The sequence below is a fragment of the Phascolarctos cinereus genome, unplaced genomic scaffold (assembly GCF_003287225.1).
Source record: "Phascolarctos cinereus isolate Bilbo 61053 unplaced genomic scaffold, phaCin_HiC Scaffold_4;HRSCAF=312, whole genome shotgun sequence".
In the NCBI taxonomy this organism is placed as follows: domain Eukaryota; kingdom Metazoa; phylum Chordata; class Mammalia; order Diprotodontia; family Phascolarctidae; genus Phascolarctos; species Phascolarctos cinereus.
The window spans coordinates 314,586,118-314,696,208 of NW_027555847.1; the positions used below are offsets into that span (position 1 = coordinate 314,586,118).

A 110,091-nucleotide genomic window follows, 5' to 3' on the forward strand; every position below is an offset into this window, starting at 1 on the left:
TGATAAATGGTCAAAGGATATGAACAGTTTTTAGATGAAGAAATTAAAGCTATCTATAGTAATATGAAAAAATGCTCTAAATCGCTATTGATTAGAGAAGTACAATCAAAGTAACTCTGAGGTACCACATCACACCTATCAGATTGGCTAACATAACAGGAAAATGATAAACAATGGAGAAGATTTGGAAAAATTGGAACACTAATGCATCGTTGACAGCATTGTGAACTGATCCAACCATCCTGGAGAGCAATTTGGAACTATGCCCAAAGGACTATACATACCTTTTGACCTACTTCTAGGTCTGTATCCCAAAGAGATCATAAAAATGGAAAAAGGACCCACATGTACAAAAATATTTACAGCAGTTCTTTTTGTGGTGGCAAAGAATTGGAAATTGAGGGAATGCCCATCAACTGGGGAATGGCTGAACAAATTGTGGTATATAAATGTAATGGAATACTATTGTGCTATAAGAAATGATGAGCAGGTAGACTTCAGAAAAACCTGGAAAGACTTTTATGGACTGATACTGAGTGAAGTGAGCAGAACCAGGAAAACATTATACACAGTAACGTCAACTTCTCAGCAATGAAAGGATCTAAGACAACTCCAACAGACTCATAATGGAAAATGCTATCCACATCTAGAAAAAGAACTATGGAGTCTAAATGTAGATCGAAGCATACTATTTGCTCTTTTTTTTTGGTTTTGTTTCTTTCTCATGGTTCCTCCCATTGGTTCTAACTTTTCTTTATAACATGACTAATGTGAAAATGTTTAACATGAATGTATATGTAGAGCTTTTATCAGATTGCATGTCATCTTGGGGAGAGGGCGAGGAAATTTAAAATGCAAAATCTTATGGAAATGAATGTTGAAAACTAAAAATAAAGAAAGAAAATTAAAAAGAAAAAGAAAAGAAATGAGATAGAGAATGGCTTCTTTTACCTAGTTAAAATACACACACACACACACACACACACACACACACACACTCTAAAGTCAGTCTAGGAGGGGAATACCCTCAGGGTTTCTGACCAAAACAGAAAAAAAAATGCTATTTACATTTACTCTGACCCATCAGGTTTGAAACAGTGACCCTGTGGGGCTTGGGCTGGAACCTACTGTTGGCCAATCAATGAAAGCCAGAGTGATTTGGGTTTGAGGCATGGTCCTTAAGAAAGAAATCTAGGGGGAGCAGCAGCTAGGTGGTGAAGTGTTTCAAATCCAGCCTCAGACACATAACACATACTAGCTGTGTGACCCTGGACAAGTCACTTAATCCCATTGCCTACCCAAAACAAAATCTAGCTTGGAAACCCCAAGATACATTTTGAAGTTTCAGTGATCAAAATTTACATTCATTTGGGCAAAGTCAAACTGAGACCTGGGAAAGACCTTAGCTTAAAAAGTCCAAGATCTCCCACTGCATCCAGGGCCATCTCCAGTCATCCTGATCTATGTCTTGCCACTGGATGAACCCAGTTGGCTCTGAAGGAGAAAGTGAGGCTGGTGACTTTGCCCCCCTCACTTACATCCAATTCATTTACACATCATGGCATCACCTCCCTGACATCATGGTCCTCTTCAAGAATGTAGGACAAACAGCAGCAGCAGTGAGCCATTACATCTCTGGGTAGTTAGAGAGAAGGGAGCTCACCTGGCCAGACTCAGGTAAACCCCAGTCACCATCTGACTTGAACAGGTATTGATAATTCCTGTAAATGGCAGAGGTCAGACAGCACCCTCTAGGAGAGCAAGAAACAAGGAGCAAGGACCTTCACCCAGCCTGGTTTTCTGTTCAGTATATTTGCTTTTTTATTTTTTCATTCATTTTGTTTCACAGCAAACACCATACATTTCTTTCTCAAAATTTATTTTCTTTCCGAAATGAACAAATAAAATATTTCCACACACATAGAATGGTGGGGTTGGTGGGGTAGGAGTGGGGAAGGATTGTCCATGAAATTATAGATCTCTATCATGTACAGCTGGCTTTTCTTTTTAAAGCGTAATCTCAACCTTAGCTTTCAAAGCTGTCCTTTTTGTCTATTCTTCTGTACGTAAGGTGGATTTGGGGATTTTGGGGGGGGGGGTTTAGATACTAGTTCCCAGGATCATGGCTTGTAAACAATTTTACTGTGCTTGTACCTCGTTATATAACCATAACTTAACTAAACATTTGATCTTAAGTTGTGAACAGCCCACTGCACCTGCTCTGTGCTGTCACCATAATATTGCTAAAGTTAATTGCTAAATTTATGAGTCTATTGCTGACAAAATACCGTTTTTATCTGTTTCTCTACAAATCAAGTAGGCACTGGTCAGTGAGCGCAGAATGTAGAACGTGAAAGCTGAAAGCTGCGCTTTGCTTCAACCTGCCACTGTCAAGGCTTAGGGGCATTCTGTAGGACCTGGTGCTCCTACTCTCATTCTCATTGGCCCCTGCCAGAAGAGTAATTGAGAAGAACAAAGTAAATTAACTCCTTACTATATATCTCTGCTGCTGTCTTCCTGTCTGTCCGGATCCAGAGTGAACCTGCTAGAGGTCAGAGCCCAGAAGCTCCTGTGTTACAGCTTCTTTCTGGCCTTCATTTTATTCTCTTCTCTATATTTTAATCAAAAGTTGCTTCAATGGCCTTCCTTTCTTTCCTTTTTCTAAAATAGCATTTCCATATACATTGTGGAACAAGAGGATGGTACATGAACTCCTCATCTATATGTAGGCCTTCATATAAAGTCTTTTGCAAATTTCCTGCCTTCTAAATAAACAAAACCAAAAATGAAGCATCTTTGTTCTCAAAGAGCTTGTGTTCTATAGAAGGAAACATGTACACATCTATGTATATACAAAATATATGCATCTACCTTGAGAAGGTATAAGGACTAGAGTAATGTGCCCAGTCCATATCCTGTACTTTCACACACAGGCACACAATATGGCCAGAGTTCAGTCCTAGGGAGCCTGCTCTCTAATAAGATGGGCTCATTAAGACTACCATCCCAGTACCCTGGCAGATGACTTTCTGTAGAGTAAATTAGATTATGGCTCACATCTAGGTTCTAAGAAAGGTACTTAATATAAATTAGGGATGAGTTAGTTTACTCCATATATACAAACGAAGCATGTTAAACATAAAAGACTTACAGTGCATATGTACAAAACCAAACTTAAAAAACAGCATTCTGTAACAACTTATAACTACTATTCCTACTTGCTGGGAAGGCAATAATGTAAACCTCATCAGAACAGCAGTCTGTAGTTGTGCTAATAAAGGCACTTTACATTTCACCTCAGCTCTACACTATATATACAACTTCCAGTATTTCTGCTGGTAAAACTGTCAGACTCAGGAAAACTCTCTTTTGCATGGCTGTCCTCTCTGATAAAGAACCTTCCCTTTCCACCAGTCAATGGATCTAACCTGATTGCACCGAAGGCCTCTGGACCTCTCAGTTTCACAATGTTGCCTCCAAACCTGGACATATCCACCTGGGATAGGTATTTGTCTAAGATCAGAAACAAACACTAAGAAAGCAACCAGACACAGACTCAGGCTAGCCTAGCCTGATGTGCTTTTTAGTGGCCATGTACTGACAATAGGCAAGTCTCAATGCAATCTATAGGTAGAGATGAAGAGATGAAGGGGTGGGCTGTTCCCTTTCATGCATCCTGAGTCATCAGCTCTTCTGAATACAAGCCAAAAAGGGGTTTCCTTGATATTTCAAAGCCAAGTCCTCAGCAATGAGTCATAATGTCTAGAAGCAAGCCCCCCCCCAAAGCTTCCACAGTCATCTAGAACCCAGGTACGATGAATCTAGGGATGCTCCATCTCCTTCCCCAGTGCAAAATAATACAAGATAATTTCAAAGGGGAAACAGCCACCATGGGAGAGGGGAATAAGAGACAGCTTCATTTAGGCAGTGGCTCTTAAACTGAACTCAGAAGAAAACTAGAGACTCTGTAATGCAGAGATGAGGACAGAATGCATTCCAAGCCTGAGGGATAGCTTGTGTGAAGGCAAGAGAACAGAAGCAATGTGCATGTGGGGGAAACAACCAGGATGTTACCAACAAAGTACAGCAGCAATATATAGAAAGAGAAATTCCATTTAAAATAACTGTGGACAATATAAAATACTTGGGAGTCTAACTGCCAAGACAAACTCAGGAATTATATAAACACAATTATAAAACACTTTTCACACTAATAAAGTCAAATCTGAACAACTGGAGAAATATTAATTGCTCATGGGTAGCCCAAGCCAGTATAATAAATTCTACCTAAATTAATTTACTTATTCAGTGCCATATCAAACTACCAAAAAATTATTTTATAGAGCTAGAAAAAATAATGACATAATTCATCTGGAAAAACAATAAGTCAAGAATATCAAGGGAATTAATGGAGGGAAAAAAGTGTGACAGATAGTGACCTAACCATACCAGATCTCAATATGTATTATAAAGTGGTAGTCATCAAAACAATGTAATAATCACTAGAGACAGAGATACTCAATAGAGATAGGATGGAATAGGATGGGTACACAATACACAGTAGATAATGACCATTGTAATATAGTGTTTGATAAATGCGAAAATCTCAGCTTTTAGGACAAGAATTCACTATCTGACAAAAACTGCTGGAAAAACTTGGAAAGCAGTTTGGAAGAAACTAGGTATAGACCAAAATCTCATACCATATACCAAGGTCAAAATGGGTGCATGATTTAGACACAAAGGTGATACCATAAGCAAATTAGGGGAGCATAGAATAGTTTACTTGTCACATCTAAGGATAAAGGAAGAATTTATGACCAAATAAGAGATAGAGAGCATTATGGGATGTAAAATGGATAATTTTGATTACATCATATTCAACAATTTTTGCACAAACAAAACTAATACAACTAAGATTAGAAGGAAAGCAGAAAACTGGGGCGTGGGGGATTTTATAGCAAGTTTCTCTGATAAAGACCTCATTTCTCAACTACATAGAGAACTGAGTCAAATTTATAAGAACACAAGTCATTCTTCGACTAATAAATGGTCCAAGGATATGAACAGGAAGTTTTCAGATGAAGAAATCAGCGATATATATATAGTCATGAAAACATGTCCTAAATCACTATTGATTAGATAAAAGCAAATTAAAACAACTCCTAAGGTACCACCTCACACCTATTAGATTGACCAATATGACAAAAAAAAAAAAGGAAAATGATAAATGTTGAAGAAGATGTGGGAAAGTTGGAACACTAATGCATTGTTAGTGGAGTTACAAACTGATCCACCATTCTGGAGAGCAATTTGGAATTATGCCCAAAGGGCTATAAAGCTGTGCATGCCCTTTCATCCAGCAATACCACTACTAGGTCCGTATCCCAAAGACAGCAGCTCTTTCTGAGTATTGGCAAAGAATTGGAAATTGAGGGGATACCCATCAACTAGTGAATGGCTGAATAAGTTGTGGTATGTGATTATAATGTAATACTACTGTGCTATAAGGAATGATGAGCAGGCAGGTTTCAGAAAAACCTGGAAAGACTTAAATGAACTGATTCAATGTGATGTGAGCAGAACCAGGAGAACATTGTGCACTGGAACAGCAATATTGTACAACGATCAACTGTGAATGACTTAGCTATTCTCAGATATACAAAGATCCAAGACAATTCTGAAAGACTTATGATGAAAAATGCTATCCACCTCCAGAGAAATAACTAATGGAGTCTGCATGCAGATGGAAGCATAGTATTTTTTATTTTCTTCATTTTTTTTATAACATGACTAATGCAGGAATATGTTTTGCATGACTGCACATTTATAATCTACATCCAATTGCTTGCCATCTCAAGGAGGGGGAATAAAAGGTAAGTAAGGAGTGAATTCGGAACTCAAATTTTTAAAAAATGAATGTAAAATTGTTTTTACATATAATTGGAAAAAATTTTAAATAAAAAAAAATCAGGTACCCATCAATTGGAGAATGGCTCAACAAATTGTAATATATCAATATAATGGAAATTTATTGGACCACAAGATGATAAAAAGACAGATTTGGAGAAATACAGAAAAACATGTATGAACTGATGGAGAAAGAAATGAGTGGAACAAGGTGAAAAATATACATGGTGGCCACAATAAGGGAAAACAATTCTAAAAGATTTCAAAACTCTGACCAAAGCAGCTAACATCATTTCGAAAGACTGATGATGAAACAGACATCCCAGAAATGGCAGAAAAGTGATCAATTAAAAGTTCAGAATGAGATACACATTCTCAGACATGGCCTATGTGTTGATTTGGCATATATGTAACAAAAATATTTAAACATATTTTTTACAAAGGAGGGCTTCTGTTGGAAGAAATCATGAGGATAATAAGTTAGTGGATTGTGATAGTCATGGAAGAAAGAGTGTCAATAAAACATTTTAATGTAGAGAAGGAAAAAGTGCCAAAAGTGACAAAAATAGAACATTTTGTGACATTGTTAAACTTAAAGATATTTTTATACTGTAACAAAGTTGACAGCTTCTTATATAATCCCCCTGACTGTTCTTTTTTATATGGAAATGCTTATCTTTGTTAATGATTGAGTTCCTTTAAAAAGAGTGGGAAAGAATATGATGTAATTAATAATGATGCCTCAATACATCAATGATGTAGAATTACACCAGTAGCCCCTCCATAGATGCAGATCACAACACTCCTAGGAATGAGTAGATAGTCTTCAAGAAGCATTTCCTGTGGCCACAACAACTCCAATAACATAAATGAAAACAACACTAAAAGACAACCAAATTCTGGTAAGTTATAATGAGCAATGTCAGTCCCAAATAATAGGTGATGGAAAACACTTCCCTCCTCATAGAGGCAGGGCACCATGGGTGGTGAATGTTGCATAAACTATCAGACAGTGATGTAAGGAAGGGTCCAATGGGGGATGAGAGGTATATACAGAAATGTTGCAGTGTAGAGCAAAAGGTACCCACAAAATCTAAAAGACAGAGTTTCTATGGCCGAATAATTAATTCATCATTCTGTAGCTACTCACTCAGTGATGGGACTCCCTGAATTTGGCTAGGGTGGTTTTGGAACAACAGGCATCTAGCTCATCACCAGACCTATACCTTTCCATCTTGATCAGACCTGCAAGAACTTGTACTCCATTGGCATCAACTTCTAGAGTCCAGAGCCATTTTCAAACAATAATGAGGCATCAGAATAGGGCAGTAGCTGGACAATAACAATAATGTAACATAATTGTATCCTTTGTAACCTTGTATTATAAAATGGAAGTAAATGAGTATTATAAGTATAAAATACCTGAGAAAAGGGAATTACAAACTTAAGTATCTTCATTAATAATTGAGGGGCAGTGTTACAGAGTGAATAGAGACACCTGGTCTCAAAGCCAAGATCTGGGTTCCGCCTCTGACACCCCCTAGCTGTGTGACCCCGAAGCAAGTCACTCAATCTCTCAGTGTTCTAGATGCCTCTAAGGCGCTAAGTTACAAAGAAGGTATTTTCTCACCTAAGAATTATCTACATCAATGAAATTACAGGTTCAGTCTCAATTTCTATTAATAATTAGTAACAAACAACTGTAAAGAGAAACACAGTTGGACCATCAAAGTCACATATCTGCTATATTTACATCAGAAACATACCATGAAAGTTCCTGTGATCAGCAGAAGCTTGCCTTAGCGGGGTGCTATATAAATTTTAAGTAAAACTGAAGGATCTTTTCATTAAGATTGGAAGTTATTTATTGAGCAGATTTATTTCTGACTCCATTATGAAGAGAGTCCAAAAACAGTGATTGTTCTTTTCATGATGTTTTAAGGTGGGGGGTGAGCTTTATTTTTAAAACTATTTTTTCAAAGTTTATACACTTAGATAAGTGCCAACAAAAGCACAAACAAAGCAGCAAAGTTATTTTCAGTCTATTATTTTCTTCTAATTCCTCATTTCTGGAGGCATTGACTGACCTGATGATACGAGATCTTGATTGGCTCCCCATATGACTGAAAGCACTGTCCTTCCTGTGGGAAAAGGGGCTAGATTTCAAATTGAATGGTCAGAGTCTCCACTAATTACTCTATTTACTCTGGATGGGTTGTACTGATATACCCAAATTCTCTGGTTGAGTCTTCTTTTCAACCAGCAACATTAATTTATGAGACCGCTGACTTCGGAGTGGGAGGATTGTAGATTCCAGAGCTGAGGAGGGCCATCACCATCTTGATGATTACCCAGTGCCTTCAGCACCTTTGCAGAACAGCTTTCCTCTGGGCAAAGTAAACTGGCCCCTTATGTTGTGAGGTGCTGACTGCTGGCAAAGAAGCTTAGAGATACATAGATACCAACTCAGTATGCTCTCAGAACAAAATGCAATGTGCATGTAATATGGATTGCTCTGAGGACTGCACAGACAGTCTAGATACATATGGATAGAATCACTTTCTCCTCTCAGGTTCACTCCTTTACTACTTTCTAAAGTGCAGAGGCCTTTAAACATTACTATTGCAATGTTCTATTAGTATTGGGGGAGCTGAAATACACCCAGAGGAAGGGGGATCCAATTACAAAAGCAGCCTGTGGCTTCTGATCTCCTTACATTTACCCATAATTACACCTCGATTTTATTTAGATGTAAGGTGATCCTCAAAGTCTATTAGTAAATGTAACAGTGATGTCAAAATCACTGTGGGTAAATCTCTCATATCAATTATTTGCCAGTTCCTGCCTGTTCAACCTCCTCTTCCCATATGTAAGCGAGAGAAAGAGAGAAGGAGAGGGAGAGGAAGAGGGAGGGAGGGAGGGAGGGAGGGGGAGAGAGGGGGGGGTCATAGTGGAGTGAGGAATGCATCCCCTGGCCAATTTTCTGCTTTTTGCTTTTCCAAATGACTTAAATAAAGCTCCCCCTTTTGTAGAATTTGACCTATTTTTGACCTATTGTGTGACCTCCCATTTATACTGTTACGAAACATAAGAGATTTGGCTGTTAAATCACACCCAGAGCAAGATCTTGGCTTTTCATTTCAAGTTTCCCAAGATTTCTAAAACTTTGCAGATTTCAGTTTTCCCCAGGTGCAAATGAAACTATTCCTCCTTTTTCATCCCTCTTCCTGCTTCCCCCTCCCATCATCCTTCTTAATTTTAAAGATTTGTTCTGTAGCAATCTGGTGCAAATTTTAATTGTCAAATTAAAATATCGTGAAGCACTGGTATGGAAGCAATAAAACCCTCCTTGGATCAGCGCTAGCCTAAGAAATCACACGATTCCTCTTTCTCACATGGCATCTTTCACTCCCTTGTTTTTGAAGTTTGGGTCGAAGGAATTTTGCGTGCTACGGGTTGACATTTAGTTAATAGCATCTTTTCCTGAGGTTCCCATTTTCTAACCTAACAAGATTAAGAACAGTGACCTGATGATATTTCTTTGTACATCTGGCTCTTTTCCATTAAGGAGGATTACAGCAGAAGCAGTAGACATCTTACCCTCCAGGTCACCTCTCTTCTGCAATACAAAGCAGGATTCCAAATCTGTGACCCTCATCCTACTCTAAAACAAAACAACACACACACACACACACACATACACACACACACACACACACACACACACACACACCCCTACCCCCTCCACCATCACCCCAAAGGAGACTGCGAAGAGTCAGGTGTGTCTCAGCTTCTGTGATGGGGGCTGCCTCATCTCTTGCTCCTTGGTTTCTTCTTCATGCTAAGCCCTGAAAAAGAACACCACAGCCAATCTTATAAAGGGGGACGAAGTCGGCTCCCTCCTTGAGTTATGATTGCTATTGTCATTTAATTTATCAGCAATACTGAGGAATAGAACTAATCATTAATGTCTTGAGGAGCGTTAAACGGGGGGGGGAGGAAAAGGAAGGAGAAATGAACTTATTTAAATCTGAGAACGCAGTAGGCGCTCAGTAAATACTGTAACCAATGGAATTTAAATGTTCTTGGAATTGTTCCCCATACTGTCACTAGCTAAATTATGCACTTCGCATTCCCTTCACCAAGTTCTTTTCACAAAAGTGACAATTATTTATGTAAGCTACGGCTCGAAGGTAGGGAAGCCCTCTCTCTCGACCTGACGAACACTGAACTGAGAAAGATAGGTGCTTTTTTGCTTCTCAGTCTAGCCTCCCCGACCCAAAGGCTCTCAGACCTTAGGAGGTGCAGATAAGAGGAGAGGATACGAGCAAAGATCTAAATAAGCAAGGGCACACGGAGAAAAATTAAATAAAAGGAAAAGGAAGTGAATGGATAGATTGCAAGGCAGAGGGGGGTCTTCCAGGAGTGGAAGAAGGCAGTAGCCTCTTTTGCCCACCCTGCTCCCTGTCTTGTCCCCGGCATTGTCCCGAGAAGGGACTATTGGCTGAGCGATTCTGCTTGGAGTAAGAACTGGGACCGGATGGAAGAGTGGGTGGATGAGGGAGGGGGAGAGGCGGAGGACTTTTGTCTGGGCGAAGGCAAGCTGCCGCCCTGAAAGGGCGGAAAGCAGAGGCAGGGAGGACCTGTGTGCCGGCCAGATCCCGGGGTTCTCCCGCGTGCGCTCTCGGAGCCCCCTCTAATTAGAAAGGGGATGCAGGGGGGGCGTGAGTTCCCAAACGTTTTAATCGAAACTCCTTTCAATGGCAGCGGGACAAATGTAGCCACTGTTACTGTGTTCTGAATGGCGGGCGGGTCGCCAGGGCCCCCGCACGCCCCCCCAGCGCGGCCATTCAGGCCTCTTTTCACAGGCCCGGAGCGCTCCAGCCCCCCCTCCCGGGCCTGCCCGGAGACACTCCTCGGAGCTACTAATTAGTCTAATTAGAAAGGTGGCTTGAGGGATGGAAAGAAGACCAAGTTAAGTTAGGGAGATGCTCAATGCTGCCAATCTCGGTTGGGAAGCAGATTATTCTCTCAGCAAAGAAAAGACCCTGATGGAGGAGGGTCCAGACCCAGCCCGTCCCGCCCCCACCCCGGCTTGGTGGAACCCAGCCCGAGCCCTGGGCTAGGGGCGGGCGCTGACCTCGCTCGTCCCTTAGCCCCACATCCAGCCTTCCCTCCCTTCTCATCCCCAGCTGCCTAATCTTCCCCAGAGAAAGTCTGTTGACGCCGAGGCCTCCAGGGCGTGCGCAAAGATTTAGGACTAGGAGAGGTGAGAAAGAAAAGCCAATAAGGGCCCTCCCAAGGAGGGCCTCAACGCAAGCTAGTAGAGCCTCCGTGGGGCACCGACGTTGGAGGGACGTTGGACACCCAAATGGACACACACGCACGCGGGCGAGAACACACACACAACTCCCCCCCACCAACTCACGGGTCCCTAAGATACTGAGGTCTAGTGACTTGCTCAAGGTCACGCAACTAGTACTAAGCAGAACTGGGATTCCAACTCAGACCTAGGCTTCTTTCCATTACACTCCAACAAGCAGCACGGTCACAGCCAAACACGAAACTCTGGTCCTCCTTTTCAAGTCATACCGTATGACAACGATGTCAACCCAAGTTGTTAACCCAAACCTCTTTCTCCGTCTTCAAAAAAAGATCCACTCACGCACCCACGAGCTCACACCGTGGGCGTCATCTTTTCTCTCATTTCACCTAGGTCACGCCAAACAATACACCTTCGGCCCTTGCAAAACGCCTGGTTTCAAGAAGGAACATGAAAGGAATCAGACCAAGAGGAGCCAGGGTAGAGGTGAGAAGGCACCGCTTCCTTCTAAAAAAAAAAAAAAGGAAAGCCTTAGGCTCAACACAATTGGGAAATGGCGTCTATCCCTCTCTATGGGCCAGTTTAGGGAGCTCTGGAAGAGGGATTGAAGAGGGTGGGGAGGGTGGGTGCATCTGTATTAGTGGGTAGGCAGGCAATAGTGAATACATGAAAGAGTTGAAATGATGAAACTCGGGCTGTGCGGCCTGAAGAGACGGTTTTATCATCTGTGAAGATCTTGGGGCCCAGAAAAAATGGAATCCAGTTGAATAAGCCACGAGCTCCCACGAGGCCCTCTCTGTAGACCACTAACTCCTCTATGGAAGCATGGATGCTTGCGTGGTAGCAATGGGACCATTAAAAAAAAAATCTGGAAAAGCCAAGAAGGAAAAAATCCTTGGTTTGGGAAAGAGAGGCACGGAAACTTAATTGCATGCTGCTGTTAGGTTGTGTTTTGTACGGGTCTCTTTCTTTCCTCCCCCCCCCCCCGCCAAGTTGTCTATTCCATTTCTTCGGGAGTAGAAATTTATAAGAGACTCTGAACCGTGGTTCTCTGACTAGCTGTCCTGCTTTTGTCTTGAGAGGAATTGATCCCTGCATCTGCCCTCCAGCCCGTGCCACCCTGAGCTACACTGGGGAAACAGTTTCCGGGAGCCTCTTGCCCAAGGCCGGGTGCATTCCAGCGCTTACTACAGCCCAAGGGCGGGCAAGCAGAAGATAGCGAGGGGAAGGGAAGCAGCGCGGGTGGTTTCAGGAACACTGAACCTTTAATTGGACTATAAATCAGGCAGGGGAGTGCGGTGGAGCATGTGCAGGTGTAAAAACAGAGGGAAAATCCTGTACTGATCAGCCAAAGCGCCCGGGCAGGTCAAAACCTCCTGCAAACTAACATCTTGATAAGTCCGCTGACAACAAAATAAACAGTGGAGAGAGCCGAGGAGAGGAGGGGAACTCGAGACACCCGAGGCAGCGCTTCCAACACATACCAACAGAGCGGCTGCTTGCTCGAAGAGCGCAGGCCACACGGATTTCGCAAAACTTAGAGGCAACTTTACTCCCTCCGCCAACTGCGCTCCCATCTGAACCCCATTTTGAAGGATCTGGAATTGTTTGTTTTAGCTCTTTAAAGAAGTTTTTAGAAAGCCAATGCTGCCTCACAGCCACTGCCTGCAGGCAGCATCTCGAGGGACTGGACAAGAAGCTTTTTATCTCGTGCATATTATATTGCCCATCTTGCCATATGCCTGGGCGTGTGATAAGTGTGTTATTATCCCACCTCGAAGCAACGTGTCAGCATGGGGCTCTCTGCCACACGAGAAACAAATCACTAGCTCCCATTTCATTTCAAGGGGCTGACGTTTTGAAAACACCGCCCGGCCTCAGGCCGAATGAGATTACAAACCAAATAGAAAGGGTCTAGAAAATTAAATACAGTACACTCACTGCTCGGGAGCGAAATCCTGTCAAATCCCGATCACGCCGTTGGCACAAGCGGCAAACAGATTCACAGACAAAGGAAAACAATAGAAGTCTCGTTAGATCATTTTTCTGGATATTGTTTATGGTCTGAAAGGGACCAAATCGTTTCAAAATGTTGCCAGTAAAAATGATCCCGTGTGGAATGCAACTAATCCTTTTAGGTTCCTGTCAACTGTTTCCACAAAAGGAATCCGATTTTTCAAATCAAAGATCCAAAAGTCCTTTGGGGAGAGATTTATTACTTGCCAGAGCTTTAGTTACACGGATAAAAGCAACACCATTATCCCATCCACCCCCACCAAAACTAGACCCTGTCCCTTTAAGCGCTGCCTGGCGTGCCAAACAGACCCGCTAGAGTTTGTTGACAATTCCCTAGGGACAGCCGACGCTTTGGGGAGAGGGAGGAGGGAGAGGAGAGGGAAGGGAGGCAGAAAATACAAACTCCCATAAACCAAAAAGCAAAACGTGGAAATCATAGCTTTTTTTGCTCTTTTCCCTACCTACCAGTGACTACTTTGGAAAAAGAAGCTAAAATAAACAACAAAAGCAAAACAAAACAGAATAAAAAATGGTCCACCCTCGGTCAGTGACTAGCGAGGGTGAGCATAGAGGCTGATTAACTCCTACACCAGGGGCAGCGGGAAGCAGGTGCAAATATCCTTTGGAACCTGGGCACCCAGCAGCCAACAACTTAGAGAAAGTGTGGGTCCATTCGGGTCGGAAGGGCTTGCCTGCAATTTTGGCGGGAGGAACTCCCTCGTCTCTCCCCTCCCCCCCTCCAAAAAAGGTAAACATAACGGGGTGGTGGTTACAATGAACATTCTCTGAAACTTGTAGTAGTAAAAAGCATTATTTTGGGGAAAGTGAGCAGGTGTTGGGTTTTTGTTGTTGTTGTTTTAACTATCAGTCTACCGCAGGTAACATTTTACAGATTTCATAGAGCCAGAGAATTCATAAATCATCCACTCTATATATATACATACATATACAGGCATGCAAAGTGTACTACCTAATGCCTAGGTCTTATTTTCAATTGGTAAGGTTAAAGAGATCACACTGTCTCGAAAGCTTTCCCTTGCAAAGGGGTCAATACCATATACTACATATATATATATATATATATATATATATATATATATATATATATACACACACACACACACACACACACACACACATAAACAATCCCATAAGGCAGGCATTGCAAGTATGCTGTGTCTATTTTACAGAGGAGGAAACTGAGTCCGAGAACTAAATCTACGTGTCTCCAAGGTCACACAAGGAAGACGTAGCAGAGAAACTGTAAGATTCCGTTGTTACCTATTATGCTTCTTAAAAGTGCAATCTTACCTGACCTTTGAGTTGGTGAGGAAACTATAGTTACCTGTCTGAGGGGTCTGGATCCTTGAGCAAGGTGTCGCCCCCTTAGCCACTTTCTGATGCTCAGGAAGTAACGCAAGTCAGTTCGTACTCCACAGAAAGACGTTTTCTGGACACGGAGCTTTGCTACAATTCTACCAGGAAACTCGTAGTGACGAAAAGCTCCTCTTAGAATGGAGAAGTAAATGAAAGATCTTTCCTCCTGCATTGTTTCTCACCAAGATGATGGGCTTCTTTTGTTTCCTGAGTGTGTTCTCTTTCCCCTTGGCAGGGACCGTTTCTTTCATTTCTTTGGGAAGTCAGGAGAAGGAATAAAGTGCTCTGGAACAGCAGGTGTTCAGTAAATATTGACTGACCAAAAAAAGTGGGGGGTACTAGATGTTAATGAGGACATTACCTAGATAAATTAATAAAGAGGTAAGGTCTGGGAGAGAGAAGGGGAGCCTGGAAACAGTCTTTTTTTTTTGAACGTACAAGAAAAACGATCTATCAAAAGTTAATCTCTAGCTCCTTACCAAATTAACAAGTGCGATAGAAATGTTCTTATCTTCTCTCCAAAGCTTTTTTACACAGGGTTGCCAGTATTTCTTTGACAGCTATAGTTGGGGTTTGGGAAGTAGTGAGGTTTTGGGGGGAATTTTTTGTTGTTTTGTGACCAAATATTCTCCTAAAGAGACTAAAGGATCATTAGACTACACTCAGAAGCTTAGACAAAGTATATTTTCTGTAAGAAAAGGAGGGATAGGAGAGACAGAAGAAAAGGAGTGGAAGCAATTTAATAATACTTTATATTTTATAGGTTCTACATTTTATGAAGCATGTTCATAGATACTTTTATTTTCACAGAGCTTAAATATATATATGAGACCTGTGGAAATTGAACTACAAAGTTAATTTGAACCCAATCTCTTGCCTTTTTTTCTTAAAAAAAATAGAGCTGTGAGCATATTTGTAGTTCATTTGCTGGCATTTTTTCCCCTCCACAATCTTTCATGTTAAGGGCATGTCTATCAATGTCATTTTCATTTAAGTGAAATTCCTCAAGTAATAAGTTAAATGAGAATGTTCCTTTTTAAGTGTCAGGTTATTTAACAGTAAACTTTCACAGTGGACTTTAGAGAAAATTAATTCCTCTCCATTTACTGCCTGAAAATCCCATGTTTTAGTCCTTTTCAAATCAGTAGTGTGATCCTGTTGGTGATGTTGAAAGCAGAAGTTTCTTGGCAATTATGAAGAGATGATCTATCTGTGTGGCAAATCAGGTTCTGCTCTATCTAGGTTCCCCCTTTCTCTCTCCTATGTAGAGAGTTTCATCATTTTGTTACCCTTAACTTTTCAGTTATTTGATGGACCCAAGTACCAGTAGTTACAATTAGACCTGGTCCCTGGGTAGAGAAAGTCCTATGCATTGGGAAGCAGTATTTGTATTACTCTGTGAATTATGTAGCACATGCTGGAAGTTTATTTAGTATATGCAGACAAACAATGCCTTTATTGTATATGTAGACAACATATTATTATGATATATTTTATTTTATCTGTGTTCTACTTAAGTCAGATAAGACTCTCCTTATGAGTAGTATCTTACATAGTTGGAAATGCCTCCTGCTGAAGAAGATACCTATTTCTCAGAGTAAACTGGACCTTTCATCTTGGCTGTTGAATTCTTCCCGCTTTAACTAAAGTTCCCAATATTTACTGTCTGAATTTCTCCACTAAAGAGGCCTAAGATGGCCACATTAGTGACTTTTTATTTGGGTCCAGAACAAAACAACCCGAACCACAGCACACACACAAAAATGAAAACAGAGACCACAATGAAGGGGAGTACACAGTTATGTTTTGATCTTTAAAAAAAATTCCTTCTCCCCAGGAATCTCCCCAGTCATCAGTCCTTGGTTAGAGAAGAGGAAAGAAGAAGAGAGGAGAGGAGAGGAGAAGGGAGAAATGAGATGAAGGAAGGAGAGAGAGAAGGAAGGGAGAAAGGGAGAAAAGAAGAAAAAGATGCTATTGTGTTTTCTTACAGCACATAATACAACTGACTTGGTACCTAAGAGCCATCCCACTAGTTCCAATGTAAACTGTTCTGTAGGCTTCCACAAGAAAGCAACAATTTAGTAACAGAATAGTAATTCCTATCCCCAAGACTACCCTATTGAATGAAAGCATAGAAACAGAACCAACTTAGCTTCTGGTTCTGTCTGGGTGTGGAGAACCCAGAAAAGGAGTAGTCCAGAGAAGTCAGAGGTGGGGAAAAAAGACAGGCAGGGAGTGCCAGGTTTCGTCTTCAGTGGTAACTATTACAGTTTGGGACTCTGGAGGAGTTGTCTGCCTAAGTCCCTGTCATCTGCAATGGCTTTCCTTCTGCAAGACAGGACTACATACATCACATATACAGTATTCAGGGGCAGTGGAAAACTAAAGCCCCAGGGTGGGGGGACCTCTCAAGAAGAGCTTCCCCCCCCACCTTTCTTTCCAAAGGAAATCAGATGACAAAATCTTAAACACCTTTATTCTTCCAGAGATCAGTTCCCTTCCAGGTAAAAGGCCTCTGTTCAGTCCAGAGTCTTTAGAAGTAAAGAGGATTTCTGGGTCAATGTGGGAGCTAAGTCCCTGAAGACTGGCAAGCAATAAGATGATGAACTGAAAGGGTGGGAAAGGGAAGCAAGTAGCTAGCTACCAGTGGGAAAGATGTGGCGGTGCATGGGATTGCCATAACAGAAGACAGTAGAGATCTTAACACAGAGACATCTTACCAAGAACTCTGCAAAGCCCCTTAGCCTGATAAGTGCTGAGAGTCCCCATCTGGGGATTTTGTTTATTAGAGAACCAGGAAGTAGTTCCAAGGTGGGTGACAATTTATTAAAGATGATGCAGTAGCAAAAGAAATTGGAAAAGGACCATCGGAAAATGCAGAGCTGTATGGAACTGACAGAAGTGAAAACTTCTGAAAGAATTTGCTTCTGGAACTATTCCTACCCAACAGCTCTAATATGAGTTTGAGGCTAGGCATGGGTGAGAAAAGAGGACTCAGGCATTTCAAAGTGTGAAAAAAATAGCGTTCTAAATAAATATCTATTCTATGCTAGTGCTTTCCATACAATTGGAATTTTGGGTGCCACTTTAATAGAAGAAGAAGTAGAAGATGAAGATGATGGTGATGATGATGGCAATGACAAAAACAATGAACACAGTAGTGGCTGCTGGGTAATGAGTTCTTCCCACTGTTCATTATGGCCACCCTCATAGTGCCTTTTATTCAAACATTCTAGAACACTGTGGATACTTTACAAGCATGATTATGATACCCTATCAATTAAAAAGCGATCATTAGTAGCAATCAATAGTTTTCCAGGGAAGGTACAGAGGAATAGTTCTTTTGGGTTTGCTTCTTATTGCTGAATTATGACAACTATCTCACCTCCTTGATACAGAAACAGTAAAGTTCAGAGTAGAATGAGTCAGAAATTAAAAGGGGTGGCCTGAAACTGTTCTTAAAAAATGGAAAGATGTGACGTGAGGAGAACTAATGTGAAAAACGAATTCAGTTAGGAAAGCATAAGCCCCAAAGTGCCCTACCAGCTGGTCATGATCAGAATCTCCAACTCTTTCTGTCAACTGTAATATTATCTGAAGGTATTTATTTCGGGAGGTGAAGGAACCATATTTTACACCAAACACATTTACACATTTGCATTCGTGGCCTTATAAACACACCGTGTTACACTGGCCATGACATCAAACACATTTACCAACAAAAAGCATATGCACAATTACGAAGGATGAGAGAAGGCAAATGGCAACTTAAAGAGTATGTCTGTTTGTGTTTGTGACCTTGCTCTGCTGGCTGAAGAACCGATGAGTGGGGGACATAGAGAAGGATTCCACTTTCCTCTTGTACTCTGCCCTTGGCCTGGTCCAGTCCTGGCCCAATTGCAAGGGTCAAGGTGACCCTTAATATCCTAACTGGGCTTCAGCCAGCCCTTCAGTCATTCCATTGGGAAGATCTCTGGCCAATTTAGGATTAGGAGGTCTTGCTAAAGTGAGTTGTGGGATATTTGGTCTAAATTGCCTCAGGTTTTCTCCGACAGTGACAGAAACAGGTACAAACAAAATATTCAGAAAAGGTGAAGAGTTATTGCATTAGTTAGATAGAGGGCTTCAGACACACAAATCATGGTGGGAGGGGGGGGAATCATTGCATTTCAACAGCAAAGCCAGACTCTCCAGCAAGAGCAGCAGCAGAAACAGCAACAGTGGTGGCTGCAGCTCCAAAGTAGGTCCTCAGCTAAGCTAGGAAATCAAAGCCATAAGGGCCCAAAAGGAGAAAACAGAAAAAGATATAGACTCAAATCTCCAGCTGACAGACAACCTTTAACAAATGACACTGAGTGACTATTACATCAAAACAATCACCTCCCCAACTTTCTCAGAAGACAGACATAGGAGAAGAAATGGGAAAAGTCCAAGGAAAGTAAAAGCTTTTTTCTCAGGAGGAAAAGACCATTGTTAACCCCAGTTACACTGGAAGTACTTTGATAATAAATATATCAGAAGTTACAGTCCCATCAGCAAAACCTTTCAGTGTCAAAGCTCTGCTGGGGTTGGGGGCGGGGAGTGCTGAGAAGGAATGTACAACCATACAGACTGCTCAGCCGATAAAAAATGGGAAAGGACCTCACATATTTCCTTCCTTGACTCTTTTTGTAACTTTTTTTCTGACATTCTTTCTCTCTGTATCTATTTTTAAGAGGAAAGGAGATGGGTGTTAAGTACACCGATAGTGTACTGAGTAGCAATGACTTCTTATTTTAATGAAACAATTATCCAATATAGAAAAAGAAATCGAGGAAGAAACTTTCCTAGGTCCTGACACCATGTGTGGCATAAGGAGCAATTCAATCCATAAGGGTTTCATTATGCTAGCAATAGATAACATTTGGCTAAACCCAGCTCTAGATTAGATCTCGGCATTACACCAGCACCATAAATTGAGAAGTTCCTTTTTGTGTGGTCCTTTTTGGGGAATCGCTTGGACCATTAGCCCCTACATATTCCTCTCCCTTATTGACAGCAATTCCCTCCCAATTCAGCTCATTTTTTGGAGCTTTACTGGGATATGATGGAGATGGAAAAACAAGAAGGAAAAAAAAGAGAGCCGGGTTAATGAGTTGTGGTAAATCCATACTTTGTAGTGGGGAGGAGGAGAGAGTGACCAATGTTTGTTCAATCGGTTTATTTTTAGAGGTCCTGCAGATTTGTGAAGTCTTGTTCAACTAGGCTTCATCCCTACAAACACACAAACATCCTTCTGTTTGCCTTCAAAGAAAAGGGGACGTAGCGCTGGATTTGCATGCGAATGAAGAGCCCTGGCGCAGAGATGTTGTTAGCCCCATCAAAGGCTGCGGGGCTCGGCGGCCGGCCGGCCTTTGTTTCAGCACCTGCTAAGCCAGCCCAGCCTGACCGCTGGCCGCACACTACGGGCACACGGCTCAGGGATTTGGGCCCGCACTGTCCTGCAGGGTTTAGAAAACCGATGGCAGAATCAAAAACCTGGAGGGTAGAATTGCTGAACCGGCATAATGCAAAACCGTAACAGCTAGTTGAACTGGTGAGAATCATTATTTGCATTTTCATTTCCGAATAGAGTAGAAGAGATTAAAGGCAACCTATCTCTAAATCATGTAGGCGCCCTTCAGCCTGGTGTGCTACATTACTGTAAACACCTTTTCTCTCTGTTGCCACAGGAAAAAATATGAGGCCAAGCCGTTCTTGTGAGTCTGGAGAGATACATTTTAACAGGGGTGGGGTTGTCTTTCTCAACGCCTCTTTGCCATTTCTTTAAAAGGACAAAAAGCAGGAAAAATGCAATACTTTTGGTGGTCTAAGAAGGTCAGGACTTAGCTTGTAGTTCCATACTTTTAGAACATCTACACAGAATCTATATATGAAGACAATATTTTGATCTTTACCCTTTCGGTAATTACTTTCAGATCTAAATTTTGGATCTTTCACCGTCAGTAATTTGTATATCTTTAAAAGTATGCCTCCACTAACTTGTCACTCTGAGCTAGCATCTGTGATATAGTCCATAAACCATTTTAAACTTCTCCTTCTGAGTCTGAATTACTTGGCTTTTTATGGGGGAGGGGAGAAGTGAAAAAATGATGGTCTTCAGAATATTTTAAACTTGCATCTACTTATTCTCAGATTAATATTATTTATTTTAAAATTTTCTTCAGCTTTTTCTCAACTATCCCTGGGAACAAAGGTTGAATTGCCTTCTTAAGAGCGTTTATACGTAAGTAGTCGTTTTATTTTGTCTCTGTTTGGGAAGAAGAGGGACAGGAATCTCAATAATGAATATAATAATTGCAAGATTTTACCCTTCCAGTGTAATTGACTTCAAAATAGCAACTTTTTAACAGTCTACATACAGATCATAGTGGGGACCAAATCTGCAAATCTTTATAATATGCGCTTATATATGTAGTGTAAAAAGATCGGATTTGTTGACTTGGCCTCAGCTGTACTATATATTATTGAATATGTAAACACATTTAGATGTGTGTCTTAACCTATTGCCTACCCTAAATTTAGAATTACAATCTCTGAAAAAAAAATCGCTTAAAGTACAGACTTACATTTTCAGTAAATTAGAAATTAGCTGCTTTAAGACTACATTTTTAGAATATTTAAAACTATCTTAATTTTGAGAATCACATATGTCTTAAATAAATATTAGTTCAATGAAACATTTCATGAATTTTATTTGGAAGCTTTTTTTCAGTAAAGTGTATTCTAACTTCAAGTTATATTTAGCTTTTAAGTACATGGGGGTTTAAACACCTGTTTTAAAATTTCATACTCTTTCCATCTTAAAAAGAATTGCATTTTAAAATATATCATTTTGTGCATATGTAAAGCTTTAATACATTTTAAAATAATCTTTAAATGAAAAATTATTTTCAACAACACTGCTTTGTACATAAAGCAAAGAGAACATCTACATTGTAGATACTTAAAACTTTTTCTCTTTATAAAATGTTTTAAATTGATTATTGTCTTGCTTTCCACTACTGTTGCAGTATTATTGGAGATTACATTTTTATTATAGACACAGAACTTCATAGGACTGTGCTGAAAAGTGAATTGAAGTTATTCACCTTAGAGAGTAAAGTCCAAAATTAGGCATAATGGTCCCATACCTTCTCTTAAAGTAACTATTTTAAACGTTTTGAAGACTAAATATGATCAAGTCAATTAAAATACACTCCCAAATAACATTATTTTCTACTTCAATTGTAGGAACATTTCAAATTATTTCTTATCACCTTTTCTTTCTTCTTTTCCCATAGCTTGACTGAGAAAGAAAAGTCATAATAGGACCTTTTGTTGACTCTCTTGGAAATTCATATTTTTTTATCCTATTGCACATTAAAGGTTCATACTAAGATAGAACTTTTTTAACAGACAGGGGAAAAAAACTAAGAAAGGGGACGAGTCCAAGCAACTTTTTTTGGTAGATTTTCTTTGAAAATTAAAAATTTTTATTTCCGAAAATGTGTAAAAATCTTACATTAGAATGGTACAATAATAGTTGCCAGTAAATTTTACAATATTCCTTTTAAAGAATACGCATTCAGTACAAAATAAAAATTCAATAAGTCTATTATGATACAAAACACAGGTTAAGATAAGAAATGATAATCTTGACTTTTTTCTTCCGTGTAAACATGTTAATCATTTTTTTCCTTTTTATAAAAAAAGTACACCAGACAAGTGTCCTAAGATGAAAAAGTATTGCTTTGCTGCTGTCCCTCAGGACCTCTATTATTATTTTTCCTTATTATTAATCTTCTGTACATTATTGATTTTGAACCCTTGGACCTGAGAATCTCGAAACCGCAAAAGGGCTCAGAGATTTATTTTATTAATATTAATAATAATAATTAAGAAATCCGAACAACAACCAAAAAATAGCAAACACCTTCCAAACACGGATACCGCCACCAACCGCTCAATCCATCCATCCACACGGTTTCTGCTGCTGCAGCATAGGACTGGCTTTGCATAAATAGTGGGCACCGGGAGGGGAGCCCGGTCTGCCGCCCCAAACACACGGTCTCGGTGGGGTGGGAGTGGGGGTGGGGGTTCCAAGGAGGTCAAGGTGAGTGTAGGGGGAGGGGTGGGAACAAAACGCAAACCCCAAACCCCGACCAAGTCAGGAAAGTAAGAAGGACCCCGGATATCCTACCTTCTTTTTTTCCCCCTGAAAATCGGTTTGTTTGGTCTTTTAAAGGAAAAGAAAGCGACCAACCCTTAACAGTTCGAAATCCTAGCGGTCAAGGTCTCCACGCTGGACAGGGCCGTCCCCGGGTGCAGCGTCCCCAGGGCCGCCGAGGACGACGAGGCTGCGGCGGCGGCGGCTGCCACCAGGGAGCGGGTGAGAGCGGCTGCGGGCACCACGGCCGCCTGCGCGGCACAGCTGCCCCCGGGCGCGGCGGGCGAAGGCGACAGAGGCGACGACGACGACGACGACGACGACGACGACGAGGACGCCGCGGCGGCAGCGGCCTGGGCGGCCTGGGCGGCAGCGGCGGCGGCGGCGGGGCCCAGGCTGCCCCCGATGATGCTCTCGATGGAGAAGGGAGAGCGCGCCAGGCCCGGGCCGGCCCCCGGCTTGGCCGCTGCCTGCAGCGAGCCCGGCAGGCCCGGGCCCAACGGGGGCGGCGGGTAGCTGAAGGCGGTCCTGGCCAGCTCGGCCACGGCCCCGTGGGCTGGCGGCGGCGGCGAGTGTGGGTGCGGATGTGGGTGGTGGTGGGCGGCCGCCGCGGGGTGCGGGTGGAAGGCGGCGAACAGGGCCGAGGGAGGCGGGTAGGGCTGCAGCTGGAGGCCGTAGCCGCAGCTGTAGGGGCCGTAGCCGAAGGCGTGCGGGGGCGGCGGGGGCGGCGCGGGCGGGGGCGGGAACAGGGCGGCGGCGGCGGCGGCGGCGGCGGCGGCTGCTGCTGCGGCCGCCGCCGCCGGGTCACCTCCGGCCCCCGCGGCCCCCGCGCCCCGCAGCAGCAGCGTCTCGGCGGCGGCGGGCGGGAGCAGCGGCTGCCGCTTGAAGCGCTTCCTCCGGCGCAGGAAGCTGCCGTTGTCGAACATGTCGGCGGACTCCGGGTCCAGGGTCCAGTAATTGCCCTTGCCTGGGTTCCCGGGCTCCCGGGGGATCTTGACGAAGCAGTCGTTGAGCGAGAGGTTGTGGCGGATGCTGTTCTGCCAGGCCGGGAACTTCTCCCGATAGTAGGGGAAGCGGCCGCTGATGAACTCGCAGATCTCGCTCAGCGTCAGGCGCTTCTTGGGGCTCTGCAGGATGGCCATGGTGATGAGCGCGATGTACGAGTAGGGCGGCTTCACCAGCGGGTTCTTGGCGCCGCCTCCGCCGCCGCCGCCGCTGCCGCCTCCAGCTCCCCCGCTGCCACCGCCGCCTCCGCCCGCAGCTCCGGAGCTGCCCCCGCCCCCGCCACCGCCGCTGTTCTCGCCGCCCGACCCGGCGGCCTGGCCCTCACCCGGGGCTGCTGTGGAGCCCCCAGTGCCCGGGGAGAGCAGCACGTCCTCGTCCTCGTCGTCGTCCTCTTCCTCCTCGTCTTCCTCGTCAGCGTAAGAGCGACGCCGCCTCCGGAGCCCCGGCCCGCCGCCTCTGCCGCCGCCACCGCAGTCGTCTTCCTCCTCCTCCTCCTCTTCCTCTTCGTCCTCGCCCTCCCCCACCACGTCGATGTCGGTCTCATCCGCCAGTCCGGAGGCATCGGACATCTCCGCGCTCAGGGTCATGGCTTCTCCTCGGGGGGCAGCAGCGGCGGCGGCTGCGAGGCGGTGCATAGGGGCGCGGGGCTCGAGGACCCGCCGCGCCCCGCTGCCCGGCGGCTAGCCTGGCCAGAGGAAGCCAGGCTGCGGGCGGTTCTCGTCTTTGCTGCTGCTGCCGCCGCCGCCGCCGCTGCTGCTGCTGCTGGGTCACTTGGGGCCCCTGAAGCGCTTTGGGTCCCAAAAGAAAAGCACTCTCCCTCTACTCCTCTGGTCTCTTCTCTGGTCTCCTTTCCTCTCCTCGGGAGCGTGCACAAACACACAGTCACTCACAAATACACACACGCCCTTAGGCAAGCACGGGGCGCTCTGAAAAGTTGGCTTTCTCTCCCCCCCTCCTTTCTTCCCCACTCTGGCTCTCCCACACCCACTCTTTCTAAGGAGGAGGTGGCAAAGCTGGGGGCAAATGAGGCAGGGAGTTCGGCGCTCGCGTGTGTATGTGTTGGGTGAGAGTCTGGGGAAAGATCGTGGAGAGGATGGGGCTGAGTCCAAGAGAGGGCGGACCTTTCTCTCCCCTTATAGCAGAAGGGGGCCTGTCACATGGCTCCTCACGTCAGAGCCACCACAGGGAACGCGAAAGAATCCTAGTAGGAACACAGTCCTAATCCAGAGATAGAGTTGATTCGTAGAAAAAGCGAAGTGTTGGGGAAACAAGCAAGAGTTGGGGAGTGGGAGGAGAAGGGACTCATTAGTCATTCCTTTAGAGGGACAGACCCAAATTTGTACATAATCAAGTGATCATAATTAGGATGTGGAAGGTACAGGAAATATTAATCGTCCTTCCTCTGCTAACTTTGGCACCCAATTCCGAATCCAGCAGCAAACCCTAGAATCTACAGTTTGGCTTAACTGAGCTCCTGTCAGAGGTTTCCAGGAGACTCACACCCTCGGAAGACCCACTGCCTCTCAAAAAACGGGCCGGCTGGAAAAGCAACGCAGAGAGTCCTAGCTCCTGCTTTCTAGTCCGCTAGCGATCCTCTCTGCCCAGTCGGATGGGGAAATGTGTTTGCTCATTATTTTATCAGAAATGTGAATCATGATAATAAATATTACTATAAGTTATTATCTGGCAATTACCCTTTTCAATCTCCCCAATCAATTCTCCATAAATGTTTGCATTTCTCAAACAGTTGGTTTTTAAAAAAAATGCCATTTGCCCATAGATTCACTAAAAGGTGTTTCCTTTCAGTTGTCCCAAAGACACTTTATGCCAAAATGCTTCCTAGAAAACTGAACTTTTCCAAGGTTCTAAATATTCTTGAAGACAAAATTGAAAATGCTTGGATAGAAACTTAAGACTTTCTTGATAAACCACAAACACTTCAAAATAGGAGTTTCTAGAAAACAGAGATTCTTCATAAATATACAGGAATTGGAAATCGTGATATTAGAACAAAGACATTTGTATAGTATCTATTTATTGGGCCAAATATGTGATTTCACTTCGGTGGTAAGAGCCTCCTGTCTTCACAGGACTGTGGGCATCTCCATAATTTCTAATCTTAGAGAGTCGAGAACTGAGAGGTTAAGTGACACATCCGTGATCACACTGAATAGGCCTTGGAAGCAAGATTTGAACGCAGATCTAACTCAATTCACTCTTTGAAGCAGTCTTTCCGTTTATCTATCTGTATATAAAGTTTACATATACATATGCACACATCTATATGGATTAAGGAATGGAATCTACGATGGAGAAAATAAAACCTTCGATGACAAATTCTGAAAGTTTATTTTTGGTTTGGGTAAATATACTAAACTCTGTGATAACAGCAGGTGGAGGGAAAGGAAATGTTTTCATCGAATTCAATTTCCCGTTTAATTGCTTTTTCTGTTTCAGTTAGTGAAAATAGTACCTCCTTGTTCTCAGTACCTTTCATTCAGATGTTACCGAATTGATGGATCATTTCTCTTGCTGGAAAAAGCTAAGAATTATTGGACTTTACACTCTTACAATTCCCACTTTCTAAATTTTAAAGATCTGTAATATTATACATGCCATAAGTTTTAAAAGACTCAAAAACTTTAGCTTTCTGTCCTGAAGTTGTCATTTATGAGTTCTGTTTAAAAAAAAAAGAATAAGCTGGTTTTCTTTTCAGAACAGTCATCAAATGTGATCGTGAATTACATTCTGTACAATATACTTTTATTTTCCAAATCAAAATTAAAGATTCAGCATGCTCACAGCTATTTAAATAGTTTCGTGGCTCATCAAATGTACTCTTACTCTTCTCTAAGAATCCTTTTCAAATGAGATTTTTCCCCTCTCAGTAACTAGTTATCGAATGGCTTGTGGTCCCTAACCGGTCATTTTTTGGGGGAAAGAGGGGACGGGAATCTTAGATGTCGTATCCATTTTCTTAATAAAACGATTTTTACTAAATGACTTTTAAATATAGGAACCTGCAAAATAACTAAGATAGTGAACATTAACCTGTACCAACATTTATCAGTTATAATAAGCAAGGACCAAGATGATCTCTTGATATAAATCATGGTATTTCAAGGACTTCCCAGTTTATCACAGAACTTTTCGCTTTTAGATAATCTCGTGATCTCTGAAGCAACCGTGTAATTTTCGTTGGGCTGTCAGTTGAGTTTGCAGACCCTTCAAGATAGAACTGAGAACGGCGACGGAAACGATACCGAACCATCAGTTACGGAAGTTATCAACTAAACAGTATTCGTCTTTCCACAAAAAGAGCCTAATGTGATGAACTTTCCTAAGGGTCAAAATAATCTTCCTTGGAAACATTTCGAAAGGTGGCAACTCATCTTCTGCCGGCGTAGGGAAAAGTGCAGTGATAAGGGGCAAGCAAGGCAGCGGATCAGCTCTAGCCAGGCAATCCAGATAGGTATTGACTGCAATTGAGAGAGGAGGGGCCAGAGGCCTTAAAGGATATTTTGTAGCGCTTTGGAATTCGCTTAGGTTATCCAACTTTCTTTTCTGTCTCCCTAAAGTTATATAGGTGACATCCAGGAGTACCCCAGACCCAGATGATATTTCCCCCCACGGAGGAAAAGCCTCAATCAGTCATTCAATAAGCATTTATTAAGCGCCAACTAAGTGTCAGGCACTGTGCTAAATGTGGAGGAGGGAAGGTTTTTGTGGTCCGCTAGCTCCCGGCGAGTCTGTTCATCCTTTCCTGCCTCTTCTCTGTCTTTCTGATATCCTCAATTTGCTCGAGAGAGATCCGGGAAATTAATTCAACAGGTAAAGATGGAGAAAGCAAAGCTTGGAGCCGGAATGGCGCAGAGAAAGGGAGCTCTCCTCGGATGCAGTAGCCTCCGACCCGGGCTTCTCCACATTCGGCTTGCTCTGCTTCTGGAGAAATGGAAAGTCACAGTGGAAGAAAACGACTCGCAAAGATACCGGGTTGCGCAGCTGTTTTGCCGAACCGCACGCCTTTGAACTTCCTCCGCAGAAGCTGTGAGTAGATGAGGCCTGCCACCTACCGACAGATGGGCTGCAGTGGCCACAAGATTTGAGATGAAGCGGGTCCCCAAAGCTTTGAGCCCCGTACCAAGGTTGTTCTACTGCCTGTCTCGAGCTGATTCTGCCAATCTGGACATCACCTCGATTGTTTTAACGAGACTGTATTTCTTTCGTCACACATCAGTTCCTCTTTGAGTAGGGGTTCATCGATCCCTCGGGTAGCCTGGGGAAGCCTCAGGACCATTGTTTCTAAGTGCATAAAATAAAATACACGTGATTACAAAAGGAAGCCAATAACACTGAAATACAGTTGGCAAAATAAATTTTAAAAAAATTTAAATAACGAATTCATGGAGCGCAGGTTAATACACTCTGTCCTGGAGGAAAGATGTTCCAGGTTTAACGGGACTTCCCCTAGCATGGATCCGTGTATGTATGTTAACAAAAATTGTGGTTTTTTTCTCTTCCCAGAACGCAACACCTGTATTCAGTAAGAGAGATAATCCACGAGATTAGGAGTCGATGGAACTTGGTCTCTAATTTTCTCATTAATTTATTCTATCCCCAAAGATCCTTTACTTAAGTTATTCCTTTGCACTCTGACTTATAGGAGCAGCAGGAAGACTTTTGTTAAAAGGCTCGAAGGAGGGCAGCTAGGTGGCGCGGTGGATGGAACACCGGCCCTGGAGTCAGGAAGACCTGAGCTCAAATGCAACCTCAGACACTTGACACTTACTAGCTGTGTGTCCCTGGGCAAGTCACAACCCAAATTGCCTTCCCCCTACCCCCCCAAAAAAACCACCACCTAATAAAAGGCTCGAAGAATCAGAGTCTGGCTTTCCTACTTCATCCAATCCCAGAAAGGCCCAATCTCCTTGGGAATGCAGGAGGAGTAATCGACCAGACATCAGTTGTAGTTCTGGTGCCTATCACAGTCAAAGGGTGATTCGGCCTCCTTGTTTGTGTCCTTCTGAGAGCTCATATCTTTTAAAAGCACCTCGGTCAGAGTGAGACTTCTCACTTTCTTTAGTAAGGAATAGCAGAGAAAACTTAAGAGCTGTTCTAGCCAAAGATGGGAACCCCTTTCGATGTCTCTCTTTTCTGCATCTTTCTACTTACCTTCCATACCTCTCCCCACTAGGGACCCAGTGCTTTCAAACAGAGTTGGTCCTTCCCTGTCAGTGCTTCATAAAATGAACACACTCTGTCCTCCCTCTCTCTATTAAAAACCTACTTCTCCTCTGTCCCATTCCTCAGTCCTATAAAATGAGTTGGACCATTAACTAGTCTGGAAACTAATTCATATAAAGGCTGATAACAATTATTGCCTTTACCAGGAGTATTTTTGCATTTTAACAGAAAATTTCTGGAATCTTCACATTTTGTCCCAAAGGAATGAACTTCTGATGGTGGATTTTCAGGCACTGAAGCAAGGGGAATGGTAGTTGGGAAGAGATCTTTTAGCTGCCTCCTTAAATCTCACCAGGCCAACCCTGCTAGCACAATTGTTATGCAAATAAGTAACTTGCTGTCTGTGTACGGTTTCAGAAATCTTCCAGGATTTAAGAATGTTCTCAAAGGTCTAACCTTGCATTTCAAAATAGGGAAATTATTTGCATAGATACAGGAATTTTCATGACTACTGATAATTTAGATGGCCCTTTGCCAGGGAGAGAGAACACTATATATAAGCATTGACTGTATGTAAGTTTACATTTTGGGCTTAAATAGATGCTTAACCTTTTATTCATATTAGAATAAACATGCCTGTGCTATAGAAGTCCTCAAGTTCTGCTTGAGTGGAGTATTTATGAACATATACATATTCCTACCTTTCATTTGCTGTAGCTGAAGTTGTTCTGGAAAGGATCCAATCATTTTTAGTACCAGATAGATATTGAAAAGTCTGTGTTGTGTGTGTGTGTGTGTGTGTGAGAGAGAGAGAGAGAGAGAGAGAGAGAGAGAGAGAGAGAAAGAGACAGAGAAAGAAGAAGAAGAAGAAGAAGAAGAAGAAGAAGAAGAAGAAGAAGAAGAAGAAGAAGAAGAAGAAGAAGAAGAAGAAGAAGAAGAAGAAGAAGAAGAAGAAACAGAGAGAGAGAATATTCTTCTGGGAACTCATAGATGAAATCCCAGCTTCTTCATGTGTTCCACAAGTGTTCAGTCATGTCCAACTCTTCATGACTCCATTTGAGGTTTCCTCGGCAAGATACTGGAGTGGTTTGCCGTTTCCTTCTCCAGATCATTTTACAGATGAGGAAACTGAGGCCAACAGGGTTAAGTAATTTGCCCAGGGTCACACAGCCAGTGTCTGAGGCCAGATTTGAACTGAGGAAGGTGAGTCTTCCTAATTCCATCTGCTCTACCATCTTGCTGCCCCCAGTCTTACTCATTTTTCATTCACAATTCATCCAAGACCTGGCTGAGAAGGGAGATAGACTCATACTATTTACTCACCTTGACTCATCTTCTTCCCACTCTCCCTCTCTCCAATTCCTTACTGAGAAAGTAATTCTTTCAGGTGACTTTAATAGGTTTGCAGCATTCAAACTGTAATATGTGAACAAGGCACTTCATTTCTTTTGTTTCTTATAATTAGTAAAAATGAAACAAACTAGTTGCTCTACATAAGATCTATAAATGGACCATAAATGGACTGTAAAATCAAGAGGAAGAACAAGAGATCATTAGAAAACAAAACATAACAAAAATCCTCTTCTTTTATGTTTAACCATAAGACCAAACCTAAAACATATAAACAATTGCTATGCAAGATAGTACAGGGTAGGGGAAAGAGACCTGGATTTGTAGATAGGGGTCATGGGCTTAAATCCTGGCTCTGATACTAACTACCTCTGTGACCTTGGGTAAATCACTTAACCTGTTTAGGTCTCAATTTCCTCACCTCTGAAATAAAGGGATTGGATTGGAAGACCCCTGAGGCCCCTTCCAGCTGAAATGTATATTTCAGATTTACACATAGAAATATTCTGCAGTGTTCTTGCTTGCCTATTGCAGTTCATCAGACCCCTTTGATTTGTAGATAAAGAAACAAAGTTGAGAATTTCAGGACATTATGGATAATCTGCTATGGTTTTTTTTCCTTCAGAATCTGGAAATTACCTTTTTGTTCAAGCTAAGAACAAAGGTAGACCATTTGTCAAAAAACTCTGAATATTTTCCTAGAATCTGAGTCAAAAGAGACCTCAAAGGTTATCTATTCCCAAACATAACGAACAGGAGGAATAATCATTTGAAATTTTCCCTTATACAAGACAAACATCTGCCTCACTACAGCTTATACCCATTGCTTCTTCTACTCATTTGCCCTCTGGGGCAAAGCAAGAGCTCTAATCCTATGTCTACATGACACTGTTATGACAGTAGAGCTACCATGTCCCTGCCTGGTGTGTTCTGACCAGAACAGTAAAGGGATGATCACCTCTTTCACTCTTTCATTTGGGGCACTTTCTTAATGCAGATCAAAATTAAGATATTAACTTTTTGACTGCCTTGGGAGATGTTGATTCACAGTAAGCTTGTACTCCACTAAAACTCTCAAATCTTATTCACATGTAGTAACTATCTAGTTATGTCTTTCCATTCCACACTTGAACAGGTTTTTTTTTTTAACCCCAGTTGAGGACTTTACATTTATCCCTAATAAATTTAATTTTTTAAGATTTCGCCCATTGTTCTCACCTATGAAGTTCTTTTTTGGATCCCAAGCGTCATCCAATATATTGATTATTCCTCTCAGCTTTGTGTCACTTAAAAAAGTAATGGTCATGGCATTTGTTTTTTTTTCCATCCAAGTCACTGATTAAAATGTTGAACAGAATAGGGTCGGTTACCCATTCCTGGGACACTGCTTCCCTCCAGATTTATGGGATCCTTCTTATTGATAGAAAACTGGAGTTAGAAAGGTTAAATGACTTTATTCTGATAGTGACAGAATCAGACAGGAACCCAGGTTTTTTGACTCCAGTCAAGCACTCTTCCCCCTATATCATTGACTTGGGGTGGGGGAGGGGATAAATTTTAATTTAATTCCTAGATATCTGGTCTTCTTATACTTTACTCATCCCTACACACTCTCCAATCCAATGACACTGGCCTTCTTGTTGCTCCTCACACTCAATACTCTATCTCCCAACTCAGAGCATTTTCACTGGCTGCCCTCTCATGGCTGGAACTCACTCCCTCCTCATCTTTATCTCTTGCCTTCCCCAACTTCCTTCAAGTCCCAGCTAAAACCTTTCCATATCACCCTTAATATACCCCAAAAAAATGCCTTCCCTCTGTTTATTAGCATATATTTATCCCATATATATCCTGTTTGTACAGTTGTTTTCATGCTGTCTTCCCCATTAAACTGAGCTCCTGGAGAGCAGCAACTGTTTTGTGCCTTTCTTCATATTCCCAGAAGTTAGCACAATGCCTAGCACACAGTAGGCACTTAATAAATGCTTGTTGACTTGAGTTTGACTCCACATACCTGTACTATCAATAGCCCACATCTCTTCCTCTTGTCTACACTATAGCAGGATGCAAAGAAGAGGGTGGACTTAGAGTCAAAGGACCTGGGTTAAAATCCTACCTCCACTATTTACTCATTCTGTGGCCTTGGTCAAGTCACTACATCTTTATGGGCCTCAGTTTCTTCATCTGTAAAATAAGTGCGGGGGTAACTAGATGATCTCTAAAGCCTCTTCCAGTTCTAGATTTATGATCCTATAAAAATATCAGATTACTACACATTGTTGTTGTTGCTCAATCACATCTGACTCTTTGAGACCCTATATGGGGTTTTCTTGGCAAAGATACTGGAGTGGTTTGCCATTTCCTTCTCCAGTGGATTAAGGCAAAGAGAGGTTAAGTGATTTGCCCAAGGTCACACATATAGTAAGTGTCTGAGGCTGGATTTGAACTCAGGTCTTCTTGACTCCAGACCCAGAACTCTATCCACTGAACCACTTAGCTGCCTTTACTACACTGGGCTCTATGCAATTAAATGGGAAAATCTAAAAGAAAGAGATGATTATTTTAATGTCTTTTATTTTTTCCCAATTACAGTTTTTTTGGACTGACTGTGCCAAGATTTTTTTTTAATCTGATGTTATATCAAAAGACACATTTATAGCATTCAAAAGGGACTGCTTTATAAAATTCTAAATTTATTTGTACAATAAAATAAACCCTAGGCTTACAATACAGCCCTTAAGACAAAGTTTTAATGTTAATCACAGTTCAATTAGAATTATTTCTAGATTTTGGGTACATAGCTTTGCTTAAGAGGAAATGCAATGAAATTATACATTCTAATGAACGTCAGTTTCAAAGCAGAATGTCATCTGAGTCCTAAATAACATAGAAGGAATTTCTACTCCATGGAAGAGCTCCAGTTTTTGCACAATAAAAATTATGACAATTCTGTTTAAGAGCCCAATCACTGAGTCCCTGTAGTGGAAGTTTATGTTGTGACATGACCACAAACATCAGACTAATGTTTATGACAGCACAGCAAGGATACTAAGGAATGTCTTATTTCAGAAACAATGGTGAGTTTTCTGAGACAACCCTATGCAGTCTAGAGAGGCTGGTCAGTGCTGTTCCAGAGGAATTCCACATCTTCCATCTTGGGCAGTATTCTACGACTCACAGCTCTTAGGCTTCATTCCTAATATGTGGAACCGGGCTGTAGAGAGGGCACTGCAATCATTGAAGAGAATTCCACAGTCATATTCTGATTTTCTGTTGGCATTGGAATTTCTGTTGGCATTGGCATTATCCAACTGTCGCCAATAGCGAGTCATTTCTAAAGCAGAGTGCATATATATAATGGACATCTGGAGCTTTCTTTTAACATTTCTTCATAACATGTTCTGTGTAGAAGATGCCCACATGGCAAAACATGAGCAACTACACAGGAGGTATGAATGTCCTCCAAACATATGAAACAATTCTGCCTGGAGACATTCTCTATGCACTTGTGATGCACTTGGAGATTCAAGGATAGGCTTAGCTTACATTTTAAACAGTGAAAAAATTCTTCCTTCCGGCCAGTCCTATGAATTCCACACACTTCTCACAATGGTATTACTTCTTGTCTTTGTCGAATAGGTGGCATATATTGCAATAACATTCTCCAAACACAGTGCTACATTCTTCACAAGTTTGTTGAACATTCTGAACTTCTCCACTCTGCACCATGTGCTTGTTTCACTTTAAAGCTATCCAGGGGATGACTGTTATCATGGCATAAGCGGCAGATGTAAAGTTTACCGCAGCAAAGAGCCTTGAGGAAGCATCTGCGGTCGTAGTGCTCGCAGCCCCGGCGCGCTCGTCCCCGACCATGGCCGCCATCTTCGCCCTCCACCGCCACCTCTGCGGTCGCCATCTCCTCCTCCTCCTTCTCCTCCTCCTCCTCCTCCTCCCCCTCTTTCTCCTCCTCCTCCTCCCGCCCAGCCCCGGATCCTTGTCCGCGCTGGAGCTGGAGCCGGACATGGAGCTGGAGGTGCAGATTAGCCGGGGTCTCACTCGGCCACCTCCGCCTCTGTGGCCCGGCCGCGCACCTGCATCGGGCTGAGGCCCCGATTACATGTTAAAACAATTTTTAAAACATTTGTTTTTGTTTGTTTTAAGCTTTGAGTTCCAAATTGTATTCCTCCCTCCCTTTCTTGCCTACTCCCTTCCTGAGATGGGTAAGCAATCAGATATAGGTTATATAAGTGCAATCATGTAAAACATTTCCATATTAGTAATTTTGTGCAAGAAGATTCGAATAAAAGAAAAAGAATGAAAGAAAGTGAAAAATAGCATGTTTCAGTCTGTATTCAAACAATATCAGTTCTTTCTCTAGAGGCAGATAGTATGCTTCATCGTTAATGGGATTGACTTAGATCATTGTATTGCTAAAAACAGCAAAGTTATTCACAGTTCTTCATGGAACAATATTGCTATTACTGTGTACAACGTTCTCCCTGGTTCTGTTCACTTCACTCTGCATCAGTTTGTGTAAGTCTTTCCAGGTTTTTCTGAAATCAGCCTGCTTGTCATTTCTTATAGCACAACAATATTTCATTACAATTATGTACCACAGTGTGTTTAGCTATCCCCCAACTTATGGGCATCCCTTCAATTTCCAATTCTTAGCCACCACAAAAAACCTGCTATCAATATTTTTGTACAAATAGGTCCTTTCCTCTTTTTTTCCTGATGTCTTTGGGATATAGACCTAGCAGTAGTATTGCTGGATCAAAGGGTATGTATGCAGTTTTATAGCACTTTGGGCATAGTTCTAAATTGCTCTCCAAAATGGTTGGCTCAGTTCACAACTCCACCAACAGTGCATTAATGTCCCAGTTTCCCACATCCCTACCAATATCTATCATTTTCTTTTCTTTTTTGTCATATTAGCCAATCTGAGAGGTGTGAGGTGGTACCTCAGAGTTGTTTTAATTTGCATTTCTCTAATCAATAGTGATTTAGAAGGTGGCAGCTTGGTGGCATAGTGAATAGAGCTCTGGCCTTGGAGTCAGGAGGACCTGAGTTCAAATCCAGCCTCAAACACTTAACACTTACTAGTTGTGTGACACTTAACCCCAATCGCCTCACCAAAAAAGCAAAATAAAAATAGTGATTTAGAGCATTTTTTCATTTGACGATAGCTTTGATTTCTTTGTCTGAAAACTACCTATTCATATCCTTTGACCATTTATCAATTGAGGAATTACTTATATGCTTATAAATTAGACTCAGTTCTCTATATATTTAAGAAATGAGGCCTTTAGGATCATTGTTTTTAAAGAAATATAAAATGCCAAATATCTAAGACCAACTATATTTACATATAATTTCTTGTTATTTGGTCATGCCTGACTCTCCATGGCCCCATTTGGGGGCTTTCCTTGCCAAAGACATTAGAGTAGTTTGCCATTTCCATTTTGCCATTGCCAGATGAGGCAAATAAGGTTAAGTGACTTGCCTAGGGTCACACAGCTAGGAAGTGTCTGAGGCCAGATTTGAATTTAGAAAGATGAGACTTCCTAATTCTAGGCCTAGCACTCTGTCCATTGCATCACCTAGCTGCCCCATATAATTTCTACCAAACTGATAATGAACACTTAATTCTTATACTATATAGACTTTTTTAAACATAGAGAAAGTGGTAGGCTACCCAATTCCTTTCAAGAGGAAAATGTAGTTTTGATTCATAAGGTAGACAAAGGTCGGGATGATAAAGAAAATTGTAGGTGAGTATCTTTAATAAAAGTTTACGCAAAAATATTGACTGAAATATGCACAAACATAAATAGGACATAAAAAAATCCATTATTGCCAAGGAGGATTTATAAATGGAATATTAGATTTCCTTAGTATCAAGAAAGCAATTAAGATAATAAATTATACAAAGAAAAGAAAAACAAAAACTACCCACTTATATCACTAGGTTCAGAGAAAACTTCTGAAGAAAATACAACATCCCTTTTTAAAAACATAAAAAGATACAGGACTATAAATATTTCCTTAATATGATCTTTCAAAAAGTATGTCTTTGAAGCATGAGGTTCATATACAATTCTTTGTATATAATACAATACAATCATGTACAATTCTTGCTAAAAACCAAGGCATTTCACCTTCATTATTTCTATCTGACATAATCTTATGTTGGAGGTACTTGGGGAAATATCTGTACTTTGTTCTGACTAAATTTTCAAAATAAATATTATTTTGCAAAAGCTATCTGGTGTTAAGTGGTTGAATAGAACCGGATCCCTGGCCATCTAGCAAATGGAGGGAAATCAGCTGGGGGATGGGGCTCAAGCTGATGGCAGGAGAAGAAACACCCACCAATCCTTCAGGTTTTGCTGTGTCACTAAATCTTGTATAGGTATTGATATTGAGTTTAACATGAGAAATATGAAGTTTGTACCACTAAAATGTTGGTGCCTAGTTGAAAAATGCTCACATTTTTTTTTTCTTTTGCATTTAAACAGGCCCAGATTGCTTGTTTTATTGTGAGGTCAGCATGCCCTGCAATATCAAAGGGTAAGGTTTGTCGATGTGTCTAGAAATCTCAACAATTTGACTTCATTTGCTATTCTTCTAATTGAGCCTACTCAGTCTTTTGGGTGAGTTTGCAATTCTATTTGGATTACCTTTCAAAGACAGGGATCAATTGGGAGAAATTTGGGGGTGCTCTTTGGGATAGCCCAGAAGAAATCTGGCTGAACTGCTGAGAGGATTGCCTATATGGTAGAGACCCCTAGAGAAATTTTTAAGTGCCCTGTATAGAAAAGAATACAGAAAATTTTGTCCAGACTCTGTTGGATGGCTTCATGTGCTCCATGTCACTAAGGTGCTAGTGAAATTGTTTGAACAAGAGGTGTTTTTTTTTTACAAAAGAATATATTTTTTTCCAAATAACATGAGTCTTATACATAGGTGGGGAACCTATGGCCTCGAGGCCACATGTGGCCTTCTAGATTCTTGGGCACAGCCTTTTGACTGAATCCAAGTTTTACAGCACAAATCCTTTCATTAAGGGGATTTGTTGTGTGAATTTTGGATTCAAAGGCCTGCACTTGAGGACCTAGAGGGCGCCTCAAGGCTGCAGGTTCCTCATCCCTGGTCATATATGCTGATTATAACAACACAATAAATACAAAGATCAACAAAAATAAAAATATATAAAAATTCATCTATAAGATAATGTAATGTAATATTTCTGCATTTGACACTCTCTTCAGTTGAAGACCTGCACACATCCAAAATTCTGAAAAATCATGATTTCAATTCATTTAAATAGTTTATCTTTTCTACATAGATTTCAAACACACATAAAATCTTTAAATGTTTTTTAAAAGTATATTCTCATATTTTGGAGGGCTTGAGATTGCAGAGTCTACTAGTTTATGGGATGTGATAAACATTAAAATTTGTGAAGATTAAGCCAAAACACACTTAATACTCCTAGTCATTTGTAAAGACCTTCAACATAGGCCTGCGTCAAGTGTGGGCCCTATTACCATTTTACAATTTTTTAAAATTAATTTTTATTCTTAACTTTCCAAACATTAAATAAAATAAATATTTCCATATGCAAATTAGAATAGAGAGAATTGTGCATGCAACTGTTTCTATTATGTACAGCTTGGTTGAAATATGAGTTTTTATACAGTGAGGAAATTCTAACCCATTCCCACAAACCTAGCTCACTGTAGGAGCTAGCTAGACCTAGACAAAAAAAAAAGTTAGAATCAGCAAAGACACTATCAATAGGCCCATAAATTTGGCACACTGAATGAAGTTCTGGTCTCATTGGGGAGTGTGAAATCTTCCTTTGTTTATTTCTGGCTTAATTGTGTGTATGTGTGACTCATTACTTATATACACAGTCTAGTTTGATTTAATTCATGTTTGTTATTTTTTGCAACATCCCAGATGCAGTGGAGGTTGGACAACAACAATAATGATTACCATCATATGTCTTTATTAGTAGCAACAAACAGTAATCAGTAATTGTTGCTTCCAACAGATACTGTCACATATCATCATCCTGGCCTGAAATGAATACCCACCTGCAAAATGAACTTGTTACATGATCAAGAATTGCAGTGCTCAAAATGCTACATGCTAGTTTACATTCCTGTTGCTACAAAGCACATCAAAGTACCTAGTGAAGAGTTTCATTAAGGGCTCCCACTGGTTAAAGTTTCCCAAGGCAGGTAGCAAGGCTAGAACTCTGTCCAATGCTCATGCTCCACCTCCCTAAAAGAATATGTATAGTGTAGGGAAGGGGCAGAAGGGAAGGAAGGATTTTCCACAGAGGTCGCTGGCACACATCTGATTTCCTTCTATGGTAGTATGACCTTCTAACTTCGTTGCATACTGTCCTTGCTAGCCTTTCCCTAAATTACCCCTTTCTCTTCCTTCCTATCCCACCATCCACCTCTCCCACATACACTCTATTCAGAAGATCTGCTGTTTATTGATAAGTGACATGGCAAAAACAGCAGCCATGTGAAAAGACAACCAAACTAGGAGTAGATCAAAAGTGATATCGACAGAGTTAGCATGTAAGTACAAATAGGTTTAATCCACCTGATTAAGGAACCAGATTGGATTTGTTTTTTCATTCAATAAATCAGAGGGAAAGTTCCCTCTTCTTCCCTTCTTCTCATCTTACATCACTCAGACATCTTGTCTCATGTAGGAATGGCCCTTCTCCTGACCAAAGCAAACCCCTCTACATGTACCTGTTATTTTTTTAAAGAAAATTAAATTTTATTTTCAGTTCTGAATTCTCTCCTTCCCATTCCCCCCCCATGAGAATCAAGAAAAACAAAACCATTGCAACAATGTATAGTACAGTAAAACAAATTAGACATACCTTTGATCCCATGGCATTCCATCTTTTCCAGCTGGTCCCCTCCCCATTATCGCCCCGACTCTCCCTCTAATCCAGGAGTGGGAAACCTGGGGCCTCTAAGGTCTTTGGGTGCGGCCTTTTGCCTGAGTCCAAATTTTACAGAACAATTTCTTTTATTAAGAGGATTTGTTATTCGCAAAAGATTAGTAATCTTTGACCTTTCTATCCACTGTCTCCCTCCTCGTTCTTTATAAACATGTCCACTTGTCCCCCATCCTTAAAAAACTTTCATTTGATCCTACCTTTCCCACTATTGTCTTTCTTCTTCTTCTTCTTGGTTAAACTCCTCCAGAATCCCTCTACATTAGGTGTCTCCACTTCTTCCTGACAGGATTTGGACAGTTTTGGAGAGAATGCAATTTGTAGTGTAAATTCGAGGATTTGGATCTTTTTGTCAACAAGGTGGGGTGATGTCGTGCTTATGTAGGAAGAGTTTAATGTTATAAAAGGGCATAGAGAGATCTATTGATTAAAACCCACAGAAATGTAAAGAAATACAATTTAGAGGGTGCCCAAAAGAAAGTGGAAATTTGGGAAGTTGTGGCTTTCTAAGAAAAAGGTGAGTCTCTGAGTCAGAAAGCATTCCTTTTAAGCCATCAATGACAACAAGACAGCAACAGCTGAAGGACCACAAAAAAGAAAAAAAAATCTAAGAAAATTGAAGACACAGCAAAGGGGCGGGGCTGAAAAAGCCTCAGTAGTTCAACCAGTCTGCTGATAGAAGGCTTCAGCAGGCTGATTTCTGATTGGTAGGAAAGAAAATTGACTTAATTGGCCCAGAGCTCCAGCCACAGCTATTGCCCTTCGGCGCCACCTACAGGTAAAGAAAGGTGAAGCTTTTTCGTACGCCACCAGAGGCTTGAATAGGAAAAGCTGACAGGGCTTTCTAACTGCTCTGGTAGGTACACTGGTGAGCAGGTGCTATGCGCTGTGAGCTCCGTTCTGATTGGACAATGCAGCATCCCGAGGAGTGAGTCACTGCCTGACTGGTTTGTATGGCCCAGAGATAGTAAGTTTGATCAGCTTTGCATCTTTCTAGCTTAAAGAGAACCACTATTCATAAATTCCCTGTAAAGAGTGATGGCTAACTGATATGTTTGAGTACAGAGGAGAATAGTATTTCCTTAACCAAAGAATTGTGGGGATCAACAGTCCAACAGTGAGCAGAGAAGGAGATTCATGTGGTTCAGAGCTTCCTGAATGAACCAATAACGTTAAAGCCTGCAGCCAAGAGGTGTGAGTAACCCTAAACACATGAGTTTAGGGTAAATCCCTTATTTATTTCTCTGCCATGTTGCTGTAAGTGTGCCCACCATAGCTATTGAGTGTGTTGGTGAAAGTATGTGATCTAGGTTTACATGCATATGTAGTTTATTATGTATTCATTTGTTTTAATATATTAGTAACTTTGGTGATGGTTAAGATCTCAAAGTGTCATGGTGAATTACATGAATGTAAATACTACATACTGTGTGGATGCATTTGTGAATGGCTGGTATGAAGATAGAAGACACATTGAATAGGGATCCAAGAACTAGAGACATGAGTAGGAAAAGTGTACTTCCCCTCCATACGATTACCTCTATGACCCTGAAAAAGTCTGAATTTAATTGTGTGTAGTGGTCTTTCTCTGGGAATTTAGACCCGAGAGTATGACAGCAGGTTGTAGTGAGCAAGCCAAGCCCAGAGAAGTGGGGTCATTTGATGAAGTACACACACACACATTTTCCACTTTATATTGTAGGGGTTATGAATGGCATTTGCCTCCTTAAGTCCGGGGAGGGGGGAGACATGAGAAAGCCTATTGAACCAGTCCCTGATATACTCAGAGGTAGGTAGGTGGTACAGTGAATAGAGCACCAGGTCTGCAATCAGGTAGACCTAAGTTCACTCTGACCTCAGATACTTAACTGTAAACAAGTTACTTAACCTCCATCTTCTTCAGTTTTCTCATCTGTTAAATGGGGCTAATATTAGCACCTACCTCACAAGATTGTTGTGAGGACTATTCATAAATAATTAAGTACAGTGCTTGCCATGCAGTAGACACTTAGTAAATGCTTATTTCCTTTCTTTCTTCCATTCTCTGCATTACGTTGTAGGGACTCATCCTTTGAGATATTGTGGGAGATTTTCACACTGGGAGATTTTCTTAAGGATGCCCTCTGCATTAGCCAGGACCCAGTGGAGTAATTTCTTTATCTAGCAATTTATTGGATGCTTAGTATAGTAGGAATTCATTAGAGAGAAAAGTTTTGAATTAATAACACATTTATTGCTTTGTTCCTCTCTTGCACGTAACATAAACATTCTGGCTCCTGCCAGAACTGCCAGCCCAACACAGCCTGGAGGAAGAACAGATGGATGGTGGCAACGTGATGGGCTATATGCTCTCAACAAAGAGACTTTTTTGAAGGTGAAAAGGGAGGAAAAATGATGACAGCCATGCTGACCTGCCAACCACCAGGGTAGATGGGCTATTCTGGTGTAGATGTCTTTAAGCATTAACCCTTTTCAGGAAAGCTGGAGCTTCAAGGATAAATAAATGGTTCACTCTCAGACACAGGTGGTTGAACTAAACATAGTAATATTAAACAGGTTTTCTGGACTCCAAGTCTAATAAGAATTTAGACCGTATTTCCATATAATCAATTGTATGGCTGCTGAGAGGTAGGATATGGGTATTTGGCTTTACCCTATGTTTCACAGTACTGCCAAGATCATGGTTACAACCTTCCTTGGGTTTCAGTTTCCTCATCTATAAATTGAAGGGCACCATATAATATAATCTTTAATATTCCTCCCAGCTTTAAATCTGTGATCCTATGAACTTGGGATATTCATGACTAGATATTAATTCCCATATTCCTATGGGAAGGGGCATGTTGCTTATTTGGAATTTTCCTGCCTTGGGGATTGGACCTGAGATTAAATGAAATGCACAGTCTATGTTACATGCAAGTAATACTTTTGATAGTAACATCGTTTTAGGTTTTTTGTTTTTGTTTCCATTTTTTTTTTGCTTACTTTTATTAAAGATTTTCTAAAGTAATGATCTTGGCAAGGCAATTCACTAAGACAAAGCTAAAAGGGATAGAAAAAGAGTGGGCTGATAGACAGGGCTTAGAAACCGGTGATCTGATAGGTAGATGAATGAAATAAATACAAATGTTGCTTACTGTGTGCCAAGCTTTGGTGATACAAATGAAAAAAGAAAGATAATTCCTGCTTTCAAGAAGTTCACACTCTAATTGGGGAAAGTGACACATAAAAGTTCACTTGCTAGTGCAACGGAAAGGACCAGAAATCCAAAGTGTTCAGCTACAGGTTAGCAAGATCCTGAGGTCCTGACATGAGTAGATCTAATGAAAGTTAAAAGGGACTCCAGCATGTAGAAGCAAGTCAATGGTAAGGCCTTGAGGACCTTAGAAGGCATTGACAAAGAAGACAATAAGGTCAAGTGGTACACCATCTTATTAGAAGGAATAGAGTTGAACCGTCAGGCAGACCTTAGACATAGACATCAGAACTTGGGGAAGGAAAAGAAAGAGAACGAGCATTTATATAGTACCTGCTATGGTCCAGGCAGTGTGCTTTTACAAATATTATTTCATTTGTTCCTTACAAAAACCCTGAGAGGTAGGTGCTCTTATTATCTGCGTTTTACAGATTAGAAAAATGAAACAAACAGAGACTAAATGACTTGCCCAGGCTCACACAGCTGGTACATGCCTGAGGCAGGATTTGAACTCAGGTCTTCCTAACCCAGACCCAGCATTCTATCTACCATCTCTGGTACCCTGTATCCTAGAATGTGCAGCAATGCAAGTATAAAGAGCAAGAGATGCCCACAGTGCTTCCTCATGGTAGCTGATCACTATATAAATTTATTGGTTTACTTTGTGTGATATTCAATTGTGAATATAGCTTTTCCCCTTATTAATTTGTTTGTTGTTTTCCAGGCCTGTGATTTCATTGGTGCAGTGAACTCTCAGTGAGGAGACTCAATCAATGTAAATCAGCAACTTTCTTCAGTTTATAATCTTAGAAGGTCACTTGGTAGAGCACTGAGACATTAAATGACTTGTCCAGATCCCATAGCCAGTATGTGTCAGTGAAGAGACTTGAACCTGGATCTCCCTGATTTACAGGCTGCCTCTCTTCTCCCACCATACTATACCATACCAAGTCTATCTTTATAATCCCCTCAGTGCCTAGTAGGTGATTTAAATACAGTAGGCCCTGTTGTTAAATGGATGTTGAAAGATGCCGGGGAATGCCTATATCTTTATATATGGCAGTTCTTTTCCAGAGGTCCCATCCCTTTCTCTGTTTATTTTAGGATGAAGGGGTTTTAGAACCAGGGTGTCCCTTGAGATCATCAAGTCCATTTCTCAAATTTTGCAGATGAGGAAACAGGTCGATCGAGATGAAAGGGGTCATATCAGCAAATTAAAATAGATGATCTGAGATTTAAACCTGTGTTCTCTGACTCAAGACTACCGTCCCAGGTAACATTTATGTGTAATTTTCTCCTGACTGGGATGACAGGGTTAGGGTGGGGTGGGGGGACTGATTTCTTCCTCACAATTATTTAGAGCTTGATTTGACCCTTCTGTGTGTCAAGTCTTAGGTTTGATACTGTAAGTCCCATGGTCAAGGCAAGGACCAGTTCAATTAAAATTAAATAATATTATTAAATATCATATATTTAAAAGAAATAGTGAGTTGTACATAACAGTTTTGTGGTTTCATATGCAATCATCTTTTTATTAAACTGTTATGGAAATGTTTATTTTATTCCATAAATTAAAAATAAAATGAATAAAATTTTTGAAAAGAAAAGTGTTTATTAAGTATCTACTGAAAGATGAATACTCTGTTAGTTAGGTACTAAGGATGGAAAGAAAAAAACAAATAGACCCTGCCCTCAGGACAACTGACATTTTAAGGAGAGGGGATGGCAATATGTACACAAATAAATGAACACTATATACATGGCAAATAAAATTAATGGAGGAAGGGGTTGACATTAATAAGTGGGGGTACCTGGGAAGGCCTGTTGTAGGAGGTAGCACTTGAGCTGAGGCTTGAAGGGAACTACTTTCCAAGAGGTAAAGCTGAGGAGAGAGGAATTATTCCAGACATGAGACAAAAGCACAGAAATGAGAGATTAAATATCCTGTATGAGGAATAGCAAATAAGCCAGTTTTGATGGAATGTAGAATACATGAAAAATAATATGAACTCAATCTGGAAATATAGGTTGGTGGCATATTGTAAAATGTTTTAGAAGTCAAACAGAAGTTTGCATCTTATCTTAGAGGCAGTAGTGAACCACAAAACTTCATGAGGACAGTGACATGGGCAGACCTGTACTTTAGGAATATCAGTTTGGAAATTTTAAAGAGGGAGATACGGAGAGGAGAGAAATTGGAAACAGGAAGATCCATTAGAAAGCTACTAGTATAGGTGAGAGGTTATGCTGACATGAATTTGGGAAGGATGTGAGAGCTAATATGGAAGGAAAATCCATAACACTTGACAAATGGCTAAATGTGAGCTGTGGAGTGAAGGGTAGAAGACAGCATTGAGTCTGTGTACCTGGGTAACTGAAAGGATGTTGATGTCCTTAAGAGAAAGAGGGGAGTTAAGAGGAAGAATAGGTTTAGGTAATCAGGGTTGTTTAATTTTTGCTCCAGAGGGAATGGGCCCCTTATTAACATCCAGAGTTCATTAAGTGCCTTTGTTATGTAATGACTGGGAGTAACTGGGAGAACAGTGATTCCAATTATAGAAACTGGAGTCAGGAGAAGTTGCTGACTGCATCATCTAGTCTTTCCTTCAAAGAGAGTGGGGCCCCTTGTGTGAATCCCTTTTGTCTCTCCACATCGGGGAGGCAGGTTAGCCAACTACAAATACTATTTCACTAGAAGGATTTGCTGAATCAGCCAGTCAGCAATGAAGCTACCCCTGTAGGCTCATACTTCCTTGACTCCAAGAATTTCCTTGGCCTAAATTTACTGTGGCTAGCGAGTTAGTTTTTTCTAATACCTGATGACAAGAGAGAATAAGGAGGAAAAAAACCCTCCTTTCCCAACCTAGGAAACTAGAAGAATGATAGTACCATTAGTAGAATTAGGTAAGTTAGGAGGTAGAACTGATTTGTGGGAGAAGCTGATGAGTTCAGCACCATGTGACAAATAAACCTACTTTTTTGAATAGTCTGGTCTTTTTTCCTTTATTCCACCATACTGCCACCAATGTAGAGTAATAGCCTTAGAGGACCACTAGGCTTCTTTCAAGGATGACAAAGGTGAAGGGTCATCCTGGCCTCCCATCCTTAGGTGTTTCATCCCCACCCCCCTCCAAACATACATACAATCCATCACACAGGACACACAAGAGTGCAGGAAAGAGAAGAACAAAGCAGGAAGAACAGCAGCGGCAACAACTCCTAAATGTGAAAGCCTTTGTGCTGGGTCACTCTGAGTCAGATGCACAAGCCAATGGTAGATGGGCTTAGCCTTAGACTCTCGGGTCTATGAAGATAAGCCTTGATGACTTAACAATGAGAGTACAGCAAACCAAAAGCACTCACTAGATAGTCAATGATGGCATTGTGAGTGGCATACTGGATCGAGTGCTGGAGTTGGAGTCAGGAAGACCTGAGTACAAATCCTACCTTAGACACTTACTATCTTAAGCACTGTAACTGTTGTATAAAGACACTGTCATACAAAGAATTCCCTGAGCCTCATTTTCCTCACATATAAAATAGAAACATGATAGTACCTACCTTGAGAAGGATGAAATGAGAGAATATAGGTAAAGTGATCCAAAAATCTGAAAACACTATAAAAATGTTAACTATTATCATTATTATTACCAATGTTATCAACATTTGTCTCTGGAGACTTCTTTTGCCCTTTCTTCCTCTTCACCTCACCGTCTATATCTTGAGCATGGCATAACTTAGGTCCAGTGGGTCAGGTTCAGAACTAGAACAAATCAGACATTTGTAGACTATATAATAGTCAACAAAAGGAGTTTACAATAGTGTGTAAAGGTTATTCAGCAAAGATATGCCACTGATCCATTTGTCCCCAGTTCCCTATATCTCCATAGGGCCATCAGGAGGATGGATTGACTTGCATCGCATCAAGGACTAGTCCATCAAGCCACAGGAGGGCAAGGTGTCTTATGCCTTTGGTAACAGGAAGCATTAGGGGTTCAAATCTTAGTCTTTGGAATCAATTAAATCTTGAGGATGATTTTCTTGCCTTTTTAAGGAGAAATTAGGTTTGCATTTATTAGATAGATTTTGCTCTAACCACAATCCATCGCTATACCAAATGGATGCCATATCTTTCTCAATTGCCATACAGAGCATAAGAAATTAGCTACTCTGGCCTAATATTCAGCACGGCTGAATGTGAGCCATGCTGAAGTGAAATCATCAGCAGCTGATCAGAAACTGAAGCTCCTCTGCAGGATAGTAAAGAAAATGGGAAGCAGGTTAACTCTTTTTTTTTCCATTTGTATGGCTAGTAAGACATTTGGGCCACAGTGGCATTTTAAGGGGGCTATTTGGAATGGATGCAGTAAGAAGTATATCTTGACCATAAAGGATATATTCTGGTCCTTCTAGTGCAGATTCCTTTTATGTACTTTGGTGGGAGTTATTTTTGATCTAGCCCTGTGATTTTATTACCTACTGTACCCTCAGAATCTCTCAAGGAGAAAGGTGCTAAAGGGGGAAAAGCCTTGATGAAGACTCCTTCTTTAGTCTTCTCAATAAGGTATCAGTGACCATCTTGATTAATTCCTCTTCAGCCACAAGCTTTTATATGGTATCTGTTAATCTTTGGTAACCACTATAACTTACTGAGGGAAATCGCATGGAAATTTATATCCAGAATGTCTTTGGCCTAAGAGATTAACTAAAGGAGTCCTACCCCCTAGCTATCAGCCTTAGCTCAAAAAGCTCAGAGAGAAAGAAATTATGGTATACTGTTCAAGTTCACTGTCAGGGATTTCCTCAAGGGGATAGAATTCTACTAAGAATTCTTGGTTACAATAGTCAACAATCTGTCACTCCCCAAAATAGCTCCAGAGAACAGTCAGGGCCAAAAAATTTTACACAAATTTTTAGATCCTGGGGGCAGTGCACCCCTAATGTCCATGATGTGGAAGGGATAATTGTACTAGATACGTATATACAACTTGTGTATTTGGAATGTTTTTAAGTATGTTTACCAATATCCCAGGAAACCACATGTAATTTGTAGGGACTGTGAATATTTTATTTCCAAATGTCTATAAGAGGGAGCATGTCTATGAGTATGGCTCATGAATCATCACCAGACAACAGGTGACAAGCCTTCCTGGGACTTGAAGAAAACAGAAGCTGGAGAGGGAGCTGGAAGGAAAGGGAGAAAAAGGAGAGCTATGACAGCAAAAGGAAAAGTTAACCTCTGATTCTTAACCTTTCATGCTGTTTGGGACAGATGCAAGCCAGATCTTGAACTCAATGGCTAGCAAGAACAGATGACAACTGGGCAGTATTAAACTAGCAGAGAAGAGCAAGCCTGAGGTTCTTGGTTCCTGGCAACCTTGCTTTTACCTTCTAGCTAGGTGGTCAATCTGCCCGACAGTGCTGATGTGAACACTTAGCTAACACCCTGCTGCTGTTACTAGCTTGCTGTATGATGCTCCCACTGTGATGTGGAGTCAGTTGCCAACACCAGTGCTCCTTCTCTTAGGAAACATGTAGAAAGGAAGAAGCCATTTAGAGAATGAAAGCCAAGAGTGTTCCTAACTGATTTAACTCTTTGTTGTTTACCTTGCCTTATATTTCATATAAATGCCTTCTTTAAACTATTATGCCCTCTGATTGGTTGGTCTGGTAAAAGAAACATGTGTGGGGGCTCATAAGCTATGTTTTTAAGTGGATGCTGACTTAAAAATATGCCCAAATCCAGAGTGGCTTCACAGAAGGAGCCCACATTTGAGGGCAATCCAAGCTATACCTAATTAAGATTCAGTTTATCAGTGTTCATTTGCTATGAATCCATTACATGCTTGAGTCTGGCCATACTGACTATGACACCACAATCCTTTAAGGGCAAGAACTGCCAGTCATAATATTAAATTAGCTACTTAATAGGATAGCTTCTCTGGGAAAACTTCATGGTAGTTGGACATATTCCAAGTGCTACATTCAATCTAGGGAATGTTCAGTTTGGATATCCAAGTAGATATTTTCAGTGGACAATTAATTATAAGTCTAGAGATGGAGCCCAGGCAAGCTCTGGCTCTACAACAACCTGAGATGGTGACACCATCAGGGATAGTATTATAAACTTGGGAGGCAACAGTGTGAAGATAGGTAAACTGTGAAACTAGATGAAGTCTCTGAGAGAGAGAGAGAAAGAGAGGAAGTAGAGAGGGAGGGAAGGAGGTAGAGAGACACAGAAAGAGACAGAGAAGAGTATATAGGAAGAGAGCATGTATAGGGAGAGAAGAGCATAAGTTTCAATTCTAAGTCTTAGGGCATGTATACAGTATCCAGAAAGGAAAAGGAAAAACACAGAAAAGAAGTGGCTTGGAGATGTAGGAGGAACAATAAAATAGTGGAATCAAAGAGAAGAAAAAGCTACCTGGAAAGTACCTGTATCTTCATTCCAAAGTTATTGAAAGGATGGAAAAAGATTTATTAGGATTGAGATTCTGTTAAACACAGCAATAGTAGAGTCTTTGTTTAGATTATATATGCAAAATCAACTAGTGGGTAGAGCTTTATTTTGATCCCAGTTGATAGAAGACAGATGCATAGCATCTGTTTCTGTAATAGAGTCTGGCCACTGTTGCAGAACATCTGGCAGTCACTCCGGGCCCCTAACCTCTTCAGAGCAGTACTGTCCAGGACCATCAGATAGGATTCTTTTTTCTATCCTATCCTACCCTGTGCTTCACCAGCATAGATAGGGTAGGCTTACTATCTTATGACTCAGGCAGCATCTCTAAGCTGGAAACAGATTACCTTAACTCAAGGGAAGGACAGAGAGTTTATATTTCGGTATGCAGTGTGCATGCCCTAGTCAATGGCTGTCAGGAGGATAGTGGTTATTCAGTGAAATACTTTAAACTATGAGCATGGACTACTACTTGAATTTCCTTATACACAGTTTGGCTGTTTTTACATCAGCTGAAGCTAACATGGTACTTTGGAGGTAAAGAACTCTTAAGTCCTGTCTTTCTGGAATTTCATAACATTTCATCATATCCAAAAAGCAAAAGAAATAGGTATAAACAAACAGCTCTGATTTTTGTTTTGCCGAAGGCATATCCCTAGAGCTGGAAAGGATAGTGTAGTTCAGTGGAAAGAAAGCTGGACTTAGAGTCCAGAGAGAACTGAGTTCAAATCCAACCCCTGAGACTTGCAAGCTGTGTGGTAATGGTCAGATCACTTAACCACTCTGAGCTTTAGTTAGTCCTCATCTGTAAAGTGGGTGGTAATAGCAATTTCCTCACAGGATCAAATGACGTGATGTACATGAAACATGTTGCAAAACTAAGCAGGCCATAGAGTGTCACAAAAGTCTTTGTGCAGTTTTAATATATTGAAGTTTAAAACTGAACTAAGATTTTTGGAAGACCCTGTGTAACCATGAAATATTGTTATTTATCTAGTCTAATATTCCCTCAATTTATAGACAAATGAACTCAAGTCAACAGAGTTGAGTTCACTTTTCTAAGATCATCTAGCCAATGATTAATAGATGATATTACTGTTCTAAAGAAGGTATTGTACATAAAGGGTCTGAGGACCAGGTTCTGGGAGCATGAACATGCCCTGCCAGGTTCCAGTCCAGGTGGAGGCTTAGTGAGTCTGCTTCTGGGAATACATAATGGATGGGTTCTTCCTACCCCAAACCCCACTTCAGAGTATGCACAGGTGTCCTTCATTTCCTTTTGGCTCACTGAGAGATGAAAAGTCTTTTAATTGTCTGCTGAGGTAACTGGGTGTGCATATTAAAGGTTCTAGCTGATAAATCTCTCACTGTCTTCACCTTAGCTATAGCAACTGAGTCCAGTGAAGAATCCAATGAGGAGACTGTTGAAGCAGCAAACAGTGCTCCTTGACCCAGTGCAGCAAGGAGTCATCCCTCAGCAGGGAGTGACTTGTCCATTGGCTACAGTCTACACCATCCCCAGAAATGAACTTGGTGGGGAATCTCAGTTGTTTTTCAGTCATGTCATGACCCCATTTGGGGTTTTATTGGAAAAGATACTGGAGTGGTTGGTCATTTACTTCTCCAGATCATTTTACAGAGGAGGAAACTAAGGCAAACAGGGTTGAGTGATTTGCCCAGGGTCACACAGCTAGTAAGCGTCTGAGGCCAAATTTGAACTCAGGTCTTCCTGACTCCAGGCCCAGCATTCTATCTATTGTGCCATCTACCTGCCATCTAAGCTTGGAGCATCCTGCCTTTTTAAGGGATAGTGACTAGGGAAGCTAGTGTCTTTTTGTTCTGAACCAAATGTGCCCCTAGCCAGCAATATTTAGGGGAGGCAAATAGATACAATTCTATTTCCATACCCCTTTCTTAGAGACCAGAGAACAAACTGTCTCATGGGAGGGGTGTGCCTCATGGCTCCTTCTCCTCTTCCCTTCAAGACAGTATTCAAAGTCTCTAGTGGAGAGGGCTGGCCCAGACCTTTGATTATAGCTATTGATGCTTCTCATTGTGCCATCTGTCTGCACATGCAGACATCTCATGTGGACATACACATTTTACATGGACAACACACACCTTACATTTAAGTTTGCATTTCTGTAAGTTGCTAGGCAATATGGAACTTCCCCAGCAATGGATGGAATCAAAGAAGGTCTAATCCTTTTACTTTCCAGATGAACAAACTGATAACTTAACTTACTCATGGTCACACAGACTAGTAAGTGGCAGTCAGGATTTGAACCCACAACCTCTGATTCCAAACCCACCCCTCTTTCCTCTTGTAGGTGCTTATATGTAAATAGTTGTTGGAATTGTTTGTTGTTAAAAATGAAACTCGAACAATGACTGGAGAAAGGAAGAAAGTACTTATTAAGCATCTACTACGTGCCAGGCACTGTGCTAAATGCTTTACAAATATTATCTAATTTGAACCTCACAACAGCCCTATGAGGTTAATATCCTCATTTTATAGTTGAGGAAACTGAGGCAAAGAAAGGGTAAGTGACTTGTCCAAGGTCACATAGCTAGCATGTGAGACAAGATTTGAACTCAGTTCTTGCTGACTCTAGACCCATCTCTCTATCCTTTGCGCCACTTAATTTTACTATGATAGAGCAATTTGTTGATTTGAATGAAGAGGATGATGATGATGACGAACCTGCTGAGGATAAGGAGTGGGATATGAGGCTGAAGGGGGCAGCATAGGAAGAGAGTAAACACAGAGAGAGAGAGAAAGAAAGAGAGAGAGAGAAGATAGTACTTCAACTCAGCAGAGCTTTTCAGGAAAAGGAAGGAACTTTAGAAACCTCTGAGTCAATCCACTCATTTAATAGAGGAGGAAACTGAGGCCCAGAGAAGTTACATTATAACTTGCCCAAGGTTACACAAAGAGTTCAGAGTAAAGGAACTATAATTCAAAATTTTTCTCATTTGCACTTCAGCTTTTACTATGTGTCTGTGAAAGCTGCTTATAGTAATAATGTTTTGAAGTCAGTACTTTATGATACTTCTCTAGTTAGTACCATGAATATACCCAGCTATTTCTCATGTGCTCTAATCAGCAATGTAAGTTGAAGTCTGAAAATTAGCCTCCCAAAGAAGACACTTAAAAGCACAGATTGTGGTTGCAATTTTACAAGGATTTAATGCAAATTTCACCCTTTTCATCTGTTTAGCAGATCTAGACACAAAACAGCTTGTGTCCTGGAAGAAAACAAGGAGTGAGTACATTTTAATTTCACTTTATTTAAAATTGTAGGAGCCTGAAAAATATTTGTTATTATTCCTTACCACCTGATTTGCATTTTGAAGCTCCATATACTTTGTTCTGCAGGCACTGCCCAATGATTAGAGAGGCTAATAAAGAAAAACAGCTGTTACAACTCTGAATTTGGCTTGTTTGGGTTATGATTTGAGGATGTTATTTGCACAGAAGAATCTGAATGAAACTCTAGGGACAGGAGAAAACTGGAGAAAGGAAAAATGAACTATAACTGACATACTTAGATACTTCTAAAGACTGTATCATATTTTTAAAATGACAATTTCATTCAGAAAAATGAAACTGAAAATAAAAAATAAGATTTTACTTACTAATTAGAGCCTCACCAGTTCCTTGTTAGTCTGTTTCTAGGCATAGCATCCAGTTCCAAACTCTTCCTTTGTCATTCTGGAATTACTATGGTTTTATCCTTTGGGAAGGAGCTTGTGTTTAGACTAAGAAGAGGGAGTGTTGCCCAGTGGCAAGAAGACTTATTCTGATCTCAGAGGACCTCTGTTCAAATCCCACCTCTGATAATTTACTCTATGATCTTGGGCAGATCATTTAACCTTATTAGGCCAAATTTCCTTGGCTGTAAAATGGTGTTTTGGGAACATCAATGTTGATAACCTCAATATGAGGGAAAGAATTGGGGGTAGAGAGGGAGACTTGTGAGCCAAGCATTGAATGTACTGAGAATGAGGGGTCCACTGGACTCAATACTCAAAAGCAGTACAACAAATAACTTATTTTCACACCACATAACATTAAGAATTTTAACCCCAGTTTACCTTTGAAGAATATTTAACAGTTCAAAATTAATCAGTACTTGGAGAGGGCTTTATTATTTCCTTTAAAAAGGAAGAAACTTATATTTGGTGAAACCCTTATTTTCTACTTACCCAGAGTGGGTTGTTTCTGCCTAATTCCAGGCAATTTCCAATTTTGTTAGGCTATCATTCACTTTAGCTATACATTTCAAATCAGTTCAGTCATTTATTCATTATAGCTTCTGTGTTCTCTTATCCTTAGAAGACAATCAGAAAAATAAAAAATACATATATAAAATGAACCCCAGGCATGCCCTCAAAAAGCTTACACGTTACTCAGATTGCAAGAAACTTGGTCGACAGCATTTTAAATTATTTTTTATTTTTTACAGCCAAGGTTTAAATTAGTTCTGCTATTAGGTCCTGTTTCAGTGTTAAGTAGATTCAGTTTTTTATCTCCAAGCCCAGTCACCTCATCTCTTAGGCACAAAAATCTCATTACAATTAGCCAGACGATTCATGGGGTTGTTTTCTTCGTTGCTTTTACCTCATTTCCACCAGATTTACTCCTTAGTGCCTAAGCTACTTGATTGATCTTCAGGGAGCCACTCCACTTGGTAAATCAAGGAAAAACCTGGAGGTGACTGTCTGGACCATTTACTTACCAAAAATCCCCCAAACCTGAACCTGAAAGTCCACGTGTTTTGTGACCCATTAATTGAATGGTACCATATTTTTATGGGGGGGGTGTTGCCTAATCATTTAGTTCTCTAATTTTGATGGTGCTGGGGTTCTTATTCTGTGAATTTAAGCATTTTTTGATAACTATATTTCAAAAGAATAGGTTGCCTTTGCAATCCCTATGTATTTTATTTTATGTACTTAAAAATATTATTCTGTAATGGGCTCCCTAAGGTTCCCGAGACTGCCAAAAGGGTCTGGGACATCAAAAAAAAAAGTTAAGAACACCAGATTTAGGGTATGAGCATATTCAAAGTGTTAGCAGCAGCCCCGCCCTGAAAACATAGGTCACACCCTTCTGGACAGAAGTCTCAGGAGCCTGCATGCCGGCAGTGGGAGAAGATGGAAGGCTCTCTGCGACTGCGCATGCGTAAAGACAAAGGCTCGCGGATCGCACGCACTCCAGCAACCCTGGAGAAGTGTCGATCTGGGAAAACGTCTCAAACAAGAACCCAGCCTACTGGAGAACGGGAGGGGGCGGGGAGGGGGGGGAGGAGAGGAACTGCGCGCGCCGCAGAGCTTGGGGCGGAGACGTTTCCTTCCTCTCGGAGGTTGGCAGGGAAGTGGCCAGTCGTCACTTCCGGCTTCCTCTCTGGTTGCCATCTTGCTTACCCGCGTGTGTTCCCCTGTCTTTGGGTCTTCTACCTGCAACCCCTCGAGTAACAGCCCCGCTCATCTGCGTAGCTCAGTTTCCGTTCCGGCAAGGTACAAAACGGTGTGGGGCCAGGGTCTGGACGGACAGCGGCCCCCGGGGAGATCTCCCGGAAGCGAGGGCTGAGGCCGAGCGGGGAGGGAGGAAGTAAAGAAGGGAGCTGGGAAGTCGGGCAGGCCGAGCGACGGAGCGGGGCGAGGTCCCTCTGCGCAGCCGGACCATGTTCTCCCATCCCGCGGCTCAGGGCACGGCAGGAGGAGACCTGGAGCCGCAGGTGACGCGCGGGCTCCCTCCTGCGGCCTGCCGGGCTCGGGCCTCAGGGAACCCCCGGGGGGCATGGCTGCGGCTCCGAGGCAGCGCAGGGCTCGAGGGAAGGCGAGGTCGGCGGCCGGCCGGGACGAGGGCTCAGGTCCGAGAGAGCCCCGGGCCTTCGGGAGGGGCAGCAAGGCCTGGCCGGCTGGGGGGGAGGGGCGGCTGGAGCGAGGTGCCTTGAAGGACGAACTGAGCGGGTGGGAGGCCGCAGCTCACGTCTTTTTCTGCTTTTACAGATGAAAGAAACGATTATGAACCAAGAGAAACTTGCCAAGCTGCAGGCACAAGTGCGCATTGGTGGGAAAGTAAGTTTTTTCAACTTTTCTCCATAAAGTCAAGGCTTTAATAGTGCTTTTTCACTCCTTAATGAACTTTTTGCTTGTGATTTTTTTTTTAACGTTCTTATGGGACATTGCCGAGTACAAATCTAAATCTGGTAGCTGGGGAGCATCACGTTTTTAAGCCTTCCTTTAGTCACTCCCCGGTTGGTCAGGAACACAGTGCCTGGGACATAATCAATAGGCCCTTAATAAATGCTTGTTTATTGATGGAACCATAGTCAAGGTGTTCACAAAGCACTTTATTTGAGAACTCTAAAATACCTAAAGTGGTGTTAAGAGCTTTTCCCTCCACCCGTAAACTTTGAGTTTCCTTCCTCACATAGTACACATTTGGGTACTTAATAAATGTTTGTCGAAGATCAGGAGAGGGAGGGATATGCCAGTTGAGATGTGGCAGGTGTGTATGTTTGAGAAGCAGCAAAGGTAATTGATTAGGAAAATAGAAGGCTGGCATTCTGGAAGAGAAAAAAAACACAAACTACTGTTTAGGAAGGTTAAACTTTGATATTTTAATTGAAATACCTAGATAATCTTAAATTTTCTAAAGATCACTTGTAATGAAAATTTTAATTTTGGCTAATTTAATTCTGTGATCTGATTGTAGGTATTTCTTGCTGTAAACCTAGTAACCATTCCTGTCAACCCTAGACTACTCTTGTCATCCATTAAGTTGCCAGTTGGGGCTCGTTTTACACTTTTCTCTTGACACTTTGAGAAATCAAAGAAACACACCGACTACATTAATTTGATATAGTAGCAGGGAGCCTCTGCCTCTTTTATTTATTTATTAATTCATTTATTTTTAAAGGCATTTGGGATTAAGTGACTTGCTCAGGGTCACACAGCTAGTAAGCGTCTCAGGTGTTTGGTCTGAGGCTGGATTTGAACTCAGGTCCTCTTGACTTCAGGGCCAGTGATCTATCCGCTGTGCCACCTAGCTGGCCCCCTCTGCCTCCTTTTAAACTGTTACATTATTTTGGACATCTAGGACTTAGTGGATCAAGAACTTGAAGGCAGGAAGGAACTAGATTCAGGTCTTACTTCTGACCTGTACAGACTTTGTGACCTTGGCAAATGACTTTAAGATTCTAAATTACTGAACAGTTGTTAATCTGTATAATTAATAGCAATACCCTACACTAGTAAGGTCCAGACAGAAATCCACATCTCTCTGTGTATTGTATATGTGTAAAACCAGAAATAAGGGTTCACAAGTGAACTTTTTAAAGGTTGACGGGTTTTGTTCTCATGCTCTAGTCATAGTTCCCAAAGTAAGAATTGTAGTAATAGCGACATTTGTACATTTTTAAGAAGAGATTTTTAAGTATAACTGATTTTTTGCTGTTGAATTTGATCAAGAGTAATTGCTTTTTTCTTAGATATTTTATTCTGCATCTTTTCATACAGGCATATTGTGGAACTTATAACTATGCCTGAAAGAATGTCTTCCTACTGTTTTGACCTTTATCCTTGGAAAATTTAAGGGAAGAGAAGTGAGGGTTGTTTTAAACATTAAATTTCAGGACCAAAAACTAGAGGGGAAGTTTTAAAATGGCTGGCTGCTTGTTTCCTGCTGACAGTGGATGATTATGCTTTTTTACTTTTGAAATTAAATTGAAGACTTTCTTATATCACAAGTTCACTGGACAGAAATCTATCCACTGTTAATGACATATTAGTGCTTAGTGACATTGTTGCCAATAGAATAGCATATGTTCTTACATGGTATGACTTTCCAGGTTTTTGTGCTATAGACTCTTTAAAATTGTCGGAGATACAGATAGTCCATTGGTGTTAAGACATAGTTCAGAATTGTACTGAGTCTTAAGCAATGAGTAGCTTGCTGGACCTTGAGTTCAGTGGTTTGATCTTGATCCTTGCATGCTGAAACTTGTATTCTCTAAGGTTGACACCTACATATTAAACATTGGTTGTATTTTGCACTTTTAGCAATTATTATAAGCTAGGTGTGGCTTCTCAGTCTCTGGGAAAATTTTGGTCAGATTTTTTTTAATGGGACAGAGTTTGGGTGTGCTTATACTATAATTTTTTTTAATGTTTTCAGGAGTAAATCCCTTTTGTACCTTTTGATGGATAAAACTTTAACTTTGTGGGGAGATATAATGAGGAAGGTGAAGGGTTTTCAAAATTGTGGTTTACTGGGGGTAATTGACATAAGATGTAGTCTCGATGATGTGGTTTTTTTAAATGAACGTACTCAATAAATATGGAAAGGTGAATTTCCAGACTTTTAGAATGGTATTGACCTTTTATTGTAGGGGAAGGTGAAGTGTTAACAGTAGCCAATTTTTTTGTGTTTGAAAGAACTTAAAGACTTGTGCCAGTTCTTTTCCAAAAACATCATAAAACCTAACATTTTTAGTCAGTTTAGTGATATTAGAGTTCAATTTTTTTTAATTGACTAGTGAAGCTTTATGTCAGGAGTTGTATAATGCATGTGAAAACATCACTTTTGCTCTAAAGACTACATTCTTTATGTTCCGTTTTGGAAAGGACGTCTATTTAAATGGTATTGTTGGAAATTGTTCACTTAACATTTGTATCCACTGCCAAGTTGAATCTGGGTTGAAATTTTGAGCACTAGACTACCTGGCTATTTTAAGGGCTATCTCTGAAGTTTTAGTGCCCTAGCATAAAATAGGCATTAGATAATAGTTATGCGTATGCCACCCAAGTCTTTATGACAAAAGTTTTCCACTTTGTGGTGGGATTCCCTGCCCAGCCCCTGAACATTTTTAATTATCTAAAAAATCTTTCCAGAGTCAGGAAATAACCTTGCCCAGGGTGAGCCTGTCTTTCCTTCTGTTATCTGTTGCCGCTGACCACAGATGTTCCCGCATCTGAATTTTTTTTTAATTTGTGGAAGATTTAGTCATATACTGGACCCTAGTAAAAAGGTGAAGCAAGGAATTGGGGTAACCATACCTCTTCACCATAATATCCTGGTTTAATTAGAGTAATATTTGGTGTTTAAAAATGGTTGAATGTCTTTGGAAGGATAAAATGGAGATTTTTAATACTTGTCTGTTTTCACTTATTCATTGTATTTGTTAACAAGTTTCTTTTGCATTGCCATTAGTTGTGAATATCCTTTCAGCTTAAAAGAGTACTTTCAAAAGATCATTTTCCTATAATTAAACTTTTAGAATCAGGTGACCTGTGCACAGAGGTGTTAGATATTAGATATTTGGAACATTGCTATCTCTTATTAAATCATCAAAACCTATTCATTCAAAATGAACAGATGAAAACAAAAATTCAGACACGTAGACTATAGTTATCATTTGTTCTCTGCTGGTGGTCAGAACAGTGCTGGTTAATAGAATAAATATTCTCTCCTTTTTGAAAGTTTTTCCAAATGTGTCTTTTGCTCCTGTGTTTGTCCTTATTGGCGATAAATTAATCAGGTTGATTATTTCATGTAAGTCTCCTTGATTGTTAAAACCAAATTAATACAGTCAATTTCTACCTCTCCTTTATCAGTATTACCCTCTAACCCCACCTTAGCACACTGATATTTTGTCATGATTATTTTTGTTGGTAAGGGTCCAAAGAAAAATCAGAAGGGAAAAGGACTTCATTTGAAGATGGCTTTCATGATACCTTATCTTTTTTCATCCTTGTAGGGAACTGCTCGGAGAAAGAAGAAGGTGGTTCATAGAACAGCTACAGCAGATGATAAGAAACTTCAGTTTTCCTTAAAGAAGCTAGGAGTAAACAATATCTCTGGTATTGAAGAGGTAATTTTACTAAATTTTGGCCTATTTTTTTTCCTTTAAAAAGATAAATTAAAGAGAACACAGATATAGTTCATTGTGAATTCTTTCTGTTTTACTTCAGGAATGTGGGTTTGGCCAGCTGTATAGAGTAATGGTTTTTACCCCTAAAATGGGGCACAAGGGAGAATAATTGCTCTACTTGGAATATAGTCTCTTTAGGAGATATTTAATGCAGAATTGAGATATTAATGTATTAGTATGCTGATATTGACATAGCTTTTTCTGTCCTTCTAATTCTAGTCAGTAATTTTTGACCCATTATGAATAAGTGCTATATTAAGATTTAAATATTTTTCTTTCCAAATGTGGGAAAATATGGAAATTGCTGAAGAATAATTAAAGAAAAGCAATCCTAGATACATATCCATCTTCATGGTTCAAGAACTGCCTTTTTGCTTACAAGTTTTATACTCTCTCAAAAACTTTGTAGTATAGAAAACTATAATCCATGACTTACTGTTGTAGTAATTATTAGCTATGAAGTAAAATAGTGAGCACTCCTTTCCTTTTTATGTATTTTCATGTCTTGAAATTGGGGGGAGATGAAAATCAAGACGAGTGTTAAGAGTGCCTAAATTTAATTACTTTTCATCTTTTCTGTTTGCAAAATAGCTAGAAGTAAGCTGAAACTCCATCCCAGTGACTGGTAGGCTTCTAGTTGGGTTTAGTCTAATTGCAACAACTTATCCTTGGTGTTCAAGCTTGGTGTAAGTTTATAGTTACAAAGTGTCTTACATCATCTTGCTTCCCATCTGTAAGTCCCCTTATGTTCTGACCTCACCCTTTCCCTTTTTTCCTCCCAGATGTCACTTGAACTGTCTTTATTGGGGTAGCATAAGACCTCCATCTCCCCACCTAACAGATTTTTATGTATAGAACTCTAGAGGGGGAAAAAAACTGTTGGCAGCAGTTTTATTCCTACAGATTATGATAGGCATGTCCACCTGAAGTAATTGGTTACTTGAATATGTGATAGGCAAAACTCTTGGTAGGGAGAGGAGTTTGTTTCATAGGAAATGGTCTAATAAGCCAGGTGATTTTTAGAACCAAATTGATTTGTTCATATCAGTGTGATTTGGTTATAATGTATTGGTTGTGTTATAAAACATCGATGATTAGGGTATAGAAAAAAACTTGTCAAATGCAAGGTGGTGGCTGCTGAGTTTGTTTTCTGATTAAAGCTTAACAAGGACATTCCATATGTTAGCTCACCTATTTTAAGAGATAGTCATACTTAAGCTTAGGAGTTTTGTTTTGTTGTAGAAATCTTTTAAATTAGGCATTTCTAACTTTTTTTCCCTAATTTTTTTTTAAACAGGTGAATATGTTTACCAACCAGGGAACAGTGATCCACTTTAACAATCCTAAAGTTAAGCATCATTGGCAGCAAACACTTTCACTATTACAGGCCATGCTGAGACAAAGCAGCTAACAGAAATGCTCCCCAGCATCTTAAATCAGCTAGGAGCTGACAGTCTGACTAGCTTAAGAAGACTGGCAGAGGCTTTGCCCAAACAACGTAAGTTACAATTATGTTGGAAATGTGAGTGTGGTAATTTAGTTATAGACCTTTTTTTTTTTTAATCTCCCAAAGCAATATAAATGTGCCTTAACTTCAAGGCAAGGACCTCTTCTTTAAAAATTGGTTATGAATATCCTTCTCCCTTTCCTTCTTTACTATGCCGTGTTTCTGCTTTGATAGAATGCTTTTGTTTTTCATATTCTTGTTCATTTGGATTTGAATTAGTGGAAAAAATTATTTTACATGTTTAAATTCTAGAAATCACTAACAATGGTTAATTTAAGTGAAATCCCAAGTGATAATCACTGTTGTAATTTCTTGATAATTGGTGGTAATGGAGATTAAAAAATAACAGTTCAGATTTCATCAATTATCTTTTACACTGTTGAGTATCCTAATGTAGGATACTGCTAATTTCTGTTACAGGAATTGGGTGAATACCTTGAACTACTTTGTTATTTGTTGTTAGTACTGTATTTTTGTTGGAGGTAGACTTTGAGAAAATGTAGCAACATTTATGCTGTATGTATTATAGCTGTCGATGGAAAAGCACCACTTGCCACTGGGGAGGAAGATGATGATGAAGTTCCAGGTAAGACTCTGCACTTGTTGAAGATTCTATGGTTTATTTACATCAAAGTAAAAGGCAGTAGACCATTTCTTTAACATTACCTAGATAAAACTAAAAGCACTGTTTGTACTTTTATCTTTTTCATTCTAGAGCCCCACGTAAGGCGTATCTTAGTGGACTATTCTATGGTTTGTTAACAAGAAGATTAAAACCATAATTCAGTGAATTGAGAGAGTGACAATTTCTTTTTAGCGGTACCAATAATACATTTGTTTTATTAAATTTCATACAAAATTCAAATAAAATATTATTTTTATCACATTAATACTGCAAGAGAAAGTCAAAATGCCCCTAGTAGCCCCTGAATCAGATTTCAAGAACTTTGGGTTTGTAGCTGATAATTCATTACTAATACACCCTTTTCACAGGTAACTTCAGTGTCCAAGAAGTTTAAAAAAAAATTTTTTTAAATAAACTTGTGTGTGTCTAGTGGTTTTTGTTCTTCATAGTAACCAATGTATTATTGCCCAATTTACAACACTTGTAGAATAGTACAGTTTCTCGAGTTGTAGTATTTCCACTGTTGCCAACAGGTTACTGGTATTTCCATGTTTTATGCCTGTGCTCAACTAGACTAAATTGAAGTGAATACCGAATTGGTTATAGTTCTACTTTGTGTCTTCTGTGAATTATTTTATCAGATACTCTTTTGAAGTTATTTTACCCTTCATAAAACTTAGGAATTCACTTGGAAAAAATTTATTTTCATAACATTATACTGTGTTTTTTTCCCCCCCCAGATCTTGTTGAGAATTTTGATGAGGCTTCCAAGAACGAGGCAAACTGAATTGAGTATCAACTTCTGAAAGTTAAAACTTGAAAGTTATATGGAGCTGCTATTTTATATTGTGTGACTGCTTTTTTCCTTTTTTCTTATCTTTTGTTTTTGTTTGTGGATCTGGAGAATTGGATCTAATATTTTGAAGGCCTTTGGACATTGCAGCTCTTTTCATTTATTGCTTATACACAGTTCATTCTTTGCAGCCTAACTATGCTGAACAAGCCTGGAATTAAAGTTTGAAAAAAAAAGGTTAATAAAATCTTTACCTAGTATGCAGTTGACTTGATTTTACTGGTACTGTAATTTGTATCTGAAAGCAACATAGGTTTGGGTTTTTTTCCCCAAGTAATGCAATATAATAACTTGCTATGTTCTTTAAGTTTAAATAATCAGATTCCAGTGTATTTTAGCAAAGTTATGAACTTTTTTAAATACCTCCAGATTTAAATTAAATTTAGTTGGTTGGAATGGTTTTATGTGAAGGAAGGAAGATAGAAAGAAAAAATGTTGGTTTGGAATTTGTGGTAAAGCTTTTTTTTCCCCAATGAGTGAAGCAATTAAAACACAATAGTTTAGGTCACATTTACCTCTTATGGTGAATTTATGTATGGAAATAAGAGCACATTCAATATGCATTTTGGGAAAAGTCATGACAGTTTGTTCTGGAAATAATAATAATTACTATTCATCCATTTGATTTTGAGCAGGTTTCATAAATTAAGATATTTGAGGTTTTTAACTCTTCTGGTGTTTTGTGTTTTATCAGCCTGGTAGCTTTTAAAATTTATGGGTAGACATATAACCTTTCAGCAAAGTGACACTAGTAATTGGTAAATTATTCATTGTTCCAAAACCACCCATTTAATCTTTTTACACAAAGTACTAAGTAGTTCTGAGCAGTTTAGATCCTTGTTGGTAAATCTTGTGTATTAATCTATGAACTTTTGTATTTACTGTTTTCTTTCATGGGGAGGGAAGGAGTGATTTGTTTTTGTTTTTATTTTTGCTTGTGTTCTAGCAATTTTAAAGTTTGGAAAATGGAGAGATTATTTTAGAATCCAGAGGACCTACCCTTTGTGTTTAGATGCTTTAAAGTACAACTTGTCTTTTACCCTATATATAAATTTTACTGCTAAGCTATAAATTACCTGATATTGTGTGACCTGCAGAAATGTGGACTTTTAAAAATTATTCCTCTACTAGAAGTTTGAAAATTATGACGGTTTGGGGGTAGGAGATTTGTTCTAATCTAAATCTGAAAGAACTGACTGCCTTAAAAATAGCTTCCCAGTAGCTTTCTGTTATAAATTGTCTGTCTGCTTCAGTCAACAAATATCTGAGCACCTACTGTAAACTGCTACCTATTCTCAACCCTCAAGCAGTAATTATCCCAACAAGTTTAGCTCCCAAATTAGTAGGTATCAAAATGTCAGATTCTGTTAAGCCCAGAATGGGTCTTGTGTCTTTTGCTTTGTGTTGTTTAGTCACATATGTGGAATGCCAGTTGAGTTGTTTAATTGCAGTCTGAATTTTTTTTTTTATTTAAATGAAGCTTCTGGCTAACCACTTGCATCTCTCCACCCCCATCTATAAGTAAATATCTAAGAGTAGAATGATATGTAGTGAATCAAAGGACTATTGAACATAATTCTTGGCCAATTCTGTCTTTGTGACAAACTGTTACAGGACAATTAGCAACAGATGACTGCCCAAATATAGGCAGTACCCTCATGCTGTCCAAGGATTCTCTACTGCTGCATTGTAGGAGCTTTTCTAAATAACCATCCTATTACTTTTAAGGCACTGTGGATAACTAATAATTTGTGGTAGCCGATGTGTTACATCTCACAGATTTAATTGCCACAACCCATTCAAAAATAACACATCTTTAGAAGGCCCTTCACATGGCAGGTTAGTTGGGCACATACAATTTAGAGTTAGCCAAGAGGAGACCTAGGTTCAAACCCTGGTGGTTATTTCATATTCAGAACATTACATCTTATTTGGATTTTAATTCCTAAATTTTAAAATTAGGGAGTTGGATTATGAATCTCTTAAGGCTCCTTCTATCTTGGGAGAGTCCTATGAATCTGTGACATTTAGTATGCCTCTCAAGTTAGTAAATGTCTTTGGGCCCAACTGTAGTGATCCGGTAGTTTAAAACAGACTCGTGTATTAGTGTTTTCATTTGTTCAGAATATCTTTTAAGCATGTAAATTTTTTGTTTGAAAGTCTAGATTCAGAAACATAGAAGTTTCAGTTTTCTAGAAATCATAGATGGGTGGGATTAGTCTTCTATGCACATGTGTTTTCATCGCTCCAGTTGGCACAGTCTTGTATATCATCTTTGCAGCGTACTTAGGGAATGCAGTCACAATCAGCAAAGAAAACTGTATTGCACCTCCAGCCTGAACAGGTTGGGCACTGCAAACCTGTAGGTAATTGGTTTATTTTTAAAACGTCCAATGTTCAAGCAGGACTCTACTACCAGAATCCAGGCTTAAAGACAGCTGGAAAAGAAATACCTCAGACATTTAGTGTGTATTAGTAAAAACTAAGATAACTGAAACTGGCAAGTGTTAAAACACTTTTAGGTAAAGTAATTTGTGTTGTAAGCAAAAAGCTAAGTTGAGGAATATAATTCAACCTAAAAATATTGTCCTGCTTTATTATACAAACAAGGGAAAACACTAGTTCAAATAGACACTGGAAAGAGGAGCAAACAAATGGTCCTATGTTTTTAAAAGCTTTTAACCATGTTAGTAGCTATATTTCACATATGTCAACTCCCAAGGAAGTTATTCTATAGCTGCACACTTACCAGAATAGAAAATTTATTTTTAGGGAACTTGAAATGTTTTGCCAACACCTATTATATTCTGATGGTGGCAAGACCAATATGGAACTGCATTATTTTGACCTTTTATGGCTAAGTGTTTTTTTTTAACCTTTCCAGAGGAGATTAAAGTTTCCACTCAACTGTCAGGAGGCATTTAATCTTTGTAGGGAAGTTTTGGGGAATAGAGGAAGGAGTGAGGAAGGTAAAAGCAAAGTTATGTGAAGATAGGGGCAGAAACCTTCAGAATTCTTCCTAACCTTAAATGATCCTATGAAATGAAACACTACCTTAAATTTGAGTTTAAAAGAGGGGAGGGGCTTACTCAGGTTTTTGGCTTACATCCAGCCCTTGTTGTAATCTCTTTTATTAACTAAAACTAGCTGAACCTGCTTCTTGGCTAGATCAGTTTGCTTGTTAGTCTGTTTACTGGCATTGAGTTTTATACAAGAAATGGGTGGAGCTCTGTTAGCCCATTGATGCAGATTCCTCATCTTCATTAATTTTTACCTGATTCATCTGAACAATCTCCACAGTCATTCCTCATGTCGCAGACTTTGTGTAAGTCCATGACTTCTGGTTAGGACACTTGAACAGCAAGTTTTGAGGTAGACTTCTGGGCATTTGACCTGTTTCAGACAAAGGTATTAATTCTAGGGGATGAAAATTATATAGTTAGTAGTCTTAGTGATTAATAGCAAATATATTTCAGTGTAGGGTTTTGTATCATCTCACCACAATATGCTGTGGATTCATCTCCATGACTGCAGTCTAGCTTTCTATTACAAAGCAGGGATGGTGGTAAGCAGGTGGTGAGATCATCACACAAAAAGCCAAGCTGCTTTGAAGCTGTTTGACATTGTCGGCATGATAGCCCTAGAGAGGTTGTAAAAAAGCATTATTGGTGACATCTGTGACTATCCATCTATCCTATCCATCTAAATCTGGGAACCCAGACTAATGCTGCCTTTGTACAGTGTCTGACACATCTCGTAACCTGAGTGAACACTTGTACACACACATCTGCTTAGCCAGACCTCATAAGATCATAGATCTGGAGTTTGAAGGGCATATCCTTTCCAAACCTTTCACTTGACAGAGCTTGGATCCAAGGAGGTTAAATAATTTGCTGAATGTCAGATAATGAGAGGCAAAGGCAAACTTGATCTAGGTCCTCTGACTCCACAGCCACTTTCTGAGTTCCCATCATACGTTAAATTTCTCTCTGCTCTCAAGGCCTCCTGGGACATAGGTGCGTTTTTTTTGTTTGTTTTTAGCTTACATATTTCCAGTAGTACTTGGAGCTCAGTAAATGGCTGGCTTTTGCTTGTTCTACCTAAGAGTCTGAGCTGGGAGCCTAGAGACATGGGTGTTATAGTTTGGGTTCTGCTGTCAACTAGCTGCACAACATAGGCCATGGCATCCATGTAACTCTAATATGTCTTTCTTTACCCATAAAAGGAGTAAAAATACCAAACTTGGAGGGATATGAGGATGAAGTATTTTGTAGTATTCACAGGCTCTGCCTACCTGCTTGAGGGACAGTTATGGTGATAATCATATTGGTAATATTCAGAAGACCTAGTTCGAGATTTGCAGAGATTGTTAAAGATTTGTTCTCTATCTTTGAGTGGCTTGATTCCAGACTCATCTTACATTTAAGAGACAAAGAGCATCACAGCTTAGATCTCTTATTCCCATTATAGAGACAGGGCATATTTATCTAGGAATGTGAAATTCTCCCATATTATTAGTGTTGTATTGGTATGTATTTACCACAATGGCTGGGCACTTGTTCATTGATCAATTGATTATTAGAAATAGAAGTACTTAATCTAAAATAATAAGCTCTGAATCAGTCTTCTATAATATTAAAATCTGTTCTACTGTTTGAGGCAGGCTACATAGCATTAGTTCTATTTGTATAAAGCAACCCACATTCACTAAGGACTGAACTTCAGTGATCCTATTGTACACTCATCCACTCCTACATAGGACAATAACAGACCTTTTGAATTCTCCTTGAAATGACTATAAGGAAAAACATTGCCCAAGCCAAGGGAGTGCTTGAGAAGCAGGCCTAAAAATATTCTGCAAAGTCTTTGCAGGAAATGGTTCTAAAAATATCAGTGATTTTATCTGCAATCATGGGTTTGCTGACTGAATAAGATACTGATTTTACTTATTTTCTAATCAGATATTACAGCTTGGTAAGTTACAGTCCATAAATGCTGGACTGGAAATAAATGATTAAATTGCACCTTTTTTCTGTAACCTTTTGGTTTATTATGTTAATAAATTGGGTTCGGACAGTCTGCCAGTATTTAGTTATGAGCATACAGGAATAAGTTCGCTTGGGGATTGAGTAACATTAAATGTAAACGTGGAGACAGCTGATGGCACAATGGACAAAATGCTAGGCTTGGAGTTGGGAAGACCTGAGTTCAAATCTGCTTTTAGACATAAATTATGTGACCCTAGGCAAATCACTTAACTTCTGGTTTCCTCAGTAGTAAAATGGGGATGATAATAGTATCCCAGTGTTGTGAGAATCAAATGAGATAATGTTTATAAAAATACTTAGCACAGTGCCTACCACATATGCACTATATAAATGTTTATTTTGTTCCCCAAATGGGGATAATGATGGGCTCCTGGGATCATATTAAAGGACCTACCATAAGAGTGGTTGTGGAGGAAATCTAGGTTAACTCCTCAGACACATACCACATGGGTTTAGACATAGAAGGGATGAAGTGATTTGCCCCAGGACACATGTAACAAACAGGCTCTCCATATCCTTTACACTGACATCATAGATTACTTACTAAGATTTTGAGAACCTCCTTCCTTAGCCTCAGTGTATATATGTTTATCTTAATTGTTACATACTTCCCAGAGGAACTAAGTTTGAGACAAGATCCCTTCTTTTGTCCTTCTGTTACCCTGCATGCTCAACACAGACTCGGCTGATAACGTCATTCAGCCCTTTAATCATGCCCTAGGAGACACATACTTGTAGGTTTTGCAGGTATTCCAAAGGTAATTGAAAGACTCAGGACAGCTGCAATGCTGCCAAGCACAAGGAAGGCCACACAGGAAATGAGGAGCCATCTCTTCTTAGTGTGGTTTTCTGTTGCACACACACACAGACACACATATACAAACAGGACAACATTTTCATTAAACTGCTCCAAAGGCAGACACTTGGCCACGAGGTTATTAACAATACTGAGGAATTTGTGAGTGTTCTCATTTAAAGACGACTAGGTCCCAACTAGAAAGAAGTCAAGTCCTCTCCCCTTTCCCTTACTCCCCAGTTACTTTATGTGCCCTATGTTGACCTTATGGGCTTGTTTGTAAGGGTAGTTTAATCAGGAGTTAATATTTTCTTCTGATGTAGCTTCTCTCTGTAACTATAACAGTTTATCTACATCTCTGGGGAAGAAGATGGACTACCTTGATTACCATTCCTTCCACCTGGTGGGTTAGAGACTATTCTTGCAGCAACTGCCACCCATTCTCACCCAAAAAAAGAAAAAACAGCAGTAACTTGACAAACGTGGACAATATAGCTAAGTTCACATTTTTGTTTAATGACAGTTGCTTGGGCATAAACTCAATGTTGTGCATCAGCCAGGCAGTGTAGGTGATGTCCTGTGGCATTTATAGTGTGTTACAGAGCCTTAGGGAGGGGGGAAGGATAGAAACCTCTTTCAATAGTTAATAAAATAATTTCACATATGGTAAATTAGGTTTACAAAGATAATGTATATACTATACAACTAGTAATATTTTTGAGATTGAATACAATAAAATGATACTAAATACAAAAACTACATTAAGCTTCTTAGGGTCAAGACCTTGCCCTCATTTATCTTTGTATCTCCTAGTCCTAGCACCATGAATAACAATAGCACATGGTTGTTGAGTTGATCCAGTTGTGTCTGACTCTTCATGGCCCCATTTTGGGGTTTTCTTGGCAAAGATACTGGACTGGTTTGCCATTTCCTTCTCCAGTTCATTTTACAGATGAGGAAACTGAGGCAAATAGGATTAAATGACTTGCCCAGGGTTACACAGCTAGTGTCTGAGGCTAGATTTGAATTCAGGTCTTCCTGACTACAGGGCTTGTGCTCCATCTATGTGCCACCTAGCTGCCCCTCCTCACATTTTCATTCTGAACTATGAGGCCAAGCAGAAAAAGTCTTTTTTTTCATAGTTTTTGAAACTCTTAGTCAACTAGTCATATTCCCATGTCTTCAAAAAATTCCCAGTTCTTGGGGGCAGCTAGGTGGCGCAGTCAATAGAGCTCTGGCCTTGGAGTCAGGAGACCTGAATTCAAATCCAGCCTCAGACACTTAACACTTACTAGCTGTGTGACCCTGGGCAGTCACTTAACCCCGATCACCTCACCAAAAAAAAAAGCAATAAAAAACCATTCCCAGTTCTTCAACCAATTCTCATATGTTAGTACCTATATCCCTCCACCAAAATTGTTATATTTATGTTGCATATTTCTGTTTATACATGTCATCTCCCTTGAGAAAATATAAGCTTCCTGAGGGTAGGCACTGTTGTAAGTCAATCAACAAGCATTTATTGAGCACCTGCTATATAGTGTTGGTCCCGAAGTCAGGAAAACTCATCTTCCTGAGTTCAAATCTAGCCTCAGACATTTACTAACTATGACCCTGAGCAAGTCACTTAATCCTGTTTGCCTCAGTTTCTTCATTTGTAAAATGATCTGGAGAAGGAAATGGTAAACCACTCCAGTATCTTTGCCAAGATGGGGTCATAAAGAGTCAGACACAGCTGAAATGACTGAACACCAACAAAGGTGGTGTGGTGGATAGATGGCTGGGCCTGGAATCAGGAAGATTGTGCTATGGCCTGGGCATGCAAAGAAAGGCATAAGATAGTCCCCTGCTCTCACAATCTAATGGGACAGACAATATACAAATAACCATGTACAAAAAAGCTATATTCAGGATTTTAAAATTGGAGATAATCGTCAGAGGGAAGGCTCTAAGGATTATTAAGGGGGATTAGAGGAAAGCTTCCTCTAGGTAGGATTTTAGCTGGTTCCTGAAAGAAGCCAGGAACTGGGAATAAGCAGAGAGAGCACGCAGGCATAGGGGATATACGATGCATTCCCAACAACAACAGCAACAGCTTATAACACAGAGAAGACACTTAAATGCTTACTGATTCATAGAGCATGGTATTTTGGGCTAACTGGGTCTATGATTTCTTGTTGAGTTTATATGTATTGTATATATTCAGTTCCATTCATATTCAGTTTGGCCAGTGGAAGAATTCCACCCAGGCATTTAATCTCTTTGCTAAAGCCTGATTGCTTGGGGCCTACCAGGGGAAGTTCAGTCATCTGACAATTGACTACTCTCTCTCTCTCTCTCTCTCTCTCTCTCTCTCTCTCTCTCTCTTCTCTCTGTCTCTCCTCTCTCTGTGTGTCTTCTCTCTTTTCTTCCTTTCTTTTTCCCTGTGACATCATCAGTTAAAGGAATTCCTCATATGGAAGCTTCACATGATACAAATATCATAGATGTTTATACCATATATTCTCAGAGACTTGCCTGGATAAATGACCCACTCAAAGTCACACAGCCAGAGATGCAACTTGAATCCAGAGCTTCCTGACTCCAAGGCTGACCCCTATGCAAGGGGACGGGACCCTGTGGCCTCAAGGACACATGTGGCCCTCTAGGTCCTCAAGTGCAGCCCTTTGAATCCAAACTTCACAGAACAAATCCCCTTAATAAAAGGATTTGTTCTGTAAAACTTGGACTCAGTCAAAAGGCCACACCTGAGGACCTAGAAGGCCACATGTGGCCTTAAGGCAGCCGGTTCCCCATCCCTGTCTATGTCCTCATATCACTTTTATCCACATCTTATTTTCCTCCTCTATCCTCAAACTCAGCAAAAAAAAAAAGTGAATTTACCATGGAGCATCAAACCTAAAGAAATATCTTTCCCTGAAATGTGCTTTGTGTAAATTAAATCCTCTTCTAAACCTGAATGGAAAGTTAAACCTCTCTACTGAAGTGAGGTAACCTTGAATGCCTGTATTTCGTGATTCTTTTTCTTTTGGTGCCCTTTGTTGGGCACATGTAGTTGGGGATCCCCTTGGCTAATCCTCAGCTTTAAGCCCTGGGGGCTGCTGGCCCCTGTTTGTACTGTTCTGCTGGTGCTTGTGAAAGATCAGTAGCACTTAGTACCTAGTTACCATCGTTATCCACGGGCTGGAAAGGAAAATCAAATATTGAGTGGCTGGAAACCAGGTAAATGCATCCCTTCTTGGACTTCGCTTCAATGTAGCAGAGACTCAGATAATGTGAGCTCCCAGACACATATCCCACTGTAACAGCGGTGCTCCCTCAAGGGTACTGGAAGGACTTAATCTCATCTTGTTAAACTATATTGAGATCTTCAATTGAAAAGTCATATGGTATTATTAACATTGAATTTTAATTACAGCTATCATTTCTACCTAAGTAGCTAGTAACAGTGAACACTGTACAAATGAGCAGATATGAGAAAACCTTTGCAAATTTGTTTTGAGGAAATCGTCTCTGCAAGGGCCTAAAAAACAGAGACTAAGACTGTTTAAAGCTGGGGTTCTTAACCCGGGGTCTATTAACTTGTTATTTTTTAAAATTTGATAACTGCATTTATACCCCTTTGTGTTTCATTATATGCATTTTAAAAGATTATTCTGTGGAGGGGTCCTTCCGGTTGACTGAACACCAAAAGGGCCCAAGACACAAAAAAGGCTAAGAACTTGTACTCTAAAGACACGATCTCATTATGCTTAACTCAAGTCCCACTCAGTGGATTCTATGTTTGTGTTCCTAGGCCAGAGGCTATTGAAGCCTCAGCATGCTTGGTAGGCCCATTTCTATGATATAGAAAATCAAAATTGCCTTGGATGTTCTGCTTTGAGAGACCCCCTTGCTAGTGGACACTCACTCAAAAATTATTTAATAAGTGCCTACTACATAGCAAGAACCATGGTAGGTTGCTGGAGAAACAAAGAAAAACAATTCTCTGCACTTAAAGAAGCTTCTACTCTGTCCTATAAGTAGATAAAACATGTATACCTATAAGTATACACACGTGTATGCACACATATATACATTATATCTATACAAATATATATTATACATATGCACATAAACATATACATGCAAGCCTACACATATGGCCATACATACATACACACATATAAATGTATATGTACATGTACAATCTAGATATAGACCTATTACATGTACATATATGTACACAAACATATAGCACACACAGATACACAGAGATATACATACCTATGGGCAGCTAGGTGGCACGGTGAATAGTACACCAGGACTGAAGTCAAGAAGACCCATCTTCCTGAGTTCAAATCTGGCCTCAGACACTTAGTAGCTGTGTGACCCTGGGCAAGTCACTTAACCCTGTTTGCGTCAGTTTTCTCATTTGTAAAATGAGCTGAAGAAGGAAATGGCAAACCACTCCAGTATCTTTGCCAAGAAAACCCCAAAAGGGGTCACAAAAAATCAGACATAAAAACTACTGAGCAACAAAAATATACATACCTATATATACACACACAGAAAATTCAAAGTAATTTGCGGGGAGGCTCTGCATACTGGTAAAATCAGGAAAAGCTTCTTTAGGAGGTGGCACATGGGCTAAACTTTGAAGGAGGCTAGGGACTGTGAGAGGTACAGAGGAGGGAATTCAGAAAGTTAAAGGAACTCATTATTCTAAGTTTATATTTACTTTTATATACTATCTCACATCAATGTTATGCTCAATATACTATCTCTTCTTTACCCGTTGGACTCTTGTACAATTATTTTCCTCATAAGATTTGCATACCTCTAAACAATTTTCCATTTGGATAATACCAAGCCACTGACCAAATCCCAATCTCCCAAAGCTCCCACTATCATGTGTATTCCTACATATGTTGTAACCTTTCTGGGCTGGCATACTATTTGATATTTTTCTTCAATTTTGCTAGCTCTGGCTGACAGTAACATCAGAGATGGTTGGCACTATGGTTCCTATTGGAAAGGATTACTATGTCTGGTCAAAGTGTTTCCTCCAAATCTGAATCCGTCAGATTCACCTCAGATGAACCTTAGGAGTTTCTAGCACTCTCATGGCCTTTACTACTCTAGGATGGCATCAGGCCATCAGGCAATGGCCTCATTCAAATGAGGATTGCACTGGCAGAGAACATTGTGAAAGCATTTTGTCTGATGCCCAATGCTGACAACACTTGTCTCTAAAGCTAAATCTCCCGGCCCTGTTCAATGGGTCTTCATTCAATACAGTCTTATTTGGCTCTGTGAATAAAAGTCAGTTTGTGACTTGGGTAAAAGATCTCTCTCATAAAATTATTCAAGGCTGAGGCCATAGAAGTGCACCTTACTCTGATCAGTTTTCTCTACTTATTGCTTATGAAATTGTTTAAGCCCTCCTTCACCCTTTCTGGGGCAAAAGGATAGTGGACAACTGATGAGAGGCTATCTATGGTTGAAACCAAGTGTTGGATGTGATTGCACCCTCATGGCCAAACTTCTCCATAGGACCAACCATTCAGATACAAGTGGCAAGATCTTCTGGCCAAGGGATATCCTCATCACTTAAGAGATGATGAGAAAGCCAACCCAAGTCCATTGAGGTCAGTAATCTCACCCAGTGGACCACCTGTCCAATACCCATTGCCCCAACAAGTGGCAGTAAATTCACTTCTCCTATTCTATAGGGAAGATCTAATAGGGGTTCAATGTTGGCTTTTTGTTGTAGCCATTTGTTACAATCCTTTTTTGATTGTTCTATGCAGGAGGCTGAGGGTACTTGGCAACCACTCCATTCTTCTGCTTCCCCCATCCCCCTGACGCAATTGGGGTTAGGGTCACACAGCTAGTAAGTGTCAAGTGTCTGAGGCCAGATCTGAACTCAGGTCCTTCTGACTCCAGGGCTGGTGCACTATCCATTATGCCACCTACCTGCCCCTCCCCCCTTCTTAAAATGAAAAGAGATGCAAGGTAAGATAAAAGTATTCACTCCAACTAACTTCTTTCCATCTATTAGGCCAAACCAGAGGTCATATTGAGTATCACATCATTGAATCTGCAATGTGTAACCCCATAGATATTCTGAAGTAGAAACATGTATTGTCCTCTGACACCACAAGAATCAGTTGGTTTTGAACCTGGAATTGAGTGGTGAGTACTTCTTTTTTTGGCCATCAGTCAATAGGGAAACATATTTTGTCCCATTAAAATGTAGCCCTATCTATGTGTCAACCTCATTCGTGTTTTCCAGCATTTTAATTGAGAGGCTGAGGTGTCAGTTATTATGCCAAGACACTGGTTATCCTGCCATATAATTCATTATGCTGTCTACATCATGCTGAGAATTATTAGTTCCAAAGTTAAGTTGAAAACTATGGGGCTGAAGGGGCAACTTTGTCTTTGTTGTACCGAGAAATCAGCGAGTGAGACCCAGACGTAATTTAAAATGTGGATTTGTTAGTGCGTGGCTGCAAGGGGTATGCACACCCAAATCAAGCAGCCCCGATTAGAGGTCGAGCTAGGGTGTATATGGAAAAGAGCATGGGAAAGAAATGCCAGGAACACTGATGAGGTAATCCAAAGGTGCAGGTGTCTTTGGGGGCTATGGATGGGAAAGTACAGGGAGTATACCAGACAGGGAGGGGGATGGATCTTTGGAGTCTGGCAGGAGGAAGAGTCCTTGGGCTGGCCAAGGACACCCCTCTCCCTCTGTCTTGATGAGAGAATGCTCTGCAACAAGGGAAAGCTTTCTCACAACACAGGAACTTACTAAGGAATTGGGAGGCTTCTAGAGACATGATCTGAGGGCCTGAGCAGCCCAGCTCTCTGTAGCTGTACCAGGGAGAGAGATAAGGGTTGTGCTGAGGCCCATGCATGTATAACTGCTAGGCACAGTGTCCTTGGGCTGGGGAGTGGTTGTCAGAGACAGTATTTCTGAGACTAGGGAGAAATTGGGGCACAAGTACAAGCACAAGCACTCGAGCACCCCATCATTACAGGTCAGAGATCACACAAACTAGACCAGGTATCCTGGTCTCTGGTATAAAAATAATTATCTAAAGCAATTATATATTGTACTTATCCATTTGCGTTGGAGGTATGAGCTATGTTGAGCTATGCAAGAGTACATTCCACTATTGTTTAGATTTAGAAGAAAAGAGGTCTGGGGCAAGATTAAGCAGTAATTTCTGCTTTCCATGACTTAAAGGGCTCTACTACCTAAATGGTAAAATAATGTTCTGCCTTACACCTTCAGTGCTCAAAGAAAAACCATTCTTTTAATGCATAGAGGTTTTATTGTCCTGGTAGAGCAACTGTATTACATTAATGGCCTCATCATGCAAGCTGGCCCACCTCAGGGTCAACCAAATAGAACTGTGGGGAATTGAGCCAAATGTATTTGTCAGATCCAACAAAGCTACCCCACGAATTCTCCTTTTATGTTTGGCATCATCCAAGACAGTCTGTAGCAGGGAATTATGTTACATCAGCCAGCAGTTGGCATGTAGTCCTTCTGCTATCTACTGATGTATCCTTTCCTAGTACCCCAACCCCTTAGTCTTTTTGATTGAACCAAGACATAGATCTTGACTATGGTGTTATCTAAGGATATAGGTCTCCAATAGTAGGGAAGAGTCTTAATCACCTTTCTTATAGATTAAAATGGTATTGAAAAGGAGCCACTCCTTCAGGACATAGTTATATTTATGTGACATACTGAAAACAGTTAAAATGTCCCCCCAGATCAATATTTTTCTATATCTAGTGCCCAATGCCATCTGGTGCAGGAGCTATATTATTACAATGCCTCAGATGAGCCCTTACCTCATTAAGAGTGAATTGGGTCCAAAAGTGGATTTTCTATATCAGCTGGAATATTACAGCTTGGCACCAGCAGGTATATAACTGGAAAAAGTGGTTCTGGGTCCAAATAGTACTTCTTGGGGCAGCAAGGTGGTGCAGTGGACTGGAGTCAGGAGGACCTGAGTTCAAATCCAGCCTCAGAAATATAACACTTACTAGCTGTGTGACTCTGGGCAAGTCACTTAACCCCAATTGCCTTGCTAAAAACAACAACAACAACAACAACAAAAACCCCAAATAGTCCTTCTTTAAAATGTTTATACAAAATTGATGTTGGGATATGATACAATGGTGAGGCCTCATTAGTTATTTCTCAAAAACCATTAGGATGATTAGTCCTATGCAGTCACTGGACCTTTTTTTTTCCCCTGCAGGATTTGTTTTAGAATTAAAATTCTTCTGAGCACCTTTACATTTAAAATACTCCTGTACTTTCTTAATAAAATCTGATATTATTATCTGAAACTCCATTTCTACTGTTCTTAACATCCCTTCTCTTTAGAAACTGGATGATTATAGATTGCTGGCTCTCTGTCATTTAACATTTAATTAATGGCTCCTCTACTTAGTGGTGTTTCTGCTGCCTCAAAAACTGAGCAAAGAATCGACATTCAAAATTGTGGCGCTGGAGAAGACTTCTGAGGGTCCCTTGTACAGCAAGGAGATCAAATCAGTCAATACTTAAAGAAATTAATTAAGACTATTCATTGAATGGATAAATACTGAAGCTGAACCTTAAATACTTTGGCCATATAATGAGAAGACAGGACTCATTGGAAAAGACTGTGAAGTTGGGAAAGATTGACGGCAAAAGGAGGAGGGGGCAGCAGAGGATAAGAAGGATAGGTAATGTCATGGAAGCAACAAACATGACCTTTACAGACTTTGGGAGATAACGGAGCATAGAAAGGCCTGGCATGCTATGGTCCACAGGGTCATGAAGAATTGACATGGCTGAATGAATGAACAACAACTGCTGTCTCAAGTTAAAAATATCCGAGGAGTATCCTAATGAATGGATTTATCATTAATTTTATTAGATCCTATTACTTCCCAAGGGACTCATGCTATGCTGAGTTCCTTTCTATTCTTGTTTGCTCAATTTTCTCTTGTCTTGTGCATCACTGAGGCCTATTTATATCACTTATTGCCTGTACAATACTTTACAGTGTCTTTCCAGTGTGCAGTATTGAACCAAGAGCTTCTAACTGCTCATCCCCCATCCCCCTAGGTGTCCCCTGGAAGAGGCATGGAAGAAGATGGTACAAGCTCTTTTAGTGTGAGAGGGGGAGGAGAGGGCATGGAACCTCTTTATAAGGCAAAGTCCCTCACTAGGTGCTAGTGTTGTGGAGGGTTACCTTTTCCATTGCTGATTCTAGGTTAGAGCGTGGCCCATGTCTTTGCTGATACTTCTTGTACTCTTGAATAGTGTAGAATATCAATACAGATTGGTAAGAGGGATTGGATTAGTATTAAGTATGAATATGAATTTGAATATGAATTCAAAAGTTAGTCTCTGCCTGGTATTTTCCAATGTCATTTGGTAGGTCTCTAGGCTTCTGATAAAACTTGGAGAGGTAGTCACATAACTGACATTTAAAATCCAAGGCTAACAGAAAGTCTACTACGTAGTTTTTCAGACTAATCTATTTCTTGTCTGATGCCATTAGTCAGGAGCCAATTTCAGGTTAAAATCTAATTCCAAGATATTAAAATTATCAGTCCCTAATACAAATCCTATCCTTTCTATGAACTCAGCACTAAACCTTCCCTATTTGCTAGCTCTTAGTTTTCCTTAAAATTATCCCTAATACTTACCCCTCCCCACCCCAATATACAATCCCTATCAATGTTCCTGTTCTAACTTTGAATCTAGCGGTACGTCTTTTTCTCCAAAGAAAACCTCTCAAAAACCAAAAAAACATTACTTAACTACATAGAGACAGCTAGGTGTATCAGTGAATAGTGGGCTTGGAATCAGGAAGGCTCATCTTCCTGAATTCAAATCTGGCCTCAGACACTAACTAGCTGTGTGACTCTGGGCAAGTCACTTTACCCTGTTTACCTCAGTTCTTCATTTATACGATAAGCTGTAAAAGGAAATGGAAAACTACTCCAGTATGTTTGCCAAGAAAACCTCAAAATGGGATCATAAAGAGTCAGATATGATTGAAATGACTGAATAACAAACAAAGGTGACGTAGAATAGATTGCTAGGCCTGGAATCAGTAAGACTCAAGTTCGAATATGGACTTGGACACTTATCATCTCTCAGCCTCAGTTTCCTCAACTGTAAAATGGCAATAATAACATCATCTTCCCTTCAGGGTTGTGAAAATCAAATGAGATAGTATTCGTAAAGTGTTCAGCACAGTGACTGACATTTGCTGGGTGCTTAATAAATGCTTGTTTCCTTCCTTCCTTCCTTCCTTCCTTCCTTCCTTCCTTCCTTCCTTCCTTCCTTCCTTCCTTCATCTAACCTTATCTCTATACTGAATTTCAATCTGTTATAATTCAAATAAATAAAAAAAAAGAAAGTTGAAATACTAAAAGATCTGAGCTTATAATTTTGCCTACACTTAACACACAAATCCGTCTATCTCCATCAAGATAAAAGGATACCTCTTAGGAATCCAGAGAGCTTACAAAGTAGGAGAAGTGGAAAGGGAGGGGCAATGAGAAGGGTAGAAAGGCAAACATCTCCTGGACTTCTGCTTAGGTAACAACAGCTGACTAGACTCTTTATCTTTGGCAAGCCCACACTGATTTATTCCAGGCCACATGAAACTCTCGAGTGCTAAGGATGCCCTGTGAGTTGCATTTCTACATAAGCAGTCCATGTGGCTATATATAAAGTACCACTTCCTGGTGGTCACTAGACTCTGCTTGCTTCCCATTGGCCTGCCATGGTGAGCTCTCCCTTCTCATTTTCAGCCTGACATTCTCAACAATAGTCACTTATTTCTGTGAGTCAGACAAAGGTAAGGATTCAGAAGGAAGATAGCTCTTACATTGCACCTGGGAAGGGCGGATTAGAAGGGAAGAGGGTCCTTGCTGAGGATTGGGTCTGGCAGGGAAGAAGGGAAGGGAAGACTTCTCCTCTAGCCTTCTCCCATTTGCACAGATGTGTTTATTGGGTTAACCAGCAGCCATCATGGACTTCATGAAAGCATAGAGTTGAGGAGATAACATATAAGATTAGGAAAGACTCCATTGGGGCTAAGGAGCAAACAGTTAATAATGAGGCCTTCATGACTGAGGGATCAGTATGGGTATCAGGCCAAGGGAGAGTCGTTCATTGGGCAACCCGAATCCCCAAGTACAGTTCAAAAGAAATTGAGTCATAGAAGTTGTTTTATAAGAGGAAACATCTGAGTCAATCCTTGAAAGAACAAAAGGGTTTTCAAAGATGATGATGATGATGAAGATGAAGAAAGATGAAGAAAGAAGTGAAAAGGCGAGATGAAGAGAGCAGAGTGGATAGTCTCTAAAGAGCAAGCATAATTTAGTTTAGAGTTGTCTGTATGCAGCCTGCCCTGAGCCAGGGTCTAGCGGAAATGCCTACATATCTTGACATGGAGATATGGTCTGGTATATGCTGCTGCCATGTTGTAGGGTTGGTCTAACCATCAGAAGGGGCTCCATTCTAATAGTCCACCTTCCCCATCTCTTCTTCTCTAGCCCACAGCAGATGCTGATACATCATCAGACCAAATGCAAATGCTGGGATTATTTTTGTCCTGAAGGGGGCAGCAGAGAATAATGAAATGATTAGTCCTTAGTTGGGAAGATTAGGTTCCAAGAATCTTGGAACTGAGAAGGGTCATAGAATGGCATAATGTTAGAATTGAAAGGATCAGCGGATTATAGATGTAGAGCTGGAAGGCCAGAATCTAGTTCATGCTCCTTTTACAGATAGGAAACTGAGACCCAGAGTGAAGTGATTTGCCTAAGGTTTCACTGTTTGTTATTTCTAGAACCAGAATTTAAGATTCCTAACTTTTAATCCATCACTCCTTCCATCACACCACAAATCAGAATACATATGGAAAGATTTACTCTCAAAAATATTCATCAAAGTATTTCTTGCCCATGGATCTGCCATTGGCCCCTATTTAGGGTAGGATGATGATCAGGGTGGAAGACAATGAATTGTGGGTCTTTCCTGGACCCCCTTCTCTTGTCTCTCAACTCTTTCCGCCACCCTGGAAATCTCAAAACTTCTTTGGATTCAATTATCATCCATATACAGAGGACTACTAAATCTATATTTTGTTGTTCAGTTGTGTCCGACTCTTTGTGACCCTGTGGATCCTACTGTCTATGGGGTTTTCTTGGCAAGGATAAGGACTAGTTTGCCATTTCCTCCTCCAGTGGATTAAGGCAAACAGAGGTTAAGTGATTTGCCCAAGGTCATACAGCTAATATCTGTATTTCTCCCCTGAATCCAAGTTATGTATTATCAATTGCCTGTTGAATATAACTTTCTGAATGCCCTATAGGCTTCTCAAACTCACCATGACCAAATGAAATTTATTCTTTTCCCTGCCACCTCTCTACCCCACCCCTGAATTTATTCCTTTTCCAAACCTTCTTATGTCTGTTGAGGGTACTACTAGTCTCCCAGTCACTCTCGTTCATAATCTTAAGAGGTATCCTTGACTGTTCACTCTATGTCTAGGTTCTTAACCTGGGGTCTGTGAACTTTGAAAAAAATATAGATAGATAATTATTTATATATAAATATGTATATTGATAAATTTATATATGTAATATAAATTTATATATTATATATATAGATAACTATTTCAATAGAATTGGGTTCCTTTGTAATCCTATGTGTTTTATTTCATGCATTTAAAACATTATTTATGAGAAAGAATCCATAGATTTTTTTCAGACTGCCAAAGGGGTACAGGACACGCGAAAGTTATAAGAACCCTGGTTTTATCCCATATCCAGTAATTCTCCAAGTTTTATTGACTCTACTTGTTTCCACAGCATTCATGTTTGGTTCCTTCTCTCTTCTCATACAACTACCACACCCATTACCTTTCACCTGGATTTTTATAATAGTTTCCTAATTTGTCTCCCTACTTTCCTCTCCTCACCAACTCTTTTTCTATAATGTACTAGAGCATGGATCTGAGGTCCCCTGCTCAAAAATCTTCCAAGACTCCCATTACCTATAAAAACAAACAAAAAATTCTAAAACCCACCTTTGCCAGACATTTAAGGCCTTCCATGGTCTGGCTTCAATCTAATTTCCCAATTTTTTATTTATCTTACAAACTCCACATTTCAACCAAATTGGAATAGTAGCCATTCCCTCAGCTCTATAGTCTACCTGTTCCTCTGTGCATATGCACCAAGTTATGTTCTATCACTAGAATCCACTCCCTTCTCATCTCTGCCAAGGTTCATTGTCATAAAAAACAAAACATATTGTGTGATGAATGAATGAATGAATGATAAAGTACTTGTTATGAGCTTGCTACATTCTGCATGCTATATTCTCTGTTCTTCTCCCCTCCCACTCCTTCCACAATTAAATGGAAGCTTCTTGAGGACAGGGACATTTTTGTCCTTGTAAATACAGTGCCTAGAGTGGTATCTTGCGTATAATAAGCACTTAATAGTTATACGGATATGGATCCAGGAAACATATGGACACCATCTCTACTTTTGGAATGACATCCCCTTGAAGCTTGAATAGAAGCTCAGAAATTTTGAGTGTGTCTACTTTAAAAAGGTGGAAATTTCTGTGTGAATGGGGAAGTTCCCACAAAAAATGGGAGAGTGGGCATCTAGAGAAAAGGCGGGGGCAAGAACACACAGGGAGACATCCATCAGTACAAGGGAAACATCTATGGCTTGGGAAAATGAGGCTGAATCCTAGGAGAGAAGCAGAAAGAAAGGGCAAAAAGGACTAGAGAATCTCAGTCATGGCGTAGTAATTAATGTGCCTTAAGGCTCTGGAGGTTCAGTCATCAGGACCAGGTATAGTCTATTCTCCTTGTCTCTGGATCAGTCTCTGGCTGCTCTTCCTGTGTTGTTGGCTGTCCCTTTTTCCATTCAAGCTACCTACTTTCCCTCTAGGCAGCCCATTTACCTTAGTAAATAGAAAACCATACCCTTTTCTAAAAGCTAATTAAGCCTGGCTGACTGATATTAACCAATAATCATGGAAAGAAGCATACTGGTCAGGACTCCTGAGCTGTATCATATCAGAAGGACACCACCCAATCCTTCAGTGTCAACTGTAGAACACTGAGGGAAGATATAGCCACCCTTGCACTAGGGACCCAACTTGTTAGTATGTGGGGGAGTTAGGTTGAGGACCCCCAAAGTCTATATATACTACACTAAGTGACTGTGCACCACTTCACCAAAACTGTGCCCCACCCTGCAAGATTTCTGTCTGCCTTTTTAGCCAGGCATACACAAGTTTGCCTTGGATTCGAGTAGATATCATTCTGTCATTTATGAGATTATATCCCAGTACTGCTTTTCTTACCTTTTTGTTGACTGAGGGCTACTCCATTTCTTCTAAGGGATCCTTGCCCACAGTAGTATATGCATTGATCACCTGAATTAAACTCACCCATTCCCAATCATTTAGGTTCCATGACACCCAAGATGTCAATGTCTAATCTTTCTATCACCTATTTGGCCACATCAAGCTTACCTTGGTTCATAGAGCTTACATTGAGGTTCCTATGCAATATTGAGCTTTACAGCATCAGACTTTCCTTTCATCACCAGACACATCTGCAGCTGAGCTTCCTGTCAGCTGTGGCCCCGCCCCTTCATTAGTATCAGAGCTACTTGTAGTTGTCCTTCCCTCTTCTCCAGTAACATGTTGGACACCTGCCAGCCTCAGGGGCTTATCTTCTGGTGTAATTTCTTTTATAACTTCAATACTGTCCATGGGGTTTTCTTGACAAAAATAATGGAGTGTTTTGTCATTTCCTTCTCCAGCGGATCAGAACTCTCCACTATAACCTGTCATCTTGGCTAACACTGCATGGCATAGCTCATAGTTTTATTGAGCTATGCAAGTTCTTCTGCCAGGACATTTACATCATTTACATTGTTAATTGACCACTTTCCAAAAAGTATTGAAGCAGAGCCAAGATGGTGGAGTAAAAGCAGTGATTTGCTTGAGCTCTCCCCCAAACCCCTCTAAATACCTGTAAAAAATGGCTCTAAATAAATTCTAGAGCAGCAGAACCCTCAAAAAGACAGAGTGAAACAAATTTCTAGCCCAAGATAGCCTGGATGATTGATTGGAAAGGTCTATTGCACCAGGCTGGGAGAGGAGCACAGTTCAGCATGGGCCATGCAGGCAAAGACCAGGCCTCAGAGAACCTGGAGCAGGCCTCAGAGGACTGAATCATGGGCAGCTGTGGCAGTTTCCAGACTTCTCAACCCATAAACACCAAAGACAACTTAGAAGGTCAGTAGGAAATGTCTATTGGACACGGAGAGAGAGGAGCTTGGTCTGGCCCCAGTTCCTGTGCAGCCCCAGGGCTGCAGCTGCTTCCAGAGTTCTCAGCCCACAGATCAGAGGGAGACTGCAGGGATCTCTTTGCTGGTGCTGAGGCAGGATTCTCTTGCTTTGCCCATGCTTGGATCTGGGTCACAATTCTGCATGGTGGTCCTGGGGTGAGGAGGAGCCCTGGTGTGGTGGAGCTTGTGGTGGTGGTGGTACAGACAGAATTCTCCTCACAGTTCCAAGGCAGAAAAGAGTGCTTGTGGTCACTCATAGACCAGAGTACAGGCTAGAAAAAGAGTAAACACCTCGCCTTTGATCATACCACCTTGGAAGAACTGAAAATTTACAAGTCTCTAGAAGTATCTCTGAAAACAGTTGCACGAAACCCCTGAAGTTTGGGACAGTACATTCTCCACACTGGAAGCAGACCCCTACCTTAACAAAGAGTTTAAAACTCAAGTAATTAGCTGGGATCATGAGCAAACTTCACAAAAAAAAGTCAGACCATAGAATCTTTCTTTGGTGACAAAGAAGATCAAAACATACAACTAGAAGACAACAAAGTCAAAGATCCTACATCCAAAGCCTCCAAGAAAAATATGAATCAGTCCCAGGCCATGGAAGAGCTCAAAAAGGATTTTGAAAAGCAAGTAAGAGAAGTAGAGGGAAAATAGAGAAGAGAAATGAGAGTGATGCAAGAAAATCATGAAAAACAAGTCAACAGCTTGCTAAAGGAGACCCAAGAAAATACTGAAGAAAGTAACACCTTAAAAAGTAGCCTAACCCAAATGGCAAAAGAGGTCCAAAAAGCCAATGAGGAGAAAAGTGCCTTAAAAAGCAGAATTGGCCAACTGGAAAAGGAAGTCCAAAAACTCACTGAAGAAAATACTTCCTTAAAAATTATAATGGAGGGGGCAGTTAGGTGGTGCAGTGGATACAGCACCGGCCCTGGATTCAGGAGGACCTGAGTTCAAATCTAGTCTCAGACACATAACACTTACCAGCTATGTGACCCTGGGCAAGTCATTTCACCCCCATTGCCCAACCAAAAAAAACCCCCAAAATTAGAATAGAGCAAATGGAAACTAATGATTTTATGAGAAATCAAGAAATTATAAAACAAAAGCAAAAGAATAAAAAAAAATCAAAAGAGTATTTGAGCTGGTAATATAGAACCTTAATTTATATATTAGCACTTTTTAGCTTATTTGAAAATTTTTTTGACAATTTAAAGGCAATTCACAGACATTATGTATAGTATATATAGACTTTGGGGCTCTTCAACCTAACTCCCCCACATACTAACAAGTTGGGTCCCTAGTGCAAGGGTGGCTATATCTTTCCTCAATGTTCTACAGTTGACACTGAAGAATTGGGTGGTGTCCTTCTAATATGATACGGCTCAGGAGTTCCGACCAATATGCTTCTCTCCATGATTATTGGTTAATATCAGTTAGCCAGACTTAATTAGCTTTTAGAAAAGGGTATGGTTTTCTATTTACTATTGTCCTTCATATTCAGAGAAGACCAATGACATTACCCTGGTGAGGTCTTGACTTGTGTGTGAATTGGATGTAAGTGAGGCAGACTTACACAAAGTCATCAGCCTCACTCTCTCTTCCAGAGTCATCAAAGTCCAGTAGCAAGACAAAAGTCAAGACAAGTGGAGATGGCCCAGGATGCAGTGAATGACTTTGGCCATTGGAACAAGTCATTCTTAGGGTAAGTGCTCACATGCTTAGGCAGACATCTCCCTCACTCACTGATGGGTTTCAGACCCATTGGTTACCCTCAACCTGGTTTAGTTTGTCTTCCAACACACAATTTTACCAGTGTACAGCCACTCACTGTGCATGCTATAGCTCCTTGGAGCCAAGAGTGAGAGTGAGGTGGGAAGGGGACACTAAAGAAGGATGAGCAGTCCTAAAAAGGGCTCAGCAAGACCTCACAGCAGAGGTGCTAGTCTTCCCTAAACACCCCATACACCCTGGCATACAATATCCCTGAAAAGGTCAGCAACACATTCTTCCACAAAAACAAAGTTAAGGGGAAAGTGGGCTCTAGCTGAGAGTATGTGTGGCAAACATATCTCCTAGAAATCCTTTGCTACAGTTTTCAAAAATTCCCCTTAGGCACGGCACATTTTATGCCTTGCTCTCTTTGGGGGGCAGCTAAGTGGTGCAGTGAAGATAATAACCAGGCCTGGAGTCAAGAAAACCTGAGTTCAAATCCAGCTTCAGACACTTGCTGTGTGACCCTGGGCAAGTCACTTAACCCCATTTGCCTCAGTTTCCACATTTGTAAAGTATGGATAATAATAGAACCTGCCTCCCAGAGTTATTTTGAGGATCAAATGAGATAATAATTGTAAAGAGCTTAGCACAGTGCCTGGTGCACAGTAAGTGCTACACAAATGTTTAGTAGTAGTAGTAGTAGTAGTAGTAGTAGTAGTAGTGGTAGTAGAGCCCCAAATCTGCTTTCCTCATCTTGTTCAGTCTGTGCTTGACCAAAGGTGCTGCTAGGATACTGATAGGTGGAAAGGTCCAAATATTCCAGACCACCTGAAGTTCACAAGGTCTTCCTCTGGACAGAGCTAAGAGGAGATCAAGTCTATGTTCAAGGCATCCTCCTTCTCCTAAAGTGGTTTCTTTTCAGGCATTTCCCTCCCCTCTCTGCTGCCAGATTCTTGGATCACTTGGGTTCTGAACTAGTTTGATTTTTATAGATGACTCACAGGGCATGACTAAGCTTCCTCAGCCAATCTAAACATACTTCCTGTGGCAGTCGCTCCGGATCATCCAAAGGCATTCAATGCCTTTTCATACTTAACCTAAGGTCTTTAATAGATAGATAGATAGATTGATTGATTGAGATGTGTTCTTACACGATTGGGGTATCAGGGTATATCTCTTATTACTTACCTTAAGTGGAAGGAAGGAAACAAACATTTGTGAAGGGCTTACAACAAACTAGGAACTAGGTGCTCAGAGTACAAACACAAGCAAAAATAAAGACAATCCCTGCCCTCGAGGAGCTTGCCATCTAATGGGGAAAGATAAGCTAAAAGAGAGCTAAAATGAGAAGGGAGAGAATGAACATACCTGGTGTGAAAAAGCATGTTTAGAAGTCTGGAGTCAGGAGCAGAGCCTGGAGCAGGCCCTCCACAAGATGGAGGCCCCCAGGAGGGACTCTCCAATGGGACAAGGAAGTAGGCCTGATGTAGGGATGTTCCAAGATGGAAAGGCTGAGGGAGTGGTTGGATGTTCTAGGATAAAGCCCCAGATACTGAGGAAGGTTCCAGGATGAGACATCAGCAGAGGATAATTGATCTACAGACACAATGTTCCCTCTACTTGTGTGTGTGTGTGTGTGTGTGTGTGTGTGAGAGAGAGAGAGAGAGAGAGAGAGAGAGAGAGAGAGAGAGAGAGAGAGAGAGAGAGAGAGAGAACGAGAACAGATGGCTGGGGCAGAGACAAAGGCAGCATGAGCACAGGGCTCTTTAGCCAACTTGCCTTGCTATCTAGTTGACCCTGTGCAAATCACTTAAATTCTGTGACCACCAGTTTTCTCATTCCCCCAGGTTTTTCTTGCTTCCTCTATTCAGACATTTTTTATTTGTTCATATACTTATTTACTTATTCATTATGTATTGAAAACCCTCAGAAGAATATAAGCTTCCTGAGGGCAGGTTCTATATCCTTTCTGTGTGCATCCCAACGTGTTTAATAATTGTTTAATAAACTACTTAATAAACTGTTGTGAGCAATATGCTTGAGTATTTATTATTGCCCCTAGACTCAATATGTATGGGTTATATTGGTGGGTATAACACAGACTGAAAAAGTTTAGGAAACATCAGTTCAGGCCAATAGATATAGCTACTGGAGGTGTTTCTCACAAATTGTATTTCACTGGATTTGGGTGTGAGAAACAGTTAAATAAATAATTTGGGGTGGGGGTGGGGCCAAGGTACCTAAGCCACTGACAATGAATAACAGGCTCAAATTTAATTAAGATATGAAATCTTTCAGCTGATTTTATTTGGTTATAGGCTCAATAGCTGCAGCAACAGAGAGGACACTGGATTTGGAGTTCAGAAGACCTAGGTTCAAATTCTATCTCTGCTAATTGTGACTGGGTTGATCCTTAGCAAAGCTACATAAGGAGGGAGCTGCATTCAGTGATCTCTAAGGTCCCTTGCAGCGGTAAATGTAAGAGTATACATGGGACCTAATCTAAATACCAATTGGACAGGTCCATAAATTACATCATTAGGCAGCCTTAGGTCTTCAGTTCTAGGGGGATTAACCTGATATCCTCATCCTTAGGGATTAATTTGGCAATGGCTTCTGGGGACTTGGCGTAAAGTGATGGAACTAGTCTTGCCTTGTATCTTGGGCTTGGGAATGATATTCTTGTTACCTTTTACAAGGATTTAGCAATTGAAGAATGAATATGCAAAAGAATCTCGGAGAGGGCTCTGCCCTGTCCTTACCCCTACCCCAGAAGAGGGGTTTTGGGCTTCAGAGACAGAACCTTTCTGTTGGGGGAAGAGCCAAGGCTATGATTTAGTTTGAACAGTAGGTAAATATTTGTCTTTCTGAGCCAGCAACTCAATTGAGGCCAGCTTACTGAAACTAAGGAGACACAAATACAGGTAACTGCAGTGGAAAGGTTATCTGCCTCTTGTTTTCAGATGTGGTTGCCAGATTGCTATCTGGACTTGTTTATGTGCTTAACAGAGGCTCACCCACACATCAGATATATGAGATGTTTAGATTATAACTGATATCACCATGGACAAGAATGGACCTTGGATCCTCCCAGGTTTCACTTTGCTTTCTAGGAGGCTTGAAAAACTTGGGCCTGGATATTTGGTGATTTTGTTTCCCCTGAGGCACCGAAAAGGAGTAAGTCCTTATTAATCTGATCCTCACTCAAACTGAACTCCAATTACAGGGGTACTTCACTTTAAACAAACCCAATTAAACAGAAATCTGGATTTACATAGAGGATGAAAGAGGTGGCAATTTTTCATCTCATTAAAGTATTCATCACAGAGATTTCTTTCAAGAGTATGTTCCTGTGGTGTGCTGTAATGTTATTTGCTTTATAAAAATTCAATGTGCCCTCAACTTTTCAGGAACACTTCTACTGCTTAAAGTGAGATCTCTCTACTGTGTATTCGTGGTATCCACAATGCAATCTGATTCAGCCCTTTGTTGTTGTCGAGTCATTTCAGTCATGTCCAATTCTCTGTGACCCCATTTAGGGTTTTTTTGGCACTTGGAGTGGTTTGCCATTTCCTTCTGCAGCTCATTTAATAGATGAGGAAACTGAAGCAGACAGGGTGAAATAATTTGCCCAGAGTCACACAGCTAGTACGTGTCTGAGGCCAGATTTGAATTCAGGAAGATGAGTCTTCCTGACTCCAGGCCTGGTACTTTACCCACTTTACCACCTGGCTGCCCTATACATATAAATACACATACATACATACATACATACATACATACATACATACATACATACACATACACACACATACACATATACACATATTTGTTATGCCTCATGCTCACCATTAGACATCCTTCCTCTAGCGATGAGAAATCAATAGTTAGTTTGGTTATTACAATTTGGACAGACAACTTTAGGCTGGATCTGAGCATAGTTTTCATAGTTACCCACTGCTCTAATTCTGGTGCATGTTGTAGGCCTTGAAGTAGTCCCTAAAATAACCCGAATGGTGACTCTGAAACTGCACTTGCATGTGGGGACTCTCCCTCTCAGTGTAGCAGAAAGAAAGACCCTAACACTACAGGCACGAGAGCTTAAGAAGCTTCTCCCATGTGTTTACTCCACTCCGGTCCCGGATTTTGTTTACTAGTTTCAACCTGTTGGCCAGTTTCAACCAAGGTGCACTACCTTCTTCCCACTCTCTGGTTTCTTTAAACAGTCTAGGAAAAGCACCAATACCATCATGCTTCTCACAGCTCCAAGAATGGAGAAAGATCCCAGTGGATCCTATTCCAGTTACCAATAAGAGTTAGCATTTATATAGCACTTTAAGGTTTGCTTAATTCTTTACAAACATTATCTTATAATCCCTACAACTTTATAAGGAAAGAACTATTATTATTCCCATTTCACAGATGAGAAATTGAGGCTGAGATTAAGTGACTAGTCCAGGAAGGATTTGAATTCAGGCCTTCCTGACTCCAAGTGTAGCACTCTCTCCTCTGAACCACCTAGTTGCCAATATCTTCCCAAACTGAGCAGGGGCCCACCTGTGCTGCCTTCTTCCCACAGGCCCTCTACAGTATACCATAGGTCTGCCCAGTCTGCCAAATACCAAATGGCATTCATTGAGAAAAGAAGACAGAGAAAGAGGATGAATTTGTTGCTCCAGGACCAGGAATGTGTTAGTACCGGTATAAGAATATTTAGATATCTGGAAAGCCTGAAAAACAAGCTGTTATGTTTTCATCAATAGATCTAGGAAAAGATTCCCAGGAACCATTTTCTGAAAAATTCTATTTGAGCTTCGTCTCAGTGTTCGGCTCAAGCATGGAAGAAACCCTGATGTTTGGTGTTTTTGGGTGTCCTGTCCAAATGCTTTCATGCCTGCTTCACAGTCTCCTGACTTCTGACATTGTACCCATTTTCCACCCAAGCCTCCACTGATTAACTGACTGCTGTTTGGCAGGACCCTTTTATTTATTTTTCAAAAATAGAAATGTCACCTTTTTCATGATTCAGATTCCCAGGCTTTTCCTTTCCAATGGAGAAAGGAGTTACTCCTTCTGCCTACAAGAGAAAAAATAGTCATAAACACCCTGGTGTATGGGAACATCTTTAGGTTAAGAAACAGCTAGACATAAAGACATCTTCACAGAGGTACAATTATTCTAGATTTAGAGCAGGAAGGGACCATAGAGTCCATATAGTCTAACCATCTCATTCTACAAATAAGGAAATTCAAGCCCAGAAAGATTCATTGATTTGCCCCAAATCACACAGGCAGAAGGTGTCAGAGCTGGGATTCCAACCTAGGCCCTCTGATTCCAAATCCAGCATTGTTTCTAGCTGATCTGGGTGCACATGACTCATAAACCAGGAAGGGCTAAGCCCTCACAGACCAGAGTGGAGCTGGAAAGGATCATCTAGTGACTAGATCTAATCTAAGCCCTGGATTTGAGAGATGAGGAAACAGATACATCTTAGGGAGTAAGTGGTTTGCCCAAATTTCCCTAGATAGTAAAGGGCAGAGCTGGCTCTCAGCTCTCAATGCAGAACATGGGGCAGCAGGAATAATATTGCCAAATCGGGAGGATTCTCTGGAGAGATGAAAAAACAATGACAATTTCAAACTATTTGCTTCCTCCTTCTCCTGCTCCAGCTCCCTAGGGAGCAGAAGTGGAACTAATGCTCAGCTATCAGGGCTCTCTGGCTTAGAGGCAGAAAATGTAAAGGGCTGGATAACAATGCTTGTATCCTTCTAGGGAAAGAAGATGGTGGAGGGGCAATGCTGCAATGGGGAAGAGCAGGTGAAAAGTTGAGAATTCTAGCCAGAGCAGATGCCTGGCTCAGAATCCATATTTAGCTCTATCTCAGAGGCTTCCTTGTGTAAGAAGGGACACAACACATACACACACACACACACACACACACACACACACACACAGAGGACAAAGGCCATGGCTGGCAAAAACCATGGCTCTTTACTGGCCTTGGATGGGAAGAAAGCTCTAGCCCTGGCTCTGACCTAGGCCAAGCTAGCTGGTGCCCTCAGTGCTGACACTAGTCACCCTTTATGGGCTGTGTTGAAATACATTCCTTACTTAGAGAGAGGACAAATGAGTACCCACCATTCACTATGAACCAATGGAGCTGGCGGTGGGGTAAGGATAGGATAGGGAGATGGGGCCTCAGCTCTGCCTGACCTCTTAGGGAGACTTGGGACATTCTCATCTCAGGGAACTTTTCTTTCCCTAGAAAAATTGCCCTTATTCATTTCTAAAATATTCCTACCTACAGGGAACTGGGGCATTGCATATGCTTAGGGCTAGGCAACATTTGGAAGGACATGTGGTTTGTGGTATTGCTTTAGGTGTAAAAAGATTTCCATTTACGGCTCTAATAAAGAGATGAGTGAAGACTGGGATTTTTTTATGATACAGACAATGTCCAAGAAAAGGTGACTTACTCCAATTACTTATGATTAGAATGAAACCATCAACTCTGTGGTTTACCTGGAAGAATTTTCAAAAACAATTGGATTTTGAGTCCAAGGTCCTGGATTCAAATCACGATTCTGTCACTACCTGTGTGACCTTGGGCAAATCACTCAACTTTTCTTTGGCCTCAGTTTCCTTAAATGTAAAAAGAGAGAATTGAACTAGATAACTTCAAAGGTCCCTTCTAGATCTAAGTTCACGACTGATCCTAGTGAGACTCCAGTGGCCCAGGAATGGGCAATTGAATAATAAGGCATTTAAGGTGAGTTATTAATTTGTATTCACACACACACACACACACACACACATACACACACACACACACACACACACACACACTCACCCAGTGGTAATGCTAGGATTCATACTGAAGTCCTCTGACTCCAAACCTAGCACTCTAACCACTGTACTACACTGCCTCCCTTGCTGCCAGAGGTGGAAATCGAACCCCTGTTTTAAAACTCTAGATTCATTGCAATAGTCAAGAGGCGGACACAATAATCTGTAACATGGAACAAGTGATTAGCTCTTTTTTGTTGTTTTTTTTCAAGGTAATTGATATTAAGACTTGCCCAGGGTCACACAGCTAGTAAGTGTCAAGTGTCTGGGCTAGATTCAAACTCAGGTCCTCCTGACTCCAGAGCCAGCACTCTCTCCATTTTGCTACCTAGCTGCCTCAAATGATTAATTCTTGCAAGACTTTTTGTTTTGTTTTGTAAAATCCAGGCTGAGTGAAAAGTCAAAATTCTATTATATTTGCTTGGGATTCCTGGAGGCCAAAGTAGTTCATCTCAATAGATTAGAATCTATTGAACACTGTACAACACCTAGCACAGTGTCCTGCACATAGTAGGAGCTTAATGCATATCATAAAACAATTAAGTCATTTGCTGTAGCAAAATTTTGGAAGTGGTCTGATAATATCGTACATTTACATAGCACCTGGCCGTCTTTGAAATACTTTCACACATTTCATTTGATCCTCATGAGGACCCGATGATTTAGGCCAACTAGACATTACTATTCCCATTTTGCAGATGAGAAAACAGGCTCAATTACTTTAAGTGATTTGTCCAAGATCGAAGGATCACAGTCTTAAAACTAAAAGGGATTTTGGAGGCCAATCCTCTCATTTTATAGAGAAGGAAACTGAGGTCTAGAGAGAGATGCAACTTGACTTGGCCAGGTCACATAAACACACACACACACACACACAAACACACACACACTCACCCAGTGGTAACTAGGATTCACACTGAAGTCCTCTGACTCCAAACCTAGCACTCTAACCACTGTACTACACTGCCTCCCTTGCTGCCAGAGGTGGAACTCAAACCCCTGTTTTAAAACTCCAGGTTCATTGCAATATACTGCTTTTTACTGGTAGGGTCTTCTTAGGTGCTTTTTCTGTGAGAATTAAAGGTTAGGGATAGTTGTTTCTATTTAAGGAAAAATAATTGGGAGGGTACATGAGGACTGGTGATCCTTTAGTGAACCTGGTGGCCAGTAAATTGAAGTGGACCTTGTTATGTGAATGTTATGTGGACAGAGGGAAGAAATTCCAGATATGGGATAGAGTTCAGTTATAGATTTTGATATTTTAATGTTTTTGAGCTATATTTAATTTTTACCACTTAGCTTAAATTCAGAACTCAATGCCATTGCAAAAAAAAGTCTTGTTGATACAGAAGTGGTAGGCAGGTGGATAAATATCATGCGCATTTGCAAGCTAAAGGATACAGGAACTTTTTAGGAAGGCTATTTCATTCAGGTGTCAGAGCAACGTTGATGAGATCACTTGGCAGGAGGCTTGAGTATAGTGACATCTGTTGGACTATTCAAATATTGCATGTCCTCGTTGGAAAATTAATCTAGTGATATATCACCTATTCGCAGCATATGAAATGACTGTAAGCTGCTCCTGCCACTGCAGTAACCCAGGTATCACATGGGGTCACCAAGTTCACATGCAGCTCATAGGTGTTCCATGAAACACCTACTATAGGTTTTTGGTCCTGCAAAGAATATAAAGATCAACACGTCTGGTCCCTGTCCTCAGAGAGCTTATAGTCTAGTAGAAGGCAATAGTTGGTAAGATCTCAGTGATCACAAGGGCAGCTAGGTGGCACAGCAGATAGAGTGCTAGGCCTGGATTCAGGAAGACCTGAGTTCAAATCTAGCCTCAGACACTTCCTAGCTGTGTGACCCTGGGCAAATCACTTAACCCTGTTTGCCTCAGTTTCCTCATCTGTGAAAATAAGCTGGAGAAGGCAATGACAAACCATTATAGTATCTTTGCCAAGAAAACCCCAAGTGGGGTCAGGAATAGTCAGACACATCTGAAAAATGACTATAAACAAAGTGATCCTTGAAATAAGGTGGTCCTAGAGATAGCAGCAGAAAGTAACTGGCTGCATCTCCAAGCCCATATGCTTTTGTCGACAGTCTCCCTGACAGAGTTAGCTAATGTTTAGTGCTCTCTGGTGCAAGGTAGGTAGGAGAGGATTTCACAGACTGATCATGTTACCTGGGCTTGGGGATGAATTCTGTGAGCTGGCATGCTTCCCGTTGATCAGGAAGTGCTGCCAGCACACTTGTCCTAAAGGAAATCCTGGAATAAAATAATGACATGAAAAGCCCTTAATTTTTTTTTTGTACAAATGATTACACTTGATAATCAAGGCTGTTGGTTTTCAGAGTGTTTGTCTGAGGCAAACCAAGAAAGTTAACAATGGAAGGGCATCAGAAAGGGGCACGGCTCTCCATAAACACTAATTAAGGAAGGGTTTTTGGTTCCAATTAACAGCACCCTGAATGACTAAGAGCAGGACTGGTGGGCAGGAATGCTTTACTTTGTTATATAGGCTTAGAATATCATTATTTTCACAAAGAAAACAAGTATGAACAGGCTGGGGAGAAAGGATGAAAATGAGATCCCTTCATAACTTGTTATATCAAGAACTGGTAACGAGATGGTAGGGCATTGGAACACGATTCCAGATTGTCCTGGTTTCACTAGGCAGGCGAGAGTCATTATATCATGAATTTAGAGCCAGAAGAGACCCTACAAGCCATCTGGTCCGATTCCTTCATTTTATAGATGAGGAAACTGAGGACTAGAAAGGTTTAGTCCCTTTCCCAAGGTCATATAGTCAGTGGCAGAGCACATCCAGATGCTGCTTTGAGCCATTGAGCCATTATTGGCTAGCAAGTAAGCCCTATTGGTTCAGGTGGAACTACAGGCTCCACTTTGGTCTAGGTTGCCTGTCCTGGTTATCCCACTTCTAGATTTCAGATTGGGCTGGAGGCTGAAATTGAGACCCTGCTCTGTTTCTGGGGTCTGAGCAACACCTCTGCAGCTTACTTCTGAAACTGGTCCTTGCTCTGTACATAACCCAAGACTGGCAATCTCTCTTCATCCTAATACACCACCATAGGTAGAGGTCACCTCCTCAGTGCATCCTGATTCTGTGAGTGGGGGATAAGCCATGTCACTGCCAGCTGGCACCTATACCTGCATCCTGTACAAGGTCCCACTCTCCTGTAGGACTCTTCTTGCCCTGGGGCACAATCTTATTCCCATTTCGGTTTTTGTACAAGACTGCTCTTTGGTTGTTCCTGGCTAGACCCTGTACCCAGTATCTGCAGTCCTCTGGAGCTGGAAAAATGACTCGTTGTGATTTTTTTCCTTAGGTTTCACAATTACAACTTTCTAAATCTATTTGGAGGTATTATGGAGGAGAGCTCAGCTGCTCCTCTGCCATCTTGGCTCCAACCCTCCATTTGTTCAATTGACTGTTCTATGGAATGGTCTCCAGTCTCTTCATTATGGTAGCCTCCAGTTTATTTGTTGTTGCTGTTGTCCAGGCATGTCCAACTCTTTGTGACCCCATGGAATCTACTTTCTTTGGGATTTTATTGGCAAGGATACTGGCGTGATTGGCAATTTCTTTCTCCAGTGGATTAAGGTGACTTGCCTGGGATCACACAGCTAGTAAAGGTCTGAGGCCAGATTTGAACTCAGGTCTTCCTGAATCCACAGCTCTATCCACTGAGCCATCTAGCTGCCCCTAGTTTATTTATGTGCTCACTTTTGAGAGCAGCTTTTAAGGGAAGGTTATCTATGTTTTCCCTTAAATATTGCCCTCAGAAATGAGCACAGTAATCCACATGTGGCCTGGCCAGGGCAGAATATGTCTAAACTTTTACTTCTCTCATTTTGTATTCTGTGCTTCTTTTTAATGCAGCCTAAGATAGATAGAATTAGTTCTGGGGGCTTTCATGGGTAATGTTGAGTCATATTGAGATTACAACCCATTAAAAGCGCCATCTCTCCCTCATTTCCCCCCGCACCCCAAAACTGTTGTCTAGCAATGTCTCCTTGTAGCTGGTGAAACATCTTGCTAAAGAGTTCACTTACATAAAGGCAGATTGAACAAAGAGTCTTTCTCAATTTCAGACATGTAATGACTTCTGCCTGTACCCAACCGATAATTCCTTTATTTGCTATTCTGTGCTGTACAACACCCAAGAGCTAAACTATTACTCATCTCTTGCGGAAGTTCCAGGCACTGAGCTGGTTACCAAAGAACTCACTTTCATATAAAAAGCACAACTCTGGACTAGCCCAGTGTGACTTCTACAGACCAAACCTATGATGCAGGGAGTTCCCCATACAACTGGCTTGTTCCTCAGGGCTGTTTTGGGGTTTGTTATTAGAAGTGTCAGCTTCACCTTTTAATAAAGTTTGTTGTTGTTGTTGTTGTTGTTTGCTTACTACTGTATTGAGGCTCTCCTTGCCATGGTGCTTCCCATGATCCCTGAACTTAGCACCTCTTGGCTAACTCTCCCTAATTGTGTATGTCTAAAGATTTTTTTTAACAAAAGTACAGGATTTTACATTCACATCTACAGCTAAATCCCAATTAGTGTTAATAATAAATGTCATGAAGTGGTCACATTAATGGAATTTGCACTACTCAAAGTTATAATTATATGTAAAATATTAATTGGTTCTAAGGTACAGTGAAAGTTTTTTAAATCAGTATTTAATCTGTTTAACAATTGTCAATCTAACATAACAGCAAAGGATATGAAAAATGTATTTCTGATTCAAGTTTGTTACAAAATAGTAGTTACAGACAGCAAATTTTTTTAAAATTAAAAATTATTGAATATTATGCCTATATTGATGATGTAACAAAAATGTCAATATTGTCACTTAAAATATTTTATCAGGGTAAATTGAAGTAGAATAGCTAGGTGGCTGAGTAGATAGCATGCTGGACCTGGAGTCAGGAAGACTCATCTTCTTGAGTTCAAATCTGGCCTCACACGCTTATTAGCTGTGTGATCCTGGGCAAATCACTTCACCCTGTTTGCCTCAGTTCCCTCATCTGTCAAATGAGCTGGAGAAGGAAATGGCAAACCGCTCCAGTATCTTTGCCAAGAAAACCCTGAATGGGGTCATGAAGAGTTGGACAGGACTGAAAAACAACTTGTTAGTGAAGAAACTTTTACTACAAGCATTGGTTGGTTTGGTTGCTTTAAAAATTGCATTCTACTGTTTAGTGTTAAAATTACTGGAAAGGCCTTAGAACACAGCAGCTAAATATCCTGATGCTTTGAAGAAAATATTTGAAGAAGGTGGATATCGACAGGCTTTTTCTTTTTTTTATTTAATTTTTTTGGTTACATTTTAAGTTCCAAACTATTTCCCTCCTTCCCTCCCATCTAGAGAAGGCCACTATTTGACACACAAACACATATATACATATGTATGCATATATGTGTATATGCATATACATACAGATATGGACATGTAAAACCGTATTATACACACTTCTTTTTTTCAGTTCTTTCTCCAGAGGTAGATAGCATCTTCCTTCATAGGTCTTTTGTACTCAGAATAATACTCAGAATAACTTAGTCATTCACGGTTATTCTTCAAACACTATTGCTGTTACTGTATACTGTACAGTATACTGTATGCTGTTACTGTTACTGTACCATTCTCTCGGTTCAGTTCATTTAGAATATAGAAGTATACATTTCTCTTCCAACAAGTTGGGCTTAGGTTGAGAGCATGGTTAAGGAAAACTGACAATTAGGAAAAAGAAGAAACCTGGGCAGATTTCAGGAGAAGTACTAAAATTAAGGTTTGAGTAAGTCTCTAGAATCCAACTTTAGGAATACTGGAGTAGGAGATTTCAAGTGCTCATGTAGTTTGAAAGCTTGGTCTGAGATTAGCCATCTGTGTTTCATGGCCAAATTATTGAAATGGTCCTTTTCTCCCATGTTTAGACTTACTAGGAACATTGAATGCATATGTGCCAGGTACTATGCTAAATGCTGGGGGCACAAAAAGAGGTAAAAAACAGCCTTGCCCTGAAGGAGGACGCAATCTAATGGGAGAGACAACAAGCACACAAATATGTATAAACAAGCTACACACAGGTTAAAACAGGAAATAATTAACAAAAGAAAACTCTAGAATTAAGAAGGGGAGAGGCTTACTGTAGAAGATGGGATTTTAGTTGGGACTTGAAGAAAAGAAGGGAAGCTGATAGGTGGAGATATGGAAGAAGAATATTCCAGGCATGGAAGACAGCCAGAGAAAATATCTGGAATGGAGGCTAGACTGAAGTAGGGAGAGACCTGAGGTAGGCAGACCCACCATCAGTCTATTGCAATAGTCCAGGCACGAGGTGATGAAGGTCTTCAATACAGTGGTGGGTGTCAGAGGAGAGAAGGGGGGCATATTCAAGAGATTCTACAAAGGTGAGGTCAGCAGCCCTCAGTAATAGATTGGATATGGTGGATGAGAGATAGTGAGGAGCTGAGTAAGACATGTAGGCTGTGAGCCTAGAGGGAACAGAAAGATCAAGTGAGGATTTTTTGAGGATAGAGGAGACGTGGGAATGTTTTTAGGTAGTAGGGAAGGAGTCTGTAGAAAGGAAGAGATAAAAAATATGTGACAGAATGGGGATGATAGAGGAGACAATATGTGGAGGAGATAGGATCTCTTGTGCAGGTAGAGGGGTTAGCCTTGGTAAGGGGTAAGACTACCTCATCATGTGAAACAGGAGCGAAGGAGGAGAGAGTGGCACCTGAATGATGGGAGATGAGGAAGAGAGGAGAAGAAGGAGCTTATTGAAAATGGCCTCATTTTTTTTCCTGCAAAATATGATGCAAAGTTCTCAGCTGAGAGAATGAAGGAAGGAGGAGTCATGAGAAGTCTGAGAAAGAATGAAAAGTTTGAGGAAGAATGAAAAGTTTGGAAGGGCCACTTTGGAGAATGCGATAATGAGATGATGAGGGAAGTATAGCAGCAGCAAGGGCCAAGTTGAAGTTATGTAACGTAAATATGTAGTTTATATATATATATGTGCATATATATGTATATGTGTATATATGTGTGTATATATATGTGCATATATGTATATATATGTATATATGTATATATATGTGTGTGTGTGTGTGTGTGTGTGTGTGTGTGTGTGTATGACTGTAGGACCCAGTCAGAACAGTTGCATGATTTTCCTTACCTTCAGTTAGCAATGCGTGTGTAAGAAGAAAAGTGGCAAATGGTGGGAGTGATCCAAAGCTGAGGTTTGGCAGGGCACAGCACAGTTGGTGAAAAGATAAGGGGGCCAGAGATGCAAGAGAAGAGGACAGTGGAGAGTTCAACTGGTTCACCAAGGGGTCAAGATGAGGAAAAGAAGAAAGAGTGGCTAGTGCAGGGGATGTGACTTGGGAAAGAACTGAGGGGTCAAGGAATTGGAAGGGAACAGCTAGACAAAATGTAATGCAATACTATTACAATGTATTATTGCATTTTGAGAAATTATGAAAGGGATGGATTCAAAACCTGGGAGGACTTGCATGATCTGATGCAGAGTAAAATGAGCAAAGCCAAGAAGATAATTTATATGATGACCACAACATTCTAAAGAAAAACAGCTAGGAAAGACTTAAGAACGCTGATCAACGTAATAGGCAATTACAACCTGTGATACCTGATAATGAAGCCATCTGCTCCTCTATATTTACCAATGAAAAATAAAATATGAAGAGGGATCCACGAATTACACTTCAGATGTACTGCAGCAGGGCTAGGTGCTTGCCTGGATGAGGAAATGAAGGCTCAGAGAGGTTAGTGCCCACTGGCAGCAAGTGGTAGGGAGAAGCTTCTCAGTCTAAGTCCAGAGTTCATCTCTATTGCTTCATGTTACCTCTAGAAGAACTAGTGCAAATATTTGTTGAATTGAATTGAATTCCCTCCTTTCATAGATTAAGAAACTGCGACCTGGAGAGATGATATGACTTGTAGCTAGTTTGTATCGGAGCCAGGATGAAACCCCTGATCTCACTCTTACTCTGGCTCTCTTTCTTTAGCATCTACAAAATGAATGTATTATACCTGGACTGGTGATTTCATCTTAGTGAACTCCTAGTGTGGAAACCACCTTCGCTAATGCAGAAAGACCACACTAATGTATAGTGTTAGAGGGTTGCTTGTGGCACTGGCAGAAGTAGCTTGACCAGAACTGACTTGAACCCAGGATTTCCTGACTCTAAGGCTGGGCCTTTACCCACTATGCCACATTGCCTCTCACAAATAATATAGTACAACAGTACAAAATGAATGCATGATCAATGTTCTTTTTTATTAATCATGTATTTGATCATATACACAATTTCTGTAATTCTTATACTTTCAGAAGATCCATTTAAAGAGTAAACTCTTCTGGGAAGCAAAAGCAGAAGGAGAAGGAGAAGAAGAAGAAGAAGAAGAAGAAGAAGAAGAAGAAGAAGAAGAAGAAGAAGAAGAAGAAGAAGAAGAAGAAGAAGAAGAACAACAACAACAACAACAACAACAACAACAACAGCAGCAGCAACTAAATAAAATGCCCAATGGTAGTACCACCTCAGGATTTTATTTTGCCAGACTTTCTTCCATTCTTTCCACTTCTATTCAACTTGAAAATATTATGTTTTCAAAAATATTTATTTGATGCTGAATAGCTTTATGACTTTTAAGTGATACCTTACTAAATAATTAAATATTATTCATATAATTTTTATAATAGAATTTAATTTAATGATCTATTTTATATAATTGTTAAAAATTAAATATTAAATAATGCCTTATTAAATAAGGCACCATTTAAAAGTCATAAAGCTATTCAACATCAACTATGATAACAATAGCCAGTGAAATCTTTTACTTTATACAATGTAATTTACAGAAAGCATAACAGAAACAGGTAAAATAATTTATGTATTTGTATTTGTTAAAAAAGAAAATGTATTGCAGTTAAAACTTAAAGGATATTTTCTAAATAACCAAGAGGCAGAGAAAAAGGCATTTCAAACAGTTTCAAAGATAGGAAAATGATATCACTTTTTTAAAAAAAGTTTGTTATACCTGTTACTTTTTTTCTTAAGGTAAAACAGATTGTTATTTACACAGGCTATTGACAATATATATTTTTTAAACTTTAAGAATATTAAAATGCTTATATATTTACCCCTTTACTCAGCTCTCCAAAAGACAGCTTCTTTCACAATGAGCAGCTTCCTGGCAAATTATGCAGTATAGTTAGTGGGGTGAGTGATCTCACCACCCCTTTAAGACACCTGTTAGCTTACTGCCTAAATGATGAAAGGAGAATCACAAGTAACAATAACACTTAATCTCAGCCTGGCTTTCACCAGACTAGGAACAGTGATATTCTACCCAAGCTCCTCCCACTGGAGTTTATTATTATCTCTCTGTCACGAGTTCCTCTCTCTTAGTTGTATCAAACTGTTTGTCCTAGCAACTAGCTCTCCAAAAGAATATATATGATATGATAAGATATGATATGACATGACATGGCATAACATAATAAAATATCATTAATATAATATAATGTAATTACTATAACAGTAATAGTTGAACAATTTTATAGCACTTTACTTCAGAATATTTCAAGAATCCTTCATTTCATTGGTGCAGATCATAACCCTCTCTGTGATTTAGCAGAAAGCCCTTGAGAGCTGTTGCAGCCAAATTATTCATGGCTAGTTTGAAGATGAGCTTCTCCAACCTTGGTTAGGCTGGTCACTCAATCAACAAGCCTTTATTAAGCACCTACTATGGACCAGAGACTATACTAAATGCTGGTGATGATAAGTTCTAATGGGGAAGACAACAGGGACTTTTAGAGGTATTTACAAGATACATGCAAAGGAAATACAAAGTAACCTCAGTGGGGAAGGCTGAGGGGACAGGGAAAGGTCTGTAGAAGGAGGCCTTTCAGCTGAGTCTTAGAGAAATTCAGGATTCTAAGGGAGGAGGGAGTGTCCCAGGCATAAGGGACAAAAACATAGAGATAGAAGATGGAGGTGTCATGTATGAGGAGCAGCAAGCTGGTCAGGTGAAGCTGGACAGGGAGAAGCAATGTGTAAGAAGCCTGGAGAGATAGGGAAGAGCTTTAAGTGACAAACGGGAGTTTATATTTGATCCTAGAGATAATGGAGAACAACTAGACATTTTAAAAATCAAGTCAGGGGCTAAAAGGGTCAGAAACAAAATCACTTGCAGCTGTGTGGAGGATGAGTTGGAGAGGGAGAGATTTGGGGCTGAGACCAATCAGAAGGCTACTGCAATATTCTAGGCAAGAAATGATGAGGGCATAAACTAGAGTAGTAGTCCAGTGTGTGGGGACAGATATGAGAGATGCTTTGGAGAAAGAAACCATGAGATGTGGCAATAGGTTGGACATGTGAGATGAATGAGAGTGAGGAACAATGGATGACACTGAGATGGCAAACCTGGGTGAGTAGAAGGATGATGATGCCCTCGACAGTAAGGGGTCAGGGCCCTTAAGTCATAAGGGCGGGAAGATAATGAGTTCTACTTTGGACATCTTGAGTTTGAGATGATGACAGGATATCCAATTCAAAATGTCTACTAGGCAGTGGATGATGCAGAATTGGCCCTCAGGAGAGAGACTGGATATGTAGATCTGGAAGTCATCTGCATAGAAATAACAATAGAACTGATGCGAACTGATGAGATCACCACGCAAGCTAGTATAGAGAGAAAAGAGAAGAGGTCCATGAGAGAGTGTTTGAGGACTCCCAATGTTAGTGGGTGTCACATGAATCAAGATCCAACAAAGGAGACTGAGAAATGGTTGGTCAAGTGGATGGAGAACCAAGAGAACACTGTTCCCAAAACTCAGAAAGGGTAAAGAAGAAAGCGGTCAATAGCATCAATGGCAGCAGAGATATCAAGGAGGAGCATTGAGAAAAAGTCATTGGATTCAACAATTAAAGAATCATTGATAATTTGGAGGGAAATATTTCAGCTGAGTAATGGGGTCAGAAGCCAGATTACAGAGGATTTGGAAGAGAGCGAGAGTACAGCAAGTGATCTGATGTAGATTATACTTGCGCAATCATATAAAACATGCAGGCAGCTTTTCAAGATTTTGGCTGAGAAGTGGAGGAGATGTATAATGTAATAGCTAATGGGAATGATCTATCTAAAGAGGATTTTTTAAAGATGGGGAAGACCTGGGCATGTTTGTAGGCAGCAGGAAAGGAGTCAGTAGACAAGGGAGAGGCCAAAGATTACGAAGGGGGATGACAGTGGGAGTGATCTGCGCAGGAATATGGGGGGGGGAGCGGTGTGAATTGAAGATACATAGGATTTGGCCTTGGGAAGAAGAGCCACCTCTTCATCAGAGACTCAAGTAAAAGAGATAGGAAAACAATGTCAGGGGGATGTGAGATTGATCAGTCAGTCACAAATAAACATTTATAAAGCACCTACTTTGTGCTACCTACTCCCCACTGTTGGGGGAGGTGGGATGGTTAGCTCTGTGCTCCATATTGCAAGCAGATGTGAATCTGAATTAGTGGAGAAGGTGCTGAGCACAAGGTAATGCTGGGTACCTGTGTAAGGTGCAAAGCTAGTAGCAGGGCTTCTGGCATACATGATGACAGACACTCCTTGGGAGAGAGATAGATAAAAAGACTCTGGAATCAGCAGATATAGGGAAGCCAACTTTTCCACATGGTTCTGATTTCCAGCTTGCCTCCCTTCAGAGAATTTCCCCTTGGATGAGATCCAGGTCTCCCTCTAGGTTGAGCTGAGATCTTATCTCCCTCCTATCTAAAGAGCTCATTCACAGTTGCGTCTTTTCTGGTAATAACTTCTCTAATTTCTACTTGCCATTTTATGTAATGGCCTTTTGTTATCAGCATTTGGTAGGTAGGAATTAAACTGGTGAGTGTAAGCTGAGAGCTAGCTTCCATGGAAGCAAGCAACTTTTGTACACAACCAGATTTGTGCCCCTAGATAAGAAATACTTGATGGGCAGATAGATATGTCTATTTCAATACTTCTCTTGGAGATAGGAAAAGAAGGAGGAAGCTCAGAGTCATGACCTTTTTCCTGTTTCCCTCAAGGCAGAAACTGCTGTTTCCCTTGGAGAGGAGTAGGTCAGATTCCAAAATATTTATGTATGCTACCACAAGTTGTGTATCTACAAATTAAGGCATACATATCTTGTATGGACTCACACACCTTAACAGTTAGTAGTTGCTGGCTCATTTCTTAGATGCAAGACACCTCCAATATATGCAGCACTGAAGAAAAAGCCCCAAGTGAATATTAAGCTGTATCCTGTTATCTATAGCATGCTTTGACCAAGCATAATGTCACTTTTGTTCTTTGTTTGGTATAAAGCCTGTTACTAGCTAACGGCCAGATGAGAAAGAGATGACTCTCTGGGCTCTAGGAAGATTTCTGAGAGTTTAACCAAGGCTATGTGAGAGCAGTCCTCTGTCTCCAGAAGAACAGACCCAGTAAATCTGCCAAGTAGCTGTGGGGTGAATCAGACCCTCTACTACCTTCCTTTTTCCTCCTTTTTATCTTCCAAACCAATGACAGGATTTAAAGATCCAAAGTATAGATCTGGGAGCAGAGGAAACTGATAACATCTTTGTACAAGGCATAGTCCTAGAACACCTGACAAGTAAAGAAAACTGAGGGAACATCTTTCTTTAACATGTGTCAGAGGCTCTCAGAGTCATTGTGAGAATGAGATATAATTTGTAAGCCTTAAAGCACTATATAAATGCTAGCTATTAATAGTAACTATGATGATGATGATGGTAATCGTAACATTTTAGATAATTAGCTGCTTCCCTTTATCCCCATGGAGTGATCCTGGAGTGCCAGGTCACCCAGATGGCTAACAGAAGGCCATTTTGAGGCACAGATCCAAGAACTAGCAGAACTCCCTTTCTCCAGCTCTCCTGAGGCCTTGGTCAGCTGCAAAGGCTATCTTTCAACAAATTTTATTTGGATATACAAGTGTTAGATGTGATCTCTCTCTTTTCCCTTCCTAGCACAGGTGTTGATTTACCACAAAATCACTCATTTATAGAGCCAGTTGATGCCAAATACAGGAATTAAAGCAGGCAGGACAGTCCCTTTTACTTTAAGACAAAATTCTTTGAATTCATAGAAGTAGCACTAATTCACAGGTTGGAAGGAGCACATTAGTTCAAAGCAAAGGCATTTAATTAAAGAGCAAAGCAAGATAAATCACAAGGAATGTAGGATCATTCCTAGATCTAAAAATGAAAGAGATTTCAGAAGACATCTAGTCCAGATCCTCCATTTTTATTTAATAGATGAGGAAATAGAGGTTAAATAACTAAAATAATATCATACGGGTAGTATTGTCAGAAACGGAATTTTAACCCAGTTCTTCTGTGTCCAGAGCAGGTGCTTTCCCCAGAAAACCAACTCCTCTTCACCATACATGCCGAGGTACACTCTCTCATGGATTCATACACCATCATGGGAAAGTACATAAGGGTAGCCTGGGGAATTCATTTTTGGATCTGTGTCTCAGCTAGAACCAGTCTTCCAATGATATTGCTGCTTGTTTCTTTCTCCATTATAAGATTCTGGTATCTTCTACTGGGCTACTTTCCCTGCTCTGCTGACATTTGATAGGCCTTATCTACAGTTCCCTCCAGGGAGCTGCTGTCTACTGGTCTTAGCTTCTTCACTGACAGCTTCTTTTGATGTTCACTGGGGCCATCTTCTGGTCTTTTTCTGAACTACAGCTGCTTTGCATCCTCTTCTCAAAAGGGACAGCTGCTCTTTTCACACAAAGCCCCAGGAGCTATTTCAGTTCTTTTGTGAATCACACAAACAGCTGCATCCAGTCAGCTCATAGAAGCCCTACTTAAGTCAGTCTCTTCAGTGTATATGCTTGTGCTTGAACTGCTGCTCCTTGAACTCAGTCTATTATTTGACTTGGGGCAAGTACATTCCTTTTAATTCTAAGCATGCCTGTGGTTGCTAATTTAGGTCCATGCAAATCAACCCAGGAGCTTAATTAAGCAAGACTGGAGTGATGGTGACATAACATTTGTCCTGTTTCCCTGTAGGCACCCTAATTGCTGCTCTCTTACACATATTAACTCTGAAACTTTAACTATCTGATCCAACAATATAGACTACAGCATGAGATGAATTGAAGGCGAATTTTAAGCCAAATCAGTTAATTAATACTACTAAAAACAAATAAAACAGCCTGTCAGGTAGTCTTTTTCCATCTAGCGCACCAACGAATTGACTTTTGGGGAATCTAAGCTAAAGTAGGAAACAACACAAAATTTCAGACATTAAACTTCAGCCTGATCAAACTTAGAGAAAAAGTTATCCTTTGGCTTAAAGACTTATGAGAATCAGATCACCTGGGAGGTGTCAGAACATTGTTTTTGAAGGGATTTTATAGATGACCTTAAAACAAATAACCATGCCACCACAAGACAGTGTTGTCTTTGTTCTTCCATTTCCCTTTACAAAACTTCCTCTAACATCTCCTGCTTTTTGTTCCTTATTCCCCAAACTCCAAATGCCCTTACACTGTCCTCTGACAGTATAGTGTCCCTCATCCTTCTTAGACTTACCTTCATTCCAAAATTCCTGCAAAATCCCTGCTGATGACTTCAGTAGGACTGATAACTGACTAATGTGTAAGGCTGACTCAGCCTTGGCAGCATGTACTCAGTACTCGCCTGAAAACGCTGGGACTCTAAGGAAATGTCAACTCATTGCTTGGGAACTTTGGGGTTTACAAACTTCCTGACTGCTTCTGGGCATGTGGTGGTGAGCTGCAGAAAAGACTTAGCACACAGCACAGTGTCTACTATACATGTGCCAAGCACTTTTTACAAGTACCTCATTTAATCCTCAGAACAACGCTGGGAGGTAGGTGCTTGCCATTATCCCATTTGAAGTTTGAGAAAACTGAGGCAAACGTGGTTAAGTCACTTGCCCACGGTCACACAGTTAAGTGTCAGATACCAGATTTGAACTGAAGTCAACCTGACTCCAGGCCGATCCACTGCACCATCTATTGCCCCTTGACAGCATAGCATTGTGGATAGCATCCTGGGCACTGGGTTATGAAGATCAGGGTTTGAGTTCTGCCTCTGTCCTAATGTGTGACCAAAGTCATCACAACCATTCAGCATGCAGAATCTTCATCTGTAAAATTGGGATAATAACACTTCAGAGGATTGTGACAATGGGATTAATGTGTTACACACATTAGGAAACTTACAGCACTCCGTGTGTGTGTGTGTGTGTGTGTGTATGTGTTTTCAGTCCTTTTGAACTGTTTGTGACTCCATTTGAGGTTTTCTCGGCAAAGATACTGGAATTATTTGCCATTTCCTTCTCCAGCTCATTTTACAGATGAGGAACTGAGGCAAACAGGGTTAAGTTACTTGCCCAGGGTCCCACAACCAGTAAGTGTCTGAGGCCAAATTTGAACTCATGAAGATGAGTCTGATTTCAGGCCCAACACTCTATCCACTGTGCCATCTAGCTACTCCTAAAGTACTCTATATGTTTCAGTTATTTTCAATATCCTAAATTTGTATAGCACTTTTCCTCACAGATGTTTGACTTCATGATAAGACTGTGGTAGTAATAAGGCCAATGTCATGGTTTTGCCAGATATTACGCCATTAATATAGATAATCACTCAAGAATTATGGGTCATTTTGCATAAGCCCACCACTGCTACCACTGAACTCAAAGAATTTTCTTGACAGTGGGTCAGCAGCATCTCTAAAGATGAATGAAAGACATCATTTTCACTTCTGAAGAGTTTCCCTAGAGATTATCTCCTTTCACTGAAGTTCTATTCTGCTGCCTCATGGGGTCATGGGTAACCCTGAGTGTTTGAAGGCTCAGTCTGCTAAGTCAAGCTCTAACAGATTCTACTGCAGTGAAAAGGCTTTGATTATATACAAATAGCTAGTATGTACACAACACTTTTAAGGTTTGCAAAGCACTTTACATGTTACCTCACTTAACCCCTATAAAAACCCTGGGAGGTAGATGCTATTATCATCATTCCCATTTTCCAGATGAAGAAAACTGAGGCTTTGAGGTTGAATAACCCACCCAGGGTCTTAGCATGTAAGGCAGAACTGGAACTCAGGTTTTCAAGTCCCCAAGTCCACCTTAAGGAGCTCATTACCAGGTTGGGTACTAGATGGCTTAATTTGTTTGGTGATAGCAATTTGCAAAACCATCTATGAAAGTCAAGGGGTTGCAATATGAATAGGAAAAGTTAACCTATATCTACATGGATGAAATCGCAGATATTTAAAGAATTGAAGTATATGCCACTCCATTTTTGAGAAGGGTATCTTCATAATAACTTGAATATAGGGAGAGGTAACTCTGATTAGCTGTTTTACACAAGAAGAATTCAAGGCACAGGCTAATGATCTAGGTCATGGACCCAGCTGTCAAGTCAATCTCTAGTCTATTGCTCTCTTCACTAGATTTGGATGATCAGATTTGCACTGTTTCTCTGAGACGATTGTGTGACATCCTGCTATTCTTAGAGCATTAATCTATCTTACACTTTTTTTTCTTAGTGAGAATTCTGTCCCAGGAACATCACCATAGCATAATGAGTTGGAGAACACTGCTAGATCCCTATGTCAACAAGCTTTACTGATTTATATTCTCCAGAGTTCTACTTCAGTGCCTCCTTGGAAGCATTCCAGTTGAGCATGAGCTCACAAGGCAAAGGCTTCCAGAACAGTAATGGCTACAGACTGGAACAGCTTTCTGAGGACCAACCTAGCTACATGTGGAGCAGGAACCTCTGCAGTAGTAGGATGGCCATTTGGGAATAAGTCCTTTGACCTTCAAAAACTAATTAGAAAATAGTTCCCAATGCTATGCAGTCTCCTTCCACTTCCGAAATGTTAGTGGCAAAAGAGGCACAAAGTGCTAAGAATCAGTTTTTGTAGATGGTCTTTATACTTTAATTGCTGGTAGGGTCTTTGACCAGTGACTGATGCAGTGGACTTATTGATGAAGGAGCTGATTTATATTAATGTTGACATTTTTACTATAAAAGAAACCAAAAGAAGGAAGCTGCAACTAAAGAAAAGGAAGACTCAGTAAAAACCAAGGAGTTGTTATAGTTGGTTTACTTGTATACCCAAGGACAACAAGAAACATTACTTCACTGGATACTTGGTTGTCTAGTATTGCAGTATTTGTGATGAGTATTTGCAAAAAGAGCACCAAGAAAATAATTGTAGCTTACATACTAACATTGAATGCAGAAGATGAAGAAACAGAGGAATTCTACAAAAAATTTTCTAAGACCTTACAAATTAAATCAACACAAAAATTTAATACTTATGTTGTGGACCAGGCCTAAATGGCAAGTCTAGTGGTTCAGGCTTGGGACTGGATGAAACTCATAAAGCTGCTGACAGCAGACAAAAGGTTTACTTAGCCAGAGTGGTGAGAATATGCTGGTTTAGGCAGATGTAAACTACTTCTTTTCCATATGAAAAACCTAAGTCAAAAGGGTGTGTTGATTCTCATGACAGCGGAATATCCAATGAGTCTGAAGGGCACTGGCTCCTTGCGGATTGGCCTTTTTATGCCTTAATCAAGCAGGAAGTTGCGTCAATGGCTCAAGCCATGCTGGCCCAATCAAGTCTCAGGGAAGGCTTCCCTGCCTTTTAGTGAAAAATCAGCCCAGGCTACATGACTTGTTTTTAGGAGGAACTAGGCAGTCTATGTGGCAGGGCCTTAAGAGATGCTGCTTTTGCCATGCTCAGTGACTTTAAAGCAAAGAAGGAATAGGTGAGAATGGTAGAAAATAAATCGGAAAACACAGGTAGGAAGGGAAGCTAAGAAAAAGACCTAACACTTTCAGACCACACAGAAGCTGCACACTTTTACATCGTGAATATTTTTTCAAAAAGAAAACTGGCAAGCACCGGGCATGGTGAACACTGACTAACATCACAAAAAAACAAAATTAATTCCATTTTAAACTTATTATTGATGGGAAGGTATCTGGCCATCTGTGTACGGTTAAGCCACAGACTTGTTGGAGCAAAGTACAAATCAGGAAAAACCTAGAGCGAATAATGAGAAAATGATATGGAATTCAATTGAAACAACTTAATCCTGAATCATCTAAGCAAGTAATTGATAATGAAAAATGAGCAGTAGAAAGCAGAAATGACATCAGTGATGATCACAACAATTTTACAGTTTAATTGATGTCAATCAAATGCCATAACAAGAAGACCAAAAAACCTAACAAAGC

General features: G+C 40.6%; 2 protein-coding genes, 1 long non-coding RNA gene and 1 pseudogene across 3 annotated transcripts; 1 reads left to right on the forward strand and 3 right to left on the reverse strand.

Annotated features, from left to right (window-relative positions):
• Positions 1–21,664: 21,664 nt before the first annotated feature.
• FOXD1 (forkhead box D1) lies at positions 21,665–24,934 on the reverse strand. The gene has a single exon (XM_020998503.2). It carries the CDS (start codon positions 24,452–24,454, stop codon positions 22,913–22,915), a length of 1,542 nt encoding a protein of 513 aa, XP_020854162.1. The 5' UTR covers positions 24,455–24,934; the 3' UTR covers positions 21,665–22,912.
• An 8,538-nt stretch (positions 24,935–33,472) lies between these two features.
• LOC110216565 (RING finger and CHY zinc finger domain-containing protein 1 pseudogene) lies at positions 33,473–34,269 on the reverse strand (annotated as a pseudogene).
• A 20,115-nt stretch (positions 34,270–54,384) lies between these two features.
• Positions 54,385–62,147, forward strand: BTF3 (basic transcription factor 3). Its single transcript, XM_020998429.2, is given in 7 exon segments — positions 54,385–54,527; positions 55,023–55,091; positions 58,775–58,888; positions 60,246–60,297; positions 60,300–60,446; positions 60,985–61,041; positions 61,821–62,147. Coding segments are annotated over 6 exon segments (486 nt in total). The 5' UTR covers positions 54,385–54,527; the 3' UTR covers positions 61,868–62,147.
• LOC110216583 (uncharacterized) lies at positions 55,497–105,007 on the reverse strand. Its single transcript, XR_013486129.1, has 5 exons — positions 100,939–105,007; positions 89,912–89,975; positions 65,433–65,573; positions 65,208–65,326; positions 55,497–55,582 (listed from the first exon to the last, which is right to left on the reverse strand). It is a non-coding gene; the product is annotated as an uncharacterized LOC110216583 (long non-coding RNA).
• Between the last annotated feature and the right edge of the window lie 5,084 nt (positions 105,008–110,091).

Coding starts and splice junctions, on each gene's coding strand:
- FOXD1 (XM_020998503.2), bottom strand. CDS start 24,454: ATGCACCGCCTCGCAGCCGCCGCCGCTGCTGCCCCCCGAGGAGAAGCC.